This window comes from Sciurus vulgaris (genome assembly GCF_902686455.1).
Source record: "Sciurus vulgaris genome assembly, chromosome: 12".
In the NCBI taxonomy this organism is placed as follows: domain Eukaryota; kingdom Metazoa; phylum Chordata; class Mammalia; order Rodentia; family Sciuridae; genus Sciurus; species Sciurus vulgaris.
The window spans coordinates 109203139-109347317 of record NC_136473.1 but is presented as its reverse complement, the minus strand read 5'-3'; the positions used below and the strand labels follow the sequence as shown (position 1 = coordinate 109347317).

The 144179-nt window shown below is 44.4% G+C and overlaps 1 protein-coding gene across 2 annotated transcripts; it reads left to right on the top strand.

The window, feature by feature from the left end:
* The first annotated feature begins 34283 nt into the window (after nt 1-34283).
* Nucleotides 34284-103487, top strand: PRRX1 (paired related homeobox 1). Of its 2 annotated transcripts, XM_079106417.1 has the most exons (5): nt 34284-35686; nt 85706-85881; nt 90619-90800; nt 94431-94502; nt 100268-100403. In XM_079106417.1, exons 1-4 carry the CDS (start codon nt 35446-35448, stop codon nt 94483-94485), a joined length of 654 nt encoding a protein of 217 aa, XP_078962543.1. In that variant the 5' UTR covers nt 34284-35445; the 3' UTR covers nt 94486-94502; nt 100268-100403. The 2 variants fall into 2 exon arrangements, with proteins under 2 accessions (XP_078962543.1, XP_078962542.1); XM_079106416.1 differs by lacking the exon at nt 94431-94502 and having other exon boundaries at nt 100268-103487.
* The last annotated feature ends 40692 nt before the right edge of the window (nt 103488-144179 follow it).

The window sequence follows — 144179 nt, the reverse complement described above, 5'->3', positions numbered from 1 at the left end:
CTCCTCTTGGGTGTGGAATGATCCTTCAGTGGAATGGAGGGTCCACCCTCCACACGTGCGTGAAGCAAACAGACCCAAGGACACGTGACTAGGCACACCCCATGCGCAGGGCCTGTGATGTAGCGTGGATTTGTTATGCAATTCAAGAATGCCTCAGTCAAAAGATTCTTTGGTTCTAAAAATTTGATAACGCCCCAAAGCTGTACCGACCCAGATGCTTCTCCTTCCAAGTAAACAGTGAAGGCAAACAGGGTTGCCTGCTCTGAGCGTTTCTTCTCTCTTTCTCTCTCTCTCTTTTTTTTTAAGGGCAGGACACCTGAAACATGTATTTTTAAGAAATTTTTTTCCATTTTATTTTTAATGACAAACTGCACTGGGACCAGAGTAGAGAGGAAGAAATAAGCCTTTCAAACTCTAAACTATTTTTGTGCCCTAAAGAATCATTCAACTGCAAAATGGGGTTAAAAAAAAAAATCCCCTAATTTAGAAAATATCATTATTATATCGAAAGGTGTTGGACTGGATTTAATTCTTTCCATCCCTAAATATTGGCCTCAGTTCAGTTTCAAAAGTAATTAAAAAATGTGGCAAATCCTTGATCAATTTTTTACCCTTAAACAGGGTCAGTTCTGAAGTTGTTGTCACATTTTAATGGGTTCAGACTCGGTTTATGCAAGAGACAATCAAATGTTTGCTTTTAAAAGCCCTATAAAATGTAAGAGCTTTTAACCTTTTGAATGCATTAATAAAATGCTAATGACATCATGGCTGAGGCCACATTTGGAGGTCCCCAAAACTCCAAATGACTGTTGCGAAAAGAAAACAGAATTTTAATCAAATGATCTGTTATTTTAATGGCCACTTACAAAACAGGAGATTTATTGAGAAGCATAAAGTTTGTTTGCATGAGTGAAGGCAAAGCTTTTAAGAGTTACCTTCTCCTGGTCCCCCCGCCCCCAGGTTCTTGCAACATAATACTACCAAATATTTGCGAATTGTGACCCGAGTCTGCAGTCTTATTTCTCACAGAAAATTAAAGAAAAGCTGGAGAGTGAAGACCTTGGTGCCAATTTGTCTGCCCAGGCTCTGAATTTTGGATGCAGATTTTTTTTTTTTTTTTTCCCGTCCTTCTTTCTTGCAGGGAAGAAGGATTTAGTGGGAATGTTTCTCCCTTCAGGGTGAGATATCTGATATCCATCCTGAGACCAGTCATAAGGCCAAACTTTCATGCAAAACTGCACAAGGGGGAAAAAAATTAAGTCTTTGGGTAAAATTCTTGTCTAAATTTGCAGCAGATCGCTAGTTTCCGCTGGGCAATTATGGCTCTTCTTACCATTTCTGATTGCAAGACACATTGATTTTTTAAAAGTTACTTCTGATAACTTGAGAACCTTCGATCCCTTCCCCTGCCCCCGACTCTTCTTCCTCCCCTTTGAATCTCTGGTCCTCATTTCTTGCTCTCCTGTCTAGAAGTGCTATCCAGTGACCCCTGGTGCTGATTAAAGTTTCTCGGGTGACCTCTGGATGCATTTTATTGCAGGCTGGTCATAAAAGCTGCTTAAACGGCTGGCTTATCCAAACTCCTGACTCTTCTGTGGAAAGCCTCACAGACAGTCCAACCTCAGGCAGGGAAGCCGCACCACCCAAACCAGAGAAGGATGGAGAAGGCTGGAAGGCAGGCCTCGTCAGAACCTGAGAGCTCCTGGCGGGTTGGATGGAGCAGCTTAGAATGACAGCAGGCACCTTCAAAAGTTCCAGGGGGAGCTGAGTTACTACTATGTAGTGGGGACACAGAGGTAGAAACACAGGTAAAATGAGAAATAAAACCCTACAGTCAATGCCGCAACACTGAAGTAGCTTGCAAGGTACTATATAGTGTGAATCTTGGTTTTCCCAAAGGTGTTTAAGGCTTGGTCACCAGAGTGGCACTATTGGGAAGTAGGGCCTAGTGGAGGTCTTATATCCTTACCCTTGAGGGGATTACAAGACCTGGGCCACCCTCTTCTTGCTTCCTGGCCAGGTGGGGAGCAGCTGTGCTTTGCTTCATGCTCTTGCCCCAAGATACACTGCCTCACCACAGGTCCAAAGCAGCCTTGGTCTAGAACATCCAAAACTGTGAGTCAAAATAAACCTTTTCTATCTGTAAGTGGATTGACTCAGGTATTTTGTTATAGTGATGGAAACTGACAAACACCAGGTGAAGGTAAGGCATCACTCACTCAGGTTAGTGTAAGATAGCTCTGAAACAACATGCACCTAAGATCATCCCTGGGAAGACATTTACTTGGATCCTGGAAGCAGAGAGAGGTTGCTGGAAACCTTAGCATGTTAAGGTTTATATTTAAAAGTTATTTACTACATATATTTTTACTGCATTTGTGTAAAAATAGATATTATTTTATTTACTACATTTGGGTAAAAATACGTATTACTTTATTTACATGACCCAGAAAAAAACGATTTACAGTTGGCTTCAACTTAGCTGTTTGTTTTCATGAGCTGCTGGGTGCTGAAGGGAGACAAGTCTGTAGTATTCACCACCCACCATGACAGATTGCAGTGGCGGATGAGGAGGTAGGTAAAGCTCGCAGGAGAGACCAGAGAAGTCGGTCTTGGAAAGAGCATGGTGCTCTTGGTAACTGAAGAGTACTGAGCCTTAGCACTAAGACACTAAGAGTGTGTGTGTGTGTGTGTGTGTGTGTGTGTGTGTGTGTAGTCCAGTTTAACATTGGGAAGTAAACTGTGTTTAAATTCCATTCCCACACACAAAATATGAAAATAAATTAACAGATCTGGCTTTGATCCCTGAACCAGACTTGGACACAGTGAATGCTCGCCCAGGGGAGCCCATCTCCTGGTGGTTTTGACTTGCATTATCCCAATGATTAGTGATGTAGAGCAGTTTTCCCACACACCTGTTGTCTACTTATGGCTTATTTTAGAGAAATGTCTATTTGGATCTATTACCAATTTTAAGGATCGGATTATCGTTGTTGTTATTCTTTTGCTGTTGAGTTGACTTCCTTATAGATTCTGGGTATCAACCCTTGTCAGATGTATGGTGTGCAAATATTTCCTTCCATTCTGTAAGTTGTGTCATGACTTTGTCAGTCGTTTCTTACACGGTGCAGGAGCTTTTTGGTTTGAAGTGATCCCATTCTTCTAGTTTTACTTGCGTTGCCTGTCATTTGGGGTCTTGTCCAAAATATCCTTGCCAGGTTCAATGTCTTAAAGTGTTTCACTTGTTTTCTTCTAGTCCTTTCATAGTTGTAGGTCTTACATTGGGTCTTTGATTTATTTTGGGTTGAATTTTGTAACTGATGAGATCTGTGGGTCTGGTTTCATTCCTCTGCCCTTTGAAGAGCCTGCTCTTTCTCCAGTGGGTGTTTGTGGCAACTCTGTTGAAGATCAGTTGGCTACAGAGGCATGCGCTTACTTCTAGAATCTCTGTTCCGTTCCATTTGTCCTTGTGTCTATTTGTTTATGCCCATACCATGCTCTTTTAATTACTATAGTTTATAATACCTTCTTAAATAGTGTAATGTTTCTTGTTTTGTTCTTTTTACTCAAGATTTCTTTGGCTATTTAGGGTTTTCGTGGTCACACATGAATATTTAGGATATTTTTCTACTTCTGTGAAGAATGTCATTGGTATTTTAATAGGGGTGTCATTGAGTCTGCAGGTCATCCTGAGTAGTACAAACATTTTCACAATAATGTTTTTTCCTGTCCGTGAACACAGGGTGTCTTCCATGTTTTCTCTCTTCTTCTTTCTCCAACGTTTTGTAGTTTCTCCTGAGGCTTTCTGGCTATTCTCAGTCTTTTGTATTCCATATACATATTTCTGTGAAAAAAGTCATTGGTATTTTGATAGGAATTGCATTTTATCTATAGATCAATTTGGGTACTATGTTCATTTAAACAATATTAATTCTTCTAATTCATGAACATGGGATACCTTTCCTGTGTGTGTGTGTGTGTGTGTGTGTGTGTGTGTCCGTCCTCTACAATCTCTTTAATCACTGCTTTATAATTTTCATTGTGGAGCTCTTTTATTTCCTTGGTTAAATGTATTTCTAAATATTCAATTTTATACCAATTGTGAATGGAGTTGCTTGCTCAGTTTACTTTTTAATAAGTTCATTAGTGGTATATAATGAACTTTTTTTGTATATTGATTTTTGTATTCTGCAACTGTACTGGATTCATTTGTTAGTTCTAATGGCTTTTTGATGGAGTTTAGGTTTTCCTATGTATAATATCATGTTATCTGCAAACATGGATAATTTTAATTTTCCTTCCAATTTCTTTCTTTTTCTTACCTCATTGCTCTTGCTAAGATTTCTAGTACTCTTTTAAATAAGTGTGGTGAAAGTGGACATCCTCATCTTGTTCCTAACCTTAGAGGAAACACTTTCAGCTCTTTATATTTCTTGCACATTTTATAATTGTTTGTAGCAACTGTTCTTTCTGTTATCTCCCCCTAAAACTTGTTGCTTTTCTTTCTTTCTTTCTCTTTCTTTTTTCCTCCCTTCCCTCCCCTTCCCTCCCCTTCCCTTCCCTCCCTCCCTCCTTCCTTCCTTCCTCCCTCCCTCCCTCCCTCCTTCCTTCCCTTCTTTCCTTCCTACTTTCCTTCTTTCCTTCCTCCCTCCCTCCTTCCTTCCCTTCTTTCCTTCCTACTTTCCTTCTTTCCTTCCTCCCTCCCTCCCTCCCTTCCTTCCTTCCTTCCTTCCTTCCTTCCTTCCTTCCTCCTTCCCTTTCTCCTTCCTTCCTCCCTCCCTCCCTCCCTTCCTTCCTTCCTTCCTCCCTCTTTCTCGTTCAATCATTCAAGCTACACAGTGAGCTCTGACTCCCCTTCTGAGTGTGGTCGCAGATGCCTCAAGCCAGTTTAGTTTTTGTTTGTTTTACTTCCTGTTTGCATCTTGTTTCAGTCAGCTTTTTCATTGCTGTGACCAAAAGACCTGACAAGAACAACATGGAGAAGGAGACGTTTATTTTGGTTCACAGTTTCAGAGGTTCAGTCCACGGATGGCCTACTCCATAGCTTTGGGCCCCGGCGGGGCAGAACATCCTGCCAAAAGGTGTGGCAGAGGAAAGCCGCTCAGGACATGACAGCAGGAAGGCAGACAGTGCCCCATGTGCAAGGACAGATAGGACCCGAGCACGCCCTGACTCTTCCTCCAGCCACCCCTGCCTGCGGTGACGGCAGTCACACCACGTCCCCGGAATTAGCCCACTGGTCAGGCTGCACCTCTCCCACTCTGATCTTCCACCTCTGAGCCTTCTCACCGTCTCACACGTGACCTGGGGACACCTCATGTCTACACCCCTAGGATCTTCAAGGCTGTTCCTAGTGAGCCCCCTGCACGTGTGTGGCCCCCGCCTCCGTCAGGCCCCCGACCTCCAGGAGCGAGCGTGGGTGAGAGAGCACGTCGGCCCTTCCAGTCCCTCGGGCTGGACTTTGGGCAGCTCTCTCCAGCCTCCTGAAGCACGGGCACGGCTGCCCGGGCAGCCAGGGGGCACCATCGCTGGGCCTCTCCTCAGTCTGAGGGCGTGTGCGGCTTCATGAGGAGCGAGCTCCTGCCCAGCACAGCGGGCCCAGGCTGAGGGAGCGGGCTGTCGGCGCCCCTCTGCTGTCCAGCCCCTGTGGAGGCCCCGCGGCCTCTGCCGCCATCGCAGGGGACATCACTCGCAGCCCTGCTGGAAGGGGCACTGTTCCCACGGCTGGCCAGCTCTCCTGGACCCCATGCCGCGGGTGTGCGGGACAGGACAGGAGGAGCCCCAGGCCAGCAGCAAGTGCTCTTCTGAAAGTCCCAACTAAACTTTAGCTTTTTCGAGAACAATCATTCTCTGATTGCTGTACTCCTTTGGTTGGTTTCCAGAAGCCAAAGCGACCATTTCTGTCAACCTCCCTGGTTCTAGGTTGCTTTCTTGAGAGAGGATTTGCCAAACCCCTCACTTGGCCAAAGCTAGAAGTCAATTATCTTTACACAAAATGTCTTTGTATTTACTCACATAATTGCCATTTCTGGTGTTCTTCATTCTTTTATGTGAATCCAAATGTCCATCTGGAATAATTTCTTATAGTACAGGCCTGATGGGATACATTCTTTCAGTTTTATATATATATATATATCTGAAAATGTCTTCATTGAACTTTTGGTTTTGAAAAATATTTTCACTGAATAAAGAGTTCCATGGTTGGCAGTTTGTTTTTCCTTTTTTAAAAAAAAAATACTTTAAAGATTTTGCTTTACTGTTTTCTCACTTTCATTACTTCTGATGAAAATGTAATTCAGCCAGGTGTGATGGCACATGCCTGCAGGCCCAGTGCTGGGGAGACTGAGGCAGGAGGATTGCAAACTAGAGGCCAGCCTCAGTGACTTAGCAAGACCCTGTCTCAAAACTTAAAAAGAAAGAAAGAAGAAAGAAAAAGTAATATCACCTCTTTCCTTTGCATGTAATGCATCTTATTTGACTTTTTTCTTTTTCTTTTTTTGTACTGTCAATTAAATCCAGGGCCTCAGCCATACTAGGCAAGTGTTCTACCACTGAGCCGCATCTCCAGCCCTTTTTATTTTTTATTTTGAGAGAGGGTTTCTCTAAGTTGCCCAAGTGAATCTCTCATTTGCAGTCCACCTCTCTGCCTTAGCCTCTCAAGTCACCAAAATTATAGACATGCACCACCAGACCAAGCTTATTTGGTCATTTAAAATAATTTTTTCTTTATTATTATTTTTAAGAAACTTAAGTTTGATAGTTCTTGGTGTAGTTCTCTGCATATTTTTTGTTTGTTTTGGATTTTTTGAGCTTCTTGGATGTACAAGTTTATAGTTTTCATCAAATTTGAAATTGTTTTGGTCATTATTTTGGCATTACTTTTTTGGTTTCTCTCCTACTTTGGGGAGTAGAATTATGTGTATACCAGGCTTCTTGAATCATTTGTTGAGAAAATTTAATAATTTCTCTCTCTTTTTTTTTTTTTTTACAAAAACATAATCTTTTGAGTTTTTTTTTTTCTTAATCATTAATTCTTTTAATTTGCAGGTTAGACCTTTATTTAAACTTGAGGAAAATCTATTATTTTGTTTTTATTGTTTGTATACTTTCTTCTTCTACAAGTTCCATTATTGATGTGTGGGACTCTTGCTCTATATTTCAAGTTTGTGTATTTGTGTGTGTGTGTGTGTGTGTGTGTGAGTGTGTGTGTATGAGACAGAGAGAGAGAGAGAGAGAGACAGAGAGAGAGAGAGAGATATTTTCATATTTTTGAAATACTATGCTGTGCTTTAGATATTACTTTTACTTGATATTCTGGACTATTATTGATCTAAGTCTGGGTAGTAACCATGTGGCCCGTGAAATCATTCACTGAATCACTCAGTTCAGGAATTTTGGTTTTAGATGCAGAAAGTACCTTTGGACTGTCTTTAAATCTCTCTAAACTGCCTTTCGTCCTCTTCCTGCGGGTGACGTCTTCTGTGCACTGCGGACAGGCTTTTGAGGACCCATAGGTCTCCGGGCCACACCCGGGGGATCTTGGTCCCCTTCCCAGGCCCTCCTGGACCACACAGAGGAAAGCCATCTGTGGGCTCCTGCGCTGGCCTCCGCGGCACACGTGGATGCGCCTCTGTCAGCCTGAAGCCACCAGTTCTGTAGCTGGAAAAGCAGAGTGGAGTGAAACAGAGAAGTGAGAAAGCAATTCCCTGCAGGTTCCCACTTTCTGGAAACCGCCGGTGGTTCTGAAGAGCTGACCTCCAAGGGAACGCAGCAGGAGGGTGACGGGCGTGGAAGGCCAGCGCTCCGCCTGCTGCGGCCAATGGTGGCGGGATGCTTGTGCTGCCTTGCCCCACTCTTTTCAAGACAAGTCATAATCCTGGGTTTTATGCAGCATCTTTCCATTTCAGAAGGTCGACGATTTGCTCCATTGTTCACTTGAATACCGTGTGAGCCAAACCAAGTGTGACTCTAAGGTGAATTCACCCTGCAGGGTCACAGGCTAGGACTCGTGGAGCAGAAGGTTCTCGGGATGACAGGTGGCACTTACGTTTTGTGTCCCGGAAGGCACTACCTTGCTTTCTCCTTCGGCAAGCTCCTCCGAGGCACAGGCATGGCCTCTGCTTACTTCTGGATCATCCAGGCTGCCAAGGATAGCACAGGATTTATGCGGACATTTCAGGCACATTTAGGAAATGAAGAAAGACGGCCCTTGGTATCACTAGCAGAGACTAATGGATCCCTGGTCTCTGTGGATATAAACAGCACTTCTTCAGCGCCGGGCTCTGTGATGTGGCAGTTGAACAGGTAGGAAAAGGAGGTTCGCAATCCTGAAATAAAATCCCTGCAACTGACTTTACTGGAGGTGAATTAAGTGGTACACTTCTGTGTGCTCTCTGTAAGACCAGAATATTTTCAAAATTTCAATGGTCCAACTTCTCCATCAAAAAGAATTAGCTGAATCATGAATCCTGATTCATGAGGAGAGAGGAAGATTTATCCCAACCGTCTTAATCTGAAAATTTCATGGTGTGGCAGCCGTCTAGACACAAAGGCTGGTCCACTTAGTCGAATCTCAGGATGAGCTCAAAACAGTACATTTTAATTTTTTCTCTATTTTCCTGACTCTTTAAGGAAGAAAAACAATGAGAAAATTGTTCTGTATTTTATAAGCATGGAATATAAATATTGTAATACTGAAGAAACACTGAAGAAATGATCAAGATGATACACATGGTTTCAAAATGAGGCAGAAAGGGGGAAAATAAGTTTTGAATTACCCCTGGATTACTTACCCCTGGATTGGTCTCTGACAGTCTGTTTCCTCTGCTATTGTCTGTGTCGACCTGAGTCCTATTCCTGGGTAGGCCCTGCTTTTGGTTTCCCTAGATGGTACCGAGGTGCCCACCAGGGAATAACTATGGCAAAACACGTGATCCCCCAGGAGTGTGCAGAGAGAGTGGTTTCCTGGGCCAGAATACTCTTGTCTAGACTCCAAGGCTGTTGCTATTTTATATTGTTACTCTGAAAACAACAATAAAGTATCCTTCTATTGAGTCAGCAACTATCTTGTCTGTGTCATTCAACCACCGTTTTATTCTCTCTCTACCTTTTGTGTGTGTGTGTGTGTGTGTGTGTGCGCGCGCGCACACACACACACACATGCGCCCTGTGCTGGGAATGGAACCCAGGGCCTTGTGCTTGCTAGGCAAGTGCTCTACTGCTGAGCTACTGGGCTATATCCCCAACCCCATATTTTATTCCCTAATCTCAAAAATTTTTGTTTATTAAGTTTCTCAAGAGTTTGAAAACATGAACTTCAAAACAGACTGCTAACATAATGCTGCAGCGTCCTGGGAGCACGTACGCAGGCCAGGAATGGAGTGGGCAGCAGCACTGCCCATGTGGACCGTGGCTTTTGAAGGAAGGACTTGAGGTGTGCTGTTCAGAACAAATGAGTGGCACATGATCAGCCCTTTCTGCCTGGAGATTCCAGGCTCTCTTGGGCCAACGAATACCCCAGATGGCAGTTTCTCCAGCACCGTCACAGTGCCCAGCTTCCAAGGAGGGTGACGCCCAAGGAGACCACAGCTGTGTGGCCATCACAAGTTTAAATTTGACACTGGTGATATCATGCCCATGGAATATAGTCTTTTTAAAAATATCACAGCAGAGTTTTCAGATTGCATACGTCGTTATTAAGAAGTGAGCCGCACGGGCCGGCTGGGACTGCTGGCCTCTAGGGACGCTGAAGGGATGCGCTTCACTAAGGCCTCGGCTGCCTCACACACTGTGTTGGACTTTAATATCCAGCGCCTCACTTGGCCTCACAACAACTCCGTGAGCTAAGCAGTGTTGTCCTTACCACCACCCGAGGATCTGACGAGGTCAAATAGCTTCCAAGATCAGTGGTCAGTGACAGCCCGAGGAGACTCCGGGTCCCACTGACTCCCAAGCATGTGCTCTTTCCATCACGGCTGGAATGTTTGGAATTCAGATTGACTTTCCTCTGGGCCTGAATTAGAGACCTGCTCCGGGCATCTCTCAGACGCCAAATAAAACAGAGGATAATGGAAAGAGCTGATTGGACTCTTAACGAAGCACAGCACACCTTAGTAGCAAGAGCAGCCCCGCCATGGTCCCACCCAGACTCTGTTCCCTCCCACTCCAGCTCACAGATGCTGTGATCCCTGAATCTCCGTCATGAGTGTTCTTTCCTGTGTCCCTTCAAGTAAAAAGTGAGCAACAGCAATTTCTCTGGAAGACAATAGAAAGTTGTGCGTGAATTAACTTTGCTCTGGGGGGTTGGTGGCCAGTCAGGCGGCCCTCTTCTGAGGAAGAGGAGCCCATCCAAGGAGGTGACGAGGGAAGACTGTTTCACCTTCTGCTTGGGTCAAGCCCTAGACACAGTATTGAGAGAAAAGGAGGAAAAGATCCTGAAGTTCCCCACGTTGGGTAGTCCAGACACAAAGGGCCTGCAGTTTGTGGCCATGTCCTTCAGATGTCTACCTGAAGATAATCATGCTGCTTATACTCTGTTCTAGAATAAAGCTGACATTTTGAATCCTTTTAAAGTAAAGCACTGGCAATAGGTCTTCTCTGAATCATTTATTTTTATAATTTTGTTAATACTGTACGTGAAAGGTATGGCTTGAAAGCTTCAGCGATTTCTTCCTCTCATTCTTATGTGAATTTTGCCCTTTGAGCAATCACTAAGTTTGAAGCACAAATCGTGGATTTGTCTGAGATTGGTACCAGAGAGAGAACTGCAGAAACGCAGAGGAACAGCCCAGGGAGTAACTCTGTGTCACTGACTTCCCCGCTGCGCTGAATATCGGGAGAATAGCGTAACTAGGTAGGGAAGGCACCACAGGCCAGAAGGGTTAACGGACAAAACCAAATCCCTGCCCGCAGTCAGTGAAATGTGAAGTTGTTTTCAGCAACGTTTTTCAAGGCTTCTGAAAGATCACACTGCTCTTCAGGAGGCGGCACCCAGGGCTGGCACCAGGAGACGAGCCTGTGGACTTGGCAGCCACGTTGTGCAGTGAGAGACGGAGTGTCTGGCCCTGCGCCAAGGAGGCCAGAGCGATCAATACGACATTCTGCAAGCGCCAATGGATCCTTTGTCCAAGCCCGAGCACTTCTGGGAGATGTGCCAGAAGATTCACGTGTGCACATGTGTGCACACACAGCAACATGATGATTCAGGAAGTTCAGTCATATGGGAAGATCAAAAGCACAGCAGGATATTCCTGTGACTCTGGCATTGGTCAGCAATACTTCAATGTCCACATCCAAATATGAAGGCAGCCGAGAGAGTCTGCAGATGGAAGATAAACAGAAACTTGAAAAAGCGGGCCGAGGCAGCTTATTTTTCTCCCCTGGTCCTTCCACCTACCACGCGCAGTCCGGGAGCATTGTCAATCACTCTCTCACACCCCTTTGAAGTATGACTCTGTCCCTGAGTCCCACAGAGTGGGTGCCAGCGTGGCCTGAGCTCACCTCTTTGAGCCTTCTGCCCTCCGGCACATGCACAAGTGTTTGGACCTATACTGGGGACTGGAGGGAATCTGATCCCAGACCCAAGTCGAGCCGGCTCCTAGACCACGCCATGTGACTGGCCCCGAACAAGCCTGCTTTGCCAACTGACCTCAGTTTTCTTGGGAAAGAAAAAAAGAAAGTCCATGTGTTTAATGAACAGTGAAAAGATAACCCTTCCCCACACAAAGCTCATTTACCTGAAAATCAGGCAGTATTTGGAGCCAGAAAAAGATAGGCTCCATGGATAACATTAGTAGAGGGGCCTCCTCAGGCACTCTGCTACCGTCGTCTTTACAGATACATGTTAAGGACACGTGGAGCCAGGGAGGAAGTGAATATTCAATTTAGAACTTTTCTGTACATTTAATATCAGCTTCTCTCATCGTGTGTGCGATTTTTACAGTCTTTGTTATGAATAGCTTCTCATCACATTTTGAAGAGGGAGATCATCATAATTACAACCTTATGTTATGGCAGAACAGAAAGAAGGGACTTGGCAAAGGTCATGTGGCAACACAGTGTCCTAGACAGCCAGGGAACTGGCAGGTCTGGAAATCATCGTGAGCGGTGCATTCCAGCAAGCTGGCAGGAAGCAGGGCTCAGATTGCCCCGGCAGAGGCCAGGGCTTACTCCAGGCCTGGGTGCAGGGCTTGATCACAGTGTCACCATGAGGCAGTCAAACCTGAGTGGTAACAATGTGAGCAAACTCTGATTGGAAGCCATTTCCAAGTTACTGTTACTAATAGGAACATAGGAATGGAACAGAGGGAGGATGAACTGCCCGTTAGTCCTGGAATACTTGGTTTGGCATTAAATGGCTACAAAACCTACTCCTAGCCATCAGTCTATGCTTTGCAAAGTTTTTGAGTCAGACAAGGGTGGTTGCTCTTTCAGGAGACCCTCCAAGGGCATGCTTCTCAGCCTTCTCTTGTGGTCCACATGGCTGTGTGATGAACCCATACTTAGAACCTAGGACACTGCTTAACAGCAGGAATTAGGTGTTTACATGATTTTGGAAAACAAATATCATGGAATCCATAATTTCTGCATGATGAATCCTACCCAAATTGAAAGGGATTTTTTTTTTCCCCATCAGAATGAAAGAATAACAAAACCCCATCTCCACCCACAGCACGGAAGAGAGTTAAGATTGAAAACTCAGATGAAACAAAGAGCTGCAGAGTCAGTATCTTTCAGCATCGCCTTATGAGTATAGTTGGATAAAAACAAAAACCAACCAAAACCAAAACAGAAACAAAAAGTCCTGCATTTACTGTATGAACTTTAAAATAGAAACACCAAGCACTTTCTGTGATTGGTATTAACATTCTAAGGCATGGAAATACACATTTAAACACATTTAAACTTAAGTCACAGGACAAGAACTTCACTATGGACAGAAAATGTCTACTAAAGGAAAATACAACCCAAACTACATAGGATAGATACCTCTCTTGACCAGATCTGAACAAGCGACTTTCCCAGTTGCCCCACAAAGACGGATTAAATGTTAATATTCTCTATGGTTTTTGTTTCTAATATTTAAAGGAATTTATTGTAAAATATCCAAGCATACAGAAAATGGTATAGTATCACCAGCTGTACTTCAGCACCTTAGGTTTGTTTTGCATTAGACCTAATCCTTTGTCAGAAAGAAGACGGAGCAGGCATTTTGGAAGGCAGCTATGCTCACCACTATACCACCAATGCCAGAGCAGGCATTTTGAAAGCCTGCAATGGAAATCCTCCCCACCCCGAATTCAGTGTCTTCCCTTCTGGGCACATTGTAACCTGAAATGGCGTGGGTTTGTCTGATTGTGTTTGGTACTGGGGACTGAACCCAGGGGTGCTCTATCACGGAGCCACATCCCCAGCTCTTTTTGTTTTATTTTGAGACAGGGTTCGCTAAGTTGCTGAGGCCGGCCTCCCTCTCACCCCAAATCACTAGGATTTCAGCGGCCACTACCACATTATCTTCATGTTTCACTGTATGTGAAAGCATCCAAATCGTTACGTAGTAATTGTTTGTTCGTGTTAAAACTCTGCCTAAACAGTTCATTTTCACATTTTTTTCTACTTGTTTTTAGCCTTGAGCAGTTTCCAGCAGTTACCCAAGTTGGTTTACGTGTTTGTAGTTTAATCACCGAAAACACTAAAATTAGTCTTTGTGTGTGTGTGTTTGGAGGCAGGGAATACCTTTGAAAATGGGTTCACTACTATCATTTTGGGGTTTTGTCTTGGATTTTATTTTACAGTTTTATTTTGAGCTTCCTTGATTCGAGTGAGATTGATTTTCTTTTCTGTGATTTTCCTGATCATGCCTTTGCCCAGTTTTCCACTGGGTTGTTTGGCTTCATGAAATTAATTTGAAGGTATGTTTTAAAAAAAAACATATTCTAGGTACCAATTCTTTGACAATTATTTGCTCGCAAATAACTTCTTTCTTGCTCGTCTGTCTCTAAATTTCTGGACAGCATGCCCTGCTCCATTTCTTGAATCAGCTCTATTCTCCATACATAGTTGAAGACCAAAAAGCAGTACAGCGCCTTCACTTGACCTTTTCTATCACCCCTATTCCTGTTCCTGCCAGTGCACATTGCTTCTGACCCGTGGCTCCACTTCCTTTCTTTAGCCTCAAATATGATCTTTTGTAAGCCACTAACTTAAATGCTGTATTTTTTACCTTCTGTGCTTCCTAAAAAATGTTGTCCAGAGCTCAACCTGTGTCATCTCTGCTGTTTTCCCCGTTGTACAGACTTTTGAGATCTTACATGGCTCACTTCCCATGCTCTGATGACTCTGGTAAACCAGGTCTTTTGATCTAGCTTTGAGCTTCCTATCGAATGCTCCGGGTTCTACCTAATTTTTCTTTGGTTATACATCTGTATCTTAAACCATCTTGCTCATGTGTTCTATTGCTTCTTTATCATGTTTCCCTCCATTGTCCTACAAGAGTTTAAACTTCATAAGAAGAGGAACTCCTTTATTCACCATGGTATTCTTGATATTTTCTGAATGAATGAATGAATCTAGATAATGTGCTTTTTGCATAACATGTGATCTTTGGAAATCCAACTCTAGCACAAATCTTTGCAGTTGAAGTTTCATACCATTCTTGTACCATAATACACCGTGAGTCAATCCTCGTTAATCATTTCATTCTCATAACACCTGATAAGTATACTGGTTTTAAAACACAACTGCACATTCTTTGTTGCTCCTCCATGAGTAGGTTGGACCTATGTCCCCTCCTCGATCCAGGTGAGATTGTGATGCTCCCTGGCCCTGAGGTTAGGTTATGCACTTTCCACCTTGTTTGTTGGAACACTTGTCTGTGGTGTCTGAACCATCATGTAAGAAGTTCAACTATCCCGAGGCCACCATGCTGTGAGGAAACCCAAGCCATATGGGGAGGTCACATGGTCACATGTGGGAGTTCTAGGTGACAGCCCCAGCTGAGTCCTGCCTTTGATTTATCTCAGACGAATTGCCAGACATGTAAGGAGCCTCAGATGATTATGACCCTCGGCTGTCAAGTCATACCAAGCTATTTAAGTCTCTTCAGCTGAGGCCACATATGTGGTGGAGCAGAGACAGGCCATATTCCCTGTGCTCTGCTAGAAGTTGGAAGATACTTAGACAAGAGGCATGCCACGCTAATGCTTACGGCCAAAATTCTGTGGTCCAGAGTGGACAGACTGAATCAGCCATATCTTTAATTAAGAATTATAATCAAGTTGATGATTTTCAAGATTTACCATGAATGAAAACTCAATCCAATATATCAACTATCCAAAGAAGACATATTGCTTTCAATACTTTTTGGCTATTATCACATGTCAGGAGAAATGGGAAGAAACATTTTTAAATAGAAGACTCTAGCAGATATGTTTTGAAGATTTCCTGTTTGAACTAATCACTATGGAAGAACACTTCATCAGGTTGACCAACATAACAAGACTATTTGGCCCAATAGCATCTGGGAGCTTGTATACTGAAGACCCAAGACCTCGTTAGAAGGAAAGGACCTATTGTTGATCAACATCAGAATACCTGGTAAAGACTCTTAATATATAAGTGATTAAGAGTCAGTACACATGAACTAATATCCAGGACATAGTCATGCCTGTCTATAAATTGTCCTCCAAGTCCAGTGGGACACTCTCAGCCCATGCTTCAAATACCTCTCAGAGGCATTTTATTCTATTCATTGTTCTCTTTAAAACTTTCTTCCCTTTGGGAATCTATGACTATAGTTTTCTTGCCAACTGTCTAGTTTTATACTCTGCTCTGTGGGTAGACATGTCTACCTGGATGGCCTTAGCATTTATGAAAATTGAATTTAATTTTTGACTGTGAGCCATATGAGGATTTTGTCTAATTTACTCAACATTGTCTATCCAATACTTAATAGATTGCCTGACACAGGCAAGACGGCTGCTATTGAGTAAAAAGAGGAGCGGATGAAGAGAGGAGTGGATGAAGAGAGGGTGGATGAAGAGAGGAGTGGATGAAGAGAGGGTGGATGAAGAGAGGGTGGATGAAGAGAGGAGTGGATGAAGAGAGGGTGGATGAAGAGAGGGTGGATGAAGAGAGGAGTGGATGAAGAGAGGGTGGATGAAGAGAGGAGTGGATGAAGAGAGGGTGGATGAAGAGAGGGTGGATGAAGAGAGGAGTGGATGAAGAGAGGAGTGGATGAAGAGAGGAGTGGATGAAGAGAGGAGTGGATGAATAGAGGGTGGATGAAGAGAGGGTGGATGAAGAGAGGGTGGATGAAGAGAGGAGTGGATGAAGAGAGGGTGGATGAAGAGAGGAGTGGATGAAGAGAGGGTGGATGAAGAGAGGGTGGATGAAGAGAGGAGTGGATGAAGAGAGGAGTGGATGAAGAGAGGGTGGATGAAGAGAGGGTGGATGAAGAGAGGGTGGATGAAGAGAGGGTGGATGAAGAGAGGGTGGATGAAGTAGTTGCAAAACCTTCTTCCTCTCAGCACTCCCTGTTTTGGGAATGGAGTCATCATCTCCATTTTCCCAAGCCAGGACCCTTGGAGGCATCTTCCGTTTTCTTCTTCTAGCCCCAACACACTCACTGCTCATCAGTCTGTCTGCTCTACCTTCTGAACGTCTATCCCTTTTCTCGGTTGCCATGACAACTGGCCCACTTTATCACCCCTCCTTCGTCTCATTCGTGGCTATCGGAGGGGTGAACAAGAGCTCATCTCCAGCACATCCCCACCCCCAGCGCTGCCAGTGAGCTGCAGGATCGAAGAGAAGGAACTCAAGCACACTGGGCCCTACTGCGAGTTGGGGGCTCAATGCACTGTTGCGTGTGGATGGTGAAGAACAGAGGCTGCACGGTGACAGTAAATGTCCCTCAGTGCTGTTGTTGTGATAGTCCTGTATTCTTCAGTGAATCTACTTGGCCTGTAGGTAACAAAAGCAAATCAACCCGGAGCAACCCTTTGCCAGGCATGCAAGACCTTTCCTCTCTGACGTCCAGCGTCATTTCCCGCTCTTCTCCTTCTGAATTCTAGGGATACCGCATCACCTTGTGTCCTCCATACCTGCCACGCTTCTTCCTACATCATGTGCACCGTTGTCATCTCTTTGCAAACTCCTCTTACCTTTAGATCTCAGCTGTAAACTTATGCTCTGACGAACCTTCCTGACACCTCTAGATAAGGCCAGGTGCTTCCTTGAGAGTGTCCCTTAACTTTGTGCATATGCCACTTACAGCAACTGTTCCAAGTGCTACAATCTATTATTAACTTTAAGGTAGCATTTTTCTATATTAAGTAAATTGTATATTCATTTTAGAAACCATAGTTATTTTTTAAAATCTTTTTCCCTAATACCACAGTCTGGCATATAGTATGTATGTTTAATAATTATTTGTTGAATAAGTAAGTTATGTTGTTATTAAATCACTGGGAATGATCTATATTATTGATAGTGGAATAATATTTTGAACAAAGGAAAATCCTCCCATTACTACTCATGACTCTGCTTAGAGTCTGTGTAGTGATTTAAAAATGTACACAAACTCATCTTTTGAATAGTCTGTAGTGTCTTATGTAGTTGACCTTCACATATGCATCTATGATAGGAATACAGGTAGGATTCAAGTTTCTAACGTATCATTTTCCTTCTTTCTGAAGAATTTCTTTTAACATTTCTTGCAGTTCAGGTCTGTTGGTTACAAATTTCCTCAATTTTTGTCTGAGAAAATCTTTATTTCTCTTTTACTTTTGAAGGATAATTTCATGCCATTGATATATAGGATATCAATAGAGTAGAGGAAGGTAGTCAGGGGAAGGAGGAGGGAGCAGACGTACTGGGGATTGAAATGGAGCCAATTATGTTATATGCTTTTACGAATATGTCAAAGTTAACCCCATAATTTTGTAAAACTGCAATGTACCAATAGAACATAAATTAAAAAAGAATTCTAAAATGGTGGGTTTTTTCCAACCATTACATACATTACACTCTCCTCTTACTTGCGTGGTTTCTTGGCAGTCCAGTGTAATTTTTACTTTAGCTCTTCTTTAGGTAAACTTTCTTCCCTCTGGTTTCTTTCAGGATTTTTTCTGGCGCTTTGATTTTCTCCAGTTTGGATTTCGTATGCCTCAGTGTACACTTTGGTTTTGATCTTGCTTGATATTCTCTGCACTTCTGGATCTTCTGTTAGGTGGCTGATATTAATTAGAAAATCTTCAGTCATGATCAATTCCGACATTTCTTCTGTCCCTTCCTCCATTCTCTTTCTACTGTCCCATTATGTGTATGCTGTGCATTTTGTAGTCATTCCATGGTTTTGGATCTGCTGCTGTCTTTCTCATTCCTTTTTCTCTTTGTGTTTTATAAGTTTCTTCTGACATTTCTTCAAGTTCACAGGTTATTTCTTCTCAGTTTATTGAAGAGTCCATCAAAGGCACCCCCTCTTCTGCTAATATTTTTAATTTCTAGTATCTTCTTTGGATTCTTTCTTAAAATGTCCACATCTACACCTACATCACCCATCTGTTCTTGCATGTTGTCACTGAAAAGGCATTAAAGATCTTTCTCCATTACAGATTCTAGCACGTTAATCATCGTTGTTTTAAATTTTCAGTCTAATAAGTCCAACTCCCCAGACATATGAGAGTCTGCTTTAGATGCTTGTTCTGTCTCTTCAAACGGTGTTTCCTGACCTTTAGTGTACTTTGCAACTTTTTGTTGAAATCAAAACATAACAAACTGGATAACGAACACAGATAAACATGGACTTTGTGAGGTTCTTGTGTCCCTCAGACTTGTGCTTATTGTCTGCTGCACCTGTAGGTGTGAGGGTCAGGCTTTCCCTTGGTATCCCCGTAGTTGTTCTCTGTTGTCTTTTTGTTTTCTTCCAGAGATCTTCTTAAATGGAGTCTCCAAAGCGTGTTCTCTTAATTGCATTCCCTAGTTGTCCTACAGGGGTCTGGCTGATGCCAGGGCAAGGTGTGGGAGAGAGGAACTGTCCTATGGTCCCGTTACCAGGTCTCTGATTTTTAATGAGCACATTCCTGAGCTGTGAGTTTCACAAGTACTTTTCAAGCTCCACACCCCCCACCTGCCACCTTAGGGTCGTCAGAAATGCCAGAGAGGACTGGGATCAGGTATTTCCCTTCTGCTGGGTCAGTTAGATTTTGGTAAAAACCTCAGTTGTTTAGACTCAAGTAAAATAATTTCTCCTGAGACCAGGCCTTGTTGAGAACACAATGCTCTGGGTGAACTTAAATGGCAACTTTTATCCTCTCCTGCCGGAAACAGAGGAGGTTTTTTTTTTTTTTTTTTTTTTTTTTTTTTTTTTTATCAGATCTTACCCTAACCTGGCAGGGCTCTTGGAGGGAAAACTTACCAAAGTGTAGATGATTCCCTAAGACTGGGCCCCCTGGAGTTCTTAGCTCCCAATCTTGCCCACAGTGAACCTCAAGCAATTTGTCTATTATAGCTTCTGGTAAAAGTTTCGACTCCTGTGCTTTTGCTCTGCTAACTTGTGATTCTGTCATCCCTGCCTCTCCAGTTTGGGTCAATGGTTTGCCCCAAGACCCCAATTTTCTGATGGATACAAGAAGAATTGTTGATTTTCACTTTGTTCATCTTTTATTTTTTCTTGTTGGAGGATGAAAGTGACATTTTCCAAGTTCCCTACATGCTGGGCTAGAGACCAGAAATCTAGTTTGTGATATAAAAATTATAAATGTCATGCTTGGATAGTTGCTAATGGCTTGTTCTCTAAGATAATAGTAATCACTTATTTGTTCAACTGTGCCTAGATGATACTGTTACTGAGAGATGAGTGAATACCATTCTGATGTCACCTGTGAGTCTGGGTTGAGTGTTGGTACCACCGTGTTAGATAAGCCTTACATTTTAGCAGCATTGCTTATATTAATTGTGGTGTGAGAACAGAAATTCTGAACTCATAGCTGCTTAAGAGTCTAAAAGAATTCTTATTCTGGTAACCTAAATTCCACAGAATGACTTTTTTTCTGATAGATGATGGGACAGCTCAGGAATGTCTGCCTTTTGTGGGGGAGAAAAAGTATGGAAGAAATTGATCTCTGGAAAGCTGAAGTCCTTCCTTAAAAAAATATTTTCGATAAATACATCTTTCATAAGGTGACTACACACAGACCAAGGCAAGTAGTTCTCTGGATAGCAATTATAATTTTTCAATATAGATTTTTTTTCTCTTTTACCACAAAGCCTGATATTTGGATAGACTAGAGTGCTTTACATTGGGTTAGTCTTGGCTAATGCGGCAACTGGGATGTCACTAATATATAAGCTCCTTACAAATTCTAGAAATCAGGGTCTCAGTGAAGCACTGGGAAATTTCAGAGGCACCGAAGTCTAAACTGAAGTGTGCTTTAGCTCATACTATTATCAGAAGATAACAATAGCTGTTGGTACATTTTAATTAGGTCAAATTGTACTGAGTTTTTCTCTCCAACAAGATAAGGAGAAACTTTTGACTGAATGTTGCCTCCTGGATGGTATTCACCATGGTGTTGGTCATGACTGTCAGTCAGGACAGGAAGGTGTAACTGGTTTGAGAACACTTGCACTTCAATTGTGTGCCTGGAATACTATTTTTGATATATTAATGCCTTTTTCTGTATTTTTTACCTTCTCTGCATTCAAGATTTCTAGTCCTTCTCTCATTACCTCAGAAATATAATACCAGATAGGAAAGTTAGTAAAAAGTACACCAAAGTCATTCTGCCTAGTGTTTCGTAAAAGCACAAATTTTGGAGAAATCACTGGTTGCAGAGTTTGCTGAGGAGGTAGAAAGAACTTTGATAATATGGACACAATGGAAAACGATTTCCGTTCTACTGAAAATCACCCTGTTCCCTTGAGCTGAGGGAATGGCAAGAGAAGTCAGAGATTTGTGAACTCTTGGAACAAAAGAGACCTTCATTCTGCTTCTCGGGGCAGAGAAGATTCTGAAACCTGCCAGAGGAAATGGTTGGGCAGTCCTCAGCAGAGCCAAGAAAGGGTTGTGTGTGTGCACGGATCAGAAGCAGGAGGGGTCTGTCGGTACTGACAGGGCCTCGTGGACAGCAGACATCCCAACGTCATGATGTGGCAGAAAGACCCAAGCCAAGATGCCCATCCCCCAAATCTTCACCCTATAGAAGAGCCAAGAGCCGAGGGATACCGCAGCATGGAGAAGTCCAGAACAACTGAAGCTTATGGTTTTCATCTTGTGAGCCAGGGGGTCTTAAAATGTGAATTAAATTGATTTGGTGGTGGCTGTGGGGTTCACAACATTTCTTTTATAGAAAATTTATAGATTTGCACTTTTATTGGATCCTTATGGTCTTCTTTAAAATTGAAGATAAAACAGACCTATCATTCAACTGATTTGGGAGGATTGTTTCTCTAAGTCTCTTTTAACAGAAATTGTCATCTTCAGAAAATTAATAGACATAGAACATGGAAATCTTCAGCATCTTAGAATTTAATTCTGCAAAACCTACTGAAGCTTAGACCCAATCCAATGAACCAAGTATAAAACTGCAGAAACTCAAAAGGGACAAGAAAAATAGGGACGACAAAAAGGGAGCTCAGAGTAATATTATGATCCCTAAGACACCAAAGCTTTCTGTTAGATCTTTCTGACTCCTCAGAATTCAGAATGTTTCAAATGAGGATTTCAGTTCTACACAGACTTCATCGATACCATGTTAAGTCATGTGAATTCCTTAGCATACTTTTTTTAATAGTGTGAACTTAAAATCAACTTTCAGCAATTTTCAAACATGCACTATATTTTTCTTAAATGTAGTCACCATGGTGATAGCTATCATGAACTTAACCCTCCTGAAATCTTGTGTCCTTCAACCAACAAATTCCAGCTCTTTCCTTAGCCTCCAGTAGTAACACTCCACTGGATATATACCGTATTTTTTTATCCATTCATCATTGATAGACAGTTTGATTCCATGCTTTAGATATTATGAATAATGCTCTAAATAGCGAGAATGCAGATAACTCTTTGACATACATACTGACCTCATATCCTTTGGATATATACCTGGTAGGGGATTGCTGAGCACATGATAGTTATATTTTTAATTTTTTCAGGAACCTCTACACTGTTTTCCCTACTAGATATACTTATACACATTCCCACCAAACTATATAAAGGTTCTGATTTCTTCAGTTCCACTGGGCTAAGACAGTTTCCATGGAGGGTAAGGGTGCTTCCAATCAGGAATGGTAAACGGAAATTAGGTCAATGCAGTTTTTGAATGAAATATAAATGATTAAATGTGGACTATTGATATGACAACTCGGAGGCCTTATTTCACACCCAGAAGAAACAAACACTGTGCACCTGCTTCTGTAATCCTTATGTAAGTGAAGGAAGAGCTGCAACTGAGACTTTTTTGTGGTTTCTTTGGCCTCTATCTGCCCCCAAAGAAAACAAACACACACAGCTGTTATAGCACTTGCTGCTTCTCCAGAGAAGGGTCAGTATGTAACAGAAATCTTGGGTGCCCGCAGACATTGCCTAATAACTAAAAAGTGGCGGGCACAGCAGGTCTCTCGGTTCCCAGTAAGAAGGTGATAATTCATTAAGAAAGCCTCTCACACCTGCAGCCATGGCTGTGTTGTGCTCTTCTGTGCATCTGTGGTTGTCCCTGCATAACTGTGTGAGTGTGATGCTGTGGAAGGAGCAGCAGCACTGTGGAGACAGAAAGCAGAATGCTATCCCAAGACCCAGAGGCAGGTCCCCAACTCCCCTGCAACAGGCCAGTTTCCCAAGGCTGGTCCCATCAAGGCCAAGAGTGCCTCCAGTTGAGAGGTGGTGAGCAGAGATTAAGCCAGTGGCTTCTTACAAAAGGAAACAAACCAAAGATTTGGGCGTTACAGATCATACATAGTTTAAATCCTTCCCAAGGGTCATACAGCTGCAGTCCAGTATGGTATTTGGCTAAGGTAAGAGATGTCAATGAATTTTAACCATTGCTAACTCTTGGAATTATTTATTTTCTTTTGCAAATTATTAAATTATTACTACTATTGAGTTTTGTAAATTCTGTTTTTATTCATCTACCCCTTTGTGTTCTTTAGCTTTTGTGATGGTTTGGGTGTGAGGTGTCCCCAAAAGCTCGTGTGTGAGACAATGCAAAAAGGTTCAGATGAGAAACGACTGGGTTATGAGCCCTCAACCCAATCAGTGAACTGATTCCCCGTGGGATTAACTGAGTGGTAGCTGAAGGCAGGGGGTGTGGCTGGAGAAGGTGGGCATTGGGGCAAGGTTTTGGGGTATGTATTTGTGTCTGGAGAGTGGAGTTTCTCTGTGCTTCCTGACCTTCATGTGAGCTGCTTCTCTCCTCCACACTTTCTCCATGATGTTCAGCCTCACCTCGAGCCAGGAGAAATGGAGCCAGCTGAAACTGTGAGATAAACTTTTCCTCCTCTACAATTGTTCTGGTCAGGTCTTTCAGTCACAGCAGTGAAAAAGCTGATTAAAACAGCTTTGTTTGGTTTCCCACTACTTATAGAGAGTTGATTGTCAATTTTCCTGGTTTAGTGGCAAAACATTTAAAACCACATTTAAGGCTCTGGATTTGCCTGAATACAGTTTTGGCTACACTTGACGGTGAGATAATGTGCGTATGTGTGTGCGCATGTGCAAACTAACATAGGTACCTTTTATTATTACTACTTCATTAAGTATTATTTCTTCACTCTTATTTTGTTTTGGCAAAAATAAAACATTTTGAAGTTGAAGTGACTTGTTTTCTGTTCTGTTATTTTCCTCCTTCTATAAAGGCAAGCACTATCATGAATTTGGTGTTAATCTGGCAATTCTGAACTTTTAAGTTTTACAAGTCTATAAACCCAGTGTTGCCTTGTGTTTTTAAATCACCATACAAATGTTACCGTACTAATATATACTTGTGCACCTTTTATAGTCAATGCTATTTTCCAATAGTCAATGCTATGCTAAGAGAACTGTAGATCCATCAGTGTAGACATGCACACTATTGACATGCAGCAATCATTTATTTTTAGTTGCTATATGGCAGTCTATCTCATGAATAAAACAGTTATTTAAATTGTGTATTAGTTCTGCCCCTGCCTATTTTTTTGGTCATTAGGTATCATTTTGCTTTAAATATGTAGTCCATTGGTATCACAATGCTGAATTTTTCCTTTGAATCTTGTGTGACCAATTCTGGATAATGAGCTGTGGGTGGTGCTATGCTGAGCTTAGTGTTTTATATTAACTATGCATCTCCACATTTTCTTGTTTTCTTCTGTTGATTTTATTGAATTTTCTTAATTCTTCATTTTCCCCTTATGGGTTTGAAATTATATGTTCTATTTATATTCTTTAGTGGTTAACCTCAAATTTGTAACATACAAACTTAATTTAACTTAAGAAAGCCTAAAATTAACCATTTTCTTTATCTTTCTTACAAAGGTCTTATAATTATTTCACTCCACACTTTTATTTTTCAAGAAATTTTTGTCTAGATTTTGGCCAAATTTGATTTTTAGATACACCATTTTAGCAATTATTTTTAGAGTTCCTTATTAAAAAAAATAATAATCACAAATGAATAAACTACCTTGAAGAAGAGTCACTGAATACACAAATGGAAAATTTTTTACATTAAAGAATGATAATAAATCAATCTTAAAGAAATTAAATATATTCAAAGCATTAAAAAAATAAAGGAAATGATAGAAGTCATTAGGGAAAAACAGGAGAGTATGAACAAGTCAATTAATGTTGATATTCCCTGTCATAAAATGATTCAGTAGATGGGTGGAACAGTAGTCCAGATCCTGCTAAAGAAATAGCAAATAAATTGGAAAACAGATCCAAGGAAGTCATTCAAAATACAACACAGAGAGATAAACAACATAACTATAAAAGAGAAATTAGGAGACATGAAGGAGGCACTCACCAATTCCAACACATTTATAAATGCAGAATTTTATCAAATGTTTTTACTTCATCACTGAGATAAACATGTAATTTTTCTCTTTTGTTCCAAAGTGGCAAATCACATTGGTTAGTTTTTAAAATATTTAACCAGCCTTGCATTCCAATAAACTCAATTGTGAAGTATTATTAGGCTTTTGTATATAATTTTTATTTGATTTGCTAATATTTTGTTTAGAAGTTTTATGTGTTTATTTGTAAAAATTTGCCTTAATTTTTTTGTGATTTCATTTTCTTGTAATGTCTCCTTTTGATATTGGATTATATTGGTATCATAAAATAAGTTAAGAAGCATTTCCTCTTTTTTTACCTTTCATCACGAGTTTTTATAATGTTACTATTCTTCTTTAAGTCATTGGAAGAATTGACCCTTACTGCCATCTGTGCCTGATGATCCTTTTGTGGGGAAAATTACACATTCAGTTTCTTGAAAATTGTGAAAATTACTCATGTTTTAATTATTTTTGTCAATTTTGATACTTTTTTTTCTAGGAATGTGCCCATTTCTTCTGAATTTTCAAATTTATTAGAATAAAAACATTGATAATCCTCTCTAAGGATTTATTTGGGGAACTGAGGCAGTGAGAGAGCACTTGCCTTTGAGGTACAAGGCCCTGGGTTCTCCCCAGCCCTGCCAGAAAGGGAGGGAGGGAGGGGAGAAGTAAGGAAGGAAGAAAGATTTACTTGATAAATCTACAGATTTAAATTAATGTTCCCTCTTATTGTCCCAATATCAATAATTTATTCTTCTCTTATTTTTTCTCAGACTTGCTAAGAATTGATTGCTTCTCTTGGTCTTTTCGAAGTATCTTCCTTTAGTTTCACAAATGTTCTCCATTATACCTTCTTTTTTCTGCTTTATTAATGTTCACCTCTTCCCTTTATTGTTTCCTTCCTCCCATTTGCTTAGTGTTCAATCTGCAGAATTTTGCAGTTTTGGGAATAGATATTTGGATCACAGATTTTTAGTCCTTTTTTCCTACTGTTTCTCAAGACTATAAAATCCGCATCAAGTAGCTCCATTCTGTATGTTGGATATAGAGGATTTTCATTGTCATATAGTCCAAAATATTTCTAGTTTCTATCTTTAATTTCTTCTTTGACTAATGGTTCATGGAAGGGAACAGCTTAGTTTCCAAGCATTCAATTTTTTTTTTTTTTTTTACTGATGACTAGCTTAATTCTGCTTGAATGCTAGCTTAATTACTTAATTGACTAGTGTCGATAATTTTGAAACTCGTTTAGTAACTCAGCATGTGGTCATTTAACGTTGTGGGCAATGTTGACATATGTGTTTTGGAGAACATAGAGTCTGTCACTATTGACTTCAGTGTTCTGCATTTGTCAACTGGGTCAAGTGTTTTTCAGATTCCATCTTTTTAACAAATTTGTGGTTTTCTTTCCTTGTCTGATATGGGATAGACATATTAAATATCCTCTATGATTATATATTTCTCCTCTTGTTTTATCCAATTTCTGATGTTTATTTTTGGAAGCCAAATTAATAGATGCACATGAATTTAAATTATATCTCCCTATAACACTGATTTTACTGTCCTTATTAAGTATCCTTCTTCATCTCTAACATGCCTCTTATTTTTAAGCCTATGTTATGTGGTGGTAATATCTTTTTGCTACTGCTTGCATGAAGTATACTTTTTATCTATTTGCTCTCAACTTCTCTTTGACTTTAAGAAATGATTCTCTTAGTAGCCTATAGCGGCACAACATTTAAGGTCTTCTAATTGGCATATTTAGACTATTTTTTTAATTTATTTTATTTTATTTGTTCTAGGTAGTTGTACATGACAGTAGGATGCATTTATACATTTTGGTAGATCATACGCAAATGGAGTGTAATCTCTCATTTTTCTGATTCTACATATTGCAGGATCACATTGGTCATGCAGTCATACACATACATGAGGTAATAATGTCTGTTTCACTCTACTATCATTTCTTCCCCCACACCCCTTCCCCTCCCTTCACTCCCTTCTACCTAATATGAAGTAACTATTCTTCCCTAGCCTGTCCTTATTGTGAATGATTACTAATATGTAGCCCTGTGTCCCTTAACCCTGGGGATCTCTTCTGAGAGGTGCATCATTAGGTAATTCCTTCATCGTGTGAACATCCAAGCATGTACTTGCACAAATCTAGATGGCATGGGTAGCTCACTCAATGTGGGCTTGTGATGCAGCCAAGACAAGCTGTGTGAGGTTGCCCTGGTTGAGCATGGCACACTGTCCTACAGTAAGCTTTTTTATTGCTTATAAGTAGGCATATACTCTAAGGAACTATCAAAAGCATGGTATGTTAAATATGTAAACCAGTATGGTAACTTTTATTAAGTACTATTTACTGTACATAATCACACATGCTGTACTTTTTAAAAAAAATATTTTTAGTTGTAGATGGACGTGATACCTTTATTTATTTATTTTTATGTGGTACTGAGGGTCGAACCCAGTGCCTCACATGTGCTAGGCAAGCGCTCTACCACTGAGCCACAATCCCAGCCCCCATGTTGTACCTTTATACAGAGGGCAGTGAGTTTGTTTACAGTGAGTTTGTGTGTGCTGGGGGAGGCAGTTCCAGTGCCTTCCTGCAGAGTGGGCAGTGGATTCATAAAATACAAAGGCACGTGCCACATAGGAGAGGTGCATAGTGACCTAAGTAGTAGGTTGTGATCTGCAAACTATTAAGCTAATATATTATTTTAGATTTTTTTTAAAAAATCAGGTTTCTCACCTCAACTGTTTAAATCCTTATTTGTAGTGATAAATGGCAAGATAAACATAGTAGGAAAAGATAACTGGAGGTAAAGGTAGTTGCAAAGACTCTCATGCAATCGCGCCTTTTATACTAAGTTACATACACATTATCTCAGTGCCTCCCTTTGAGGCAGGCAGGAAAAAAAAGTCTCCAAAACTGTGTTACCACTATTTATTGTGCGGCAAAACTTGATAAAAGACAGATGCAAGTATATTTAACAGAAGAAAAACAGAAAAAAGGAGGGTAAAAATATATACTTAACCTAACATATGTAATCAGAAAAGAAACGGCAAACAGCCTGGCTGTTTATTCATGAGCTAGCTTCATAGGAGAAGGGGAGGGCAGGGGGAGGCAGAGGAGGGGGCTGGTTAGAAAGGTAGAGATTTGTGAAGGATTGGGGGAGGAAAGCAAGTAGAGAAGTAGGCTGTGCTCGGCTCCAGATTTATGGGAGCAGTAGCCAAGGAAGGTCATCCACAGTGGCTCACTTACTGACTATGCCATGAATAGCCAAAAAGTCTGCCCAGGGACCTTGCAGGTATCAAGTCAGCCAAACTTACCCAGGCCTAAAGCATTTTATACCTGTCCTGTAGGATTCCACCGTAATTCTGCCTAACCTATAAACAGAGCTCCAGGGTCCAAAACCTGGGATCTTGAAGAGGTACCAAGCCAGCCTGGGACCTCTGCTCAGATGTCTTCTGCAGGGTCAAGAATCTAGAGAGCATGCAGATGCCTTAAATCTCAGAGTGAGACACAAAATTCCCGCCGGGAATGAGCTCTCTCCTGCAAGACTGAGGGTTACAAATAGTTTCCCTGGTGGCTCCATGTGCTGCTGCTTGCATGGAACCATTCCCAGTTTTAAGCATTTTAGTTACCTGCATGTGCCCACCCTTAAAGGATTTTTCTAAAATACAGGATGAGTAAGAATTGAGTCACCTATTCTTCCGTGCAGTACAAAAGAAACTGGATCATCTGAGTATGAGGGAAAGAGCAGAGGAGAGGAATTAACAGTTGTTGGATATTGACTACAATAAAGCACTTTCCTTTTATTTTCCTTCTTAATTCTCCCGATGACCATTTGTGGTCCATTTGAATTGGCCTGGTGAGTCAGGCCTGGTTTCCACCTGGCAGAGAAGGTATGGCCCCTACACACATCTTTTTGGGGGCATTTGGCAACATCCCTTCACTACTAATTGATGCTTGCTTCTATAACATGAGCACACAAATATACCTCTGTACTCACATGTAGTGTGGTTGGTTCGCCTACTCCAGTATTACTTAATCTTCAGTTCCCATTTCATTAGCGCTCGTTGGTCATTTTGTGGCAGGGGCCATGTGACAGCTAGACAACAGAGGTAGACCTCAGTGATTGTCTGGAGAAGCTGGAGAGGGAGGAATTTGGGATCACTCTTTGGTTCTCTTCTGAGAATGAGGAGGAGGGTGGGGAGAAGATGGTCAGGTCAGTTTGGGATGTTCAGTTTAAGTTGGTTTAATAAATGTGCATGTCCAGCAAGAAGATAGCTGTCTTTTAATTTTCAAGGATTGCTATATGCCAAACACCATGGTAAATGGACTGCATGCACTTGCACTTAATTTGCATGAATATATGTCATTGGTGTCATGATTAGTCTTATCCGAATGATGAGTAAACTGAGAGAGGTAACATTTTCAGTTTGTCCAAGGCAACAGAGTAAATAGGTGACCAACTCTTGGATTTAAATTTTAGACATGGTGACAAACAAGCATTTGTTCACCCATGAAAATGTATGAGATCTTCTAAAAGCAACCTATATATTGTGATGGACAGTAAGGATGACAGACAGAAGAACTCTGGAAAACATCAGTAGTTAAAAGGGGAAACTCTACTCCATGAAGACCAAAAGAAAGTGGCATAAGGACTAGGAGAAATTCTAAAAGAGACTGCTCACTCAACACCGTCAATTCCAGCAGAGGTGTTCAGTGGAATAAGGCCTAAGGAATGCTTACTGCATCGCCAATGTGCAGGCCAGTGGTGTCTGTAGCTAAAGCTACCATAATGGTGTTTGCAAGCCAGTGTCCCGTGATTAGAGGAACAGATGGGCCCACTGAAACTGTCCTAGGTCCCAACTGAATTAGCTGGGCTCCCCAGACTGTGATAGAACTTCCACTTTCTACTTGGTAATGTGTTTATTCCTCTTGCTTTCAGTATTGAAACAATTTCAAAATAATGTGACAGGGCTATTGGAAGGAGTTGGGATGGGTGGAAAGCATTCACCCATGCATACAGGAAGAATGTTTCTGAAACATCACTTATGATTGCAAGAACCAGAGTTGGAAGGGCAAAGGGGAGGTCTGGCCTAAAGTTTCCTTCTCAAAAACATTAAATAACAGATACCCTGCAGAATCCATCTTGCATTTCACTCTTTCCTGATTTATTGTGGATGAATATGTACTAGATTCTCAACCATGAGCAAGAGAGCATTTCCACCCCATAGCACATTTGTATGGGGGGAGAACTCGCTTCTTTGTGTGTCATGAAACCTGTGACCTGTCATACGTGATTATCTGTCAGCTTATTAACATGTCAGGGAGTGCAGCTCCTGGCTTCTAGTTCAGAAGGAAAGCTAAGGGTGGGGGACATTCTGCTAGCCAGATGAGGCAAAGTTCTGCCAGCTTCCAGTGCCAGGGAAGCCCTGGACAGTAATCAATACCAAACCTGTGAGTAGGACCACCCAAGGCACAAGGCTGTGAACCAAGCCTCCTTCTTACCTTGGTCTGGTTTCTTGGCAACTTCTTCCTAGTCCCAGCTTCACTCCCACTTACTTGGGGAGGAATCCCAAATGGGAATTATTCTAAAGGGAGTGGGGAAGAAAGAATGATTAGAAAGCCACTCTCAGAAGCTGGAAGGGTCGTGAGGAAGAGCGTTCTGGTTAGTTACATCATCCAGGGCCTCAAACTTTAATAAATATTGATTGATGGGTGGAAGTCAAAGCTAAAGCTGAACGAACGCCTACACATGTTCAAGGGGTTGAAGTTAGAAATGTTTTCCTTCCAACTATTCCTAAGAGGAAGTTACATGGGGAAAGCAAAATAGTGATTAAGAAACGACAGGGGCAGCAGCAGGCCATTTTTCTCTAGGGCCTTCTAAGTTCCCAGGCCAGGCCCGCTGCCTGCTTGGGAGATGAGCCTGTGCTGTCAGACACAGTTTCTCCTAGACTCCTCTCCAGACATCTTTCTGCCATATGTTAGTTCCCGAATTCTGGAGGCACTTGGCTCTCCTGGGGAACTGCAACCTGAGCCCACAGAACTCTGGTCCACCCCTCTAAGAAGCACTGACTACAGCCTGGGAGTGGAGAGGCTAGGCGCAGTGACCTTTGGGCTTCGGGAGGACTCTCCCTGGCCTGCAGCTGGGCGTACTGGGAAGATGACAGCCCCAGATCCATTCTGTGAACGCCTTCTGCAGTCTGAACGCACCTTCGGTTCCTTCCTGGGTAAAAGTACTGTCTTGAACTTCCCTGTAGAATTATTCTGATAGTTTTAAATTACAATCCAGAATCTCAACAAGTTACAAATGTTGTATATAAACATAATCAGGGCAGATCCAATACATTTGTGATTATTAATAGAGAAAAAGAGGAAGAGGAAAATCACAGGCAAAGGTTCCACTCCCCAAAAACAGGTGTGGGGCAATTTTGCAGGGTGCTACTTGCCTTGAGGATTTGCTGCCTAGCAGATGTGTCCAGTGCAGCCCATGGGGCCGCCGATTCCCTGTGGTGATGTAGGGACAGGGGGACACTGCAACTTAGAACCTGCCGCTGAGACATATAGCATAGTCCCCAAAGAGGAGCCCCTCTTCAGTGGTGAAGGGTCCCACAAACCTCCGCGGCATTCCAAAACACACCGCGTTGGGAGTGGACCCTGTTGCCTTCCTCTCCCTCCTGGGTGGCTGCAAACCCGTCCCCTGCCAGATGCTCCCTTTCCCAGAGCACACTAGGATTCTGCCCCTGAATTCCAACTCGGAGCTCGGGGGAGACATTCTGTGCTCTCATAGTCTTCAAAGGTCACCCCCTTTCCGAGAGCGAAGGTCCCCGACCTCTGGCCTTTGAAGTAGAGGCTGGAGCTATGCCGCCTGGGTTGGAGAAGCCAGGCGCAGCGTAGTCGGCTTGTATTTGAACTTTCAGCCGGAGGGACATTTGGGGGAAAATGTTGCGCATAGAAAATCATATATAAACATATTTGGTCGGCAAATGTTTAGCGAGTATGTCCAGATGTTTTTGCTGAAACCGTTAGCATCCTAGCTGTATTGGTAGGACTGGCGGATATGAACTGTAGGTGATTTTAAAAACGCGCCTGATGCCTTTGGAGAACGTGGCCAAAGTAAGTGGAGTCCTCTGACCGTGCTTCCAGGTGCTCACCTAGGACCCCCAATTCCTGCTGCTTTTCCTTGGTCTCAACCATGCCACCTGCACGCTGGGACGAAGTGAACCCCCTTCAAAGGGCGAGGTGCCCCCAACTGACCGAGGTCCCTGGGTCTCAGGGGGAAATCGCCTGTTTCGGGAGCCCAGAAGTCCCGACCCCTTACCCAGACCTTTGTCTCAAAGGGAAATTCGGCCGGTGCCGGGACGAAGAGATACGCAACTGTGTGAACGGGTGTGGAGAACTGAGGGGCGGGAGCGGTGAGGTGCTGCTCCCCGGTCCTGGCGAGGTTGCGGGAAGGCCGATCCGCTGTGGGGACGTGGGGACACATGCCCGCGGCGTGGCAGGGAAGGCGGCAGCGCTCCTCGGCCTTGCCCCGAGCACACAGAGCGGGTCGCGGAGGGGAAACGCCTGCTCGCGCTGCGGTCGCGTCCACTCCAGCGGCTGGCGGGAGCCCGCGCGGCCCGGGCTCAGGCTCGGAGGCGGCGGAGCTGGCGGTCCTGGGGAGGGCAGCCCCGACACACACGCGCGCCCGCCCCACGCGCGTCCGGCTGGCGCGGCTCGGAGGCCGACAGATGTTCACTGCCTGGAGCGGGTTCTGCGCAGGGGCTGAGCGACCTGCGCGGCGCTGGCCGGGCTCCGGGCTCCCGGTCGGGGGTACGGCGGCCCCGGGGGAGGGGGAGGGGGCGGGCAGAGGAGGGGAAGAGGGTGGACTAATGATGAAAAAGTCTCCTCCATCCTGGCTCCTTAATTAAATGCATGGAAAGAACCGAGGCGAGCACATCTGGTTTCAATCCACAGCCCTTTGATGGCATCAAATGTTCTTTTCCCAGATCAGGGCTGGAAGTTCTGGGCTAACGATGCCGTTTGGAGCCCAGAAACCATTTACACACACTCGGACGCTTCTTTCTCTTCAGTCGACCCTCTCGGCTGTAGGAGGGAGAAAACCCTATCAATCAAGGGAGCGGGGAGCCCGCTGGATGCGTGTGCGTGGCTGGGGCGCATGCCGCGCCATAAATAAGCGTGCGATGTTTTACTTACTCGTCATATAGTAACTCATTTCTAATGAGACTATTAAAGCTGTTACCAAATTCCGACGGGTCGTGAAAAAAACGGCTCGGCACCTCTCGGTCCTCTGTCGGTAGTGCTGGGCAGACGACGACAGAGCATTGTGCGTGGACCTGCGGGGGTGCGTCCGCCCGCCTCTCGGAGCCGCCCGCGCCCGGCCGGACGCACAGCCGCGCTGCAGCCTGCCCGCGCCGCCCGCCCCGGCGGGCTCCAGTCCGCTCCGAGCTGGGGCGGCGGGACCCTCGGGGCTAAGCGTCGTCGCACGAGGAAGCGATCTCGGCGCACTAAAAAGGTTAAAAAAATTGGCAGGATTGAGGGACGGTTGTGATATACTCCTGGAGTCCTTTCCTCCAACTTAATAAATATTTAAATTTTCTATTGCCTTTGGCCCCGAGATTCCTAACCGCAGGGAAAACCGCGAATCGATTTGGTGCCTTCTAGTCCCCGACCTTCCTTCGGTGCGCAGGAAAAGCGTGGGAGAGCCTCCCATTATTATCGCTTTTGTTATTTTATTACATTTTTAATAGGCTGTCTCTACAGAGCAGACGTAGCCATAATATGCTTGCTCTCTCTCGCTTGCTCGTTCTCTCTGACTCTCCCTGAACTCCCACCCCCCAAACTGTTAGAACAACAGAAAACGTTAAACGGGGGAAGAACAGAAGGAAAAGAAATTTTGATTGTGATAGTTGTGGATTTTTTTTCCCCAACAAGTTTCCCTGTAGCTGTTATCAAAACATGCAAATGAGATTTTCCTACAGGATCTTAAACAAATCTGGAGGAGTTAATGCCGAAGCAAAATAATCAGCCCGTTTGAAGTGACTGTGAGTTTCAGTTTGTCTTCTCTCCCTGTGATACTATTGCAGGGGAATGATAATTAGACCTTACTTTAAAAATCCAAAGGGGCTCTCTAGTTCCCTTCCCTCCCTCTTCTCTCCCTCCTCCCTCTCTCCCTCTTGCTCCCTCCCTCTCCTTTCTCTCTGGCTCTGATGTTGGCAAAGGGGGTTTTCTTAATCAGACTGTTTTTTGGTCCGAGGGAAAGGAGGAAGAAGGAGATTGTGATGGAGAAAGGGGGTCTGTAAAACGTCAGGCGCGGCACAAAGGCTTTGCCACGTAATTACAGGCTCCTATTAAGTCGAGATCTGCCCTCCCTGGGGTCTCCAATTTTCTTGTATTCCCTACAAAGCCTCCTCTGCATGCCAGTTTGTGCCTTTTGAAGTGCCAGAGAGCTTCTTGATCCAACTGAGAAGGAAAAAGGCGCTCAGCAAGAAGAGGGGGAGAGAGAGAGAGAAAGAGAGAGAGAGAGAGAGAGAGAGAGAGAGAGAGAGAGAGAGAGAGAGAGAGAGAGAGAGAGAGAGAGAGAAGGGGAAGGGGGGACCCGCGCCACCCTCCTTCCTACTCTTAAACTCCTATTTTTAATTTTTTTAATTTTTTATTTTTTTATTCCTTACAAAAAGTAAAGTGAGAATCCTGCTCTCTAATACATCTGCAAGACATCACCCTCTCCTCCTGAAACTTTAGTCACTCCTGAGAATCCACAGGAGTGCAGAGAGGGGGGAACACGTTTGCTTGAAGATGTTTTAAAGCTGGAACAAGCCTTCTTCTGTTGGTGCTTGAACTCTTGCCGGGGAATAACTCCTTTAACCTTTTTTTTTAAACCCACTTTGATTCTTCTCTCCCACCCCTTCTTCCCTCTTCTTCTGTTTGCCTAACTCCCCCGCCTGCTGGCCTCCCCTGTCTTTCTCCCCCTATTATTATTTTTAGTGTGCGCGTGTGGATGCTTTTTGAGAGTTGGAAGGGAATTTTTTTTTTTGCTCCTGACTTAAACATAGGGTAACTTTTTAAATTTTATTTTTTGGTGTGGATTATCTCTTTGGATCGCGCCGGACTTGGCTCCAGGAAAGCAACTAAGGCTGCGGGAGGCTGCTGGTGCAGAACGCTCTGCTCTGCTGAAAGGGGTCCCCCGCCCTCTTTTCCTTTTTTTTTTTTTTTTTCCTTTTGGCCTTCCTATCCTTCTCTCTCTCTCTCTCTCTCTCTCTCTCTCTCTCTCTCTCTCTCTCTCTCTCTCTCCACTCCCCCCTCTTTCTTCCCCACTCTGCTCCTCTCCCCCCTCGCGCCCACAGCGTTTGGTGTTGATTCGAGCGGGAAGAGGGGGGTGGGTGGGATTGGAGGGGGAGACCATGACCTCCAGCTACGGGCACGTTCTGGAGCGGCAACCGGCGCTGGGCGGCCGCTTGGACAGCCCGGGCAACCTCGACACCCTGCAGGCGAAAAAGAACTTCTCCGTCAGTCACCTGCTAGACCTGGAGGAAGCCGGGGACATGGTGGCAGCCCAGGCGGACGAAAGCGTGGGCGAGGCGGGCAGGAGCCTGCTGGAGTCGCCGGGACTCACCAGTGGCAGCGACACCCCGCAGCAGGACAGTGAGTGAGGGGCGCGAGCCCCGGGGAGTGTGTGCGGGGATGGAGGGCGGAGGCCCAGGTGGGGAGGCGGGAGCGCGCCCGTGCCAGCGGGAGAAGCCCCGGTTTTCTAGGAGAGGTGGCGGCGGCCGCCGGAGAAATGGCCGGTCGGATGGGGCGCAAGCGGCCAGAAAAGGAGGCTCTGCGGAGGGCGTAGCCGAGGCAGTCGGGAAAAGGCCCCGAGGCCTTGCGGTCTGGGCAGGGCCTCCGACCGCCGGGGACTCTCGCTCAAGCCCACCGCGCAGCGGCTCCGTCCCGCGCGAGCGCCGCTGCCACGACATCCGGCAGGCGGGGCGAGCCCGCTGGGCTGGGAAAGGTCCCGCGGGGGCGCAAGCTGGAAAGCCAGCTCCGCTGGGGGAGAGCCCGGCTACAGATGCTGCGCGGTCGGAGGGCTCCTCCCGGACTGCTGTGAGCGCCCGGGGACGGCACCGCGCGGGCTGCCCACCCGGAGCCCGCACCCCAGGCCCGCAAGCCGCGAGCCGCACGGGAACGCCCAGCCTCGGTCATGGTCACCCAGGCTGCTCTCTGTCCCCTCCTTCTGCCTCCACCTGCAAGTGGGTTTGAGGCAGAGCACAAAGCTGGTTGATTTGGGTAAACTCGGGCGAAGCAGAGGGAATGTCCTTTAGGGGTAAATCCGAGATCCTGCTCGAGGTGATCCCGCACGAGAGGGAAACAGTGGGAAATCGCGGGCTTCAAGGCCAAAGCCGGTGTCACGTTTGAGTAGCTCTGCCTGTTGGCCTCTAGACTTCCAGAAAAGCCCACGCTGAATACCCTTCCCCATCCTCACCGACTGATATCGCCCCCTCCCCATCACCATGAAAGCTCGCCTGGCATTAGCTTTGCCTCTAAAACGTGACTGCAAGAGTATTCCATCGTTCAGACCTGTCACCTGCCTCATTCCAGGTGACATCCGATGCACTCAGATATTCCTTTTCTCCTCCAAGTTGCCAGAGTCTGAACTTGGCTGGAAGGAAGTTCTGAAATGATTTCTTTCCACACATTATTTGCTAATAGATATTTGGTGAAATTCGGAACCTGTGGGTGCCTGCTACCATTCTAGGATTTTCACAAAACATTGCCCATCTCTGACTTTCAAACAATAGACATATAAAGCAAACTGGACGGAGAAACAGTTGGAAATAGGATATGAACACAGTGGTAGTAGTGGTCAAGAGGAGAGGCCTTCTCCAGGGTACCCACTCTCACCCTGCTTTCTTAGCTCAGACCTGAAAGCCCCTTGGCGATTTTAGCCAGGAGGAATCTGGGGCCAATCTACCCTATGCCCACTTACTTTCTGCAGAGGGCCTCAGGGGCTGGCGAAGGAGATTTGCCTGGCCCTTCACTAAAGAAAGGCAGCCAACTTTGAGGAATGAAGAGGCAGTGTCCGAAGTCCAGAGTAAGGGCTGGGAGCTGCCACAGATTTTTTGTTTGTTTGTTTGTTTTGGGGGGTGTTGAGCTTTGGATTTTCTGCTCCTGCTTGCAGTGCCAGCAGCAGGAGGTGTTTGCCAGGCACTTTTAGCTCTGACAAATGCACTGTGAAGTACTATGATTATTTAAAACATTTTACTAGGGAAAATGTAAAACACATAAACACTAGAAGAATAGTATTTGGAATCTCAGCTGCTCTTATTCTAAAATTCTGACCCTCTGCTGTGGCTAAGTATTAATCAAAACATCTACACTATTCAGAGGATTGAAAGCTGGACCCCCAACAGAAAACAGGACTACAAAGAAAGTGCTGTGTAGGCCAGGGTGGAGCAGAGAGACAAGACACTGTTGCTTGGCCCCAAGTGAAGGCAGGAGGATGGGAAATGCAGGACCAAGGTCTTGGCCTCTGCAAGCCCAGGGCCAAGGCTGCCAGTGAACATCAGGTACTGCAGAGAGGCAGAGGTACCTGTGTTTGGGCCTCTTTGAGTGGATGCCAAGAGAAGGGGTCTCTGGATTTGTTATGGTATTCTACTAGGAACCCAGGGAAGCTAGGTGGAAAAGCCAGCTACAAACAGCCAGGAATGATTTGTTAGCCAAGGGAGATCACTGGGAGATTGCCTGGGACTGGGGAATGGCTCCTGTGGGCCCCAGGCCTAGGGCCACCAAGGCCACACCACACACGTGGCATCCACTGGGACTTTCAAGGACAAACTTAGGATTGCGGGCAGGGCTGAGGACTGTTTGTCCTGGGAGAAGGGTACAAGACTATGGGAACCCTGGAGATACTCCATTTGAAGACGAAGAGGCCCTGGGAGAGAGGACCCAGAAAAGGAACGCCAGAGGCCAGCCAGGGAGGGGATGTATTGCAGAGGATAGTCAGTAGGTTGGGAAGGAGATCACAGAATGCAAAGTGAGAAGATGGGAACAAGATGACCGGCACCTAGGATTGGGGAAGTGTCTGAGAAAATATCTATATGTGGAAGGCCTTGTTTCCCAGAGGTGGCTGTGGGGCTTTGCTAACAAACAGTTTGTTGCTTTTAGCAGCAGTGTTTCCTCAACTCCTTCCTCTCCTTGGGGATGAGAATGCAGAGTCGAAGTCCGGTAATGGTGGAGTTACTGTCCCTTAGTTCTTGGGCTCCCACAAGGAGTTTCAGAGGAAGTTGTGAGCTACTTGGAAGTCAAGACCTATGGGGTTGAACTGGGCCTCCAGCCTGCAATGCACAGGAGACTCAGGCTGTGAAGCAGAGGAGAGGGGAGTCTCTGGCAGAAGAACACTGGAGCAAGAGGTCCTGAGGGGGTCTGAAGGAGTCACGCTAGGAGTCAGAGGGACTGAAAAATTGCATCAGGAGCTGATGTTTCTTACAGCCAGCTGAGAGATTACTCCGGAGTGGGAAAAGATAATCTCCTTTGGAGAGATGAGGAACAATGAAAAGATGACTTTGACGTTTCCAGCTGTATGGAAACAGTTCTTATCACTGTCCTTTCTAAATATTCTGTTTGGAGGAAATTAGCAAAACAGGCCCCAACTTACACTTTCAATATTAGATTCTTAAATTTTGCAAAAATTTAAATTACAATGTGGCCCCAGTGTAGCAAAGAGAAACTGAGTTGGGTCCAAAGTGAGGGCTTCCTCCTGACCTCCCCGGCTGTTCATCAGCAATCCTGCCCCACCCCTGAGATTGAGGTTCATTCTATTTTCCCTTCTATAGAAGGATTTCTTCTCCCTTTTTATAGATTCTTCTGGCCCAGTATACTTCTCATACTTCTGGGCTCTTTAACACGGTTAGGAATCCAATGGTGAGTTTGGCAATTTGGTGTGTGAATGGGGGTGATGGCAGAACAGGGGTGACCAGGGAGAGGAAAGAGTAACCGGTCATAAACAGAGGCAGACCGACCCCTAGAAGGACAGTGCATCTCGCTTTTATTTCTTAATCTCGACTCCTGCAAACTCTAAAAAAAGCGCCTGCCTTCCACGTTCCCAACCCCTAAATTAGTGAAACCAGATTGTCCTAATAAGACCTTTTGTTGGAAACACATGTAGTCATAAAAAGGTAGACGGAAAGTCAATTAGACACGCGCGCACACACGCACACACTCACAAGCCAGCGCTAAGTGTGCACCGGGCGCAGCTGGGTCCCGGGCCCGGCGGGATGCAAATGTAGAACAGCGGCGCGGGAAATCGATTTGTCACAAAGGCAGAGGTGTAAACGCGGCTTGCCCGCCCAATCCACCAGTCGCGCACTCCTGCGGGCCCAGCTCCCCAAACTCCTCCTCGCCAGAGGAACGCCCAGGAGAGGGGGAACATTTTCTAGGGCGCTCCCCAGTTGAATTCGCATCAAAATACTATCAGTTCCCGCAGCGTCTCAGCGTTCGCAATTGTCACAACGGCGCCAGAAGTGTCTTAGGCGGCACCACCCTGGACCTCGGGTCTGGCACTCTGAATTTGAATTCTGCCCTCAATTAGTTCAAGAGGGGAGCCAATTAAATAGATCGACTTAAGGGTAGCCAGGAAAGTTTTCTTTTTAGAGGGCAGGAAGGTGAAACTCAGAATCCAGGGCGGTCACTGGGCCCCCAAGGCCGAATGCGAAGGCCGTGGTGAAAGTCTACTTTGCAACAGGGCTAGGGGACCGGGCGTCCTCCTGAAATGTTGAGGAATGGATCCAGGGACTCCCGCCCGCTTTCGGGCAATGGGCAGAGGACTCTGAGGTGCCAGGGAAGTGGGCCTGTGAAGTCCAAGGCACCAGGCCGCCAGTACTCCCTGGGGGCAGGTTCCCAGCTCTAAGAAGCCGGGAGTCGCTGCCCCACCGGGCGGCGAAACCCTCCCGCGGCTCCGAGCCCGTCTTAGATGCCGCGCGATCCTGAGTTTTGTTTCCCGACCCTACTTCCTCCGAGCGAGCGCAGGGGCACCAGGCCCGCAGCAGCGTGTCACACTGGTCCCTGCAGTTCCTTCCTCTTCCCGGGGCGTCATTTTAGATTTTACAACACCAGTGAGTAAATCAACTCTAAGCCAAGGAGATGTCACCCCGATCGTGCCCTCTGCAGAATGAATCTTTTCATCAGAAGCAGCGGTGCCTTTCTGTTCCACGGATTCGGATCCGCTAGTTTTGATCGCTGCTCCGGGGTAACAGTCACCTCCAGGACCCCTTCGCACTAAATGACAGCTGTAGATTTTCAACTGCGAGTGTCTCTAGATTAATTTGACTTTTTTGTTTTAAAAAGTACGTTGCTTTTACAATCCTTCTTTACGCTGTTTACCGGCAGCTCCATTCGCCGGGCCCACCTCCAAAGCTGACACCTCGCCCCTGGAGAACCGCACCCGGTAGTTGCAAAAGTTTCACTGGCCCGTCCAGTGCGGGTTCGACCCCGAAATGTATCCAGCTCCTGGAGGTGCCCAGTTTCTACCGCTTTTGGAATATGTATTTCTTTTAATCCTTAGAAGAGATGGGGTCATCGGAAGCCTTATGAGGACCGACTTTTTGAAATCAGAGGAGTATTTACAAAGAAAGAAGGCTTGCTTGTGCTTATTATTGTTTTTTTAAGTGCTAGAATGGTTTTTTGTTTAGTTTTTTTTTTATTTTTATTTTTTTTAAATTTAGGGTGGCGGGAAATAGAGCATTCTCCCTCAAAGAAATAAATAGTCTAACACCGATGCTGGGGCTCAGCGTCCTCTATCCAGGTTTGTAAGCTTAATTAACAGGACTCTTAGAGTCTTCCTCAGAGCTTGAGACAGACATTAAAAAAAAAATAATAGTCTGGAGAAGGGGCAAACTCCCTATGGTCATTTCTGTAAAGCCAGCTGTGGGAGCTCAACACGGCAATCCATGATGGATCCATCCATAGGAATGGGCACTCTGTCCAATTCTATTTTACTTTGATGCAGTAACCTTGTGAGTCTCATGGTTTGGGGCTCTTGAACTCCCTTTTCAACAAGATAATGAGGGCCCATATATGTCAACAGCATTGTTATGTATCCAGGAGAACTTGGACTCTTGAAAAAGCAGATACCCTGGTGTTCAGGCTAACAATGCTCCATTAAAAACCAACACTCTCATACAGTATTAAGCATCAACAAACTGCCACAGGCTATTTTTCCCTAAACACTGTTTCTTATTAAACCAGTAAAAGTGGAGATGCACTCACTGCATACAAGACTAAGGAGAGTAGTGCTTCTGGGCTGGCAGGTTTGGTTTTTTTTTTTTTTTTTTTTTTTTTTTTTTCAAGCTATGGAAGTTCTTGAAAAGACATCTCCACTGTGGTCTGATTACTAGTATATTCTTAGTAGTAATTGTTGTATTTAGTTTCTCGACCTGGAAGATGTAGTCACACAGTTATGGCTTATTGATTATGGGTTTAAGACTTCAAAAATTACTATAGGTCACTGGCCCTGGAACTGCTTTTCTTAATGTAAAAGTATCCGAGAAGCCCGTTACAGGGCTGATAGCCACTTCAGCACAGGAGAGGGGAATCGAGGCATAAATGGTTCAAGAAATTTTATGAAAGAAAGAACATGTCAGAACAAATCAATTCCATGCACAAGTGACTTTTCAAAAGAGTCAGGACAATCAGAATCTTAAGAAGTCTGCAATCCCGACATCCTCATGTACAGGAATAGAATACATTTTTTGGGTACTGGTTTCTCCAGCCCTTTTGCGGCACTGCGGAATGAGGAAGTTCTAATTCCCGAGAACTCTGGGGCTTACTTATTTTTGTGTTACTGATTCCGCCAAGCTCAGCTTCAAAAATGAGGAATATATTTGGAATATGTGTGTTCATTTGAATCCCTAAGACCCAACTTATGAAAAAGAGCAAGGGCAGATACTATTCCTATTTTGGTTGCTTTCTGGAGTTATTTGCAAGTGGCTGGAATTTTCTTAACTGGAGGGGAGAGAAATAACACCCAAACTCAGACGCAGGAATGAAGCTTACCCTCAGGTCTGAAGAGCTGGCTTCCTTGGGGATCCCTCTTGTTGCGGGGAGTGCTGTATGTGAAATAAGTACAGGAGGAATTAATTCAATGAGGAATTTTAACTTTTAAAACACAACCCACAGTATATGTTTTGGTTTTAATGGTCCCGGCCCCTGCCCAGAAAAAGTTGCAAACCCTCCCACCCGACCTCCGCCCTTTTCCTGCAAGTTGAAGGGACCTTGAGGCCGCGCAGCTTTGCGTGGGGTGGAACCGCCAGCCTGACCAGACGCGCTCCTCTATGCCTTCCCCCGCCGATAGGGGGCGCAATGCCCCAGGTTGAGGTTGGGATGTCCCCTCCTCTTAAAAACCCCTGGACCCAGGCAGGAGAGCCGAGCTGAAAGACCCCTCTACAGAAGGAGTGCAACGCGAGGAATAGCAACAGTGCGAAGACTCTCAGGGAGCCATGTGAATCTATGGTAGACGCATGCATTTTGACAGAAACGTGGAGGGAGCTGGTAGGCCAGCTGCCTTCCTCACCTCCCTTGAAATGAGGGTGGTCAGGATTCCAGCCTGAGCAGGAAGAGGCAGAAGCAGGTAGAACCAGACCACCGGACCTGGAGTCAGTAGGTACTAGAACTGGTGCCCAGGTTCCATGTGGGAGAAGAGGGTTTGACCTGTGTGTGTGTGTGTGTGTGGTGTGGGTTTGTGCATTTGAACTTGTTTAAGGCAAGTATTTAAGGAAAAGGGGCAGACTGACAGTTGGAGACCTGGCTGCCAAACTGCCACAGAAACCCTCCATCATCCAGAGTCTGGGTTTTAGGCTGTGTTGGTTGGGTAACCCTCTTCCCTCACCCCCAGAAGAACAGCAATTGTTCTCCCAATTCTTGTGTGAGCCTGAAACTTGAGCACCCCAAGCCACTTTCATATCTGATTCCTGCCCTTCAGTGATCTTCCCTTTCTAGTCAAGAGTTTCAAGGGATTTACAGAATAGAAGAAGAAAAATTCTTAACCCCCTTTGTGAACTTTGGATTTTTTTCTTTTCTTACTGACATTGGGGGTCAGTGAGATGAGTCAACCTTGGAGGCAACAAACTGGCTGAATGAAGACACTGTGCTCTGAGTATAGGTGGTGGTCAACACACACCTTCCAGGATAACCCGAGCTGGGGTGTTCCCTAGAAACAGAAGCTGGGCAGAACCGTGAGGGAAATTGCTTTCCCATGAACGTTTGTCTGAGAGTAAGAACATTCACCCCTTCTCCTAATTTCTCATCCTCAGTCATGTCACTATATTTTAAAGGCCCTCACAGTGCTGGAAGATGGTGTAGTTATGAATAAGCATAAAAACAGATGGGTGCTCTCCAAATATATAGAAGGGGGCCAAATCATTCAAACAGGGCTCAGATCCATAACTTTAAAGCCACATGGCCTAACTCAATCAACATTTGAGCCAGGATGTGCTATATTCAATCAGCTTGACCGTGGGCAACGTTTAAGACCTAGCCAGCACTTGTAGCTCATGCAGAGAGCCACATTTCCTCATGTTTCTGTGCCTTTTTCACCTGAATTCAGTGTGGGTCTGGGGAGGGCCTGGTAGAATTGACTTGGGCCTGATGGGTGGGGAGGCAGTCAATGTTGCAGATCCTTGTCCTTGTCTACTGGCCTTTTCCTTCTTTGTATTCCCTCTACCCCGACCATCTGTGGAAGATCTGTGTGCTGCAGAGAAATTGGAATGCAAAGGCTGTAGAGCCCCCACCCCCAAAATACTGTTTTCTGGAGTCCTCAGAAAAAGAGAGGGCTGTCAAGCTCAATTATATGTAATGCGTCAGATATCTACATGCAGTTTTCCTCCCTGCTAATTCATTTTATAATAGTCCAACTAGAGACTTCTTGGGGATTGTGGTTTGAGAGATTGGTTATCATTCTGTTGTTCCCTTTCCAGGTAACTCATAAATAGAGGAGATTTCATGTTTTAAAGGGATAGGCACTGAATCTAAACCTGCATACTTTGGCATCTGCATATGTCACCATCAATCCAGACTGGGAGGTGACATTAAATAATTATGTACATTTCAACTGTCCTTTTTATTTGCTGCTGCTGCTGCCTCCCTAGATAGCAGTCTGGATTATAGGGACTGTGTAACACTGGGACAGCTGTCAGAATGTTGCCTGTGCCTGTTAATGCTTATTAGGTAACAGACGAGCTCCCCGTGTTCAGACACATGCCTTTCTGTTTAGCCAAAGTCCTAGGCACCTCACCCTCTCCTTCCCTCCTCGTGCTCTTTGCCTGTGCTCTAGGCCCACCGTTTCGGTGACCATCAGCTCCAGTTCATAGCTTCAAGGCCTCCACCCTGGAGGTGCAGGTCCGTATGGGCAGCCCGACTTGAAATTTTCATTTCATTGTCATAAAAGTGCTCCCACCTCAGAAACAACAACACACGGAACTTAGGAGCTTCCTTTCCCCGGTCTGACCTTCTTACAGATTTCACTGTTTTCCTACATGGCGATATGTCTATGTGAAACTCAGACATTTCAGACCCATCCTTGACTCCCCTTCCTTTATGCCTCTGTCCAGTCCATCTCCAGTTCTAAAGTCACCCAAGCCACCTACTTCTAAGATCTCTGGCGCCTCTCACCTGTGCTCTGTGCCTTCCTAAATGCACGCCCTTCCCGCTTCCATGCTTGTCTTCCGAGTGGAGGAGAGGAACAGAGAGGGTGAATGGATTCTCCAAACTCATTTATTAGATGAACCAATGATAACTTAGTTTCTCCTCTAAACACATTGTTTCAAAATCATAGCCCTCCCCTTCTTTAAATGCAGTTTCTTTTAATTCTTTTCTACATAGAGGCTGAATGATTGACAGTCTATACTTCAGTCCCTGATCCAGTGTCCTGTCCATTCACACACACTAGTGTCCCCTCGTATGCTAGCCAAGTGCACATCCCATGTACTCTGCCTCGTTTCTGCTTCTCCGGCTTCTTATCTGAAATGTCCTTGCTCCTGCCTCCTTCTGCAAATCTGCCCATGCTCCCTGCCATCACACACTCGTCCTTCTGCAAACCTTGCCCATGCTCCCTGCCATCACACACTCGTCCTTCTGCAAACCTTGCCCATGCTCCCTGCCATCACACACTCGTCCTTCTGCAAACCTTGCCCATGCTCCCTGCCATCACACACTCGTCCTTCTGCAAACCTGCCCATGCTCCCTGCCATCACACACTCGTCCTTCTGCAAACCTGCCCATGCTCCCTGCCATCACACACTCGTCCTTGGGAGTCCTCCTGCTGCTACCATTTCCAGACCCTGTGAATCCCTTTCCTCAGTGTGTCCTCTGGAAATGATCAGCGCCTCCACAGGAATTGCTTGATTATGGTCTGAATATTTTATGATGGTTAACTTGCCTTAGGAATTTTCTTCAGACTGGGAACTTGTAGGGGAGGGTGTCTTCCACAGTGCACAACACAGCAAATGAGTTCATAGGTAATGGCCCAGTGTGCTGCGGTTCTGCCATCTTTGCTGTCTAGCTGCAAGTCACTTTTTAATTAGGGAGTAATATTAAAGTGTGACCTGTGCTCATTTTAGAAAAAGATACTGTTTTACATTAAAAATTCAAATGAGAAAGGTCACCTGTATTCCACTATCTGAAAGTAGATACAACTACTCTTTTCACATGAAAATGTTTTCTTTTTAATTTTGTACACAACTTTGGATTATATTGTATTAGCCATTCTTGATGACTGACTTTTTAATCAGTGGAGAAGTTAACGTCATTTTTCGGATTGTGTTTTCCCCAAATTAAGAAAAGACATAAACACTTAACTCACTTGTTCTCATCAGGAAAGTTAAACAAACAAGCATGCAATAGTAAACAGGTTTCTCGGGAGGGGGGGTGTGGGCTGTGGCATCACAGCTGACTCCCGTCCCTCGTCCCTCCCAGGCTCCGAGGGAACAAGCTTCCAGAACTAACATCCCCAAGAGAAGCAGTTTCTATTTCTATTCCACTTGTTCAGGGAGCCTTTCTAGACATGAGCACACGTCTCCTTTTGACATTGGAAAAGCCTGCGCGATACCTAATGGGCGTTGCTGGGCCACACTTATAGAGCTGCAGTTTCCAAAACAGAGCCTTTATATGGCTTGGGAAGGAAGAGCCCTCCAAAGGCACACAGAGGGGGAGAACATCTCATGAGAGACTGAACATTTTTTATTACTGTTGATCCCAGGATCTTTCCTTTATTAAATATCTTAAGACTCATATGTGCTTTTGAAAAAAAAAAAAGAGAGAGGAGGAAATGGCATTTATTTCTCTATACCTTGTAGAGCAGTGATAATGCTGATCAGCTGGGATAGTGGCATGTTCCAGGACAGTGTGGTGTGTTTTGACAGAGGAAGAAGGACTTACAAAAATAAGGTTGTGCATTTTTGTCCAGACATGAGTCTTTATGTAAAGTGATGATTATAAGGATGATGTAAAATACATACATGCATATATATTTTGGTACTGGGGATTTGAACCCAGGGGCGCTCTACCACTGAGCTACACCCCCAGCCCTTTTTATTTTTAATTTAGATAGGGTCTCACTGAGTTGCTCAGTCTGACTTTGAGCTTGTGGTCCTCCCACCTCAGCCTCTGGAAAAGTACGCCTGGCTAAGATATAAATTATTATTATGAAGTCTCTGGAAAATCATTTTCAGGCAAGTTGGCATTAAAATATTTGCCTGATGAATGCCAATATTTTATTTAGGGACAGTATCAACAGGTAATGTAAAATCATGTTGAACAAAATTTGAGAATAATGAATTAGATGCCTCTTCTGTATGTTAATAATTAATGTATCTCCTCATGAGAAGAGAGAACAGAGAGTAAGCACCATTTCTGAGAGTTAAAAACCACACTTGCCCAATAAAAGTTCCTGCAGCTCTGCACATTGCGTCTTCCCAAGGAAGGAAAGAAAGAGCCACCCGGAGAGCGGCTTGCCTGCAACCAGATGTGCCGCTCGGCAGCTCCAGGCCTCGGCATCGGGAGACCACAGGGTGAATCCGCAACACATTTAAGAAATAAAATGTAATTTAGTTCATTAATCATGGGACTGAAATCTGCAGTTTTGCTAGACATATTTCAAAGACGGAATCCCTTCTGACAAGAGAAACAGAAAATAATATCACTGCACACTTGACTCTAACAGTCTGTTCTTAACTTTCTTCAGGGAGGAAGAGATTTTTCTGAGTGTGATCATTTTTACTCAGAATATATGGGCTGCTGTTTAAATTTTTATCTTCTCTTTCTCTCTCTCTCTCTCTTTTTCCCTTTTCTGGAACACTTTCCTTTCTCAAGGTGGCAAGAATATCTGTTTTCTGCACTGTTTTTTTTTTTTTTTTTTTTTGGTTTAAAGTTCCAGAGCTACCTTGAACATGAAATTTCAAGGAAATTTAACCTACGTTGGGGTAGGCCTTGAAATATCATCTTTTTATCTCAATTAATATACTCAAGCTGCTGTCTTATTAGTTCCTTTTCCTAATTACTTGTGTGAACTGATAACTTCCTTTGTCATAAAGTGTTAATAATATGAGAGAGAAACTGAGGTTTATAAAACTACTTCACAAACTTAAAGAATGTAAACAATTGCTTCATAAAGTCAGTCCTGAGAAGAAAGTAAAGTTAGCATTGCTTTTGTCCTGCAGACAGGAAAACTGTAGTTCGGAGACTTTTAGGGGTCTGTTGTGACCTTCTGACCCCATTTCAATTGTCTGCTCCACACCCCAGCTTGAGGTCAACCAGGTTCTTTTCGATGCATTATTGTCTAGTGACCCAGTGTGAGTCAGGATGAGGAGCCCAGCCTGCCAGCTCACAGGACCTTGCTATGCCGCGCAAGTATTTTTAAACTAAAAGGACTCATATTCCTCATTATAAAGAAGGCACGCAGTTGCTATGGCTGTCTTCCTCATGGGAATGCAGTGGGCCAAAGAAAAGATCATGTTTGGGAAAATTTGAATATTTGAAAAATAAATTTGAATATTTGAAAAATAAAGCAATGAATAAATATAACCAAAAATAAAGGGCTAAATATATATTTAATGGCCAAATATATTTACCATGAAGGATCCAGTGGAGAACTTTCTAAATTAAGTTATCAAGTAAAGATAAAAAAAATATAAGAATGCATTTCATTACATTTATACCAAACTCTGAAAATACAAGAAACTTTCGGGGCTGGGGTGTAGTTAAGTGGTAGAGCATGTGCTTAGCATGAATGAGGCCCTGAATTCCATTCCCAGCACAAAAAAATATTAAGAATTAAAAGGTGAGAATCTTATTTTGATTTAGGGACATTACAAGTTTGCATGTACTTTACTTTGAGTTTAGAGAAGTCTGTGTTATGTCATGGCCCCACCATTTATTTGCTAGTTGATTTAAGACAATTTTCTGAATATCAGTGTCCTCATCTATAAACTGGCATATTAATAGCTGTTGCACAGTTTAATTGTTTGGAGAATGAGACAAGGGAAGCTGAGCCCGCCCCCTGTCCTCTTTCCTCTGATCCTCCACTTCCACAGCATCTCTGACAAGCACTCTCTGACGTTCATTGCAGGCTTGGGTGGATACTGTGGTTTCTCAGGTCATGTATTGCTCCTGGAATTGTAATATTTCCAAACTCTAAGTCCCACTCACACAGCATGTCACTGAAGAGTGGCTCGACATCAGTTTTCAATCTACAGTTAGAAACTGTTGCCTCATGACTCTTCCTCAAGCCCATGAGGCCCCACCATGAGAGCAAGCAGAGCCAGGAGCTTCCTGAGATTGGTGCGCTCCCCACCTCTCTAGAGTGAAATAGTCATGCAGGTCTTTTGATACTTCAGATCCTTTTCTGTTCCCACTTGCTTCAGCCAACACTGCAGTCGCTACTGAGGAAGACTAATCCCTTCCTTCTATTTAGCTTCTGGATTTTACGAGACTACATGATACATGCTGGGGACATGAGGCATCAGGCACGACATAGCAGGAAGTTTCCTGAAGGGCCACTTTGTGTTCTCGCTATAGTTTAAGACCCCCAGCATAGCTCTAACCCGCCACTCCACTGAGGCTCCTGTGGGGTTTACTTAATTTCTGTACATGAATAATATGATGTTAACTGCAATTACACATAAAGCTGCCATTCATTTTCCCACTGAGACTTCCTAACCAGCTGAATATGACAAACATTCTGTCCTCAGTTTGATGTGTGACCTGTTTTCTTACATATCATTTTGAAATCTGATAAGTGAAGTCATACAGACTGCATTTCTAGACCATGAAGCATCCAGAACCCTATTTTTTAACAATCAATTAGCCGTCAAGCCTCCTTGGTATTCTTGAGTAAGACACGGGCTTAGCTCACAGCTGTGGTACATGTGGCGCAAACCAGTCCTTATGGGTGAGGCCCTCTGGCCACAGTTTATTGCAAAGCTGGTGTGCTAGTGTCCAGGGAAGCTGCTTACCATGAGCCCATGCAGGAACCAGGCAGCCACCCCCTGAATATGCTCAGTGGGATCAGGCACAGCTCTGCTGGGAATAGCAGTTACAACATGGAAAGTGCGTGTCCGGATAAAAATGCTGTCTTTCCTGGGCTATCTCCTGGAGTCTGCTTGGGAATGTGGGTAGCTCTGGTTACTGCTCTCCTTTGGAGAGCGGGGGCCCTTCCTTTCTAGGGAAACCTGCCTTCAGCCCTGGCTTTTTCATCAGTCTTTCTTCTGCCTGTCTCTCCCATAAGCAGTTCATTTCTCATGATTTAGATGCAGAGAAGGGACAGAGCACCTGATTCTTTCACTAATGTGCTTGTGCCCTAATCCTGTATGTCTTCAGTGTGGGGCCCAATTCACTTCTTAGGAATGAATGGAGGCATCTTAAAATGCAGATTCCAGGGCCAATCCATACCCAGTGAACCAGAGTCTTCAAAATGGGTGCATTTCACATCGCCAAGATGATGTCTATACACCACAAGGTTTGAAGACCCTGATCTCAACCTCTCTCCCATGATTGATATTGAATATGTATTTCCTATGACATCAGCTGAGGCTCATGTGTCCTTCTGTTGCTATTTTACTCTCCCTGAGAGTTGGTCTTGTTTCTTTAGTGCATCCAGTTTGAAGTCAAGGGCAGAGAGGCAGACAATTTATAACTCAGAGCAGGGGTCATGGTGCTTTTCCTGCTAAGTGTGGCTAACAGTTATTGACTAAATGAACACATGAACCAATAAGTAAGAAATAAAGACACCTGCACAGCATGTACAGGCACCTGCAGCAGCCTAGGCACATTGCAAAGAAAAAATGGGAATGTCAAAATTCCAAGGCTAATGTCAGGTGATGGCTGTCTCAGCACTTAGAAGAAAAATCATGTATTGGAAAAGTGGCAATTCATTGCAAGGATCCCAGTATTTGCATTGTAGTTTTAAGTGTGAGTTCTCAGATGAAATTATGCCACATGAATGAGTTAAGGGACAACATTACAACATTTTCTCTTTTCTGTTTTACAAACTACTTCCTTGTTTTCAGATGGTGGATAAAGCACAACTTTTGTAATATTTTGAAATTTGGTTATCTATCTTCTATGTAGTCTGACAAAGCCAATTTGTAATTTACCTCTTTTCTAGATGTGGACTTGTGAAAAGGCTATAAGTGAAATTTTAACCATAGCTTTTGGAAATGTAACTTGTTTAATATAATTGAATTTGTTGTCTTAAGTTGGCACATATTAAGGTTATATTTCAGATATTGTCTTTTAAGGTATGCCCTGGGGCTCTCGTCCTAAATTTATTTTCTATAAAATATCAGCTGGACTTCTAATGAGGTTTATGTAGTTGCAGACTACTGTCCAAAGGTCTACTTGTTGGCCTGTCTTAACTGATAGACCACTGGACTGGTTTAAAGGCACTGTTTAGAAAACGAGGATGAGGGTGATTTCAGTAAGCTCAGAGGAAGAGAAGAAGGGACAGCCCTTGCAGAGATGAAAAGGGGCCAGAATTCGAGGTGAAAGGCTCCCCTGGAGCCAGTCTGAAGCAGAGACCACAACTGAGTTACAGCCTCGACATCCTCTGGGATCCTTTGGTGACATGAACTTTGCTGTAGTGGTTTATGACATCACTGGAGCCCCCTTGGTGGAATTACAGCTTCATAATTCACAGTTGGCTTTTGTTTATTTTGCATTTAATCATTTGTAGAGCACACTGGCTGCACACGGGAGCTGTGTGCTCACACCCCTGCAGGCCTCCCGATGGACAGCTGAGTGAGTCAGAGTCACCCACTGTCATAACACCCTGGCTCAGGCCTGGCAGATGCTGTGTGTGGCTGTGGTCGTGCTGAAAATTAGCCCAGCCGACTCACCTCCTCAGTGAGTCTTCCTTTTGGGGAGCGGTTACCAAAGACAGCTCCTGGCTTAAATCCAATTTTCTGAGTAGCAAGTCTAATGCTTCCATAGGAAGTAACTCCCCTTGTGAGACTGACTTCTACAATGGAACCATAAAACTCTGTTCCAGTCCTGTGGACCCCTGGGTATGTGGAAGATATCAGTGAGACAACAAGAGTTTCTGAGTAAACCAGGAGACTCTGGATTTTCCTCCAGGTTTGTGTTTGGCCCCAACAGCTCAGAACTGATTCCACTTAATAGAGTCTTGGGGCCTCCCAATGGGAGAAGGGGACTAGAGGAAAGAAATTAAGATTTACTGGTATTCCAGGTATATAGTACTGGGTGATTTATACAAATTATGTTATTTAAATTTTCACAATCTTGCTGAGTGGTGGATTTTATCACCCCAGTTTATAAAGAGGGCCCTGAGACTCAGAGGAGGCCGATCAACTTGCCCAAAGCCTCAAAGTCAGCTACCAAGAAAAATGAGAACTTGTCTTGACCCCTCTGGCACACCGTATTGCGTATCCCTCTCACTTACACTCTCCGGGCTATAAGTCAGAAGGCAGTAATTCCCCTGAGTTGCTCTTCTGTGGTATTTTTCAGTGGAGTGTGGGGTTACTATAATTGTCACACAAGACTGTATATTGGGGTTACAAATTTAAAAATGCAAATATTCCTTCAGAAAATGATATCTTTGGGGGAACATAAAGCTCTCTGATGGTCCTAAATGTTTGATGGCAGTTGAGTGGCAAAACTGAGGTTAATTACAAGGGCTCAGGGAACTTAAATGAAGGACTGGGTTAGAAGATAGCACTAGCGAAGAAACTGGGGTGAGCCCCCGTCCGAGAGCTCTCCTGGAAGTGAGAAGTCGATTTTGACCATTTTCCCCCCATGCTGGGGATTGAGGCCAGGGCTTCACACACACTAGGCAAATGCTCTAACACTGAGTCATGTCCCCAGCCCTTGACCATGGCTTTTCCCAAAAGTACGACCCGGAACATGCCATCAAGCCCCTGTGAGCTCTATGACCCTGTGAACAGGAATACTGCACATCTTCTGGGCGAGTCCCCTGAATACTGACGGCACCAGCTGTGTGTGGCTCCACCAAGGGCTGCATTGTGTCGCCTCTAATGCTGGATTGTAAGACGTTGGAGAAAAAGTGACAGGATTTTTTTTTTTTTTTGCTGTGGGAATGAGTCTTTTAAAGTTCTGACTTGGATCTGGTTTGAAAGATTCAGAGCACCGTTTCTAACTTGGCTGTTAAGAACTGGAATTCTGTTTGTCCGGACACAGTGTTCTGAGTGGCGATGAGGTTCCCAGGCGGCTTCCAGGTTACTAGTGAGTGGATCATAGAGTCGACCACAGAGTCGATGGGGTGTCGCGGCCTGGAAGCAGTGGCTCTGTGGCTCGGTGATGATGACCGCGATGATCCTTCCCTCTATTGGTATAGGACGCACGTGGGGCAGAACTTTAATCTCTGGGCCGACTTCCCAACACTCCCTGTCCCTCGGCCCCAGTGTCTGAGTCTGGTGTCTGCCTTGTCACATGGTGTTGTCCCACGGTTTCTTTAAGAATGCAGTAAGGATTTGAGGCCTCACTGATTTGATTTTAACCATTTCCCCCAGTGCTGGGGATTGAAGTCAGGGCCTCACACACTGCAGGCCAATGCTGCAACACAGAGTCACATTCCCAGCCCTGAGGTGAGTGGTGGGAGAGAGGAGGAGCCAGTTGCCAGATCAAGGACCTCAGGCTGGGGCATGGGAGTGAGGCTCACCCCTCTCCTTTAGGGTTCCCCGTGAGGAAGAGAGACACACAACAGCAGCTAAGTGGGCTGTCAAGTGGAACCTGCCGCTGCAACAAATGGGAGGCCCGGGTGTAAGTCTGTGCCCGGGAATGCTGCCCACATGCAGAAGCCCCCAGAACAGGAGGCGCAGGTGGCCGGAGCCAGCAAGGGATGAGAGCTTGAGACGGTGTGGAGGGTGTCCTGGGATTTGGTCTTTCAAAGAATCACCTGCCTGCTGCGTGGGGCGTGGAAGTCAGAGGAGGAGGAGAAGCAGATGAGGGCTTCTTACAAAAGGCAGGAGGGGGGCCATGGTTTCTGGAACCAGCTGGTGGGTGATGTCCTGATCAGATGGGGGGCACCCGAGAATGCAGGGGTCAGGAGGCTGACAGGAGCCTGCTGAGCTTCGTAGATGAAGGAGAGAAGAGGGCCATCGTCACCAGGGCCCGCAGCCTGGCTCGGAGGATCGCCCAGGCCGCCTCGTCTTTTCCGTTTCTCTGGAAACGTAGAAACCAGATTTTCCCTCAGACTTCTAAGCCTGTCCATGGGAGTGTGGGCCGGAGGAGGCAGGGCGGCCGTGTGCAGCGGGGAGAGGTCGTTTTCTTGAGCTCATTATCTGAAGAGTTAAAGCCTGCAATTCAGGTACTGCCTGTAATTTTCTCAGAGAGGAAGCCTTCTGTTTTAAATTTCTGTGAAAGAAAGCAGCCTCTTTGTAATTTAGCAAAACATGGGCAGGTAGCATTGCTGGAGACCGCAATTCAGATGTGCGAAGTGCAAGGGAAATGTCCTAGGAAGTTACTCCATTTCCAGGTCTCAGCTCCTCTTCTTTTAAGGTATGTGCATTAATGGAGCCAAAGGCCAGAAATCAGCTCTTTTCTCCAGTGAACTTGAACTCATAGTTCGGATGGGTCAGTCAGAACATTCTGCCTCCCTCTGGGTGTTCTGCTTGCAGATACTTGTGTTTAGGGCTGAAGCACTTTTGAGGATCTTGAAGTGTGTGACACACCCTCTTGCCAAACATCCAGTCATGTGGCTGGTGAGATGAACCTCATGCCTGCTCACCCTCGCTCCTGAGGTCCTGGAACCTCTAGCCTGCTCCTCCTCTTTCCCCATCGCTCACCTTAAGCCCCCACCTGGACCCAGCTCACGGTTTCCATGACCACTTTCCTGGTCTCCTCACTCTGCACCTGTATCTCAGGTCCACCCTCCCTCTGCTGGGGCAGGCGTGCTTGGTCACATCCCTCTTTGTAGTTCCTTAGGGATGGAACTTTCTATGACCCTGAAGTAGTTCCAGACTGGGAACCTCAAACCTGTAGGAAGCCACTAGCTGGAAACTATCAGAAGAAACTGTCCCGCGTTTCAGGAAGACTTTGAGTCTCAGCTGTCTTAAGCATTCTGCAGCTTGAAGCACCATGAAGGAGTTAAGAAGTCCCTGACTGTCTCATGCTTCTCTGTGTTCCGAACCTTCCAGCGCTTTCCAAGATTTTAAAAATAATTTGGCAAATGACAAGTTGTAGTCAGCATAAACCTTGAATTATGCAATGGATTAGGAGAAGTTCAGTAGTTGAAAAGAAAAGCTGAACTCTATCTAAATTGAACCTTGGAATGAGATAATAGTCATCGACTTCAGAATGATAATTTGGAGCCTATCAGTTTATTGACTTCTCAGTACCGGAAATTTAATCAATATTTTTCTGAAGGCTGAAATATTGGCTTTAGATCAGGGCTTTTCTGAGGTTATTTGAGGCTCCTTCCTCTCTTCCTGTGAGCTTTCACAGATGTCTTCATCAATGAAAACAGGAACAGAGGAAATTGGGTCAGGATGAGCCAGTTTACACCAACTGTGGCTGTTCCTAGTGGGTCTGCTTACCTCCTAAGGCAGGACACAGGACAGCGTGAAGCGTCAGGCTGGCAGCCTGAGAAGCCAGTTAGTGGGGTCTCTAACTGGAGGTCCTGTTAGAGGGCCATTCAAGTTTGGAGTAGCACTGAGTGGGCACACTCAGCTGCCTGGGGAAGACATTGGAAGCCAGGGGCTGTGTGGGCGACCTGTAAGATCATGCACGTGGGAATTAAAGTGGTCTCACCCAGTGCTGGAAATCTGAAAAGAATTTAGAATATATGGAGTTGGAAAATCAAGATTTCAGTCTTGCCTGGTTCTGCCACCCTTAGCCTCCATGGCTATCCCTGCTTGAGTTCGTTCTTTCTTTCTTTCTTTCTTTCTTTCTTTCTTTCTTTCTTTCTTTCTTTCTTTCTTTCTTTCTTTCTTTCTTTCTTTCTTTCTTTTCTTTTCTTTTCTTTTCTTTCTTTTAGATAATAATCTTGTGGTCCCAAGAGGGTAAAGTATGCAGGAAAGGATGTGTATAGTTTGAGGTCTGATGAACATTTCTACAAAGTTCTAGTGTAATCAAAGGGTAACAAACTACTATGGACTCAGAGGGTATATTTTTCACATCTTGCGGGGATGCAGAAAGAAGGGCTTCCTGGAGGAGGCAGTATTTGAATGGGACTTGAATGTAGTAAATTTAAAAAAAATTATTGGTGCATCATAGTTCTACCGGATGGGTTCATTTTGACATGCTCATAACTTTCTTCATTTCAATCCCAGTATTTCCTCTTTCCTGTTTTCTTTCTTTTTTTTTTTTTTTTTTTAACAAGTCAGAATGTTGTGAGTTACCTGGACAGATACCTTTTCAACCCCACCAGAGCCCTCCCGGGGCTGAAGCTGAAGCCTGTCAGCAGCTGTCATAGCTTCTGTCTGTTATAGCTAAAAATCTAGACCCTCTGCCTCCCAGGCTGCCCATCAGGCACATTTCACTAGCTTTAAACTCATTTAAAAATGATTTGAAACAGCACTACATCTAAGAAAAAAAGAAAAGGTCTGGCAGATTTTTAGTTAAGGGCAAAAAAAAAAAAAAAAAAACAAGTTGCTGTTCGTGTCCCAGATATTTTTTTCAGAATGTAGTTTGGTGAGTGGAGAATGGCATCTTGGAAAAAATGTTGACCTAGAAGACCAAACACCTAAAAGGGCCAAGGCAGGCAGCTCTGCTTTAGAACCCCGTGTTCCTTTAAAAGGAGCTTTGGTGGCTCTGGAGATGAGGGAGGCAGAGGGAAGGAAGAGAAGGGGGAGGAGAGTTCCCGGTCGGCAGCGCCGCGGTTTTCAGCAAGGTCAAAAGTCTGAGAGTTCTGTAGTGCCCTGGGGACTGGGACTGAGGAAAATGTGACTTGCCAAGGTCAGGATTTCTGACACGGATTCCAATTCTAGCCCTAGGGGTAGCTGCTGGATGAGAACAGAGGAAGAGGTGGCACGAATGGATGACATTTCACATGGGTAGCAGACAGGCAGCCCGGCACTCACGCAGCCGATTCCAGGAGAGACCTTTCCAGAACAAACACAGTCACCTCTTAATTGCCTGCGTCTGGCTTTCCCACATTATGGATTCTTTGTAAAGTCCATGGCTGTCACGTGTCTCTAACTTACATGCTCTATGGCTTCTTCATTTTGTGATTAGTCCATACCCTGAGAATCCAGAATCGCTTGCAAACTATACCTAGGCAAAACGGGGAGAAACGTTGACCTCCAGAGACGTAAAAATGGAGGAACTACGGAATGCTTTCTACGCACCAATACACAAAGCTTTTGGCCCTTTTTGTCTTGGAGAGTGGAACTAGCCTTCGTTCACCACAACATGGTTACACTTTGCTTCTCTCCATTATTTGGAATAAATAAGAGAAGAAGCCAAGAGAATTGACTGGACACTTTCCCATCCCCAAATGCAGATCTAGGTCTTCTTACCCAGAGTTGCCTTTTTTCAGAGTAACCCCAACGTTAAACAAAAAGCCACAATTTCTATGACAATAACAGCCTTTCTTTTTTTGAAGGTCACCAAGCCTGCCTTCCTTTCTTCTTTCCTTCCTTTCCTCCCTCCCTCCCTCCTTCCTTCCTCTCTCTCTCTTTCTCAAGTCAGAGTACTGCGACTGAGGACATAAACACCTTAGACCCGTGTGGGAAAGCTCGCTTTTCAACAATAAGGAGCCCTGGGGTTGTGCATTTTCCGCCTGTTGAAGTGTATTTGGTGAACAAGTCCCTTGGAGGCTCTTGCAACACCCATAAGGACTCTTGCTCCGTAAATCTCCTTCCCCAGCCTCCTAAAGGCCATCTCTGTGGAACTCGGGGTGTCCCGCGACTTGTGTGAGTCCCCTCCTTCCTTCCTTTCCTGTCTTGAGCCAAAGCGGAGGAGCGGGCTCTGCAGGGCAGCAGGGCACGCGGTGGTGTGGACTCGGGACACACCCTTCTCCTGCGCTGGCTCGTTCTGTGAAGCTGCTCCCGAGCCTCCCATCCCTTTTCTCTAAAACAGGCACCGGCTCCCTTGGAGGCTCTTGTGGGCATTAAATGAGATAATGTATTGACTGTGGCCAGCCCTGTGCCTGGCATGTAGTGCATCTTGGTCAAATGAAAGTAATTTTGTAATAAGCTCTTGGATCTTATTTTATAATTGAACAGACACTGTGGAGTCCTTTATCACTCAGCCATAAAAACTATGTGAATATTTCCTTGAAATATTTGTAAACATCTGGAAACAATTTAGTCTGAGGACACTTTAGGTAACTAAAGGGAGTCATTCTCCAAATGAATATATAGTCTCAGAAGGCTCTGAGGTCAAAGAGCAAGTGACCAAATACTTCTACTCAATCCAAAAAGCTGTGGTGAGAGAAAAGGGAAAAAGAACGGAGGGGAAAAAAAAAAGACTGGAGAAGAGAAATGGATCATACTAAGTGTCAAGAATATTTAGATTGAGAAAAATGTGTTGCTTACTCTCTCATTCAGAAGCCCAAGCGTCGAGGCTACACAACCATTTACTTGTTGTGTGACCTCCAAGTTCATTGTTATACTTCTCCAAAAATTGCTGATATGATTATTTTTCTATTAACCGAGAGATCTTGGGAGATAAAATAAATCCTAAAGCTCTCTGTTGACTTTGGAGCCAGAAAGTGACATAAAATAGGAACTTAAAGAAACATTAGCGCTCAGAGTACAACGTGGGTCAGTAAAGGGTGATGTCACATAGTGCTGATATTTATTTCTGTAGCTGGATGATATTAGGGCAGAAAACTGGAGTCTGTGATTTTTTTCTATTTTTTTTAAATTGCTTTTATTTAGTCAATTCATTTGAAAATCAATGTGCTGCTTTAGATTTACTCTGAAAGATAACAAAGGTATTTTCAACAGTTTGCAATTTTTAATTTTTATTGAAAATTATTTCATGTTCATGCTTTAGTTTACCCAAACTTTAGAAATTTTTCTACCAGTAAAATTTTATTTTAAAAAATGGGAGCTCTTATTTACATAGCTGAGTATATTTAAATGAACCTCATACCCTCTGCTGACTGTTCATTTCATAAAGAAAAGGACCAAAATAGTAAAATGATTGCATTTTCAAAAGAAAACAACTGAAGCGTTCACATTGGGTCCTTAATTTTCCCCCTTCTGTTGGTGGAACTAGAAAACTTTGTGGTTATTCTGAGACTGTTTAGTGTGAACCTCTGATTGAGGTGCTGTTTTTTGCTTCCTACTATTGAAACTCAATTGTTGACTCAGGTTCAAGTACAAAGTCCTTATTCTTCAGTTGTGCATCTTTTGGTTCTTAGTTCTCTGACAACAGAATTGCCATCAATATATGCTGGCAACTGATAGGACATTTAACACCAGATGCAGGATGATCTGAGCTAAACATAGGCAGGTGAGATGCTTTCTTCAGGAACTGCTGATTGAAATTTCACTTAGGACACCAGCTCATACCTTTCCCTAATCCACTGGCTCCCGGTCTCTTGCTCCAGCTTCCTGAGGGCAGTGATAGGGATCCTGATTTATTTATTTTTTCTATTATAGATGGCCTAATAAAAGTGTATGCTTACTCTCTAGAGACAAAAGAAGCATCGAGCTCTTTTGGTTGGATTGATATTGATTTTGTGACTCTGGGGAGCCTTGGGGAGTTCTTAGGACATGGCAGGGCACACAGAAGAACTGCCTGGGCATTCCTGGCTGTCACAGGCTCAGTAGTGTCACCAATGGGAAATTTTGACTTCACATAATGCAAATGATAAAATATTTTATTTAGCAGAAACTTTTTTTTTATTTTAGCAGAACATATTTTATTTAGTAGAAAAGGTCTTAAAACATGGAATCCGTGGGAGAAGACTGAAAAGATTGAGAGCACTCATTTTTTTTTAATGATGATGTCAATGGAAACAAGTCGATGTTTTGAGGAAGATTTATATATTTAATCTTGCTTGTGACCATATGTTTATGTCAAGGCACATACTTTTTTTTTTAACTTTCAGTATATCCTCAAGTTCATGATATTCATCACCCTAAAAAGATCATTTTAATCTCCTAGGTATTTTTCTTGCACTTGGGCACCAGGTGGCGACATGGGGCGAGGTGTGGGGTGCATGGGGCAAAGTGGATCATGTCACAGCTATGGAGGAAGAATGTGGAGATCTGGAGAGCGAACGATGATCAGATTTAACACGTACGTGTGCACACGTGCGTGTGTGTTTGAGAGACAGACAAGAAAGGGGGAGAACCTTGTGAAGAACTGGTGACACTGGCTGCTCTCATCTGTCTGAAATGCTGTCCTCACTGGATTCTGTACAGTGGTCCCTTGGTTCAGGGGCTGCCGGTTCTCTACTCCTGATGGCAGTTCTGACTCCTTTTCATTGTGTGCCAGGTCCTTGCTCCTCCCCTGCCTCCTCGCTCAGCATTTACTGAGTGCCTTCCATGTCCTGGGACCTGAGCACACCAGCCACACGCTGTGCGTGGATGGGATGTAGCGGGGGCCAGGGCAGGTGAAGGGTGGAGGTCTCAGTCCACCTGGTAAGACAGACTTCCTGGGAGGCGTGAGCTTTGGGGCTGAAGAATGGGGCACGACCTGCTGTTCATCACTTCGACTGGGGGAGGGAAGTTACCATGTGGGTCAGCATGGCCCGTGAGCAGGTCAGGCATGTGTGATGCAAGGAGAACGGTGGGCGGGACTCGGCATTTATTCATGAGCACAGTCAGGAGCTGCCATCCGTAGCCTCGTTTCCAAATTTCAAAATCTGAGAAAATATGTGTTTGGTAAAACTCAACTTCCCCACGGCCCCCCCTACACCAGAATTTGTGTGACAAGAGTCATTGTAGCACAACTTGGGCTTTAAACATTCAAGTGTTTTGATGGGGTCAGGATAGACTAAGTGTGGGCAACCCGGACTACAGGTCGAAGAGACCCCAGAAATGTGACCATAGGAAAAGTATGAATAGAATAAGGGTCAGAAGTTCCTCAGAGAGGTGGACATTGCAGACAATATTAAAGACCAGGCCCAGGCCCAGAAGCTAGCTGAACACAGGTGCCCAGGTGCTGCCCAGGGCGCTGGAGTAAGGAAATGGGAGTGCTGGGAGCCAGGGGGTGCGTTGTGGGTGAGAGCGGCACCTCGGGTGTCTGGTGGCCCTGGAGAGCACAGGGCAGGCCTCTCAAGTGGGGCGTCCTTCTTCAGCATCCTTCTCAGACCTGGAAAATTGTTGGTCAAAAATTATTTGTGGAAGGAATAGATGAATCCAGGAGATGGGTTGGGTGGTGGCAAGCAGACAAAAATCGGACAAAAAATGTGAGCCAACCCCGGAGTGAAACAGGAAGTAAGGTGTTTTAGAGGCCGTCGAGGGACTTCATCAGGTTAGACGTGCGTAAACAACGAGGACCAACTCACTTTCACAGTCGCCACTCAGATGAGTCCTGACATCACTGAGGAGACTTCCTATCCCTCCCCCCTCCTTTTTTCTTTTTTCATGTTCCTCTGGCATAGCATGATACTGATTTCCTTCTTCCTCTCTTCCCTCCCTCTTCGGTGGTCTCCCTGCCTCCCTCTTCCTTGACTCGTGTGTTGGGACAAAGATGGTATTGAAAATAAATGAAACAAAAGACCCTCGTCCCCAGGGTTTAATGTAAAATAGGAAAATATTAGCCCTGTGCTCCGGTGGCCAAGAGAGCTTCAGCAGGCAGGCTGCGGGGACTGTGGGGCTTCCTGTCGGGGCAGGCGGGGCCCCCAAGCCGCTGCGTCACAACTCCATTATTCAAGAAATATCAGATGCACATGACGGTGTACTTGGCACTGCATTAAGTGCTCAGAGGGGTACACCACTGCTCATCCTTTAAGAAATCTAAGAGCTTTGGGTGGGTCTGGAATCTAGACTCTACACATATGCACAGATGCAGATGGTACCAAGTAGCAAGTGACGTTATAAGGAAGGAACAAATTGACAGTCTGTTCCTTTGTCTTGGAGGTCCAAAATTGAAATAGGATATATTCCTGTTTCCATTTCTAGGAAAGAATTTGCATTTCTGTTAAGGATTGTCTAGGTTCAAGAGGCCTTTCCCCCAAACAGACACAAATCTGGATGGGTTAAGAATTCAATTTCTTATTTTCCTAAGTTTTAACACTTCTGATTAAATCTTCAGTTTGAAGAGTTTAACTCAAAAGAAGAGCCTAAAAAGTCCCAATAACTGGAGTTGGTAAGCCTCACGGGGTAGTCTTTCTTGATTTCACTACTGAATTACATTTTAGAAAGAAACTAACTTTCCCTGTAAAGGGTCCCTTTCCGTTTTTTATTAAATTGCTGCTGAGTGTATTTGATGAGCAATTGAAGTTGTATTTTATTTTATTTAAAGCCACTAGGGTTCTCTTATTATTTATTATTGAGTCTGTCCTAGCTATAGAATCTTTTTTTTCAAGATAGGAAATGATAAATGTATTACAAATATTGGGAATTGAAATGGGTGAGAACCTTCACAAAAATAAGTGAAAGAAACTCTTACTACACCCTCCTCCCCACATGCCCCGCTGACATTTTTCTGCAACTGAGACTTTGGAATTTTTATGTCATCAGCAATGCTTGCCTTCTGTAGAAAGCCCTTGACCCAGAGGTACCTTGGGAAATTTTAGGAGATGGTCTAATCCTGTATAGAGTCCAGGCAAATTTTGACAGCCTTATTGCTTTTCATCCTTAAGTGATCTTGGAACTTTTCCTAAACAGTCCAGCATGTTAACACCAGCATCTTGATTCCGTTCCAACCCAACCTTCAATTTATTCCATTTAGGCTAGTCATTGCATTTTTTCCTGCTCCCTCTGTGACCTGCACCTTCCAGGAGACGGCTGTATGTGCTGCTAATATTTGTAGAGTTCTCAGGAGACAGGAGCTATAGAAAAGCCAACCGCCAGGGTTTTGTTATTACTACTAATCACAGGGCTCTGCTTCAAAAGAATGACGGTGAGAAGAGATGAATTAACATTGATAAATGACTTGCAAAATAAAACGTGCTGTAGAAAGGTTCTAAATACATTGTAAAGAGCAGAGACAGCATCAAATGTGATTAGGGAGCTGAGGTCAGAGGGCGCAGGCTGGAATATGGGTGCACTTAGGGTCAATGTGACCAGAGTCTGCTGTGATGTCATTTCCTGCACATACCAATCTCAGAAGCAGCTCTCAGGAAACAGGCTGTTATATGGCATTACTGCCTCACTTACAAGGGAGTCCAGGAGAGAACAGCGTTTGATTTCTTGCTGGGCTGTGATCCTCCCTTTCCCTGCGGCCACCCCCAGCCCCCCACTAAATTCCACTGTCACCATGGAAAATAATTTTAAAATGTGTTGTCAGGTAAAACTTGCTGGGCCAACTTGTTAAAATAAGAAATTTTATAAACAAGAACCTTCAGTGTGAATGGAATTACGGGTGGTGGGAAATGGGGTCGATATAGTCATTTGTTACTTACAGTTTCCTTGGAAATTGAATCCGAAAGACAAGAAGCTCAGACCTTGAATCAGACTAAGTTCACAAGGTGAGATGAAGGATCAGGGCACGATATTCTCAGAGAAATCCACTCTGAGGGGGGCAGGCGAGATGTGCTGGGAAAACAGTGAGTCTACACAGCTAGAACTCGGGTGAGTTTCTGGCTTTCAAAGTGAATGGTCGGGAGCAACCCTTTTGTCTTCTTTTATGTGTATTTGATTTCTCATGTTCATGTTTTCTGCCTTCACCACCAATGAAGCAAATAGGGTTTTAATTTTCCAATGCACTATGTAGGGCACTGCAGCCACAGAAGACCTGATTGCCACTTTGCTTTCCGGGTGTGTGTTCAAAGCCCAGGTGCAAACATACCCACCTTCCAGCTCTGTAAAGTTTCCTGCTCTCCCTTGCACTTATTATGGTACCTGCCAGCACATGAAACAGGAGAAACTCGGATCCATTTTTTTTAAAAAGATGAATTTAGGGAAAAAGTAACATAGAATCTTTGAATTTAGAGTTGAAAGAGAAGCTAGAAATAATCAAACCAAACCTATTCTGAGAGGTGAAATTCCTTCTCTGGTATTCTTGGCAGACAGAAACCATCCTTGCTAAAAGGTTTCACAGGCGGAGATTGCACTATCTCACAGACCAGCTGTTTCCTTCACAGGGTGGAAGCGATTGTTACAAAAATTGTTTGAAAAGTCTGCGTGTGTGCATGTGCGCCTGCACATTCCCGGCGTGGCTGTGCTTTCTTATTCATGGGCCGTTCACAGGCCCGAGAAGCCTGATCACCAGGGCTGAGAAGCCTGATGGTACTTGTGGAGAAAATAAGAGACCTGGCAAGTGAGCCTGCAGCACCGAGGCAGCTTTCCGGAAGCACAGTTCTGCTCTTAGTACCAAGCACAACTGCGTTATTGATTCAGGATTTCTACCATTTTACAATGAAAGCAGATTGTAAATAGAACTTTACTGATTTTCTTTTCTTTTTTTTTTTTTCCCCTTTTCCTGTAGCAACCAAATGCCTTCAGCCACTGGAGTCTAATGAGTAACAGCTGTGCTTAAAGGGGTTCTGTAGATAAAAATCAAAACTATAAAAACATCTTGGATTTTTTTGTTGTTAGAATAACAGTAGACTTAGGAATTAAGAGGAGGCTAACAGCATCAGCTCTTCTAACTGGTCATTGAGTCTCTTCCTGAATCCAGCTAGCAAACTGGCAGAGTAGAAGGATTGAGAGAGTTGTTGAAACCAGGTGACCCTACTTATCCTTGCAAGAACTTGTGATGGTGGAGTCCCTCTCTCCAGCCAGATGGGAAAGGTTTGCTGCAGGTCTTTGGAAGCCTGACCTGCAAGATATCTGATAATATGACTGAATGCAATAACTGTACCCCATGGACTGTTAGAGTGAGAAGAGTGTCTTTCCAAACGTCTCATTTGCAAAATGAGGAAACTGAAGCAATTTGCACAAGTCAGCTAGCTAGCTGCAGGACTGTAATCAAACCCTGAGTCCCTCTTCAATGGTCATTATGTCCTGCCAATGGCTTCCCCACAGTGGATTATGGTTGCATCCACTCAAAATAAGGTGCTATATAAATACTACACACCTGGATTTTCTGTTGGATGTTGGTTTTTCCCTCCTTCTGCCAATACCTTTGTGAAACATGTCACCTGTTCACGCACACGTGGTGTGTATGAAGGAGCAAGTGTTTTGGGTAGAAAAGTCACTTCTATGCTGGGGCCAGGTGAGGTCCGCAGCCACAGTTAGAAAGAGGGAAGTATTTTCTTCTTTTGAATCAGGACCAAAAGCACTTGTATTTCCAGTCTTTATCAAGAGGACATATCAACTTCCTGTGAATTATATTTTCTCTTAGTTCAAACTCAGGTTTCCAGGCAATAGGAAATCTAGAAGAGGTCTTTGAGTATACTTTCTCATACACATTTCTTTGGACTCTCCTGACCTCTGCCTTCTCTTTTTACTTCTTTTCTGAGTAAAATGTTTTTGTTTTTGTTTTCTTTATTCTCTGGGCCCTTTGTTAGACTCAGTTGAAGTCATAACACATGCCTCAAAAGCAACGTAGGATGGTTTTTTTGGGGTAGACCAGATGTTCAATGTGGAGAAATGACATACAAGAATGCCTTCTCTAAATTTCAACATCAAAGCTTTGGTGCCTCGGTTTCCTCTGTCTGTAGTGGTGGCCATGTCCACGTGCCTCATGCCTGCACTGGCCACTCATTCGGGGAGCAGACCAGGCAGGAGCATTGGAGGGAGGGGCACTGAGCAGTCTGGCCATGCGGCAGTTAGGTGAGCCTGTCAGGCTGGTCTTCTGCTGCTTGAAGACTGGTGGGCGCATCCCCACAGTAAGAACTGATGAAGGCACTGTCAGCCCTGCCCGGCAGGGAGAGCCTGTGCTGGGGAAGAGGCAACCCTGCGCCCCAGTCTCCTCCTTGATGACAGACATGGTGGGCTCCCTCGCGTGCAGTGCTCAGAGAGGAATGTACCCAGTATTTCAGTAGTTATGAAAGGCTAACCCAAGGTGCAGCAGGCCAGCCAGAAAGGATGTGTGGTTAAGCTTCGTCAAGCTATTTGAAGCCATTTATGAGTAAAAATACCTCACCCAGTGACTCCTACAAATCCAATTTTCCAGTTTAAAAAAAAAGAAGGCAATGAACGTATTTTTCCATTTGTGCTAGAGATTAGTATCCCTTTATTTAAATGCAAATTATTTTAAGAGCTAGGAGAACCTATAAAATTTTAAATATTCCACACCAGGGGCTTACACTAAGAGTCTTTGTCAAATAAAATGAATTCTCCCAGATCGGCTTTGAGCTACTTTCTTTGCCTCTAATCACAGCCTCTCTTAGAGGAAGGAAACAGTAAAGTTCTCACAGAGAGAGAAAACGTTTACCACTCAGTAAAACTCCCGAGCCTTGCTGTGTGAGAGCTTTAATTTAGCTCGGCTCACTCCTCCATGAGTTAATTTAGAGTGTGCCAATAAAAGGAGATTATTTTTGGACTGCGAATCTGCCTGGCACATTCTTTGAACTTAATAGAGCTAAATAAAGCCTCCAAACTCCTGTGATTTTTGGAGAAGGTCACCCACGAGCGACAGCCCTGTGATAGTTCTTATGAACACAGCAGACCACATGCAAAAGAACATTCTCTGATCTGGAGAGATGGGGATGGCGTGCATGAATAGATCCACTTTCTAGACATATGCTGACTGGAGAAGACAGAGAAGATGAGCCAGTGGCCACAGGGCTCCTGTGCATGCACACGTGCACCTGTCCAGAGGCCACAGGAGGACCGGGCAGCTCAGGACCGAGACAGGCAGAACAGAGGTCACTGTGCCTCAGCGTTGGCTGGAAGGTAGAGCTGAATTCCTCTGGGCAAATCATTAGCCTCTTTTAACCTCAGTTGCTTTATTATAAAATGGGGAACCACGATCTCCCTTGGAGGCTTAGAATATTGTATGCACAAGAGTTTATTAATTCATAATCACCCTGGAAATATACTATGTTAGTTCCAATTATTTTCCTTCCCAGCATTGACCTTTGCAATGTTCTTCTGATGATGCATGTAAGTTAAGCACATCATAGAAAGTTAGGGAATCCAGAAAGGAAGGAAAGGAAAAAATCCATCTTTCATCTCTCGGAGGTGAACACTCTTTAACATCTTGATTTCTCTCCGTCCAGTCTCTTTGCTGGATGTTTCTTACACAGGTAAGATCATTCCATAGGTGCCTCTGGGACCCTTAGTACACACACATCTCCGGGTTCTGTGGTGGTGTTAACAAGCCTTCATAGACACAACCTCCAGCACTGCACCACTGTCGTCTTCATCTGAGTGGGCGCCGTCCTGGAGACCCTCCTCTTGTGGTGCCAATGTGATGTAAGCGGTTTACGCGCACTTGCTTCTCATGATCTATAGATGTTTGTGGACTGCGGCAAATACGGCCAACATCCACAAACACACTGCAGAGTGGTGTTCATCTGTAAGCCTTGCTCCTCTGAGAGAAGCCCCAGGCCCATTTACACTAACTTGACTGGCAGGAAGGTGACCGTAGCGCTGTCATGACCCTGTGCTCCGGGGGCAGTGAGAGCTACAAAGGACGCGTACCTATCTGTTTCTTGAGGGAAACCTCTCACCATTATATAACCACTTGAAAAAAGACATGTAAAAAACGTTTGACGACTGGAAGACAAAGCATCTCTTTGTTTTTTCTGTTCCCAAGGCACAAAATCACTTAAAGATGGGTCGATGCCTCCGTGCCACGCAGAGGCTCCTTCCAAGCACACATAGGCACCATTCAGGGCTGGGGGGCTGTTGCGGAATCAATCACAGTGGCGGCCTTTTGCTGATTAAAATCCACTCTCTTTTCCTGACCGGCCAGCCTCTTGAAGCGTGGAGAGGAATAACACCACATTATTTCTTCAGCCTTCAGAAGCCGGTCTCGTGTTTTCGTTCTCATCAATGGGACACATTCAGAGCAGAGCTGGAGCAAAGTTGCTGCAGACTCCACTTGGCCAGGGAGCCTGAGTGCCTGCTGCCGATGGTGGCATCTTTCTCCTGGAAGCTCTGCTGGCCCCAGCCTCCACCCACCCAGCTGAGTTGAAGTGAGAGGGCTGGAGACCTGAGAACCCCCGGAAGACGGGGTGGGCGAGGAAGGGCCGTGGGAGAAGGGGCCCCTGGCCGCCATCCTCCCCTTGGCGAGGCCAGGCCGCGGGGACCGTCATTATCCTGTGTGCGGTGTTGATGGTCTGTAATCCCATGTCAGGGTAATTGACGGTGAAGTCTGCACTTTTACAGCTAATGATAAATAGGTCTTTTAAAGGTTGTAATTTCTTGTTTAACCAATGCCAGTTGCAAATACTTTGTGCTGAGAAATAATTCCTCTCTGCCAAATAAAACACAGTGGAAGTCTGTGGTGTGCTTTTCAGCTCATTGTTAGTCGCAGCTTGCCTGATAGGGCACTTTCTATGCGGGAGATAAATGCCCAGGCCTTGGCTGCCAACTTCAGGGCAGAAAGGACTTTTCTTGTGGAAAAGACATTTTTGTTTCTCCAGCAAACATTAATGAAGTTTTTCTTTCTTCTTCTTCTTTTTTTCTTTTTTTATTCTTTTACAAACCCCCTTCAGAGGAGTAAATGTTTGGTTCCTTGAAATGAGTAGGGCCTTTGGGTTTCTAAATGCCTCTCCCTTCTTCCACTGTTCCACTCAGGAGTCTGATGTGCACACAGCCCTCTAGACACACAGGGGAGGGAGGCTCCTGCCGGTTTCCAGATAACGCCGCGGGCAGCAGCAGTAGGGCAGATTCCCCGAGGACCTGCCCGCTTCAACACCGAGGGGCAGTTGGTAGCAAAAGGAGCCTGGAGAACAAAGAGGCGAGCACAGGGGTCTGTGGGCCCCAAAGAGACAGGATTCCAGATCTAAACTGATCTACTACCTTCGAAATGAAGCAAAGCTCATAAAGATACACCAAGAAGTGCAAATGGATGAACTTCTAGGGCTTTCATGTGTACCTACATAAAATCATATATGTAGCTATATATCATAGATACAATCATATGTATAATCATGTGTCAGCAACTTTTAAATATCATATGCTCAATTTTTTTAAACAAATGAATTGCCATATCTGATTTATGCCTTTTGAAAATTTTTGTTTTGTGAATCAGATTGTTTAAAGTGGGCTCTCCAGGAGCCCAGGAAGCCTTCTATTTCTAGGTGAAGTGCTGGAGACGGGGGCACTCCCCACCAGTCCAGACTCCTTGGTGAGCTGTGCTGTTACAGTTGCCTTCTAGAGGATGCACGAACCTTTAGGATACACACTCGGAGCGTTTGGAAAGTCCTTCAGATATTCCCCTTTCTTTTAAACATTACATGACGTCATGTCTTGAATTCATACTTTGCTTCTTTGGCTAGTGGATGCATGCATACTTCATGGATTGAAAGAAAGACAACCCAGAGAGTTAACCACAGACCCAGATAGGGGAGAACATGGAAGATGGGCAGAGACTTTATGGTAGAAGTTTAACAACCAGAGAGGCTTGTGTGTCCTGACCGTTAAAAGTAGCAGGACAGGTCACCTGTTGGTACTGACGTTCTGAATCTGCAAAACCTTGGTGTTGTCTCATGCCCCGCCAAAATCAAGCACCATGCACCACTGGGTCTACGAAAGGCAAAGTAGCTCTTGTGACCATATTCCCTGCTGAAACCCTTCCCTGCTTCCTGCACTAGAGCATGGAGTTCCAAGGCCTTGGCGAGAGTCAGAGACCCGGTCACCTGGCTCGGTGTGCCCTGGACACCAAGGGCACAGTGTCCGAGGGTGGAGACAGTGTGGTTCCTGTCTCCAGGACTCAGGTGCTCAGCAGAGGCAGCACCGGTGCCTCGCCACCACACTGCTGACCAGCACCACATCCTCACAGGTCTACTAAAATGGGACGAGGACACCGTTCTTAGGGCTGTCGTAAGGAAGACATGAGTAAAACCCTCTCGAGTGAGCAACACCACCTCCAGCATCCCGCTCCTCCCACCACAAATAGTCTTTTCCCACTTTCCTCAAAATCTAGTGCAATCAGTTGTCCTGCCCTGGACCTCTTTCTTCATCTCTAAGGCGCAGTTGATCCCTCCTTTATGCCACAGCTTAAAGTACCCCTCTTTACTTAACTCATGTTTGGAAGTTACTTGCTATGTATTTGTTTACTAACTTGGAGCTCTTTGTGGGAGTGAGGCCTATTGACCTTTCACACTTACCCGCCAGTCATTGTTCAATAAGCCTGAGTCACCCACACAGAGAGAAAACACAAGGCAAAAGGTCTAAATCGTGATTCATCATTGCAACTGAATTTAAATTTCATGGCTTAATTAATTTAATTTACTTTGCAGGCATCTGATTATTTCTCTACTCATGAAAAATGCTTTGGTTGTTTTGTTCAAGAATTGTAACGTCTGAGGCGATAGCTTTTCCATCTTAAAACTAGTAAGTGGAGGAGCTGTTGGAAGTGGATCTGTCAACCTCCTCCCTACAGAGTTGGTGGTGCTGGGTGTGGCGATAGGGAGAGGATCTACATTTCTGCCATCAAATGTAATTTCCAAAACAGAATGACTACGGAGAGGACCACTCAACGTGGCTTCTGAAGTGGGGATGACCTGCTCCTGAGGTTGAAGCTTTGGCCCATGTTCACATAAGAAGATCCCACGTTTTGACTGGTTTCTTTGTGTTTTTCATTGTCTCGTCATGTGAGCACTCTCTGAAGAGTAAATGCTCAAAGTCTTAATTTTAATTTTATAGTACCTAAGATGAAGACAGTATAATATGGCTCTCCCATAAATGTCTTCCATAAATGCAGAGTGTCTCCAACATTTTGGGATTCCAGAAGCTGAGGTGTGGCAGATGGGTGATTTACGATGCCGAGTAATGGATGGGTACTAGATCTGTGCGATTACCTCCTTCCCATTGGCCTCGTGCATAATCAGACTTATGTTCCCCCGATTCAGAGAGGGGTTTGTGACTGTTGCATCAGGGGAAGAGCAGAAATATTTTGCAGGCCGGAACCTCAATTCTCAAAGACAAGCCAGATGTACAGATTTTGAAAGTCATCTGATCATAACCCAATCATATCAAGAAGTGTGTCCATTTATGTATTTCAATTTCTGGGCTAAAACTACACCTAATACTTTCTTAAATTCTTACCTACTTCTTAAATATTCTTCAATTTCTTAATAACTGTTAGGAAGTTTTATAAGCTCTGAACTCTTTCAGGATCATTGGTTTCTTGAATGCCAAGGAGAGCAAAGCATCTCAGAACTTGGGTTCTGTGGCTGAGAGCCAGAAATCCCTGGCCAAGTGCTCAGGACAGAGATAGCAGAAACCACCCAGGGTGGTAATATGAAGTAGTTTGTGCAGAGTGCTCAGCAGTGGTTCTTAGCAACAGAAGGCACTCAATAATTGTTTATTATTCAGAAATTATTAGTAGTATAATAATAATAATTACATAATTATTATTATTCAGAAATTAGGTTCCTGGGAAATCATCCTGACCCGACATCACCCTAGATCCTGGGAGTATAAAGGAAGTCATGAGCTTCAGTCTCTGCTTTTGGAGTTTATATGAATAACGTCTGTTTCAGATGCATAGTGATGTTGAGAGAGTGATCCTGTTTGAATCTCACGAAAATCCTCTAAGACACTTAGGCCTTCTCTTTTCTTTTTCACTAGTTAGTTAAGAATCTGGAGGTCAGGAAGGATTAGTTTGCTGGAGGAAGATGAGTGATAGGGCTGGCTCTCAGGATAGTGGCTAGTTGAGACTAAAATACACAGACAAGACAACAATATGAAAAATACAACAATGTGCCAAATTGTGTGAATCGGGCTCAGAGTTAAGAAAAGAGAATAATTAATGTCCCTTGGCTGACTAACTGGGGGAAAGGAAACAACACTTTTGATTAAAAGAATTAATGAGTTCACTATTTTTTAAATCAGAAAATATTACTAAGCACTGGTTTTCTCTGCACATTACATTAGGTAAATGTGACTTTGCTTAGTTTTGCCAAAGTATATTAAATTATTAGTTGTTTGGTAAAGATTGTATCAAGTGCTCTTTTGTTGTACCATAAAGATATTTTGAATATAAATGAAATACCATATGTGAGATGTTTTATGATCTTTGGAAGAAAGTCATTACATAAACGCAAGCCCTCATTGCTGAGAAGTTGTGAGCCCAGTTCCATTCTCTCTCTCTGACGGAAGTCTCTCTTTTCCAACTGCACTGAAATGTAGTGGGGAACATAGATTTCTAGTTGTTTTTTCTGAAATTCAGAATTCTCCAGGCTATGGTTAACTTTTGGCTTGAGACCACAAAAAACATGCTCCAAATATTCATCATATCCATAGGTGAAGTTGGGTACACAAGATGTGATTGATTTATGGGCCATTGGTCACCGCTGTCACTGTGCAGGACTGGATGCAGACTTACTTTCTTAGCTCTGCTGTGTTCTTAAGAGCCTTAGGAAGCAAGACATACTTTGACAAGGAAGTGACATACATCTTCCTGTCTCCTGTCCTTAGTCCCCACACATGATGACCTTGGAGAAGCTCAGCTTCATATTAGTCTTCATTGGAACAAGTGAAATGGTAAGCAGATTCCCCAGTAGATCTGTGCCCTGGGTGTATTATTCTATGCACCAGACTTTTTCTAATCTTAGATATTAGACTTTCACACTCTGTCTGGGGAGTTAATTTTTTCTTCTGGATTCTATCCTTTTGGAAGAGGCATCAGCTTGGAATCTAACAGCCTACGTTCTGTTGTTACTGGATGCTTTGTGCCATTATTTTTCCAACCCTGACAAGAAACTGCTTTTCTAGAGGGACCCCTAAAACTTACATAGTGGCTCTGGTCTGGACTTTGAAACTCTGCACAAATGGTTTTAAAGGTGCATATGTGACTTGGGTTCTAGTGGGATAGTCTCAATGTTTCAACTCAGAGTTTAATGGTGGAATCGCCTTAGTGATTCATCTTCACTGTACACCATTGCTTTCCCCCATTTCCTTTTCTTTCCATGTTTGCATCGTGCAGTGATTTAAGATCCCATCAATGCAGTGCTGGGTTGTGCCAACCAGCACGACTTGGCAATTGACTTCCTTTGGAACCTTGTGTACTGTGCTTGGTTTATTTAAAATTTAAACATCTGAAATATCTATTTAAGTTTTCTTTTGTTTATGACCAAGTTCAGCTGGCAGTGATATATGAGCCATTGTCTGGGAACTCCCACCAGAAACTCATATGTCAAAGTGAGTTACCAGATACAGTTAGTACTGGACTAGGTAATGACGATAGGTCTCAACAGTTTTAGTGGGCTATGCAAGAGCCCCAAAAGTAAGTCTTTCTCAGTGCAACAGGTTGGATCTTTTCACTCTGGGAAATTGGATCTTAGTTCTCATGTTTATAGGACTGTCGTTCCTAGTTTAACTGAGGAATCTCTGAGTTAAGTCACATACACGCATACACACTTTTCAAGAAATTATGTTCTTCAACTTTAAACATTAGATTATTTTAAAACTTCATAGCCTTACAAAATAGTTTTCATCTTTACTTTCTTCTCAAATATTTGAACAACTTCAAAACCTCACCATTTTCTTTAAAATTATCTAAAAGGAAACAAGCATCCATGCAATGTTGAAGTAACTCAGATATCTGCAAAAATTATTGCTAATCTTGTTTAAACTTCAAAGACATTGAAAATCTGACTACAGAAATTATAAAAATGCAATTACACAGTATCTAAATTAATCCATTGTTAAATTCATAGATTCCAAACTTGGAGATAATTCTAAATGAATACATTATTCTTTACTACATACCTCATTGAGGGCACAGACTTATTTATTGGTCAGAAACTTAAAAAAGAAATGTATAGTTTAACACTGGAAAATTAATAAAAACAATCTAATACTGTGCCTCTCTGAATAGCAATAGAAATAGAAATTCATATTGGCAAAATTAGATTCTTAGGATTACACATTTTCAGGTCAGACATGGTGAGAACTCAGGTTGTCTCACTTCAGTCCACTGGACAATCCCCTTCTCCTGCCCATCATATGAAGTTGTCTTTTTCATAAATTTCTATGATTTTTTTTTTTAACCAATATTAGATTTGTGATTATATGGAGAAAGTTATAAAATTCGACTGTGCAAATCTGGTCTGGGGCTATGGCTAATTAAACTTTGACATAAAAAATTAGGTCTCTTCACGCAAGAAGTTAACTACTGCTACCACTTGGTGGCCACTTAGGAGAAATGGCCTGCAAAGTTCAGTGCCACTTGGCCTCGGGAAGACCCAGTACTGGTGCTCAAGGTAGACCTCCCCAAGGAAACTGTGATCATATTTCTAGTCAAGGAAATTTCCCCTCCAACTAACAGGAATATGGTACAGGGAGCAGTTTAATGATGTTACCAAGGGTCAGGGGCAACTTACAAGACCCAGTACAGAAACACCACCACCACCATCAACAAATGAGCAGAAAGAAGCCCAGTCGGGGTCTGGAGAACACAGCTGATGAGCAGGAAACCAGGAGAATACTGCGAATTTCTCTTGACTGGATAGGAAAATTAAAACGTAGCTTGGCACGTCCTCATTTTTGCCTAAGTCAGTTACTATACATATGTGTGTGCATGTGCACGCACGTGCACACACACAGCGTTTAAATGACCTGGGGTAATAGATACATTTACAAAATCTGGTTTTCTAAAAATGCCTTCTCCTATCAAATCACCTGGTCAGTGAATCCCTTGAGCTCATAAAATCTTCAAGTTTATTCCTAACATATTTTATTTTAAAAGTGCTCACTTCTGAGTAAGTTAAATTGTTAAGCCCTGTGTCATTTTAAACAAAGTTGCAGAGGGACAGAGAAGAAATAAGAAAGCTGGCAAATCCTCCTAGCTACTCGGAGGACTGAGGCAGGAGGACCACAAGGTCACAAGTTCTAGCTTCAGCAACTTAGTGAGACCCTGCTCAAAACAAAAAATAAGAAGGGCTGAGACGTGGCTCAGTGGTTAAGCACTCCTGGGTTCAGTCCCTGGTACCAAGAGGAAAAAAAAAAAATGAAGAAGAAGAAAGCAAATTGGCAAATCAAAGTTTCATTGGTGGTTGGGTTATGCTTCATAATGGACTCAAACATGGCCTGTCCTTGTCATGGTTCAACAGTTTACTATCAAAGTCCTTAAAACAATTTAAAAGTTGGAAAACTATAAAAATAGGGGAAACCTGAAGAAAGGCCCAAGGACATGGGAGGAAGAACTCTGTGCAGTGGAGACAGAAGCCAAGTGGGGGTGGCAGGTGGCGACTGAAGGCCGTCCTTCCTGTCCTCAGCTGTCCCCCTTTGCAAATTTCATTCTCTTTTTACTCAACAGCACTTTTATTAGTCTCTCCTCCATCCTGGCTTCTTCCTGTTGTGAGCTGAGTGGTACAAACTCCTTTGCCAGCTCTTGGAGGATGGGGATTTGGAAACGGTGGTCATGACATGAGTCACAGTGACACATCAATTACTCATGGGTTTCCACGCCAGGCAGACAGAATCACCTATTAACAAGGACTTCTTTAGGGCTGTTCGACAACAGGGGGCATGATTCAGTGGAATAAGATGATTCCACATGGATTTTTGAATATTTTGCCCAAATGTAACTTTTTTTTTTTCTCATATGACCTTAGTACATCAATTTCCTTACTAGTGAAAACAGTCACATATCCCTGGAGAAGAAATCACTGTATAATTAAGGTTTGGGTGTGGCTGACAGGCAGCAACACTCCTGTATGTTGGAGAATGAATGAGCCAGGCTCTGGCCCGAGCTCTTTCGCCAGTGGAAGGGAACAGAAAACACCAGACTGGAAATGACTAACTAGAAGAAAATATCACCGAAAACTAAACATATGTATTTTAGAACATTGAAACAACGGTACCAGGTCACATCTTTTGAGACTTCCTCTGTCTTTACTGGGAGCAAGAGAGCCAACAACGTCATGTTCATCATCGTTACGAGAGTCAGACATTTATTGAGTGCTACTGGGAGGTACAGGGCTCTGGCCCTCACTGGGCTCACCTGCCGTCAAGGTTTACCTTCTAAGAATAATGACCGAGGACTTGTAGTCACTGATACAAAGCCATGCGTGCAGGAGGTACGTGGAAGGCCTAGGTGGCAGCTTACCCCACGGGACTTTCCATGCCTTACAGAGGCCACCCAGCTTTCACTGGGAAAGCTGTGTGTCAGGACCTTCATACAGAAACGGATCCTGAAAAGAGCTGTCAGTTTTGTGGCCAAGCAGGAACTGAACAGGGCGAATGGAACAGACATTTTCACCAAGCACAGTCTAACATTCACTTGGTAATGGTAAGAAAAGTGCCTCGAACACGTCAGGCCCCAACGCTAGATGCTGGCACATGGCAGATAACAAGTCAGGCGCCAGCTGCTCTCGCCTGGCGCCGAGGCAACCGGCGCAGAACATTAGATTGTTGCAAGTTGGTCAAGATGCTGGGTGGAGCATCGTGAGTGGCCTGTCGATCAGAGAGGCTTCCTGCCAAGAGTGGACGAGAAAGCTGAGGCTCAGAGGAGGAGAAGCCACAGTCCATGCAGAGTAGGTGGGCAAGGGCAGGGCCCGCGTGTGCCATCAGACAAAAAGAGACAAGCTCCAAAAGAGTAAAAGGAGACCAGGAGGGTGCATCCGTCACCATCAGCTGTGACGCTAGAGTGGCATGGCGCTGAACTTCAAGAGGCAGAGGGCGCTCCCGCGGACCAGGCCCTCCCACCAGCGCTCGCTCTGTCCCTCTGTCCTTCTCCCTGGCCCAGGGTTGGCCCCGAGGACCCTGCGTCCACGGGAAGATACTCTCTGCCACTGCCTTTCGAGTGCTTTTGGCCTGGCCCCCCGTCAGCTCCGTGCTCCCTGAGAAGAGCCCGCAAGCCACGCTTCTCTGCTCAGAGCGCCTCCTCGCCGCCCAGGGAATGCACGACGGGACCGTGAGAGGCTGGGAGCGTCCAGGCTGGTTTTGGCTGTGGTGAGTGGCCTCCGCCTGGGATTAGCCTGAAGTGGCTGCTCCAGGCTGTCTTCAGCAAGGTCAGTGCCCGTGGCGAGGTCGTTGAGGACGGTGAAGGACAGAAGAGAGGCACACGGTGTTCGACTCCCTTTTACTTAGCTGACAGGGTAAACTAACTGACTCCTTGGAGCTTGGTGGGTTTCTTCTTTCTCTTGACTTTAGTTATAGGTGAACTAATTCATTTATAAAATAAAAATTCACATTAATTTCAGTCTGGAAACTTTTGCTGCAGAGTGCTTTGGCATGGAGAACTAGGTCATCCTTGCTTTCCCAGGCATGGTGATTATAGCACAGTCCTCATCCTAGCTTTCCCAGGCATGGTGATTATAACACAGTCCTCATCCAATTTATCACCCCGTCGAAGGGTTCCTTAAAAAAACAAAAACAATAAAAACCGAAAAACAAAGCCACCACCCTCACCACCACCACCACCACAATTCAGAACATAATTCAGTCATCGCCTAAAACAAACATTTTTCTGCTGGGCGAGGTGCTGGAAGTGTGCAGATCATCCCAGGACCCCAGGATGCTGGGTCTGAAAGAGGTCCAGTCACAGGCCAGTCTGTAGCACCTCCAATTAGGACACGGAGCAACAGACGTGGTCAGGCCTCCCGTTTCCCAGTCTGTGGTCCCTTCTGCAGTTGTTCCCCCAGAACCAGCACATGTGGGATGTAAAGGCAAGTGTAAACAAGTGTGTATCACTAGTTGTCACAATTTACATAATTTAAAAAACGTGTTCTCTGTATCTTAAAGTCATTGTCATAAAACAAACCTTTACCTCCCCTCGGGATCCATGTGTCGAAGCCATGCTCTTCAATGTGATGGTCTCTGCTGGGGTGGCTTTGAGAAGCAAGGGGTTTAATGAGGCCTCGTGAGGTGAGGTCCTCACGAGGGAATCAGGGCCTTAGGAGAAGAGAACAGGGTGCACCCCCCCTCCCTCCCCCGTATCTTATGAGGATACAGCAAGGAGACAGCAGTTTGCAAGCCAGGGAGGGGGCTCTCAGCAGGGGTCAGATAGGCCGGCACCCATATCCCAGGAGTTCCCAGCCTCCGGAACTGCTGCTTAAGCCACCAGGTTGTGGTATTTGGTTATGGCAGCCTGAGCTGACAGCAACCCATTTTACAGGCAAGACAACTGAAACCCAGAGATGTTGCAGAGTGGTATTTTCCTCCAGAGTTTTCAAGCCATAAGCAATTATTTACACTTTAGCTTTTCTTGTTCTTTCTAGGGGATTTTAATTTTTTTAAACCTAAACAATTCTAAAATGTCATACACGAATCACATCTTGCATTAATCACATCAGCATGTTTCCGCCTTCATGTTGTTTTGGTGTCCAAGACCAGAGCAACAACCGAGAGGGACTTTAATCCCCTCTCCAGACTCATTTGCTTATGCAGTCTTCCAGAATCACCCCCAATTCTCTCTCATTGTGATGAAAAGCTAATTCTGTTTCCTGAGGTTTCTTGTCTATGGGCTTCCTGTCCTTTTAATTGAACATAAATACGATGAAGAACTGCAAGTCCTGCTTCTGTCCTCAAGAGTTCAAATACCTTGTCTGAGCAGAGGCGCCCTCCCTGCTCCTGACTCCTGTCCTGCCGAGAGCTGAGCTTGCCCAATGCTTGTGCGTATCTCCCTCAGTGCTGCCGCTCCCAGTTGTGGTTCTCAGATTTACAAAAGAGCATTAAAATCATGACAAAAAAGGGAGTCATTTAAAAATGACATGTGGTAGCTGCTTCCCTTGAAGATGCCAGCTTCTATTGGTATGTCATGATCAATGTTGTGTCTTTTACAAAGTGACAACAGTCTTAACTACCGAGGAGAAATGTCACCAGAAGGAGGCCAACAGTGTGCACGTCTCTCAGAGCTCTGTCATCCTAACCAAACGCGGCACTTCCGAGGGGACCACGCACCTGCCGTCTTCAAGTTTAGGAAGATGATTAAGTCTCGGAATTCACTCTTTTTCCACGAACTTTGCCTTCCTTGGTTTCTTTTTTATCTTTTGGAATTTCCAAAATAAAAATTGGAATGTCCAAAAGTGTTCAGATGTTTTTTTTTTTAAAAAGTCATTGAATAAACATTGAGTAATATGACCCAATTTTTGTGTTTTTAGACATGTGGCAACCAAATTAGTTAACCTAAGGCAAATGGGCTGGGAAATAATTGAATTCTCATGGCCTGCCTTTAGCCGCTGGCCACCTTCTTCCTTCCCCAAACCTGACTCTGGTGTGGTTACTCACTCAAGGTATCAATTCCTTGCCTGAGTGCTAGGATCTGCCTGCTTTCTGAATATTTCTTTTAAAAATCTGAATTTAGAAAGAAACATTGGCTTGGTAGAAAGCCAGGACTTGACTAAGCAGAGGGGGGTCCATGTGGAGCTTTGGGGACAAGCATCTACGTGTGACTTCCTGAGTTTCCGTCACCCACCATGCCCTGCGCCTGCTGACGTGTAGAGCTTTTGTTCATCTTCCAGCTCCCTGGTTCTCAACTGTGCTCTCCGTCAACGCCAGCTGTGCCACGTTGATGTATCTGAATGACTTTCTCCTTTTCTCTCCAGTCATTTCATGGTAGGATAGCTAAGCTCCAGCAGTGAGCCAAGAAAAATGGAAGAGCATCTACAGCTTTGGCAAGTCCATTTCCCAGCAAAAACTGCAGCAGCTGTGGTAGCAGTAAGATCCTCACTTAGGAATGCCTGCTCTGTGCATGACTCTGTGGCTACCACATGTTCCTTAAGTCCTCCAAGGACCCTGAGAAGTGAGTGGTCTCACTCCCATTTTGTTGTTGTGAAAACCAAGGCTCAGAGAAGTGAAGTGTCTCATCCAAGGCCGCACAGACAGCAGGGGCAGGGGCTGTAGGATGCAGGTCGCCCCTGTCACTAAGCTGGTTTGCTGTCTATTCTGCCACACCGTATGCCCTCTCTGGTGACTCTTAGTCCATTCTGATAAAGAGTTGTATTTTCTACTTCTTTTTTTTTTTTTTTTTTGTATTCTGCATCAAATTGAGAACCACTGAGTGGGTTTGTCCACGGAGAAATTGGGAGCAGCTTCCATGTCTGAAGCTAGACTTTTATGCCTTTATCAGAGAAGCTGTCCTGTCCAATAACTCATCTCCTGTCACAAGGACACTCTTGTCTGGCTCCAGCACTTGTCTAGCACTTGTGGTTCTTAGCTTGTACTTACTGGGCACTGACAAGAGCTTCAGGTAAGGACAGACTCAACCTTGTCCTCTGGGGTCTTACATGAACCTCGACTCTCAATCACATGGAAGTGGCAGTGTGGGGTTTCCCAGCACGGCCCCAGGAGAAGCCGGAGTTCTGTGGGTGGCCATGTGTGAGGAGGCCTGCTCTGGGTGGGGCAACCCCGGGGGTTCTGGCGGGAATCCGTAAGGACGAATCCTGAGGGACTGAAGCTGGTAAAGCAGCGTGGACCGTGTTCGTTCTTCTGGCCTGTAGAAGGGTATTGATCTACAGAGGTGGAAGGACGTATATGAGACGAAGTCCAGTGCAGTACGAGTCACGGCCCGGCCTCGTAGTCCTCAGGGTTTTCTGCTTCCAAGGGAAGTTGGGCATGGCCAGGAGCTAACCCTGAGCTTGGCCACAGAGACGCGGTGACTCCGCAGCTGTGAGCTCATCTGTGTGGTCAAAACCATTCAAAACGACGTTTTTTCATACCCTTTAAAGCATTTTGTTCTCCGAAGGACGTCGGTCATCCCCCTGATGACACTTGAGGTGTTTGAATGTGGCTTTCTGGTCCTTAGTGACAGTGATGGCCAGCTGAGACCCGTCTATGCCAAGTGGACTGTGAAGGGAAACACGCTGGTCGAATGCCGCGTGCAAAGTTCAGGGCCTAGTGCTCTGACATGACAATGCACCCTGCGGTGGATGGCAGGTGCCCAGCTGGGTATTCACACTGGCAGAGGCCTGGCACTCTGGGCAGGGCTGCTGGGATGCTGTGGCCCAGGACCCCTGGCACCTCTGCTGTGGGGAAAGCATGACGTGCTGCTGAACCTGACTCTGGCCGTGATGTGCTCAGCACCACATGGACTGCAGTCGTTTTCTGGGAAGGTGACCTGGTGCCATTCATCAGGGCCTGTGTTAAAGGACGCTGTCACAACTTCAGCTGAGGCTCAGTGCAACCAAAAAACGCAAGTGAGTGCCGCAGGCGTGCTTCGCTGCTGTTCACAGACCTTGCAACGAAAGCCAAACGGTTTTTAGTGGCTTTTGCAATTATACTTCCTTTCAATTTTCCAAAGGTTACGGGGCCCGAACCACACAAATCCCATTAAAGTAAGTAGCTGTTGTGCAATGTAAGTTCCTTTGAGAACATTCTTCGATGCCCATAAAATGATCAGCGGGCTGCACTTCAGATCCGCTCGCCTGCCATGTCTTCACCAAAAGTCGGGTGAGGAGCTTTGATGTGGTGCTTGGTTTCTGCTACTGAAGCTGGAGTTTTATCTTCTTGCATCAGATTTCTTCCCAAATTGATGTGACTCAGGCATCGGAAACACATTTTTATTCTGATTTGATCTTATTTCTGAAATATATTCTTATTGTACCTTTAAATTATGTCAGGCTGACCACTGATTTGGGCTCTCCGGGGTTCCTCCCACAGGACACAGAGCAGAGTTCACGGAAGCCCGCGCAGGAGAGCAAGGCCTCAGTGCGGAGGGCTCACCGCATGCTGCCTGGTCCCTGCGGTGTGACTAGGTGTCAGTGGTACCTTCTCCACCCTCCCTCCTGGGCCACTTCAGGAGCCACAGGATGAGTCCAGAGTGAGCCTTGTGCAGGAGCCCTGCCTGGGCCACCGTTCCCTTCCGGCCCATCCGAGGGCACATGAGGACTCTACCTTGGGCTTACAACCTTCTTTCCTGGAGAGGGGCCTCACCTGTGTGCTGTTCCAAGGAGACACCATTCTCCCCAACATCTCTTTCTTGAGTGTTCCTTTTTGTTTAAATGATTCATTTATTCTGTAATTTGTTTTTCACATCAGGGATGAAAGTGAAGGACTCATTCCTGCATCTAGACAGGAACAAGATGGCAAAGTTTCCCATCTCTAAATCTTGATATCCAACCTACTTGAAGAAGGAACACTGTAGAAAGTTGATTTTCCCGCTGCAGTTCAAGTCCTATGGACACAAAGACAATACCAGCCTAGTTATTTTCTTTGCATTATTAAAAAGAATAATCAGAATTCAGAAATTATTCAACCTTTTAAGATTTTGGATGAGCGGCTAAGATTCTAATATTTTGAGCCAATTCTACACCACAATACCACTCTAACTTTTCCAACTCTGTCATTTGATTTGTCAAGGGACCCTATCTCTTTTCTATAGGAATACCTGAATGCATTAAGATGACAGGACATTTACATAGAAAGAATCATACCTTGAGTTTAAAAAGTATTAGTAAGATACTAATGTATGGCCTTATGTACATGAACATAATATATGCATATATACATATATAGGAATTTGGAGACAGGAGACGTCAATATGGACTGCAGCTATCCACAAAGTCTTACAGAGAAAGATTTGAAATGTGTCCCAGGAAACAGATTTTGGACCATATCTAAAAATGAAGACGTGCAAATGTATTCATGGGGAAAAAGTGGACAGCAGGGGTGCACACCTGTGCTACATGGGCCCTGCACATGCAAGAGAGACTCTTGGGAAAAACTGCAAGAACACCTGGATTGAAATGACTGTTCTAGCTGTTCTCTGTGTAACAGCTATTGTGGTAGGAATGACGTGATACACGTCAATCTTCTTTCCTAGATATAATTAGTATGGAAAGATCTGCCTGGGTAGCAGCTTCTATTTATATTCTGGATGCTTTTTTGTTTCTTGCTTACTCAGCCTGTGTATTGTAATTTGTTCTCAAGAGTAGAATGGAAGCAATTTTGTGAGGCCCTAAGCAACTTAGCGAGATCCTGTCTCAAAAGAAAAAATTAAAAAGGCTTGGGATGTGGCTCAGTGGTAGAGTCCCTGGGTTCAGTCTCCAGGACCTGGGGATAGGGAGGGGAAGAGTGGCAATATCTGCATATTTGCAATTAAGGCCAAAAAATTATAAAATCTGGAAGTACTTTGGATTTGAAACATTCGACTTTGATCAAAACGCATTCATAATTTGTGGCTAATCTGTAACTTGGTGCGCCCTAACACTCCAGAGTACCAAAAAATGAGATGCCTGTAGTGTCTGATGGGAGGTCACTATCCCTGGACAGCATGTTTCACAAGAAAGATGGTCCTCCTGCCATGATGCAAGGACATGGCTGGCTCCCGAGCCTCAGCCAGGGCTGGGAACCGGAAATGTGTTCAGCACAGGTCCTTCCGGTGCCCTACACTTGTAGACTCCTGCAGTGACTCTCTGTCCCCTCAGGCTGAGGCGGATGGGGAGCTGCGTCCCGCTGTCCTGTACTCAGGACGGGATCGGCCTAGATCTGTGAGCCAAGCAGGCGAGCAAGCGAGGGGCTGCCGCTCCAGCTGTCCCTGCCCGCCGGCTCTTCCTGTTATACCTCCACTTAGCAGGACATTTGCCAGATCCAGGCTCCCGGGACCCCTGTTATTTGCATGTCTTTTCTCACCTTCCACATGATCTGGACTGATGTTTTCATTTGTTAAAAACAACAAGAACGTTCACTGGGAAACTTCTGTTGGCATGGTTTCAAGTCATCACAGCTATTTATTCCCTGTCATAAACTGTAATTCTCCATTTCCCTTACTCCCACGTCAGGGGAGTTGGTGGTTTATGGTGGACAGTCAGTGGAATTTGAAAGAACAGTGGAAGATTTCAAAAGAACTACTGGGAGATTACATAGCAGGTTGTAGCACTAAGAACAAAACATAAATTATTCTTGCTCTTGATAGTAGTTTGGCAACACAAGAAGCAGCTCAGGAAGACTTAGGAAGCAGCAAAAAGGATTTAGAATTTGAGGTTCTACCTGAGAAATAATTTTGAGAGAAGAAAAGAAATCATGGTATTGACTTAATAAAATATTTCCCTTTTATGATCAAAAATAATAGCTTAGCATGTAATTAGTGTTAATGAGAGAAAAATATGGAAGCCAAGGATATTTTATAAATTCCTGTTTATTGGGAGCAGGTACCAGTACTTTTCAATTCCTGGAAGACCCAATGAGACTTGAAGTCCAAGACATGTTGAACTGTGGACAGAAAGATCTGTGAAAAGGAAATGTAGACACATGCTCCCAAACATGTAGATAAGCAGAAGACAAATGTAAGGCAACTAGGGTTGATATTATTATAAACTAATTTTTCTAAGCTAAATAGAGGGATAAATAATAGTGGAACAATCAGCGATGTTGGTTGGGGTATGCTAGGCCTGCACAGACTCCAGAAATTGGGATTAAGTTAGTTTCATTCTCAGATGTGGCTGATCTGATATTCTCACTGAGTGGCAGAGATGCCCTCAAGGGTGGGCTCCTGGGGGAGGTTCCCCAAATATGAAATCCCAGAGGGAATCAACTGGGCACACCCACAAAGCACAGAGGATGGGGTCAGAGCATTTGCTGCAGGAATCTGGGTGAGATCACACAAAACTGTACAAAAACAGTTTCCTAAGGACAAGAAAATTTCACATTTTCCCTGAAAACACATTCAACACTTACATAAGTGGGTGCTTTAATTAGCTGAGGAAATGCCAGGCTCCCTCTGCTTGGAGCTCCAGGGCCTCCTGGTGCAGCAGTGACCCTCTGAGCAGAAGGACCTGGAGACCTGGCTGCTCCTGGACTTGAGCCGCACTTCAAATCCGAATGCGAATCTAGAATGTGCTCTAATTCGTAATAAGAATATTTTAGCTAGGTAGGTGTTCTGTTCTTCAGACATTATGGTTGACGCTGGTAGTTTTGTTGAGTGTGTTCTGTGGTTATAATCGCAGGCCAAGAGACTGTACACGTTAGAAATAAGTGGCGGAGAGCTACTTTCTATTGCTCATGGAACATGTGGTCAGTTCTCTTTGCTCCCATCCTCTCTCAAACTCCTTGTGATTCTCTTTGGGCTGAGCCTTTCAGGGGAGAAGGTACTAGAGGGTACTTCAGGGGAGAAGGAAATAGAGGATCAGTCTCTCAGCTGAGCCTCAGACCTGGACCTGGGCAGTGGCTCTGTGGGTCTCTGGGAGCAGTGCAGGCCCTGTGGCAGTTTGGGTCTTGGCTGTTGTTTGAGGGTGGTGTTAGCACAGCTGGGATTCTGCTCTGTTTCACAATCTGTCACTCCTCTCTGGGGCTTGGTGGGGTGTCAAGAGGGGCACACTGCTCTCTGACTGACATGCACAGGCTGTGTGATTAGCCTTTGGGAGAACTGAGAGCAGAGCAAGGAGGGCTCCTGGCAGGGGAACACCTGGGGTTGTGATTCTCCAAAGGTCCCTAAAGTCCCAGGCCCTAAGACTCAAGTTGTAGTGAAACTGGTTCAGGGATCTCGGAACCTTGTTCCTCATTTTCGGGTTCTCCCAGGGTGAGTCCCAGGCTAATGTTGGCTTGGGTTGGTGGTCCTGGGCCCTGGCCCAGATGGAGAATCAAGTCCCTGAAGCCAGCCCTGGCAAAGCACAGAGCCCTGGGTGAATGCTCCTAGGACTTAGCTCCTGTTTTACAAAGAGTGCACCATGGGGCAGAAGTCCCCCTAGTTTGGTGTGAACACAGTTTCTTGTCTGCATCTGCGTTCACTTTTGCATGTTTTAGAGAAGGAGCCAGGAGCTGCTTTGTTTACTTGGTTATGAAACTGTATCAATGAGCATAATATTGTCTAAGACATAGTACAAGACAACTCCTCCATCTCTGGTGAAGCCCAGAGAACGTGGCCAAGAGTGAGATTGTCCGTTAGCCCTCTTGACAAGACAGGCTTTAAGGAACATGCAAGCAGAGTCTCTCCAACTGTTGATTCAGGTCTGGCCCATGCTGAGAAGCAAAAACCAAGCATCAGAACTTCTGGGAGTTCTGGGCAGATGACCTTGAGTGCCAATGCCAATGATTGCACAAATGTCCTCATCTCTAGATAACTGTAAAAAAAAAAAAAAAAAAAAAAGTGCTAATTGAGACCCATAACGTGAATTTGGATCCTTATCATCAATTTCTTCTGTTCCAGATGATCAGCTGAACTCAGAGGAGAAGAAGAAGAGAAAGCAGCGGAGGAACAGGACGACCTTCAACAGCAGCCAGCTGCAGGCCTTGGAGCGTGTCTTTGAGCGGACGCACTACCCAGACGCCTTCGTGCGGGAAGACCTGGCGCGCCGCGTGAACCTCACAGAGGCCAGAGTGCAGGTAACGCCTGCCGCGACAGATGGCACTGGGCGCCCTTAGCCACACGACTCCTCACTGCTTGAAACCCAAGTTGCAGCTTTCAGACTGAGCCGGCCCTAACAAGGTCACAAGTGGGCAGCACAAAGACAGATGCCTGTCTCTAACTGTGTGTTTGGTATTTTAAAAGCCAAATGGAATGCCTTGAGGCAGGGCAGTGTGGTCTTTGCTATGAGTCCACTCCTCCCCGTGGTCACTGACCCTTCCAATTCATGTCACCTGTGCTGTCCATCTGAGCTTTGGACTCTGTACCCCCAGCTTTCCATTCGAGTACCAGGTGTTCACAGAGTTAATTCTTCCAGCCTCAGCTCTCCTCCCCAGCCTCTGGGCATAGGCAGAACTTCAGGGACTTGCTGAGTACACATGGCTGTGCACAGTGGTGTAAGTGGGGAGTGGACAGCAAGGGATTCAGAGCACATTCAGGTGGGCGGCTTTCATGTCTTCACTGTGTCCCCTGAAGTGAGCAGAGGCAGGGACACGTAGACAGGGTAAGAGGGTGCAGCGTTGTGCAAAGCATTCCTCCTGTGGCACACTGACTGTAAGCCACCCGGGGGACAATATGACTGTGACCTTGTTTAGTAACAGCCGTGATGACAATATAACCGCGGGCCCTTGTTGCCTGGAGGTGCTCTTTAATCACTCGTCTAGTTCCTCTTCACCCCCGGCCAGTGATGTGAGCAGTATGCTTCACCTTGCAGATGAGGAAACAGAGGCACAGAAAGGCTCAAGTATTTCACACAAAGTCACGTAGCTAGAGGTGGCTGAAGAGGATCTGGACACAGATGCAGAGATCCTGAGTTCTTTCTTTTTCTACGACAGACTTGAATCCATGAGTCCCCTGACCAGATGCTTTTTCAAGAGGTGCTTAGCCGTCTCTGCCGACAGAGCTTCTTGTCCTCCATATTGCCGGTGGCAAGCTGCCGTTCCCATCAGGAGGGCGCGCCACTCTCTCGTCTTCCTGAAGAAATAGCTGTTTGCCTACCGGTGTTCTGTCTGACTTGAGGGATTTCTTTCTATTAAGGATAACACTCTAGACAGATGGGGACTTGAGCCACCTCCAGGGTCTTGACTAGGGTAGGGCTGTGTCTGTCACAAGGCACGGGACACTGCAAGAAATGCTCGTTGAGTTCATGTGGAGGTGCTGGAGGTCCCTGCAGCTTCAGAGAGAGTGTGAGAGAGTTTTTCCAACGGGGAACAGGGACCTCACCTAAAAAGAGCTCCTTCCTAAGAGACAGAAGAAAAATGCCAATGACAAAAGAGCCAAGTTTATCCGGGCACAGTGGTATACTCCTATAATCCCAGCAGCTCCGGAGGCTGAGGCAGGAGGATCACAAGTTTCAAAGACAGCCTCAGCAATTTAGCAGGGCACTAAGCAACTTAGCGAGACCTGTCTCAAAATAATTTTTTTAAAAAAATGTCAGGGGAATGTGACTCAGCACCCCAGGGCTCAGTCCCAGCCACAAAGGGGAAGGTTTATAGAATCCAGGGGGCCCCTGAGGATAGGTGAGCAGGTGTGCGTGAGGGTGTGTAGTTACTAGTAGCAGGCTTCAGGGCTCAGGCAAGGGCAACCACAGGCACACAGCTCAGTCCTGCTCTGTCCACCCCACCATCCTGTGATGAACTATGATGTTCCCTTTCCCGCCTCCTCTTTCCCCAGCTGCTTATTACATAGTGGTCATAAATCCCTTCCACTTTCCCAACGCTCACCTCGCAATACGGCTGACACCCCAACCTCAGCCTGCGGTGGAGTCAGGAAGAACTTTAGGCCAGTAATCCACAGTGACCTTGAAGTCCTATGTTCACTACAGTGTTCTGAATTTTAAAGAAGGAAACCTGGATAATGCAATGGGAGAAATTAAAAAAAAAGTGAAAATAATATTTAGGTTGGGAGACCATCTTATCCCTATTACAGTAGGCAAGTGTATATATATATATATATATATATATATAAACATATTGCATATTATCTGTATACGTATAAATAATACATATTATCTATAGGTATAGATACATATAAAATAAAGAGGATGAAGTCAAATATGGATAGACAGACAGATATGGCAGAGTTGTTGTCTCTTCCTCCATTCCCACCTGCTACTTACTAATAACTCCCAGGGCTGTGAACATTCCCTAAGAGGAAGATAGAACTGTTCCTCCAGGATCATTCTTCCTCCCTGAGTCCAGCACTTTCCCTGTCTAAGCTCACCCTTCTGACTCCAGGCTTCTTCATATTTAGGGCACTTATCTTTACAGGATGTGCCTTACATGGAGCTGTTTGTGGCCAGCTTCTTCCACTCGATGGTGGAGTCCCCTTGGGTGGAGGCCATATTTTGTTCATCTTTGTAAAATTTGTGGATTTTTTTTTTTTTTTCATTTTCATTTTCCCTCCCCCTTTTTTCCATCAAACACTTATTGGGCACCAATTATACCTTTGGACCTGCTTTGGTTTGCTGGGGTGAATAAAATACTGACCATTTCCTTGAGGATGTTCTAGTCTGGGGCTGGGAAGCAGAGGTGCAAATCATAGTCTTGATGTTGTGTGGCGATTCCTCCTTTAGAGGAAGGTACAGGAACCAGCCATGGACCAGAGGCAGGAACCGTCCAGGCTCCCTGGGGAAAGTGAGGGAATGCACACTGATCAAGCACCCACTCTGGAGTGGCTCTCACCATCCTGGAAGTAGGAACATTATGTCCAAGGAGCAGAGAAATTAAATAATTTTCCAAGATAAATCTTGAACGTAGTGTAGCCAGTATTTTTATTCATTTCTGTTGGACCTTAAAAGTTATCTTCCTTCCACTATAAGACTTCAGATGTTAAAGTTAAATCTTGATTAACATCTGGGCTTTGGAGCTGGACAAAGGGAAGCACACTGCAGGCAGAGGGGGTGTCTGCCGTGACTTCGGGTGGGTGGAAAGCAGCCAACAGGTAGAGGACCAGTGCCCAAGTTAGAGTTGGACAAAGAACTAATTCCTGAACAAACTTTGGATCCATGACAAGGAGCTGTCATTTATTCTGTCTTGGGAAGCCAGTGGATGATATCAAGCAGGGCACTGATAGGATCACATTGATATTTAAAATGATGACTCCAATAGCAATATGAAGAGAAGAAACAGAACAGCTGGGGTCCAGGAAGCCCGGGAAGGGATGTCCAGATTCCACCTTTGTGGATTCCCACTCTGGTTCCCCCTGTTGCCCGACTCTGTGGGGCAGTGATCCTGGAATACTTGGGGTGTGTGTTGCCCCCAGAACCATGCAGCTGTCCCTCCATGTGCTGGAATCCCTTCCCCCACGCCTCGCCAGCATCTGTTTCCATAAGTGCACCTAAATTATTTATTTTGCAGTTTCTCCCGCATACACATCTTCCTCTGTAGACTGGGAGCTGCTGAAGAGCAGAGAATAAGCCTTTCTCATCTCTCTTCCCAGCACTTGGTAGGGCCCGGACATGGCAGCACTCTGTAAAGGCTTCCTAATGAGTGAAGGGGCAGGGGCAGCGTCACTGTGGTCTGAGAGGCTGAGGTCATGAGGTGGATGTCCTTGACGAGCTCAGCCCCTGGGCTGGGGATGCAGCTCCCACACTGCAAGCCAGAAGCAACTAGCCAAAGCAAGCACCCCCACCCACCAACAAACAAAACGGCAGAACAAGAGGAACCTCAGCCATTAATTAGTTGTGTGAACTTCAATAGCTTAATCTCATTGAACCTGTTTCCTTAACTCTAAAATAGAAATAATAGAACAGTATTTGGAATTATCACGATGACCAGAAGTAATGTGCCTCTCGATGTTCCCAGTCCTGGTGGCCCTTACTGTGCAAATTTATTATTAGCTGTAATGAATGCTGTCATTGTCGACCACATCCCTCAAACCTTACAAAGAAATGTAGTCCAGCCAACTTCTGATGTTTAGCATCCATGTTTCCTTCCAGAACCTCAAGAGACCTCCTTGCCTGCCTCTGGTATGTCAGAAGTGCCAGAATGTTAGTAACCAATGAGTGACAAGAGCCAGGATACAAGCAGTCGGCTCCCTGGCCCCTGCAGAGGGATGACAGAGAGCCTGCTGCGGTGGCCGGAGCCCAGCGCTCCTGCAGACAGGACCGCCCAGGGGCTTGCTGGTGCTCTCTGCAGTGCTTGCTGCTCTGCGGCCCCTCACTCCCCAAATGGTGTTCCTTGCACCTCCAAAACAAACCGTCTGCTCCTTAAATCCTTGTCAGCGCGTTTGGAGAAAGAGACTTTTCTTTTAAACACCTAGTAACATGAAAGCAGAAGTTTTCACATTTTGAAGAATTTTGAAAAAAATTTTGTAAAGTCATTGTATCTGTGGGGAGGTCCAGTGAGATTTTTCCTTTTCCTTGATTACGATTATGAGGGGGATTGTGCCCCCATTTTGCTGTCTGGTGTGTGAGTCACAGAGCTGTCTCAGGAGTCCTAGGTTTTTTTGTGTTGTTTTCTTTTTGTTTTGTGCTGGGGATAGAACCCAGGCTACTGCATGCTCAGCAGGAGCCTCCCACCTAGCCTGCCGTCCCACCCTGCCGTCCCCACCCTGGCGGGCTCTAGGCCTGGCCGGCTCTAGGCCTGGCCCACCAGGGAAGGACCCGGCCTACTTTGACTCCCTGGGAGGAGTTCCAGGCCGTGCTGCGTCCAGTCCCCTCTCCCTTCTGTCTCCCCTCCCTCTTCACGCCCTTCTCTCCTCCCACCGTCTTCCAGGTGTGGTTTCAGAACCGAAGGGCCAAGTTCCGCAGGAACGAGAGAGCCATGCTGGCCAACAAAAACGCGTCCCTGCTCAAGCCCTACTCAGGGGACGTGAGCGCCCTGGAACAGCCCATCGTCCCGCGCCCCGCGCCGAGGCCCACCGACTATCTCTCCTGGGGGACGGCGTCCCCGTACAGGTGAATGGCTCGCCCGCCCTCCCTCGCTCCACCTCCACACGCTCCTCAGCCATCGTCACGCTCAAAGCCGCGTGCGCTGACACTTCTTCCTGGGTTACCCTCTCCAGAGACACTCAACCTGCTGACATCCCCAGAGTTCCACAGGACGTTACTAGTTGCCCCAGGAGCAGGGTTTGGGGCAGAAGAGAGAGGGGCAGGCCATCAGCAGTCTCCTCGTGGACTCGGGAACTCTTGCAAAGTGTTTAAAGATGGGGAAGAATCTAAAAGGAAAGACCAATAATAAGCTGTGCCCACTGTCCCTTTCCGCAGCCATTCTGGAACAGAACTACCCCATTTCTAAATTGCAGATAGTTTTGTGTCTTAGGCTCAATTAGGGAATTAACATGCAAGGCTCCAAACTCGCAGTGAAACTGATTTTGAATTAGAAGAAAAGAAAGACAGGAGGGAGGGAGGAAGGGAAGAAGGGAAATAGGAAGGGAAAAAGGGAGGAAGGGAGGGAGACAGTGGTGCAGACACAAGGAAAGAAAACCCCGAGCTCATTTCAATCACTTTCACGACCTCAGTTCCTTATTAGTTAGTAGGTGGGACTTTCTTCGGATCCCAAATGCTTTCCGTTCTGTTGCTAATTCTTATCTACTTGTCTGGAGGTGTCTTTGGGGGTCAGTTGTGTGTGTGTGTGTGTGTGTGTGTGTGTGCACTTGTGTATGTTTTAAATAAAAAAAAGAATGTATAATTTACACTAAACTTTTATATTAAAAAAGTGACTTTTTTGAAGAAGCAAATGGCAGAGTGCTATTTCAGTCTCACTGAGACTTTGAACACGGCTGATGTCAGAGGCAGGCTGAGACCTGGGTGCTCAGCACCACGTGGCTGGTCCAGGGTGCCTTTCTCTGAACCTAGACCTGAGCGTTCTAAGAAACCAGGTCAAGCCTGCATGTTCTCCTCTGCTGATTTCAATGGAAGAAGTGTTCGCAAATTCACTTATTGTGCCTTTGTTTACCTTTTTCTTGTCAAGTTAATTATGAGCTTAAGGACAGGCTTTAGACTAACGGAACTAACAGTTCCCTAGCAGAAACCTAGCCCCTGAAGTGAAAAGCAAATGCTTTCCAGATCTAATAGCTCCGATCCAAGCCAAAAGCCTCACCTAAATGTTCTGTCTATGACAGAGCAGTTCGTGAGAGAAACACTATAAATGCGTTTGGGAATGTCTTTTATATTCCTTCTTGTAAAATTAGCCTGAATTAACACTGGTCTTAGTACATAGTGGCCCCATGTATAGGAAGCTCTGTTCTGGGACCCCATTACCCTCATCTTTGCTGATTTTGAGAGATCAATTTTATCTGTGTGTCCTACTTAAAATGTAGACCCTTCTTCCCTAGAATTTACTAAAAACAGGACCATCGTGATCACATATTCTTCAATATTTTAAAAGAGTAAAGGGCTGCTTTATTTCTCTTATGAGTACTGGTAGTCCACAGACTCACTAAATGGCTTGTGGGTCTAGTTTAAAGCCCAGGGACTCAAGTTCTTGGGTGTGAATGTGGTCATAACCAGAAAGCATTACTCCTCTTTCTGCCTGCATGCTCCTTAAGGTCTCCTCACACCAGCCATAAATAACCCAGACGGCTGCCATGTGGTCCTTGCCAGGGACAGGCTGAGCACAGTGCCCTGCATATGGGGACAAAGTCCTCTGGAACCAGTGTCAGGTTAGACACCGGCTGCAGCAGAAGCCAAGCCTCAGTGTCCACACCAGGAGCATTTAGTGTGTGGGCTTCTAACTGAAGCTGTTAATCTGGCAAGTCGTGTGTGCCTTTTTGGAAATATTCTATTTTAATAAAAAAGATGATAAAGAAAATCTAGAGCTGTTTTCAAAAGACACATCATTCTATCATCTTGATATAACTAGTTTGTTCTCTTCTACGACTAGAGTTCAATATTTTAAATAGTGTAGCCTTAGTGTACATATTATTTTGTATTCTGCTCTTTTCACTTAAGATTATATACCCTATTACTTCTTGCTCATTTATGGTATGCTTTTATATCATTTCTTAGATACAAGAGTGTAAAAATTAAAACAATATTATAGAATCTGATTGTTCATATTCTGTATGAAGAATAAATTAATCTCCAAATTTAAGTAGAAAAGCGATGGTTTAAAGCAGTGAATTAATCTGGTTTTTTTTTTTTTTTTTTTTTTTTTTGACCTAATGTTGATGAAGTGTTTATAGTTTGGTTAATTTCTAAAAGTGGCAAAAACCGTTCTGTTACTTAGAGATTTTTCTGCTGTTTAGAATGCAATATATTATGATTTCACACTTTGAAACTTGCTAGGAAATATAACTATTGTTAAGGAAATACAAAAGAAAAACGAGTGACGAAGAGCGGAGGAATTGATAGACGTTTTGTGTTATGGAAAATTCACTTGCAATTTCTGTTGGTCCTTATGTCAAGTTAGTGACATTCATTAAAAAGCATTTGTCTTGGTTAATCCCTGGGACACTCCTGTGTGATACTCTGTCCTTGCTCCAGTTCCAAAGAAGAGGAGACTGAACCCTTGCCCAGGTTGAAGTCTTGAGGGAAGAGTGAGAGCCAGTACTTGAGGTCCCTGTTTCTGTCCCACTCCTTAGGACACGTGACTCTTCTCATTCAAGTTGAACCTGCACCGTTTTGGAAACAGCAAAAAGTCTAAGGCTGGAGAACTGTTTAAACTGTTGTTTTTGAGGCAAGGTCTAGCTCAGATGAGTGGACAGCTCAGGGGTGTGGGCACCCCACAGGGACAACCCCTGGGGCTTGCTCCTGCGACCTGGGGACTGCCAGCTGACAGTTTTGTTAGAGAGCAGCTGGCTGACTTCCAGGGCTCTTCCCTGAGAGGAAAGGAGGAAGCCAAGGCACAGAACAGTTACTTTCTAAGGCTCAGAATTGTGGACTGGGGAAGAGCCAACAAATCTTTTCCTGGGTGTCATTTGCAGTCAGAGTGGCGACCATATAACTGGTACATTTTTGAAAGTGAAAGGGGAGTGGTATTAATAATCACCTTGGGACGGCAGGCGTAAACCAGGCTTGTCCGTGGCAAACTCAGGCACATGGTTTACTCCAGGTATGTCACGACCTTGTTCGTTCCCTTGAGCATTTTATAGGACATGACCAGCAGGCCATTGAGCCTCCAGAGGAAGCAAAGCATCCTGGAGCTCAGATGCTACTTTCCTGGCAGGTGTCTTCTTTATTTACCTGTGGTCAGTGGAAGGAAGCTTTCTGGAACCATACTCTCTGCTTAGCTCAGGTCAATTTTCCTTAAGTTATGAGAATGAGCCCACACGCAGGCCCTCGGATGGGAGGACTCAGCGATTACAGAGCACTTTGCTCTTGGGTAGCAGTGACCAACCAAGTCTTGGGCTGTTGCCTGTTTTTTGAGATGAAATAGCTAAGACGCCCTTCCCCAGAGACCTCAGTTCCCAGGAGAGCAGAGAGCCAATGGCCCGGCCCTGCCGCCCTGGTCCAGAGCACCATTTGCGGAGGGAGGGCTGGACACCCGCACTAGTGAAGCGCCCCTCCCTGCCTTGTCCCCCTGGTGCGGCCCGACATCTGCTGAATGCATTGGCTCATTTCTTGCTTTCACACTTTCAAACATAGATCCTCGTCCCTCCCAAGATGTTGTTTACACGAGGGGCTTCATAACGGATTCTAACGGAAGACCCTGAAAAGGTAACTTGTCAGGGGGGAGGGGGCTGCTGGGGTAGGGCTTAAGGGGAAGCTCAGTGTGTTTAAGAAAGTAGGGGTTCGAGTCCTGGAGACGCAAGCAGTGAGGTCCTAGAGCGGGGACTGGGGTTAGAGCCAGAGCTACTGGAGAACCTGCCCACAAACCTAAGGCCAGCGCCGGCTAGAGCAGCACTCCTCAAATGTGGCTGTGCTCAGGACTCGCCTGAGACCCCATCCCTGCGGACTGGGGTGCACTAAGCCTGGGGCGGGGCTGAGATTCTGCATCGACAAGTTGCTCCACTCCCAGGTGATGGCCGTGCCGTTCAGGACACGCCTTGAACAGTGAGGTGACAGGTGACTGACTGCAGGGCACGTGCAGGAGTCAGAAGAACTATGTTCTCCTCCTGGCTCCTGTCGGATCATGGACTTCCTGTGCGAGCTTGTATCAAAACCCAGCCAGCATGTGTCCCTGCTGCAGACCTCACAGGGCAATTCGGAACCTATTAATAAGCAGTGTATGTTTTGAAAAAGAAATTTAAAAAATGTGTACAATAGAAAGATGCAAAGCCTACATATGCCAACATTTGCATATATATGTATTAGACAGTTCTAGAAGAAAAGTTAAGGCTTGCAGAAATGTGACTGATCATGTAGAAGACCCTGAAGACTGACTGAGGAAACGTGGTCCAAGCGTGTCCACTCGTAAGAGCTAAGTTTACATTTAAAAGCAACCTCTGAATTTCCAAAACGGAAGTTGCACGTGATTGTTGACGTCACGTAAGAACCTTTTCAATGGGACATAAAGGCTTTCGTTTCAGTTACGCTTCCCCAGGAAAACCAGTGTTGAGTTTTCTTAGAGGGCCAGTTGCCTCCACTGTTCTTGCACTGACCAAAGAAAGTACCGCAGAGGCAGGGGCGGCCTCTGCCCTCCAGCACCGCAGAGCCTGGGAAACTGAGGGCTCCAAGCCTCTGAAAGGCTCCTGCGTCAGAATCCCCCCGAGGAAAACCTGGATTCCCAGCAAGACCCACAGACTTCTCAGCTGACGGATTTGTCTTTGGGGTCAAATTTTACAGTCTGTCATCATGTGTTCAGAGGAGCCAACTAGAAGGTCACCTTACAGTTGAAAATGGAGTCGAGTGTTGCTTTCTCCCAAACCGTCCTCAACTGTCCTGTGACTTGTAGGGTTCACACTACAGGTGAGCAGAAAGCTGAGGGACATGTGGCCCTGAGTCTCCCGGCTTTGAAATCGTGCTGCGAGTGGGCTGCTCGGGCCTCCTTGGTGTCCGGCAGCGTCTTCAGCACGTTTTCCCTCACTGTAGCCTTGCAGAGCGGGTTCGACGGATCATGAATGATCTGTCCCCAGTGAGAACCGTCCTTCAACGGGTCGGCATTCTGCTGCCTGCAGTGGGGTCACATCTGCTAGGAATCTCCAAATAAGGAAATGGAAACATTCCAAGCCCCGTTAAACCTGTCAGCTCTGTGGCCATCCCAGCCTCGCCTTGCTGAGTCAACAGACGGGAGACAGCCCTTCTTTCTCATCTCTAATGTCTCCCTGCACATTATCCCAGCAAAGTCCTTTCTTGGTCACAGATACACAGAGCTTTACTAGAACTTAAGTAGAGATGGTTCTTTAACCAAACCCTATAAACTCAGGGCCAGGAGTCAGCTCGTATCTGCACCTTGCCTTTCTCACGAGGTAAGCCCAGCGGGTAGGAAGCTGGCTCTCGGTTGTTGTCTTACACTTAACCTACGATGGACATCAGTTTCAATCTTACCTGTTTACCCCAGGAGGTCTGATAGGAAGGGGTGGACATTTCATATAGTCTGAATGGCCCCATGAATTGGTTGAAAGTAGCTAATTGTCCTGACAGCTCTCTCTCTTGCAAGAATATGTTTCAGCATTCTCCTTTCCCTAAAGCAGAGCTTTAAGAGTTTCCATGACATAGAAAAGAGGTGGTCACCAACAGTCTTTCAGATTGACAACCATCCAAGGGCCTCTTGCGTCTGCTTTCCCTTTAGGAAGCGAGTCCTCTCCATCAGTCACTGCCATGCTTCAGCTAGTCCGTGAACACCCACTCAGTGAGTCTGTCTTTTCTGACCTGCAACCACTCTTGTTTATCACTGCTACGTCAAAGAACCACCCACACCTGCCTACAAGGCACATATAGCTTGAGTTGCAAAGCTAGACCCGTGTGGAACTACCGTAGGGAAAGAGATGCGGTTCCTCAGCACGTGCGCAAAATGTCACTGCAGTCTCTATTTGTGGGATGATGCAGTCTAAACGTCAGTTAAGAGGCAGGGATGAAGGTGGCCTCTCTTCTCTTAGCCTACGTCTTTCAGCCACAGAATGCTGGGATAAGTCAGATCAGTTTCTCCAACATTTATAACTTTTCTAAAATTGTGCAAGTGAAATGTTATCACTTCTGAAGCCTCTAGGGAATCACAGAATCCATTCATTAATATCAACTGCTTTCTGCTCCTTACACCACAATCAGCGGAGGCTTCCGTGAGGACTCATCGTTAGGTGGTGTTCTTATGATGCACCACCATACCACTGGACCAGGGCGCCGTTCTCTACTGCACAAAAACAGGCTGCCATTCAAGCAAAAAATGCCTTGTGAACATCCTGTGCCATATATGATCCTAATTCCCAGTTAATTTGTTTTTGAGTAAAAAAGTGGATCAACATTCCTCTAATTTTGGACTTTATAGTCTGGCCTGCATTAGGGAGAAAAACTCAGCATTTCTAAGAAATGTGCTACCTTGTAAATCCCAGACTAGCATCCCTGATGGTACAGTCAGTAGACTGTGAAGCAACTGTAGCAAAAATGGTACACAGTAGACAAAACTGCAGTCATTACTACTGCAGACCTTTCTGGAAAATGGTAGAAACGACTTCAGTAAACTACCATAATCCCCCAAGGTCAGGTTTGCTTTGTCTGCTAAGCAAACAGAAAGGGTGAATTTCTATTAAGTAGGACTTTGCTTGTCCAGAATCTCAAAGAATGGAAAACACATCTCCAAAATTAGGCCGAGGACAATACTCCATGGCAGTCTGCACTTTGCCACCAGACTTTGTCTTCATGTTCTCTCATGAAGTTTTACCCTCTGTGCTCAGAAGCCGTTCACTGTCACCCTCGGTACTTACCAACTGATGCAGATACCCTGTAATTCCAGCTTATCCCTGTGTATTTAAAATGGCACCTACTGTCTACAATCTTTAGTACTTCATCCTCTCAGACTCCTAGTTGGGAAAGGCTAATTTGGCTGATTTTATAATAATCGATGGTTTAGGTACCTTTTCCATATCCACTCATCTCTTTTCCTAGTTATTAGAGCTTCAGGTCCTTGGCGTACCCTAGAATTCTGTGACAATGGGCTTTATATTTCTGGCAGAATCTTGAGTGGAAACATGCAATTCATCTAGGAACTAAATGATGATATGTGTATGTGTTTTGGAAATAAATGGCATTTCTTGGAGCATTCTAGAAAAGACATTTCCTATCTTAATGGGTTATTCTGGTCATTTATTTCACTCCTAATGAAGCAGACTTTAGCTGGAGACTCTTCTGCCTCTGCCCTTTGGTGGAGAATGGGAGAAGTGATAGTCTGTCTCAACTCTTCTAATATTTGTTTATTTTTACTGTGGAAAGATGGTTTTATGTATCCCAGAATATGTAATGATCATCCCCTTTTGCCATGTCCTTCTGACTTTGTTCTTTCCATTAAGATAGCAAATCTTACAGCAAGGACTACTTCTTAAGAGTGAAAGCACGGTGGACAATCAGTTTTTAGGAAATCGTCACTCATAGCAGGATGACAGAGATCAGTGACAGTGATGAGGAATCCGTTTAATCTCACCCGTCTGCGTACCACTCACTGTCTCTTCACTAAAGAGTTAACGAGCACCAAGCATGTGCCAGGAGTGGCATCGGCTCCCCGGGAGGATAAGGTTGTGAACAGGCAGAGCTGGTGTCTGCTCTGTGGAGCTCACCGCTGAGGACAGTGATAGATGTCAGAGAAGTTATTCATCAAAACTGAACTAAGTGAGAGAAGCAGAAGGGCAGGCTGCTATAGGAGGACCTGCCCTGAAGGAGGGTGGAGACCACCACCCAGAAGTGCCGAGTAAGAATGAGCGGGCAAAAATGAAGGAAGGCAGCTGGACCTGGGGCGCATGTCGTTAATCTCAGTGGTTCTGCAGGCTGAGGCAGGAGGATCCCAAGTTCAAAACTTGCCTCAGCAACTTAGCGAGGCCCTAAGTAACTTAACGAGAACCTGTCTCAAAATGAAAAATAAAAAGGGCTGGGGGTGTGGGTCAGTGGTTATGGACCCCTGGGTTCACTCCCCAGTACCAGGAAAGAAAGAAAGAAAGGAGGAGGAGGAGAAGGAGGAGGCAGGCTCTGCGACCCTCTGAGCCTCTGTCTTTCTGCCATGCACTCACTTTCTCACACACACGTGCTCACACCCTTATACCAGTGCTGCAAGCTAAAGATGTGTATTTCTGGAGAGATGTAGCAATCCAGAACTACTTATATTTCTTGATCTCAATCTTCCTGGGCTAATCGCTAGTCACTGAGCCGAAAGAGGCTGTGATAAGTCTGGCCGCGTGGTGTTACAGAGGAGCATGGGCGATCTCTTCTTGAGAGCAGCTTCCGTTTTCTCTCTTTCTGATCTCACCACTTGATCCTAGCACCACAGGCTCCTGTGTGGCTGACAAATTCCACTGGAATGTAGGCCCCAGAAAAGCACATGTCGTTCCATTTATAAGTCTGTCTCCATCCCCAGCTCCCCCCACCTCAGTTGAAAGGGATTTTGCTAATCTTAGAAACAACTAAAACATTTTCATTTAGTTGAGTCTTCTTTTAGCCATTCCGTATAAAAGATAATTTCATCCAGTTCTACAATACCATTTCTTTTTCCTTAAAAGAGATTCATGGATGCAATGACAAATTTCTACCTAGTGCTGTTCCTGGGTCCCAAGTACAATCTCTGACAATGACACAGCTTCAAGTTTTTCTTGGCGATATGGACAGTGAGAAGCAGTTATCTCTGAGGTCAGGAATGCTGAACCTGGAGCCTTTGATAAATTTAGACATTTCCAAAATAACTGACCCAAAAGGCAGTGTGTGCTCCGCAGGAAGTTTCGAGGAGAGGTTAGGAAATCAAGGCCAGTGGATAGGTGCCTCTTGATTCTCAGTGCTGGTGACATCAATCAGGCAACCAAGAATGACTGAGAAGTTATGTTGGTTGCTACCTGATCCTCCAAGCACATTATTTATCATAGTATTTATTGACTATCTGAAATGTGTTAGAATTACAGCTACTTAGAGTGAAGCAGCAAAATCTCCTGAAGTTTTTTTTTTTTGTCCCAAAGTTGCATTTCTGCCTCGCTGCTCCCATGGGCTAGGCAAGGTAGGCAGAGATCAAATGCTGCCTTAATTAGTCAGCTGATAAAGCACCTGCTGCTCCATTTGGGCAGCGCTCTTCTCTCACCCCAGAAATAAATCATTACTCACTGGGCCCAACGCAGCAAGTGCCCCTTCCTCCCCTGGCCTCATTCCCGTCCGCTTCCCCTGCCCTGCAGAACAGCCACCCTCTCCAAGTGCCTTAGCCTAATGGAAAGCCTGGCTGTGAGAGACCCTAGAGGTCATCCAGTCTGACCCCCGCCCTGTGTGCCCCGTCCTGTGAGTGCATCCACCCGGGGCAGGGACTTGCAGCTTTGTGAAACTAATGCCTGTTATTCTCCCTGCTTTCTCCTTTGTCCCCACAGCGCCATGGCTACTTATTCTGCCACATGTGCCAACAATAGCCCTGCACAGGGCATCAGCATGGCCAACAGCATTGCCAACCTGAGACTGAAGGCCAAGGAGTATAGTTTACAGAGGAACCAGGTGCCAACAGTCAACTGAGGAAAAAAAAAAATTAAACAGGCCTAAGAAGAAATCAAAACCATAAGACACCTATCCTGCTCTGTCATTTCTTCATCTGCTGGAAAAAAAAAAAAGTAAAAACAATCAATCAAACAAACAAACAGAACTAAAATATTGGGACCATGGCAGAGAAAAGCAGGAGAGGAGCAAAATGAAAATTAGTTAACAAACCTTCCTCCTCCCTCTGGAATTCCACCACCATTTGTTTCTGTGTGTTTATTTTATTTTTCTTTGTATTCATGCTTTGCTTAATATATGCCGAGCTTCTTCAGTTAGGTTCAGCCACCCACTCCCATAATCCTAAGAGGTTTGGAGAAGGTCTGCGGCAGCCACAGAAGCCACACACACACATGCTCAGAGAGATGCCAGGCCTTCTCACCAACCCATGCAAACCTCAGTGCCTTACTCTGAGCTCTTGCCAGTTCTCTCTAGGAGCTTTTGCAAAGCCAAAGTCTTTCTGAAGATCTGCGCTTCACACGATCCCCTTTCTCACTCTGTCCATGTCTGTTGGTTATGGTAAGGTTTTCTTCCATCGGCTGCTGGAAAACAAAAATCGTGTACAACTTTGGTCACTGGTCCGTCTGACCGGTGTGGCTGGCCGTGTCTGGCTCACGCTCAGCTCTAAGCTCTAGGTCTCAACTCTAAGCTATCTACTATAATATCACCAGCAACACCACCCTGCCCATCTAAACATTCGGTCATCTTGAGTTAAAGCTAATTGTTGTCACAGGCTGTTTGATAGAGGAAATATTTTCACTTGAGAAGGAGAGAAATTTCTCTAGGAAAACAAAGACTGAATTGTGAAAGGCATGGCCTACTTCTCTTCGGTGCCTTAAGGGTCGTCAGATGCGCACTTATATATATACTGTACATATTTATATATTTTATATATATATATAAAATATTGCAAGTTCCAGTCTGCAATTTTTCAAACACCACAGAAAGCAAATTTCACACTATCACCACTGTCCTTATCTCTGCAGTGATGAGACACTGGTTAGGGATCTTGCTTCTTTCCTTATATTCTACACAGAATTCTCACTAAGGCCCAGAGCAATTGGCAGGGCAGTTGTTTGAGAACAGTTTCGTTTTTGCATTAGGGCTTTAAATGAATTACAAATTATTCGAGAGAACAAAGATGTCCTTGAATTTGGAGCTGGGCTCTGGTGGAATGCTGATATATTCTGATCTATCATGGGAATTATCCTTAGAGGAGAAAAAGTCATCTGCTTTCTCCACTCAACAGAAATAGGAGAGATGGAACACATGTTTTAAGAGGGATATCTAAAGGTTTGTCTAAATTCCAAAAACTTTAAAGGCAATTGTAGACTGTTTTTATTTTCCCTAGGTATTTTGAAGTAAAGTTTAGCATCTAGGGCTAGGAGCCAGGACTGATATTTCTTTGTTTCTTTCTCTTTGTTTCCAGCCTTGCTTTTATAACTTGCCAGGTGGACTCGACCAAACCATATTGCCATGCTGTGCCTGAGTTTGCCTGTTATAAAATGGGTTTAGCAATGCCTCCCTACCTCACAGGGGTGTTGTGAGGCTCTACACCTTTGCTCCTTTACACTTCTTTGTGTTCTCTGCATGTCCAGCACTTTGTAGCCTGGAGAGGAAGAGGACTATAAAAGTGTACAATGTTCATGGAATGGTGCCGTACCAGGAAGCCTTATTTTCTAGAAAGAAATGCTCCCTGGCTGTACATATTTAAAGCCATGTATTTGGAAGTAAGAAACAGGTTTATATTTTCAGATGTCTGAGAAATCACACCATTTGACCAAAGAATAATTTAAGACATGCAAAATAGACATATTTTATCTTATATTCTTATCCTGGCCAGTTTGATTCTAATAAATTTAGTTACCTGTGATTAAAAATCTTTAGATTTATTTTGGTCAAACATGTCAACTTTGAACTATGAGTGACAGGCAAGGAATTTGGGGTGTAAGATGCACTTTTAGCAAATATTTGTATTTCCCTTGGCATATCAGATTGAGCTAATGGTGATATATATATTTTTTCAGCCTAACAGCCTCCCATCTCAAAGTGTATTTCAAATGTTGATTCTGTACTTTTTTCAATAAGAAGAAAGCCCATCTTAGGCATTTTACTTTCACAACTGGTTCCCTCTCCTTTTAACTCACCGTTAAAGCATTACTTATGGAACCATCATGTAGGGTGACTGGACAACTCACACTTTTGCTTCTAAGGAATCTCTTGACTCATTCTTCTGTCCCATGAATTGCTGTGGATTATCAAGTTTCAAAGAAACAGTATATCCTTACAGATGGAAACAGTCTTTGGTTTGTGAAGCAAGTGCAATCCAAGAAATTGGTGAATTTGAGGGGTCTGAAGGTTTGGGAGAACAGCTAAAAGAGGGTTTGGGTCATAGGTAAGGAACAGAAGTCAAGAATGGAAAGGGAGACTCTTAGAAGAGGGAGGCATGTGAAAAAAATTGTTTGAAACCTTCATCCTGACATACTTTTCCAGTGGTCTGCAGAAAAGCCTGGTTCCATAAACCCTAGTGGGGGAGGACTGGGAGGTTTTGTCTGATGCCTTAGGCAAGCCATCTCTGGGAATTCTGAAGAGCGATCAGTGCTGGTAAGTCATGGGAATGTCCATTGATAGTGGACCAACACTACAAGCATCCATTATTTGAGCACTTGATCAAGAAGTAAACAATGTAGTACTAGCGCTTGATTTACTATTGATTTTTTTTGAAAACACACGTTTGCTATGTGATTTGGAGAAGTAGCTTTTGGCTGGGAAGCCAGTTGTCAGAAGAGGGTCTCAGGGCCAGACCTCAAGGTATCATTATGCCCAGACAGAGTTGAGCACCTAGCTGTTGCCCAACCCCCCCCAAACAGGATGCCAGTGTGTGGGTAGTTGGCAGGTTAAATTAAATCAGAAGACGCAACCTAATAAAAAAGGGAATGACATAATGGTATAAAGATCTCCTAAGAAATGTAATATGTAAATTATATCTTGCTTTATGATGTAAAATATACATTGTTTGCGCTAGAATAGAAATGTTTCCTTTTCAATAAAATGAAAGAAGGACATTACAGTGTCTTTTGTCATGTACATTAGAGTCTGCTGATTCTTTTCTTTCTGAACTTCAAAAAACACCTGTCTGCCAAGATCCAAAAGCACATTTGGAAAAGTGAAGGTAAGAAGTGTTCATAAACAAGAGAACTTTTATCTTCTTACCATATTATTTCCTATAAAAGGGGGAAATAATGTTGTTCTTCAAAGACAAAGACAGTGGCAGGGGCAGGGGGATAGGTGTGGAGCAGAACTTTTACAAGAGGCCCAAGAGGCCCGCAAGTTTTACCAACATCTATTAGCATCCCCGCTCCTCCATAGTGTCTGACAGTAGGACTTCATATAGGGCACAGCCTTTTAATTTAGAACAATGAAATAGCAAAATAAAATGCTTTAAGTCACCCATTGTGCATAGCATAGGCTGTGGGGTCATGAGGACAGAAAGACCCCATGGCGAGGTGTGAGTTCTGTTCTCAAAACAATTAAAATCTGATTTAAAGGCAGCTCTAGCCAGGACAAGTTGGTGGGACTGCACAAGGCAAGGAATTAATAAGAGTCAGACAAATAGAGTCAACAAATTTCCAGAGAGCAAACATTGTGATCTTGAGTGGGAGAAAGGTTTCGTAGGGGAACTGGGGCTTGAGAGTCATCGTTCAGAACTTGGGCGATGAATAGTGGAGCTGGCCAGTGGAGAAGGAAGCAGGGCAGGGACACAGGAGGGAGGAGTGTGGTTCAGGGAGACATGGCGAGGTGGGCCTGGACGGGACGAAGAGCCTATTTTAAAGCAGAATAGGACAAAACCCTGAATACCGGTGTCGAGCCTCCGTCATCAGACGAGGGAATGTGGACCTTTCCTCAGGCCACAGACATCCACGGAAGGCTTTTAAGTAGGAAAAAAAGAGCCATGCAAAAATTCGCCATTTTAGCAGGGTTGGGTTATTCTCATAAAAGAAGGAAAGTAAACTAGGGCAGAACAGGAGCTGGGAATGGAGCCGGCAAAGATGCTGTAGGGGCACAACAATGAATGGATAGAAAACATCTTGCAAGGAAAGGATTGAGAGGGTTTTGCAGCAGGAAAAGAACAGGAAGCGAGTCAGACAGCATTGGTCTGCATCGTGGTGACTAGGAGAAGGATCACCAGTACCACGGACAGAATCTGGCGCAAGCAGAGAAGACCTAGTTATGGGGAAGATCACTGGAGCTAAGGACACTAATCCCATGATGGGGGCTCGACTCTCAGGCCCTCATCTCAACCTAGTGACTTTCCAAAGTCCTCACCTCCTAACATCACCCCAATGGAGCATTAGATGAGTCACGGAACCTAAATGCTATAAGTGTAAGTTCTCTGTAAATGAAGACACGGAAATCGGACTTGATACCAAGGTCAAGGGTGGGATAGAAGTTTGAGACTAATTTTTAAGGGTGTAACACTTGGAGGTACAAAAATGAATGGGCTCTTCACGATGAGAGAGTGCCATGTGACTCAATCAATTCCAATAAGTGGATTTTGGATGTAACTTCAGACCCCAGAGCCAGGTTAAATTTTGAAGAACATCTATAGTTGGGCAGAGGGCTACAGAGGTCTATTTAAAAGGATCTGCTTGAGAAATAGAGGAAAATCAAACTTTCCCTTTAATATTTCAGAGTTTAGAAAGGTTCTCAAAAAGGGGGACTGTCTAATACATTCAAATACTACAGTGCAGATCAGCCGACTGGGCCAAAGAGAGGCCATCAGATTAGTGACTTTCAAGAGAACAGTTTACTATGGTGCTGGGGGAGGAATGTTGATTTAGCGAATTTTGATATGAATAAGTGATTTGAGAAAATGAAAGCCGCAGCTACTGACCATGTGCATGATGTTGATATCGTAAGCGTGCTTTCAGTTGCAGGTAGAAGAAACCTACCCAACTAGATAAAAACCATAAGAGTTTATTGGAAGGGCTGCTTGCAACCCAGAAGGTCTGCTGGAGTCAGAGTGGACCAGGGATCCCAGACACTGGCACAAAACCCACCCTTGGTCCTAGTCGGGTCTGCTGCTCTACCAAGATGCCGACATAGACAACAGACACTTGTATCTCCAGATGGTTCTGGAGGCTGGAGGTGCAGATGATGGAGCTCTTTTTTCTGGGATGACTGTCTACTTACTATAGCCTCATGTGGTGGAGAAAGTGAGCCCCGGTCTCATTTTCTTCTGATAAGGACACTAATCCCATGAGGGAGGGCTCTACTCTCAGGCCCACATCTCAACCTAGTGACTTTCCAAAGGCCCCACCTCCTAACATCACCCCACTGGGAGTAGGGTGTCAACGTATGACTTTTGTGGGGTCACAACCACGCAGTCACATCCTTAGGCCAGATAAGTCCTGTACCCTACCCTGAGTTCCTCCTAGAGTTCTCTGACTGACCCTTCCCTGGGAACCTGCACCCCCATTTCTGGACCACACTCCAGTCACCTGAGAGTTGGAATTCTCTGGCCAACATTCACTTTTGAAAGGTGACCAAAAGTCCCAGATAGGGACTCCTGATTCGTATGACTGAAGGTTACCAAGGGGTCACTGTTTGTGGGGACAGGGAGCACAGATAGACCTGAGACATGCATGCTATTGTTGCTGGACATGTAAGCCCATGTCCACTCTGGTGTGGGCAGGGCAGCAGTGAGAAGTGGACAGACCATGGGTTGCGGGCCAGGATCCGACCTTCCTCACATGGCCATGTTCTGGAATGGGACACCCAGCCGTCTGAGAATTCTGACAGGGAACCTGGCTTTTCAGGTTTTAATGAAGGCACGTTTGTTAAAGGAGGACTTGATCTGTTTAACAGTCTGTTAGCTCGATTTATAACACGAGTGTGGAAATCAGAACACAGACCTTCCATTTGTACTTTGGCATTGAGCACTGGACCGGGCAATATCTCAACACTCAATGATTGTCTTTTCTCATCCATTTCCTTGTCTCTTATTTTCCTTGTTTCCAACTGATTAGTCTATGAGCAGAAGGAAAACGAGGCCAGTGACAACCTTAGCCTTACATTCTGTTAAGGGACAAAAGGTGTTCTGTGCACGTTCTAAGCAGAACAGTCCAACATGAAGATTCTGATCTACCATGCTTGGGTTTCATGGCTTTTTTGAAACAGCACTGTGGTCAGGGAGGTGGGGTCCCCTGATGGGCCAGGACACTTTGGGTGGACTATTCTGGCTGGCAGATCCCCTGGCACCGTGAGACAGTGGTTGAGGGTCAGGAGCAGCCTCCTGAGAAGGTGAAGGCCAGGGGGGAGGGGCTATGGACGGCCACCTGCATGCCACCCACCTGTGTGCCACCCACAGTGCCTTAGCTGAGCTTGGCACTCTGGGGCACATGCATTTTCTGGTCATATGTGCGATGTTTTCTTATAGTCCTGCAGTCTGTAGACAAATTACTGTTTTAACCATCACCAAAGAGTGTGAAGCAGAGGCTACCACAGTAAGAGTCCCTTCAGAGAAAAGCAGGGGGAATGACATTTAGTGCCCACTTGTCACTGCACGTGACACCAAGAGCATGGAGGATCTGCCCCCTTGACAACAGAGTTCCTTGGCCAGTCAGTCCTCCTGCCCCTGCTTTTGCCCCTTGCACCTTTACCCCACAGCCCCACCCTGGGCAGCCTCTCCTGAGAGCCGCTCTGCCCGCGTCCCCAGTGGCTGAGTACCACGTGCCTCCTTTCAAAGACCTAGCTCACTCTGTTGATCGAGTACCCAGAGAATCCATAACTGGTAACCAGTGCCGGAAATCTTGCTAAGTCATGATTCTGAATCTGAACCCATAACACCCCACCGTTGTGTATATATATATATATATTTAAACAGCACTCCAAGATCTGCTCGTCTACCCAGGACCTCAATTTAAAGACTTCATCCTAGCCTTCCACTTTTGGACAGAAAGGCTTAAGTTTGGGGCACAGTTGTACTGCCTCTGTCCTTGGAGCACCCCAGCAGATTGTGGCTTTGAGTGGGCAGTGATCATGGGGGTGATTTGTCATAACAGGTCTGTGGGGAGTGGGACAGCAGCAGAGGTTTGGCAAAGGGCTCAGAAAAGAAGCTTCCCTTCTTTTCTCTGGCGGTTCCCTAAGTGTCAAGACTTCCTGGCATGTTTCAAACTTCATGCCTTTGCTTGAATGGGGGGAATGCAGTTAAAACTTGGCAGATTCTGACCCTCATTCCGATCTCAGTATTGGAGAGCAGGCTGTGGGCCATGGTCCTCCATGCTCTCCAGATGACCACAGGCCATTTGGTTCTCAGCTGGAAGGCGTATAATTGGTAACACTCTAGATTTCAGTTCAGGTGTATTTCAGCTGCAAGTGACAGAAACCCAAATCAAATTAGACTAAGATGGTTTTAATTAGGATTTATTTGATGGATGGTCCACAGAATGAAAGGAAGAACTGGAGGAATCAGGGTAACTGAGAACGTCAAGTACTGGGTCTGACATGTAACCTCACCTGCATTCTGCCTCCTGCCTCTGCAGTCCAGTTTCCTCCATGTAGTATGGGAAGTGTCTCCTGGAACGTGCAGATGGACATTCATCCAGCTTTGGAAGAAGGAGTTTAGAAACATGGTACCGTTACCAAAAACTGAGGATGGGTTCTAGTGTCCTAGGTTGGTTTATGCATAGCCATGATCCCGTCACTGTGCCTGCCAGGTGGAGGTGTACTGAGCAGCCGACAGGCTCCTGTCTCTATGAGGCACAGCTGAGCACCAGTGCAACTCCATCTGTGCCTGTCTGCAGACCTGTGCTCCCTCCCTGGGATATTTTCACCAGCCTGGAAGACAGAACTGCAAATAAATGCTCCCCACTTTCCTCTGTGGGCCTAGAGTTTTTGACCTTCAGTCCCCTTAGCAATGGTGGCCCCCATGATTATGCGCTCTGTACCCGTTCTCCTCCCTCAGGCCAGCATTTCTGCTCTGTTCGATGATCACTTTCCAGGTGATCTTTCTGCTTGTTGACCATTACCGCCAACTCTGCTAGCTTAAAATCCTATTCTCTTTTGCCTGGAGGGCCTTGGATACAAAGTTAAAAATGCACCCTGCAATCTTGCATTGTTTGTGAACACGTGTGTGGGAAAAACATAAAAAAATGCACAGAAATGAGAAACAGTGTCAGAAAATTCTGAATTGTTCCAAATCTACATGGATTGAGTCGTGGGCATGTACTGTCATAAGAAGGAGGAGGGAAAGAAGTGTAGGCAGACAAAAATAACACAGATCCACCAGAGAAAGGAAGAAAGGAGAGAGGACTTTTGATGGTAAATTGTTTTCCAATTCAGTTGGTAGTAACTCTTCTAATGTTGACAGATATTCATTGCAAATACTTTGACTAAAACTATACCAACTCCTTTCCTCTTTCTTATGCCAGAGAGAACTAGCATTTCAAGAAAGTCCATTTGCTCTTCTTTCTGGCCATACAGGCAACTTTCATTTCCCAGCATCCTTTGCAGTGAGCCGTGTTCTGGAGGCTGATGGCCAGCTCACGGAATGTGAGCAGAAGTGGTCTTTGGCCATTCCAGTCCTGGCCCATACCTCCCATTTGCATTCCTTCTTACTTTTTGTTCCATCCAAATGACTGAGATGACAACCTCTAATCAACTCTGGGAGACACATTTTGAAAAAGGTAAAGCAGCAGTTAGCTTGGGACCCAGGAATGTGACTGAATAAGAGAAGCTGTAGCCCTTGCTGACTTGGAACCATCCAGGAGTTTTATATAACAGGAAAATAAGGTTTGATTCAGTTGAACTACATGACAAGACTTAATTGTTACTGCAGCTCTGCCCACCCTTATACACTCTGTCCCCCTTTCTTCTTTCTTTCCCTTCTTCCTTCTTTCCTATGTTCCTTTCTTTTTTCCCACCAGTATTTCAAGGTCCTTGCTGTAACCCAGATTTATAGCTTTCAACAGCCAGGAGAAATTATTCTTTCACATTGGGCCTTTGAATACAAAATAAATAGTTATGTGGCATCTTGTGTGCTTTGGAGTATAACCTAAAAAGAAGTCGAATGTTATAGTAAATAAATACACTAGATATCACTTTCAAGAAATTAATGGCTGACACTCTGGAGTTCCTGAAAAAAAAAAAATCTCAAAATGTTATTCTAGGTATGAAAAAGCAGCATTCTTAAGAGGAAAATGACCAGGTCATCCACAAATTGAGGGCATCTGTAAACTATTTCTCAGAGTCACATATTTATTTGCTTAGTGTCACTCAGTTTAGCAGAGGTAAAATAAGGCCAGCAATCCTGGGCAGCTAGAAAAACTCACATGTGCACCGGAAGACACGAACAGAAATGCTCATTGCAGCATGGTTTGCAGTAATACAAAATTGGAAATAAACAGAATGTCCATCAATGGGACAATAAACAGAATGCAGTATGTCCACACAATGGAATATTATTCAGAAATAAATAATGAATGACCACCACCACACACATCCAGTTGGTTACCTGACCTACACCTTCTCACTTTAAAGGAGGATCTTGGATACAAAGTTAAAAATGCACCCTGCAATCTTGCATTGTTTGTGAACATGTAATTGTGTGGTAAGAACATAAAAAAATGCACAGAAATGAGAAATAGTGTCAGAAAATTCTGAATTGTTCCAGAAATGATTAAATGTAACTTCTGAGCCAGAAGGCAGTGGATGGGGCTGAGATGGGAATTCTGTGTGCTTCCAATACATCTGAAATATTTTATTTCTTAAAAAATATGAGGAGCAAATATGACAACATATTAAAAGTCAAGAAAAGCTGAGTGGTGAGAACAGTGTGTTCGTTACATTAATTTCTGTACTTTTCCGGGCTTGTTATATTTCAGATTTAAGCATAGAGAAAGCAGTCAGTGTGTCGATGTTGCAGCATCAGTGGGGGGATGCGGGGGTGCAGTTAGGGTGGGTGTGATTGCGTAATGCCCAGCTTTCTCTAGACAAGCAGACAGAGAGATCCTTATGCATGTCTAAGAAGCCCAAAAAATTCCTGCCTATAACTTGACTCACCCAAGCAAGGTTTTCAGCACAGAGAATTGGTGTTTCTAAAAGATTTCCACCCAAAATATCTCCCTTGGCTTACTTCTGTATGTATCAGAGACATATTCCTGCCTTCACTCTGCGGTTCCCAGGGGTCTCCCAATGATCGCTGCTGGGTAAGAGGTCAGGCTCCACCCATGTGAGGTGACCATTAGCTGTTTCCACGGCTGCATGGCCTTAAAGGAGTAAGACATCGATCCGATGCATGGGATGGGTGCAGAAGAGAAGCGCAGGCATGGGCGTGGGGAACCCCTGAGATAGCAGGCCCTGAGGGAATTGTGGGATGGTGTGACCTCATGGGAAACATGTAATCTTGAGCTAGTTGTTTATCCCGAGTCTTTTTCCTTCTTTGTAAATGATAACTGTCACAGTAGTGGGAGGAGTAAATGGAGCAACACACCCAACGTGAGCTCAGGCCCATATTCTGCTCTGGGCTCCCCTTAACTTCCCTACCACCAAGGTGCAACTCAGACATGGTGGCGGTCCGGCTGGAGGTCAGGAGCCCCAGCTCTGTGGGGCATCGCAGTGGAAGACTTTCAAAGACAGTCAAGGAGGCAGGAAAAGGCAGGGAGGAGGCGCGGGTCAGGACGGGGGCTGCCGCTCTCCTCAGAAGCACAAGGGTGTCTTCCCTGTGGCTAAGCTGCCCTTAACACTCAGGGCTTGAGCTTTCCTTTGTCCTTCAATGCAAAAAGGGCACTCAGGAGTTTTGAAGGCCCCTTCCCCAGTCAAATGGAAATTCTACCCGACAGTGACTGAGGAGATCTTCCAAGAATTCCTTTAGTAACAGAACAGCCTCACCCAGGCAGTGGAGCCGAGTTAGCTGAGTGAAGACAAGGCCCTGGAAGCAGTTTGTTTCAGTTCCTTCCCCTGCTGTTTCTCCTCTGTGCAACGCCCTTCCCGTCAGATGCGGAGGTGGGCACCATTATGGTTTAGATAGGAGGAGTCGACTAATCTCACAGGGGAGACAAGGCAGGAATGTTCAGAGGTGAGAGGAGGAGGTCACGAGTTGACCCAATCAGTTGACTGATCCGCTGATGTGCATTAACCAGGTGGTGGCTGTAGGCAGGCGGAGCGTGGCTGGATGAGGCGGGTCATTAGGGAAGAGCCTTTGGAGTTTACATATTGTGTCTGGTGAGGGGAGCGTTCTCTGTGCTTCCTGATTGCCATGTCCTGAGCTGCTTCCCTGTTCCATTCCCTTCCACCATGATGTTCCACCTCACCTTGGGCCCAGAGCCATGGAGTCGACTGACCATGGACTGACCTCTGAAGCCAGGAGCCAAAATAATCTTTTCCTCCTCCAAACTCTTCTAGTCAGGTCTTTTGGGCACAGCAAGGAAAAGATGACTGAAACAGACACATTCCTGGAGAGTCAGAAGCTGGTCAGCTGTGGAGAACTTTCCTTGTTGTGGGGAGCAGTCCCTGCTTCTCACCTACTCAACCCCTTGGCTTCAGGTAAGTTTTCAAAGGATCTGCTGAAAGGGTCTTCTCAGCGAGGAAAAAAACCCAGAGGACATGTCAGACAAGCAGTGAGTTCTCTGAGAAATGCCCCTCTTGGAACCGTAGGAAATCTGTATCTGGGCCAGCTCCTGAAAGCCCCTGCTGTCTGCTCCACTAGGCCCCTAGCTCAGGGGCTGCCTTCTCAGAGAAATAAGGCAGCTCCTTCCCTGTCTCACCCAGCATGAAACAAATTGCTGATGGTCAGATGGAATTTTTTAAATTTTGCAAATGTGCCATTGTCAGGAGATGCATCAAATGCAAAGATAGAATTTTGAAGATTAAAAACATGGGGAAAATGTCCTCTGAATACTAGGCAAAAGAAACCTGGTTTATCTGTAACTGAACACACTGGGCTCACCCCTTGATGCACAAAGCCAATAAGCATGACCAGGAGATGCGAGAGTGAAGGAAGGTTTATTATTTGTGGCAAGGAAGGAGAACTCTGGGGATAACTCTCAAATCGTGGTCTCCCCAAAGAGCCCCAAGCAGGAAAACTCACACAGGCTGGAAAGACTCATCACAGGGGGTGGTGGGCACATTCCAGAGCATGCTCAGGAGGCCTTTTAAAAATCAGGAAATTTATTATGGCAGGACTTCTGGATCCTTCTATTTGATGACTTTATTCTCAATTGGTAGCTAGAAACTTGAAAATGTTCGAGAGGATTTTTGAGTAAGTTTCTCATTTCTCTATAGAAAGAAATGGAGGAATGTGAGAGAGATGATGATGTAGTACACCTGGCTGGAAATTTCAGCTGGCTCAGTACCACATCCTAAGATCACACTTCTTCACAAACAGGTGTCAGGACTTTGTTGTAGGTTCACTGTTGCTCAATATTTTGCTCAATTAATTGTATAAACATAAAAAATTCCATGCTTATCAAAATTCTAAGTAACCTGAGCCTTAAAAGAATGGTTAGTGCACTCGAATCATAGGATTGGATTGAGGTGGTCCTCATTTCAAATACATATTAGATAGTGGGTCAGTGGTATCCTAATCCCCACAGAAACAAACCCTTACTGATGAAACATCCTTTAACACTCTGAAGGATGAATTAAACCACACCGCACAAGCACTAGAATGGCTAAAATTAAAGGGATTGAAAATACCAAGACTTGGTGAGAATATGGGGCAGCTAGAAATCTTATACTCCGCTGGTGGGAATTACTTGCAAACAATTGGTCAGCTTCTCATCCAACTGAAAATACAGTTTCCGTGGGACTAAGGAATTCCATCCCTAAGTATTCATTCACGACAAATTAAAGTATTTGCCTATATAAAGTGTTATGTGTGACTGTTTATAGCAGTTTTATTCCTAACAGCCCCAAATGGAGGCCGCCCCGATGCCCGTGGCAGCTGAACAAGTAAATGCATCTGTGGTGCATGCCTGAAATGGATGCCACTCAGCCACCTCAACATGCTGGGGCCTCCAAACGCTGTGTGGAGCCCGAGAAGGTAGGGACAAAAGAGTGCACGTGCCTGATTCCATGATATGAGACCCTAGGAAAGGCAAATCTAATCCAGAGGAATAGAAAGCAGCTCTGAGGGTGGCCAGAGGCTGGGGCTGGAGGGAGGGACTGCAAAGATCACAGGAATCCTTCAGAGGTGTTGGAATTGTTCTGTCCTCACTGGCGACTGGATATATTCGTCCAAGCATGTCAGACTGTACTCATAAATCATGCCCACGTCACTAGGGAGTTGGTTCCAACCCCCTGGAAGACTCCGTGGATGCCCAAGCATTTGCATGTAAGCTGTGCATGTTCTTCTGCATACTTTAAATCGTTTCTAGATCACTTGTAATACAGAATGCACTATAAATAATCCATAAAGAGACGTTATACTGTGTTGTGTAGAAAGTAATGACAAGAAAAAAAACTGCCTACGTTCAATACGATTTTTTAAAAATATCATCTTCCCAATATTAGCTAAACCTGTGGATGTGAAGAGCCAACTCAATATGAATTATGCCTCTACAAAGCTGATTGAATGAGTATGATTGTAGGACCCTAAGAAAAGTAGGAGATGGACCAATAGTGTACCTGAAATAGAAACAGGTTCTAGGAGTGCTCCGAGCGGTTTGAGTAGAAGGGAGTGAGACCTGGGGACAGAAGTGACTGGATGACAGCGTGGGCTGCAAAGCACCAAATGAACTTTTGCTATGGGTCCACTAATTCAGTTAATTAACTGGACATCCTACCAAAACAAAAATTTCACTAGGACTCCAAAGAATATCATATGTTCAGAATTGCCCTCAAGTCCTCACGGGTATTGGTAAGGCCTGAAAATAAGCAATAAAAACTATGATTATGAAGTAATTATTATACTTGATTACATATAGGTATATGTACATATATATGTATTATATGTTCATTTTGAAATTTAAGTACAGTCTCTTATTGGAAGACAACAATATTGACAGCAAATAGAAACTGAATATGAATTTTCCAACTTGAGAGAATATGCTTACATATCACATGGATGTGAGTAATCTTGCCAAGTAGGGTCTCACTCTGCATCACAGAATGATAAGTATGAGAAAAACAGTCTAAGTTAAAATAAAAAAGATAAATCTCATACTATGGAATAGGAAATCCAGAAGATAATCTAGATAAAACCACAGACTCCTCTCACTTGGTTCTGGTAACATTTTTTCTGCTAAGAGACACACGTCTAGTTGTTTCAGGTCAAGCCCGGAAAGGAGAACTCTACATAGACTCTGTAGATGAGGCACAGCAATGTGAGTGACGGAAAAGTAAGTATATTTCATTCTAAATTTAAATCATATATCTGTCTGGGGATAATTTTTCAACACCCTTTTTATGCTATTCTTATGTTTTTCCAAAGCCTGAGTGGCTGGCACCGGCACCAGCAGGTCGCAGCTTCTTGTTAGCTGACACAGTGCAATTCTTTGGGTACACTGTGGGCCTTGCAGCTCTTGAGTTTCTTCAAGGTTTCTAAACCTTGTGGAAAAATCAAACTCAAAAAAGTAAGGAAGAAAAAAAATAAATAACATCCAACAGATTCTGCTTGCTTGCTGGGCAGACCCATCACAAAAAAAAAAAAAAAAAAAAAAAAAAAAAGAAAAGAAAAGAGAAAGAATCAGACCAAGATGATGCTAAATTTTCCTAATTATACCTGAGAGCCAGGCCTACGGTTTTGAGAGTGGCTTCATGTGAGCTTCTTAGTTTGAACTCTTAGAAATTGTCAAGTCGCTAAACCAAGCACATCCTAATTTTGCCAAGGAAAATAATCTATTTTCCTATTTCCTGTGCTCCATCAGGATGCAAAACATAAAATGAGCCAAAATTCCTCCACAGTGGGCTTGCAGTCTTCAGGAGACCATTATTTTTGATGCAGAAAGGCAAATATTTTTTCCAGAACCAATTTTCTTGCTGACCACACTGAACATTGAGAAATCAGTGAGAGCTTTCTTGGGAAAAATTGAATTGATGGAGGAATTTTGGCTTGAGAAAACAGGAAGTGGGTTTCTGTTGCTGTCTACAGCCAAGGGAGAATGGGACTTGTAGGCCACATTGTTGAAGGTGTGTGGTGGTCCCTAGAGAGAGTGTCTACTTCTGATCCTTATCTAAACCAAAGCAAGGTTCACCCGTTACTCCTCATTTATGGACAAAACTGGGCTAAAACCAATGGACTTTTCTGCTTTTTCTCTCTTTTCAAGGAAGAGGAGGTCAAGTTGGCAAAGACCAAGTCAACACTTTCAAGAAGTCTTTAGCACAAACATATTTCATCCATTAGGGTGGATGTTTTCCTCAGGCTTGTCCAGAAATAAGTCCCACCCTTCTCCCCGTAAGATCCCAAAGACACAGCTGATTTGTTTTCAGTGAGGGCAATGAAATGTTTAAATAGAAAACACATGTCCAGTTGGTCCGGGGAGGGCATGCTAGGTCGCTTCTTGTTCAGAAGGCTCCCACTCAGCTGCCGTCTCGTGGCTGCACAGTCCAGACAAGCCGCTGGCAATTAGCTCCTAAAGGAGAGTTCCTCTGGGGAAGATGGTGGATTTTAATTCCATGTAAAACACTCATTACCTAATATGAGCTTTAAAAGGGTCTTTATTTCAAAAGGGAGGAAGGGCTGTTGAAATCTTTACTTAATTGTTCTTCTCTTTCTCGGAATACAGATCATCTGACCCAACTGCTCCACCCGACGCTCTTGGTCCAGTTGCTGCCTGGCCTAGGCCATGGTTATGTGGGAGTTTGTCTTCCCAGTGTGTCTTTTGCATTCATCCTGAATAACAGGCAAAATCAGCTGAGAAACTGGGAAAAACATGGAAAAGTTATTATTGTCAGAGTAAATTAAAGTTGATAAAGAGAAGTCACTGAATCGAAGAAGTCTCAGGACAGGATGACAGGGTCACAGTCTAATCAGCTGGTCTTGCTCATAGCTGGTACCTTGGTACTGATGTCTGCTGTCAGCCCTGTGTGCAGCTAGTGGTCAGTCGTTCTTGTAAATAAAATGAAAATTAGTAAGTTCAGTCACACAGGATATTGTATACATGTTCTTGGAGCAATGGTTCAAGAAACAAAACTTTACTCAAAAGCAAAACAGATCCTTAAATTGGCGATACCAGCATATGATCCAAGGTACTGCTCTTTATCCTCCGGATGATCTGATTGTTGCAGTATTGAAATTCTGTGCTACAGTGTTACCTTTAAATATCACCCCAGGATGATTCCTGGGGCTCTCCGGTGTTTGAATATTACCAAGTACCATGGTTCTTTTTGGTAATCCCAAACAATATACATTATTTGCTATAGTGAATATTATTAGTGAATATAATTTATTAAGCAAATATTTTTAGATATCCATAATAACGAGTAAAGAATACAAAGAATGTTGGAAGTACTGCAAGAATCATTTAAGACTTAAGGAATACCTGAGAATTCCCAGCAATTCTGATTTCTTGTTCCCTAAATCCCTAAGATTAACACCTTTCAGAATTTGGAGCACTAGTCTTGGGTGAAATTAGGAAGAAACATCCCTGGTGTTAAGTACCACCACAAAGAATGGTGAGGATGTTTTTAACTTGGAAATGGGAAGAACTAGAAATAAGCCTTCCTTCAGGAACTGATCTCCAGGGGGCCTTGGGCAAACCACTTGGCCTCCTGAGACTCATCTCCAGTGTGGAAACACCCGTGCTTCCTGTACCACTGATGAACTCAAATGAGGTTATAGGAATTATACTTCATACCATTGAATGAACTCTAGATCAATAAAAGGTAAAATCACAGGCAACGATCTCAAGACATCTGTATGAATTTTTTGTGTCTATGTAATTTTGAGAAAGACAACAACTGGGCTGAGTTATAAATATTTAACACACTTTTCTTGAGCTCCCTACAATAACAAACAGAGTGTAAAGAAAGTTGCAAGTACTTGGAGGCTGACTGGACATTGGTAAAGCAGCTCTGGGGTTAGTTACCAGCGTTCTGCCCCTGTGAATGGTCTTCCTGGTCCACGGAACAGGACATTAAAGGGTATGATGAACGGAGGTTGGGCGTTGAGATCCAGGAGGGTACCTGTGACAGCCTCCGATGAGTCTTCAGATTCAGGGCCCTTTCTCTGCTCAAAACCAAAGCATTGTTACCAGTCTAGTGGGCAAACACAAGAAAGGGGTCAGTCAGAGTAGAAAACCCAGGGTCAGGTGTGGCCCAAGAATGTACTGAATGTATGAGGTCATTAGCACACCTTAACCACCCATGTTTCCCACGGTTTCCAAACTCAGTCCTTTAAGTATCATTTTAGACATTCTGCAACATCTGCATACCACCTGTCCTATTATTTACTCAATATTTTTCTTTAATTTGGCCCATTTTTAAAGTTAGCCTCATCCCAAACAATAATAAACATGAAGTTATTGATTGATGTGCAAATTATATTCCCCGAAAGTGCATTTACATAGCTATTACATATATCATAACACATTGGTACTTAACTAAGATGCTAAACAAATGCCCATCTGTGTACCATATAAAATTACCCACTTACCACTGGGCCATGCTTTTGAAAGATGCAAAAAGACTCTTCTTCCTGAGTTTACCGAGCCGGCTGGAAAGGCATCCTGCCTTCACTAAGTATCGGAAGCAGATCCGTGTGTCCCACGGTTGCGCACTGAGGGGGCCGGTGCTTGGTCTAACAGTCGATGGCCACCTTTTAAAAAATGTTTGAACAAGAGTTTTTGCAATTTTATTTTTCATCAGGTATAGAGTCAGTCCTGAGGGGACACAGAAATATAAAAGGGTTGGCAGCAGAACGTGGCTCGGCTGTGGCACTGGAAGATATTTTCACCAACAGCTTCTAACAGTGTTGCATTAAGTAGTTTCCATCATCCTAAAAGTAGGCAAGACATCCACACAGGATTTGAAGGGAATCCTAGATGTTTGTTATCTAATGCTAGAGTTTGTAGTCGGGTTGGGGAGATAAGATTGATTTCCATTAAGCAATTAGATTCTCTAGGGAGGAGTTAGACTGAATCTTGTGGGTGACGATTATAACAGTAGTATGGAAAGGAAAGACATGGCTAAGGCCCGGGGCAGCTGGAGAAGATGTGAAAGGGAAGAATTTAAGCCATTAAATATGTAATATTTACATTAAATATGTAAGCCACAAATTCTTACATATCTGTTTTTTAAAAAATGTCTTTGCTAAAACTGTCATGTCAAATCCCAACCTCTTACTGCAGCTTCATTTCTGGTAAGTCTCCCAAATAGAGAACCATCCCCAATATTTACAAAACCCAGTCAAGAGTATCAACGAAGCCTCACACACCATGCCTTTAGATATTTAAAAGTTAAATGGCAAGGTAACAAGCCATAAGGAACACATTGAATTCTATGTGGTTGTCCTTCCTTTACAACATTCTGGAAGGCGAAGTCCCAATTTGGAATTCTTGGGCTCCTGGGAGTTCTGCTCCGAGCGTGGCGGCGTGGGAAGCCAGCCTTGCAGCCAGCCTTGCAGCCAGTCTTGGCCGCTCTTCCTAGATCCCTCCACCTGCAGCACAAGGGCCTCCTGCCTACCACGTGGACTTCAGCGCACACAGGAGGCTCACTCACACCCACCCCCAAGGAAGCGTGCTCAGTCAGCTGCGGGATCTGCTTTGGGAGCGCAGACTTTGGGAGAAGGGCTAGGCAGGCACTTAACCAGGGCATGTGGGTGGGGAGTTCTACGTCCCAGGAAACCAGACTGTGCCCTGCAAAGGGTGGCAGTTGGCTCTGGGTGAGTCAGTCCCCTAGGTCCTGCTCTTGTCTCCTGGAAGGCATGCAGCTGAAGAAGGACTGGGCCTGGCCCTCGACCCGTGGGGCCAAGGACAGATGCTGCCCACAGAATGCCAGTGTTCTGCGCCTCCTGATTTCTCTTTTTCCCTGCAGAGTGTTTTCACTTTGTCTGCACACATCCCCCACCCCCCCCCCGCCCGTTTCCTTTTCCACTTAGAACACCCACACTTACTCTCTTTCGGTGCCAGAAGATCAGATGCCATCTCACCCCAAGCCCTGCAAACTCCGTGGAGAGAGCTCCTTTCTCCTTGGCATTCCTTCGGTGTTTTGTTGATACCTTGAGGACAGCCTTTTCCACTCTGCATCGACGGGCTGTGAGCGCCTTGAGCGTGTTTGGTCTCTTGTACCAAAGGAGTGATCTGCGAGACTGTCCGCGCACTCGTAGAAACATTACTGAGAGAATGAGTAAGCGGAAGGCCCTCCTGGGTCCCCTCTTGCGGCATGCTCCATAGAGTTTACTAGGTCACACCAGTACTGGTTTCTGAAAGTAGACGGAAGCATCCACCTGACGCCCTCCTGTGGAAACTGGAAATATCCAGTTCTCCAGAAGTCGGGTGTCCTGTGGGTGAATCCCCAGATGATTGAATTTTTTCGGTTTTCATTGGAAGGCTTGGTAGTGTACGTGGCCCAGTGTTATTGGCCCTTGGATCCCCAGCAGAGTGGGTCCAAAAAGTTACTGTCATAGACCCTCATGCTCAGCCAAGTCGGTAAGGGGGCACAGCATTCTTCATCACAGGTCACTTCTGTGGCACTGACAAGTTTAATACCAAAGACGATCTGAGTTCGTCGGTTCCCAGTGCCATTATCGACTCGCATTTATTAGGCACTCACATGTGCAAAGCACATTTCCAAACGACAAAACACCATGACAAATGTTAACTGATGAGAGGTGCTTTTTATTTTTTTAAAAGCCATGGAACCATCTTTCTGGCTGCCTACTAAGAATTCTGCCTCAGGAGAGTTTAAAGCATGTACCCCATTTTGATTGTTAAAATTTCATTCACTCAGAAGCCCTCTTACCCTCAATTTCCCACTCATGGTCATGCCCCATCCTAGTCTCTCACCCCAGCTCCACGTACTGGATGTGCATTTGGTTGTAACAGTAGCCTCCTGGCTTGGGTCGCTGAGGTACTGAGGCAGTGCAGTGACTGAAAATCAGCAGCCCAAGCGCCACCTGCAGCTGTCACTGGGTGATTTGAGGAGGATCATTTGCCCTCTCAGAAGCTTGGTTGCAATTATCAACGCTTGCCTTACAGTGTTGTGAGAAGAATCAGACAATTTATGAGAAAGTTCTCTGAAAACTCCTAAGAAACACAAAAACATTCGGGGGTATGACTGTCTGCCTCCCGAGCACCTCACTATCTGAATGAGGGGCTGCCTCTCTTCCAGGAGATGGAGTGCCTGGAATGGTCCTCTAGGGTGTCCGGACTTAAGAGCAAAAGTGAAAAACCCACACAAACTTAATGAACACAAATGGTGACGATTGTGACGGAGAGAAGACAGAGAGCCTTTTGAAGTAGGGATGGGGAGTTGGAGACCTGAAGGTTTGTGGACTTTATCAAGGAGATTTCAGGATTTGGATGCAAATTCCGAAGCTCGGAGCACTACCTCTCCCGCACCGTCCTTCCCCCGGCAAGAGCTCTCCCTTGGGGAGTTGTAGAATGAGACCTAATTTTTCATGTGCTTTTATGTGACTCTCATGATGAAGAGCTGGAGAGCATCAAAGAACCGACACAGGCTGGCGTGTCCAAATGATGCACAGGCCAGGCTCCTACCCAGCGGGGGCCTGAGGGCCAAGCACTGCTATCCCGGGTGATACTGTGATAAAAGGCGGCCAGCCAACAAATACAGAATTGTGTCCCTTCTCCCATCCATGGCACTGGCCAAGGTGACCTTGTGGATATTTCTGAACAAACATATTTGATCAGTCTTGTCTTTCTGCTTCTGGAGAAGTTTGAGAACATAGCTACTTAAAAAGCCCCCCATGAGGGGGAAAGACAAGCCCCTTGTGGATCGGGCAGAGTAAGATTCCCAAAAGACACTCCTTCCGTTAGAATTGGTGGAGGGAAAGGCCAGGTTGGCGACAGAGGCAATTTTAATTGCACAACAATACCACATGGTGGTCCTAGGAAGAACTGCACAGAGCGAGTAAAACCTCCAAGATGGGTCCCCGCAGCTCCTACTCTAGGGCATTGTGTGAACTTCACAAAACAGGCACTGGAGAAATGTTGCTGATTGTTAGGAATGTATGAACTATTTCAAAGAAGTGTTTGAAGTGTTTGCACTTTATGAACTGGTCTCTGATGCTGCCCGGGAGGGCAGGGATCTGCAGGGCTCTGTGTCTGGTAATTGCCCAGCCCCCTTGTCCTTCTCACCCAGAAGGTGTCCATTCTGCCTTTCATCCCTGAGAAGTGGGCTAGTGTGACCAAGAGGCAAGTGCTTTGGGAGACACAGATATGAGTTTCCACATGCACTCTTCCAGGGTTACCTGTATGATTTCAGGAAAATTATTTACTTGTAAGACTCATTCTCTAAATCTGCAAAGTGGGACCAAAATGCCTCCTTCAAAGAGTCCTTGAAGATCAGCTCACCGGCAAACAGTGCCCGCATATATTAGGCGCTTAATATTTATTATTGCACAAATACAAAGTGCAACTGTAAAGTTTCTGCATGGATTTTTCATTTTGAAGTTGGTGAATGCGGTACATTTTCAAAAATGCAATTAAAAAGTGCTAAAGTACAATGCTCCTCATCCTTCTGTCCTTTGCACCCCTCTCTCCTGTTGCCTCTTCAGGGAGATGCTCCCAGCAAGGTGCTGGTCTGTTTCTGACCAACGGCTTTGACCTTTCCACTGCATATGTCACATGCTCACAGCCCCGTGGCCTACACAGTGTCTCCCTCTGCTTTGTCAACAACACACCTCCACGTCACTATCAAAACCCCAAGTGCACTCCCTTCTTCCGTTTCTCCACTAGAAAGACATTCCACTACCCTTCAAAACCGCTTTAGTACTCATCATGTCACAGCAAGTAAGTGGACTTCAGAAGATTTCCAACCACTCTGTAATAATGCATTTTATGGAATTTTAAAATATTATTTTAATCCTGAATGTTGCAAAGAGCAAAACAGCTCCATGTCCTAGACCCAGAGTCACGGTGCATAGTCTCCAAAGAGTCTTTCAAAAACACTTCAGACTTCAGTTCTAGATACATGCCCTTCACAAACGTGAGCATAATGTGAGGCAGATTATATGAAGTTCCTTGAAAACTGTGAAGTTTTGTACTTGTATTAAGACTCGTTGCTCTTATTACTATGATCAAGGATGCAAGAGTAATTAGAAACAAATCCTGTTCTGGGAGACCAGCCATCTGTTGTTGAAGGAAGAGCTATGTAAGATAATTCAAAACTGGACGGATGCATTCCCAAAGAGCCAGGTCAAAACCTAGGATGGAGGGACCGATTGGGGTTGATCAGAAGTAAGCGTTTGATTCTCTCTGTGGAGTTGATGAGGGAATGATCCTGATACAAGAGTAGGCCTTTGAGTAGATTCTTGGTGGATAAGACCAATAGTATGAAGATTATTCCAGGCAAATACATGTGGTGCAGTGGAAAGAAAAGATTCTGAAGAGCCTCCATGGGCTACTTTGCTTGGGGAATACAAACCATTATTACAGTGCACTCATTTCTAACAAATAGCGTTCTAAAATGGGAACTGTGTAGGCATTTCCTTAGCTTTTCTAAATTACATTTTAATGATAATTCACCTTTTTTCAACCATCTGAGCTGGGATGATTTTGCCCCTTGGGACACACTTGGCAATGTATGGAGACATTTTTGGTTGTCACTCAGGAGTACAGCTACCGGCCTCTAGTGGACAGAGGTCACGGATGCTGCTGACTGTCCTGCAATGCACAGGGAGCCCCATGCAACAAAGAATTATCTAGTCCCAAATGCCTACCTTGTTGAGGTTGAAAAATCCCCATTTTGGGAGAATTTCCTCCCTTAACTCCTGTTAGGGACACTTTGGCCATCATGCGATTTAATTATTCTACTTCTCACTGTAGTATGTCCTACGTCAATAACTGGTAACCCTTTACAATGCTATTTTGCTCTTTATTTTCTTAGGAGGGGAGCTGTGGCCTGTTTCCTGCTTGGCCCCAGTAGTCTAGAAGCAAAGTTGAAGGTGAGCTTTCCTGAAGATCGTTAGTAAGGTTGCAACTGAGGTGCTCATGAGGGGGCTTTGTCCCTAAGGTGACAACCTCTGTTAAACTCGTCTTACCCATTCTACCAGCCATAGTTCAAAACCCTCTCCAGGATTTCTGCAAATTTCTTGGCAGAGGTGGGACAGGCAGTTGGCCTGGTGTGCTAATGGTTACCTCTCTTTTTGCCCAAGCTAAGTCTTGCCCACATTGACCCGCATCTTGAACATGGCTCCTCCCCTCTCAGGGCTCCGTTCCCACAGAGTTTACGTGTATGGCTTTAGTATGCAGAGGAGTATTTGGGGTCTCTGGGAGAAATTATGTTTAATTATACATTAAGATTTTCCATTCTTAAAATGTCTCAGAGTTCAGGGAATTTCCACAGGTCCTTTAGTTCACATAAGCCCCAGTCTAACCACCAAAGAGGCTCCTTGGTCACATCTCCTTTCTCTTTCCTTCCCTTTCCAAGTAAAATGATTTAATTTAGCTACCTATTTGTCCAGACCGCACCCGGGCTGTAAGGCCTTACCTCCTACCTAAGGTTGTTTATCAGAACATTTCCCTACACCAAGTCATTTCTCTCTAAAAAAGAAAGTCTGGAGCCAGCTGTTGGGCTAGTAAACTTCTAGACACTAGGCAGAGGATTGGATGGAGAAGACGGGGATTCTGCCCGTCCTGGAACTCAGGCAACGCTGGGGCTCTGGGAGTGGGCAGACTGAGGAGCATCAGGGGCAGGGCTGGGGACAGCCAGGCAGCAGACAGGAGGATCTGCACCCCGGCTCTGAGAGAGGAGGGCAGAGGAGCATGGGGAGTGGAAGGAGCCAAGGAGAAGAACTAGCAGGAGTGGGATGTGGGCTGCAGAGGGGGCCAATATGTGAGCACTTTCCTCGCTTCTGGGAGACTCTGAGGCCTCACTATGAGAGTCCGCGGCAGCCAGAGGTCCCCTAAGTACGTAGGCACAACATGCAGGAAAGCTGCCTGCGACCCAATCACTACAATTACAATGAGGCCTAAGGACATCCGTGTCGTGTGTGATGGGAGGGACCCACGCCCTGTGCTGGGAAAGCAGATCACCTACTAGGTTTGCTTGGGAAGCAAGGAACATTCCTTACAGCCACAGCCCAAGTGGGGCTTCTTGTGATGCACGAGTGTGTTTGATTTTAAAAACATAAATGAGAGCAACTTCCCATTTATTTTTTTGAAAATCAATTGGAGAAACACTCATATTTCTTAGTGGGCCCTTTACAACTTAATCCAAAGCCCACCCCAGAGGAAGCTCTTCTGGATTCCAGTTCGCACCTCCCCTTCTTCCATTTTGTAACCGCCATGGCTCTTTGGAATCCCCAAGGCCAGAGGCATGCCAGTCATGGAGAGAGGAGACTCTGGTGCTTTGAGGCTGCTTCACACCAAGGCTCAGAACCCACCAGCCCTGCAGTGACCATAAGCAGACGCGGACGGAGTGTCCTCATAATCTGTGAAATGAGTGCAGACCCCGGGCATGCTCAGCGACAAGGGACACATACCTGCACATGCACTTATCACACTTGGGGGACATAAATACATGCCCCTCTGCTAGACTGAAGCTGTGGATCATCGCCAGCAGAAATGTTGAGGAATTAAGGACAGAAAACAGTTTTTAGTTACTTTAGAGAGAATATTTCTACCCTAATATATTATTTATAAGCGTATCCATTAACAAAATATATTCCAGGTAGTCATCTAATGAAACAGACCACTCTGAAGCAGCGATATTTGATCATACCTTTTAAGCTTAATTTTCGATGTTGATTTGAGAGCAATCTGTTAAAAATAGTTCATGTTTTGATTGGTCACTTCTTTCACATCTGAGTTAAATTGAATTTTTCAAGTTTTTATTCTAGTTTCTCACAGTGATTGATTTCTCCTCCTCTCTCTAGTCTCTCTCTTCTTTCTTTCCCTTCCTTCCTTCCTTCCTTCCTTCCTTCCTTCCTTCCTTCCTTCCTTCCTTCCTTCCTTCCTTCCTTCCTTCCTTCCTTCCTTCCTTCCTTCCTTCCTTCCTTCCTTCCTTCCTTCCTTCCTTCCTTCCTTCCTTCCTTCCTTCCTTCCTCTCTTCTTTCATTTCATGCACACTAAGGCACCTGCTATGCTGCTGAGCCACACCCCGCCTAAAGCCACTTTAAAGGAGATCCAATAGCTACATCCTGAACTTCAGAATCTTCATCTACCAACTGAGGACCAGGTGACCTCTAGGTGCCTGCCCACTCGGTTCTCTGAGAATGCTAATGTGTCCTTCTCCTTCCTCTTGTTCCCCTTTCTTTACTCCTGAGCTCTATTCTTTCAGATGGGAATCTTGCCAGCTTTGTTTATCTTTGTTTAGCTTTTTCTCTCTCCACCTTTATTTTGCTCAGTTTATCTAGTGGGAAAAGTCATAAATAACCCCACATCCAGCCCGATGTTAATCTCATGCTGATGGTCAATGTGCAGTTTCACATTGTGAAGGAGCAGAGGGTTTGGGCTCAAGTAGACCTGGGTTGGAATCCTGGCTCTGCCAGGACTTTGGGCAGGTCACTGAAACTTCTTGTTTGCCTGGACAGTAAAGAATGTCTTCCTCTTACATTTGCTGTGAGAGTGACCTGATCTATTGACTTTGTCCAGCATATCCAGTTTTCTCCCTTGAGCTTCTCAACTTTAAGAAACTACCATTATTCAGGCGGAAATATCTGTTGAGTGCTTCCTGTACACAAGCACACTCCGCATGCTTGGATACATGGACAGACAGACGGAGATCCCTGTCCCGCTTACGCTGCAGAGACAAGCGGCACACTGTGTACACAGCAATGGGAGTTCTAGAGTGCCGTCAAAGGTAATCAAACCACAGAACAAGAGAAACAGGGAGGGAGCAGTGTGGAGTGCCTCCTGGAAAGATGGGCCAGATCCGGAGGAGGTGAGGGATCCCGGGGAGGAGCATCCGCCAGGGCCACTGAGGAGAGGACCGGCCCAGAGTGGCAGCAGGATGAGCCTGCGGAGGCGGGCAGGTGACATCAGAAAGTTGACGGGGGTCCAGATCACAGGACTGTAGGTCGTTGCCGGAGCTCTGGTTTTAGGCTGAGTGACCTTTAAAGGGTCCTAACAGAGTAAAGCCCAAATCAACTTTGTTTTTAAAACAGGATCCGTGCACGGCTGGGGTGATGGGAGCCCGGTCGAGCTGTTTTGCTTTGGGGGATGCTTGCGCATGGCGGGTCGTTGGCCCATCCCTGCCCTCTGCCTTCTGGAGGCCACTGGCGCCCCCTCCTCCTGCTGTGCAACCAAAACTGCCCCCAGATATGATCAAATGTGCCTGGTGGGTGTCTAACGTTTTCGAGTTGAGAACCACTTGGACAGACTATGGAGGGGCAAGAATAGGAATGGGCATAAATTTTAGGAATCATCCAGCCTAGAAACCACAGTGGCTCAGACTAGGGCAGGAGCAAAGGACGAGAGGAGCAGTGGCTGGATTCTGCAGAAACCATGAAGGAGAGATAGACAGGACTCCTGAGAGGTGGGAAGTAGGAGGTGAGGAGGAGAGGAGTCAAGAAGACCCAGAGCTGGGCACGGAGGTGCATGCCTACAATCCCAGCGGCTGGGGAGGCCGAGGCAGGAGGATTGCCAGTTCAAAGCCAGCCTCAGCAACAGTGAGGCGCTAAGCAACTCAGTGAGACCCTGTCTCTAAATAAAATACAAAATAGGGCTGGGGATGTGACTCCATGTGGACTGCCCCGAGTTCAATCCCTGGTACACCGTTCCCTGAAAAAGGAAGACCCAGAGTTCTGGCTGGTGCAAGTGGAAGGAGGGGGTTTCCACCAACAGAGCTGTGTGGTGCTGCAAGAAGAGTTCTGGGGAAATCAAACAAGAAAATCAGTAGTTCGATTTGGGATGGGTTGGATCTCCGTGTTGAAGGGCTGAAGACTTTAGATCGTGAGAAACAGTAAGGAGCTATTTTTGAATCCTCAAGGAGAAAGTGACATATCAAGTACAGTTAATGGGATTATCTCGTTTGCCTTGGGTGAGATCAGTTTGTAAGTATTCACTAGTCCTCTGCTGTCCTGCTTTTCCAGGACAACTCTTATGTCACTCCCAAACCTACAGGATGGTCCATGTCAGTTCCTTTACCTTGGTGTTCTCACCGTTTACATGACCCTACCTGATGTTCCAAGGCCACCAAGCTCTGGCCACAAAGCTCTGATGTAATTCTGTGTCCCTCCACCTCCCTGTGGTACTCATCTGCTGGGCAGCCTGTCCTCCTCCAGGATTCACACAGAGCATGCCCCTTGTCCTCCCCCTTGTCCCTGCCGCCCCTCAACCTGTGGTGCTCACAATAGAATCAACCCAATAAGGATTCCATAGAACTTACTCAATAAAGCCTCTGCCAGCTCGTCTGTCTCCCTCGGGTGTTCTTCTTGCATCTTTATATATGTATGTGTGTATATTATATAATCAATCACTAAAATTAACTAAATAATTATTAAAATTAAGCTAAATAATTATTAAAATTTTTGTGTATATGCCTGTCCTATCAGTTTGTTAGCTCCTTCAGGTCAGGGATCATGTCTTATTTATCTTAGTAGAAATAGCAATAAATTCTCCTAAGTACCTACTATAGGTTTTTTTGTGCTCAGGAAATATCTGTTGATTGAATAAATGAATGGAAAGTGACCAAAGGCTCCCTCTGCAGAAGGTACTGTGCTGCATGCTCTGTGGAATATTAAAAAAGAAAAAAAAAAAAAAAAAGTAGGTAGGGGCTCATTACAACTTGATTCATTTAAGTGTTCCTATTTCAAAGAACTTTCCTGCTGAACTGGAATCTGCCAGCAGGAAGGGGGAAAATGGGTTTTGACGTGCCAACTGAGTGAGATGTGGCCGCCGAGGTGTAATGGAAAGGAAACTAGATTGGGACCGGGAGTTCCCACGTCCAGGACATCTTATCTGCTGGCTTTATGACTTCAGCCACCTTGAAATACCTTGGCACATCAGTGTCCTCATCTGTGAAATGAGGTATTCAGATTATGTGATTGCTAAGGCCCCTTCCAGGCTCACACATCATGATTCTGAAATGCTATGAAATCATCAGATTGCTGTCAGACTCAAAGTCAAGTTTGGCCAAGGAGAGCCACTTGTGAATTGCTAAGTGGCTAATGACCTTGACTGGACAATATAACCATTCACGAGAGAGAATGACAAATTATCATTCTTCTCCTTGTCCAAGGCGAGATGATTGGTTCCCAAATCCTGCACTGTTCTGAGCTCAAAGCCCCAGACACATTTTGCACCCCAGTTTCAATGTCTAGGAACAAGCGAAGGCACTTGCTCTTTAACCTGGATGGAGAATGTGTGCCCCGCTCTTTTGGTTAGAGGGCAGGGTAAATGCATGTCTCCTTACCTCTAGTGGAAAATGTGACATAGTCAGGTTGAGCTCCACGCAGTGTGCTGAGTATCACTCTGGCACCATGAGAAATAGGAAAGAATAACCCTGCACAACTTCAACCAAATTGGAATTGATATTTGTTGCAGAGCCTGGAGACTTGCCTCTTGGCAGAAGTCGATTTCTCCCAGTTGGTTGCAAAAGTCTAATGATATAAAGCAACAGCTGGTCTTGTAATTCCTAATAGACTGCATCTGCCCCTGATATTGGAGAATGACCATGACAGCATATTCCTAGGAGGGATCTCACTGAACTGCAGAAGATAGTCTTGTCTTAGTTTCTTTTTTAAATTAGACATTGTGCATACCCATAATTGTGCCCGTGATTGAAGAATCTGGAATTAACAGAGGAGATTAAAAAAAGCAAGCAAAAACTTTTATTCACTTAAAACAAAAACTAAATGGCTCACGATTCAATTTATGAATCCATGACTGAGTGTGCCTTTTTCCATTCTGCAGAAGCAGCAGCCTGGCGTAATGGAAAATCCATGGGCTTCAGAGGCCAGGGCTCTGGGCTCCACTAGTAGCTCCTCAACTTACTGGCTAAGTGATTTTATGGAGGTTACTTAATACCTTTCTGTTCATGCACCTGTAAAATAAGAGCACCGATTTCTGTTGTACAGAGCTGTGAACAAGTAGATGTTATGGTGAATAAAAGACAGAGCTGCTTTATACTTGGTAGATTCTTCTTTGATTATACAAGTTCTGTGCTTGAATAATGCTAGTAAGGATTGCTCTCCTAAGCACTTTAAAAATTGTTTTAAGGCTGAGGATACAGTTCTTACTATTGCATGCAGGAAAGCTGAGCAGCGCTGTTCCAGGTGAAAGTCAAGGACAGACAAGGTGTTGGCTGCTGGGAGCCGGCGAAGAAGGAGACTCTGCAGGGCCGGCTGCCTGGGTGTGCTTCCTGCACAGCCACAGAGGGCCTAGTGCTTAGGAGGTTTCATGCTTGGTTTAATGTTCTGCTGTCAACACCTCGAAATTCTTAATCATTTCCGAACAAGAGCCCTGCATTTTCATTTTGCACTGGGCCCCGCAAATTACTCAGTCAGTCCTGAGACTTAGGAAGGAAATTCAGTGCTACATGCCTGCTTGTTCAAATTCACGGGGAAAAATGTGCAGAAATGGAAGCATTACTCTCCTCTATGCTGGGAATAGCTATTAGTGTTTATGCTCTTGGTTTCAAAGTATAAAGTTAGTTCTGAGTTGGCTTTTTAGAATGTCAATGGAATGGAATAGATTCCACCTTGATATGTGTAAACACAGTGAAGATTGGGAGTTCAAAGTGCCGCAAGAGCATTCACTCACAAAGGCTCACAAACCAAGACAATGACGGGGCTTAGTAGCTAAGAGAATCTGCAACCAAGACAGTTTTGTAACTTGGGGGACGCTAATAAGCCTCAATATGCCTCTACTTATCATCTATAAATCGGGATAGTAGCAGTCTCCTACATTATTGTGAAGATTCCATAGCTTTCTACATATTAAGCTGTCAATCCACTGGTTAGCAGTGAGAGCTCAATAAGCATGACTTGCTATAATCATCTACAGAAACGTTCTATGTTGACCCGGAAATAATGTCTACTTGCTACTTCGAGGGATTTGAAAAACTTTCAGTCTAAAATCATAAAGATCACTTTGAGTTTTATTCATATTCTTTTACAAGTTGTAGAATCATGCCCACCTGAGTCTAATGTTCACACATTTTCTTACTTCTACAAAGAGAATAAGCATCTGTGGGCATGAACTTACTTGTTCATTTAATAGCTATTCATGGAGTACTTGTTTATGCCAGGATCTGTGCTTGTGGTAAGTCAGTGAGTAGCTCATCATCTGAAAAAGCATACGGGAAATTCCAGCTGCAGTGTGGAAAGGTCTGTCAGAGGGAGGCGTACCAGGGGCCCTGGGATCTAAGGGAGGTGCCCTGCACTTATTCTTGAGGCAGAAGGTGACCAGGGAGGCTTCGGAGAGGGAGGGAGATGCGAGAAGAGGCCTCATTGGTCATGAGGAGCTAACTGGGTGATGAAGAAGGGCAGTCAGAATAAAGTCCTGGCCATTTTATAAACATGGTTCAAGGCTCAGTGTGACTGGAAGGAAGAGGGTGAGGTAGAAGAGTAGTCAGACAGGAGACTGAGTTAGAGGGAAGGAGCTGAACTCTCGGTTTTGTAAGCCATGCTGAGGGTTTCGACCCCATCCTGAGGGGCCCAGTCATTACCTTTTAAGGACTTGAGAAACATGCTTAAGTTGGAGTTCACAAAATTTACTCTGACTGCCATATGAGTGATTGATTGGATGCAGGTTATTATTATAAGCAGGAAGGTAGAAGGCTGTGAAATAATCCAGGTGAGAGATGATGAAGATTTGAACTAACCTAGTGATGGTAGTAATTATAATAAATGGTCAGACTCAACAGGTACCAAGGAAGGAGAATCTTCAGGACATTGGAGAAGAGGACAGGGGAAGAAGTGAGAATTATCACCACGCTTCAGGCTTGGATAACCACATGACAGGTGATAAATCATTGCTGCAGGTATTTAAGGGGAGCAGTAGGATGAGGAAGGATGAAGGCTTAGGTAATAATGAATTTAATTTGGCAAATGAAGAGTTGGGGGTATGTTGGGAACACAAGATATCAATGTTCAAAAGATAGTGTGATATAGATGGAAATTAGGGCAAGACATCTTGGTTTAGGAAAATATTTTGAGAATCATTAGCACAGAGATAAAAAGTGAAGTTATAAAAGGAAGGAAACATATTTAGAATGATAATAAGAGGTTCAGATTTGGACAGGACCCTGAATTCGATAGAAGTAGATAAAAGAAAAAGCACTCACGAAGAGCAAGAAGCAGCCAAGGAGACAGAACAAAAACCAGGATACCATTATATTCAAGAATCTAATAAAAGAAAATATTTTGAGAAGCAGGGAGTCAGCAAAAACATCCCAATGTACAGAAACGCCCAGTAAGGTAAGGACTGAGATATTGTCCACTAAAGTCCACACACAGGGATGCAGCTGATGCTCTTGGTACTAAGCTGCAGTAGAGGAGAAAGGCACCTGAGGTATCACTGAAAAATAAATGAAAAGCAAAGACGACAGGAAGGACTTCTGTAGATAATGGTGGTTGAATAAAATTGAACTCATCTACCGACATATTCAAGACTGATGGAAATTGGAAAAAGAATTAAAATCACCCATAGCCCATACCTACCACATGATAAAGAAATAGGGAAGATGCAACGTCCAGTCAGATGTTAAGTGGAGAAGTAAGTGGCCAGGATTAGTAGAATGTTCCAGATCCCACAATGGAGTTGAGAGCTGAGCGTCAGTCAAGGACCAGGCAGAAGAGAAGACAGGAGAGTGGGGTCCTGACAGTGGCAGAACACAGTTGATATCAAAAAGGTCCGCCCAGAAGGAAGGGACCCCCCTGAGTGAGGAATCCTCAAAATAAATCTGAAGGCCTGGTGAGTCAAAGCACCCGGCACTTGGGAATCAAAAGGAAAGGACTTGGAATGACGTAGGATCGGGCTTTGGGTGAAAAGCCAAAGGTTCTAGACAGGATCATCTCCATTTTCTATGTGCTCTTTGTTCTCTTTTCCTGTCTTTTTGGATTAATTTAATTTTTGATGACAATCTCTTTAATGACTTCTTAGCTATATACATTTTTATTTTAGTAGTTGCTTTAGGGTTTATGAATGCATCTTCAGCGGATCACATTTGACCTTGAAATGACATCATGTCACTTCATACATATTGTGACAACCTTGCCATAGTATCCTCTTCCTCCCCTTTTGACATTAGTGTAATACATTTTACATTTATAGATGTTATGAACTCCACACCACATTATTTTTGCTTAAAATTGTGCTTAAGATTAAAGTTTGCTTTTAAAGACTCTTTTTTTTTTCTTTTTACAGACTGCATTTTGATTCAAATGGGGTACACAAATGGGGTACATCTTTTCATTTCTATGGTTGTGCACGATATAGATTCATACCATTCGTGTAACCATACATGTACATAGGTAATGATGTCTGTCTCATTCCACCATCTTTCATACCCCTGCCCCCTCCTCCCTCTCACTTCCCTCTCATAATCTAAAGTTCCTCCATTCTTCTCTCACCCCTCATCTCCCCTGCCCCCATCATGTATCATCATCCACTTATCAGCGAAAACATTCGGCCTTTGGTTTTGGGGGATTGGCTTATTTCACTTAGCATGATATTCTCCAATTCCATCCATTTATCTGCAAATGCCATAATATTATTAAACAACAAACGAGTCCTCTAGATTTGTCAATGGGGCTCCCATCTCCGGTGCTCCTTGTTCCCATATGTAGATACCTGCCTCCCTCTGGTGGCATTTTCTTTCTGCCTGAAGGGGCTCCTTTCTCATTTCTTGCGGTATGGGGGTGTGATGATGCAGTCTTTCAGTTTTGTATGTCTGCGAATCCCTTTTGCTTTTTGAAGAAGAGTCATTCATTTGTGAAGGATGACTTCATGACACACAGAACTCTAGTTGGACTTTCTATTTTTTCTTTCAGGACTTTAAAGATGTCGCCCTCCTGTCTCATCCCTTACTCTGTCTGACAGGAAATCTGTGCTCACCCCTCCCTTGACTCCTACATGCCCTTCTTTTTTGGATGCTTTAATACTTTTCTCTTCATCTCTGGTTTTGAACAATTGCATTATGATGTAGATTGGTATATTTTCATCACAATCCTGCATTAGTTTTAAAATTTATTTTTTTCTAATAATATTTAAAGATCTATGAGCCTATAGTCCTCATTAACTTTGGAAACATCTTAGGCATTAGTTCTTCAGATACTTTTTCTGTGATCCCTTCTAGGATTTCACTTATACATATACAGAGCACTTCATGGTGTCCCACAGAACCTTATTGACCTTTTAATTTTTGGAATTGTTTTCCCCTGTAGTTCATTTTGGAGAGTTTTTATTGCTATGTCTTCAAGTTCACTAGTTTTTCTTCTGTAATGTCTAATTCCATTTAGTGTATTTTTCATTTCAGGCAACATAGTTTCCATTTCTAGAAGTTTGACTTTTTATATTATACCTTTCACATCTTCACTTAACTTTTTGGTTTTTGGAATGCACTTATAACAACTATTTTCATATCCTTCTAGATAATACTACTATGTGTCCACTCTGGGTCATTTTGGGTTGATCAAAGATTTTCCTCAATAGAAGTCACATGTTCTTCCTTGCACATCTATTGCTTTCTTTTTTTGCAGGGTGAGATTGAACTCAGGGGCACTAGACCACTGAGCTACATTCCCAGCCCTAATTTGTATTTTATGTAGAGACAGGGTCTCACTGGGTTGCTTAGCGCCTCACTTTTTGCTGAAGCTGGCTTTGAACTCACAATTCTCCTGCCTCAGCTTCCCGAGTCACTGGGATTACAAGTGTGTGCTGCCATATGTGGCTTCTGGTGATTTCTTTTCTTTTTTTTTTTTTTATTTTATTGTAAACAAATGGGATACATGTTGTTTCTCTGTTTGTACATGGCGTAAAGGCATACCATTTGTGTAATCATAAATTTACATAGAGCAATGTTGTTTGATTCATTCTGTTATTTTTTCCCTTCCCCCCACACCTCCCACCCCTCTTTTCCCTCTATACAGTGCTTCCTTCCTCCATACTTGCCCCCCTCCCTAACCCTAACTCTAACCCTAACACTAACCCTTCCCTCCCCCCATTATGTGTCATCATCCACTTATTAGCGATATCATTCTTCCTTTGGCTTTTTGAGATTGGCTTATCTCACTTAGCATAATATTCTCGAATTTCATCCATTTGCCTGCAAATGCCATAATTTTATCATTCTTTATGACTGAGTAATATTCCATTGTATATATATACCACAGCTTCTTTATCCACTCATCAATTGAAGGACATCTAGGTTGGTTCCACAGTCTGGCTATTGTGAATTGAGCAGCTATGAACATTGATGTGGCTGTATCTCTGTAGTATGCTGATTTTAAGTCCTTTGGGTATAGGCCAAGGAGTGGGATAGCTGGGTCAAATGGAGGGTCCATTCCAAGTTTTCTAAGGAATCTCCACACTGCTTTCCAGAGTGGCTGCACTAATTTGCAGTCCCACCAGCAATGTATGAGTGTAACTTTCTCCCCACATCCTCGCCAACACCTGTTGTTGCTCATATTCTTGATAATCGCCATTCTAATTGGCGTGAGATGGAATCTTAGGGTGGTTTTGATTTGCATTTCTCTTATTACTAGAGATGTTGAACATTTTTCCCTATGTTTGTTGATTGCTTATAGATCTTCTTCTGTGAAGTGTCTATTCACTTCCTTAGCCCATTTGTTGACTGGATTATTTGAATTCTTGGAGTAGAGTTTTTTGAGTTCTTTATAGATTCTGGAGATTAGTGCTCTATCTGAAGTATGATTGGCAAAGATATTCTCCTACTCTGTAGGCTCTTTCTTCGCATTGCTGATAGTTTCCTTTGCTGAGAGAAAGCTTTTTAGTTTGAATCTATCCCAGTTATTGATTCTTGCTTTTATTTCTTGTGCTATGGGAGTCCTGTTAAGGAAGTCTGATCCTAAGCCGACACGTTGAAGATCTGGACCTACTTTTTCTTCTATAATCTGCAGGGTCTCTGGTCTGATTCCGAGGTCCTTAATCCATTTTGAGTTTAGTTTCGTGCATGGTGAGAGATATGATTTTAGTTTCATTCTGTTGCATATGGATTTCCAATTCTCCCAGCACCATTTGTTGAAGAGGCTATCTTTTCTCCATTGCATATTTTTGGCCCCTTTGTCTAGTATGAGAAAATTGTATTTATTTGGGTTTGTGTCCGTGTCCTCTATTCTGTACCATTGATCTACCTTTCTATTTTGGTACCAATACCATGCCGTCTTTGTTACTATTGCTTTGTAATAGAGTTGAAGATCTGGTATTGCAATATCCCCTGTTTCACTCTTCCTGCTAAGGACTGCTTTAGCTATTCTGGGTTTCTTATTCTTCCAGATGAATTCCATAATTGCTTGCTCTATTTCTGTAAGGTACGTCATTGGGATTTTAATTGGAATTGCATTGAATTTGTATAGCACTTTAGGTAGTATGGCCATTTTGACAATATTAATTCTTCCTATCCAAGAACATGGGAGATCTTTCCATCTTCTAAGGTGTTCTTTAATTTCTTTCTTTAGTGTTGTATAGTTCTCATTGTAGAGGTCTTTCACCTCTTTTGTGAGATTGATTCCCAAGTATTTTATTTTTTTCGACGCTATTGTGAATGGGGTAGTTTTCCTAATTTCTCTTTCTGAAGATTCATCACTTATGTATAAAAATGCGTTGGATTTATGGGCATTGATCTTGTAACCTGCTACTTTACTGAATTCACTTATGAGTTCTAAGAGTTTTCTGGTGGAATTTCCAGGTTCCTCTAAATATATAATCATGTCATCAGCGAACAGGGATAGTTTGAGTTCTTCTTTTCCAATTCGTATCCCTTTAATTTCTTTGGTTTGTCTAATTGCTCTGGCTAGAGTCTCAAGAACGATGTTGAATAGAAGTGGTGAAAGAGGGCATCCCTGCATTGTTCCAGTTTTTAGGGGGAATGCTTTCAGTTTTTCACCATTTAGAATGATATTAGCCATGGGCTTAGCATAAATGGCCTTTACAATGTTAAGGAATGTTCCCACTATCCCTATTTTTTCTAGTGTTTTGAGCATGAAGGGGTGCTGTATTTTATCAAATGCTTTTTCTGCATCTATTGAAATAATCATGTGATTCTTGACTTTAAGTCTATTAATATGGTGAATTACGTTTATTGATTTCCTGATGTTGAACCAACCTTGCATCCCTGGGATGAAACCCACTTGATCATGGTGCACTATCTTTTTAATATGTTTTTGTATGCGATTTGCTAAAATTTTGTTGAGAATTTTTGCGTCGATGTTCATTAAGGATATTGGTCTGAAATTTCTTTCCTTGATGAGTCTCTGTCTGGTTTACGTATCAGTGTGATATTGGCTTCATAGAATGAGTTTGGGAGGGTTTCCTCCTCTTCTATTTTATGGAATACTTTGAGAAGTATTGGAATGAGCTCTTCTTTAAAGGTTTTGTAGAACTCGGCTGAGAACCCATCTGGTCCCGGACTTTTCTTTGTTGGTAGGCTTTTGATGACTTCTTCTATTTCAGTACTTGAAATTGGTCTATTTAAATTGTGTATGTCCTCCTCGTTCAGTTTAGGCAATTCATATGTCTCTAGAAACCTGTTGATGTCTTCGAGGTTTTCTGTTTTGTTGGAGTATAGAATTTCAAAATAGTTTCTAATTATGTTTTGAATTTCAATCCTGTCTGTTGTGATATTTCCTTGTTCATTCCGAATTTTAGTGATTTGGGTTTTCTCTCGTCTTCTCTTTGTTAGTATGGCTAAAGGTTTATCAATTTTGTTTATTTTTTCAAAGAACCAACAATTTATTTTGTCAATTTTTTGTATTGTTTCTTTTGTTTCAATTTCATTGATTTCAGCTCTAAGTTTAACTATTTCCTGTCTTCTACTACTTTTGGTGCTGGTCTGTTCTTCTTTTTCTAGGGCTTTGAGCTGTAGTGTTAGGTCGTTTATTTTTTGAGTTTTACTTCTTTTATTAAATGCGCTCCATGAAATAAATTTCCCTCTAAGTACTGCTTTCATAGTGTCCCAGAGATTTTGATATAATGTTTCTTTGTTGTCATTTACCTCTAAGAATTTTTTAATTTCCTTCTTAATATCTTCTGTTATCCATTCATCATATAATAGCATATTGTTTAATCTCCAGATGTTGGAATAGTCTCTGTGTTTTACTCTTTCATTTATTTCTAACTTCAGTCCATTATGATCTGATAGAATACATGGTAGTGTCTCTATCTTCTTGTATTTGCTAACATTAGCTTTGTGGCATAAGACATGGTCTATTTTAGAGAAGGATTCATGTGCTGCTGAGAAGAAAGTGTATTCACTCTGGGTTGGATGGTATATTCTATAAATGTCCGTTAAGTCTAAATTATTGATTGTGTTATTGAGATCTATGGTTTCTTTGTTCAATTTTTGTCTGGAAGATCTGTCCAGTGGTGAGAGAGGTGTGTTAAAATCACCTAGTATTATTGTGTTATGGTCTATTTGGTTTTTGTTTGACATACATGGATGAGCCACTGTTTGGGGCATAGATGTTTATGATTGTTATATCTTGCTGATTTATGCTTCCCTTAAGCAGTATGAACTGACCTTCTTTATCCCTTCTGACTAACTTTGGCTTGAAGTCCACATTATCTGAAATGAGGATGGATACTCCAGCTTTTTTGCTGAGTCCATGTGCATGGTATGTTTTTCCCCATCCTTTCACCTTTAGTCTATGGGTATCTTTTTCTATGAGGTGAGTCTCTTGCAGGCAGCATATTGTTGGATCTTTCTTTTTAATCCAATCTGCCAGTCTATGTCTTTTGATTGATGAGTTCAGGCCATTAACATTCAGGGTTATTATAGAGATATGATTTGGTTTCCCGATCATTTGGTTCATTTTTTAAATTTTGTTTATTTGTTTGACACAACTTGGCTCCTCCTTTATTTGACAATTCCTTTAGGATAATTCCTCCCTTTGCTGATTTGTTTCTTTGTTTTTCATCTCTTCCTCATGGAATATTTTGCTGAGAATGTTCTGTAGTGCTGGCTTTCTTTTTGTAAATTCTTTTAGCTTTTGTTTATCATGGAAGGATTTTATTTCATCGTCCAATTTGAAGGTAAGTTTTGCTGGGTATAAGATTCTTGGTTGGCATCCATTTTCTTTCAGGGCTTGGTAAATATTGTTCCAGGCCCTTCTAGCTTTTAGGGTGTGGATTGAAAAATCTGCTGATATCCATATTGGTTTCCCCCTGAATGTAATTTGGTTCTTTTCTCTCACAGCCTTTAAAATTCTGTCTTTATTTTGTATGTTAGGCATTTTCATTATAATGTGCCTTGGTGTGGGTCTGTTGTAATTTTGTGTATTTGGAGTCCTATAAGCCTCTTGAACTTGATTTTCCATTTCATTCTTCAGATTTGGGAAATTTTCTGATATTATTTCATTGAATAGATTGTTCATTCCTTTGGTTTGTTTCTCTAAGCCTTCCTTAATCCCAATAATTCTTAAATTTGGCCTTTTCATGATATCCCATAGTTCTTGGAGATTCTGTTCATGATTTCTTACCATCTTCTCTGTTTGTTCAACTTTGTTTTCAAGGTTAAACATTTTGTCTTCAATGTCTGAGGTTCTGTCTTCCAGGTGTTCTATCCTACTGGATATGCTTTCTATGGAGTTCTTAATTTGGTTTATTGTTTCCTTCATGTCAAGGATTTCTGTTTGGTTTTTTTCAATATCTCTAACTCTTTATTGAAATGATCTTTTGCTTCCTGTATTTTCTCTTTTAACTGTCGATTGGTGTGATCATTCAATGCCTGCATTTGCTCTTTCATCTCCTCGTTTGCTTCCCTGATCATTTTAATTATATACATTCTGAACTCATTTTCTGTCATTTCTTCTGCCATGCTATCATTGGGTTTTATTGATGTAACATCTAGATTTGTTTGCAGCATTTTCTTTCCTTGTTTTCTCATATTGTTCAGGTATCAGTGGACCGCTGAGATATTGCAGATTTCCTTTATTGACTTACAATGTCCCTGAAGATTTCTATATATATCCCCTCTTAGCCTTCAGTAGGCTGAAGTCTTGGAGGAAGTCAATAATGCGGTGCTCCACAAGGAATCTGCCTCTCTAGGAGTGGAGGCCTTCAGGTGGGGTATATTCCCTGCTAGTGGGCAGAGGTGCCTCCACTTGTTGACCAATGGTCATCCAAAGGGGAACTAGGCTGTGGGCTGAGGCAAGGCCTGTTTGGGCCTGTGTCTCTGGTTTTACCGTCCTTGTGGGGAAGCCTCCCCTGCAGGGAAGACTCACGCGGTGGGGAGGTCTCGCTGGTCAGTTCCCCTCCTAGAGATTCCCCTCAATTTACAGCTACTGCCTGGGTTGGGCTGCCTTCCTCTGCAAAGTTCCCAGGGGCCCGGCCCTACCTCCTGGGCCTGGGAGCCTCACCCTTCGCAGATGAATCTCCTTAGGCTGCCCCTCCTCAGAGAATCTGCCCGCAGTCCTGGAACCTTCGCTCCGCCCCTAAGCCTGTCTTTGTGCGGTTCTTACACCAAGAAGCCTCCTAGATCCTGGGACCCTGCTCTGCACCTAATTGCCCGGCTATGAGGCCCCTCCTCTGAGCAGCCACCTGGGACCCCGTACAATCGCTCTGAGTCCTAGAGACTCACCACACGCCTCTTCCTCCAGACAGCTGCCCAGTATTCCGGTGCGGTCACTAGGAGTCCAAGCAACTCACTGCGTGCCTCCTCCCACCAACCACCCGTAGCCCTGGGCAATCAATCACTCCGAGTCGAAATGACCCTCCCCGTTCCTCCTCCTCCTCCAGGTAACCCCCCGGGTGTTCAGGAGCGGTCACTCTGAGTGGCTCTGAATCCACGTGACCTGCTGCACGCATCCTCTGGGCAACTGCCCGGAGCTCTGGTGCGGCCACTCAAGACCAAGCAACCCACCACGCTTCTCCTCCAGGCAGCCCCCCTGTGTTCAGGAGCGGTCGCTTTAAGTCCAAACAACTCACCAATCGCCTCCTCCTCTGAGCAGCCGCCTGGAGCTCCAATGCAGTCACTGTGAGTCCAAACGCCCTGCCGCGCTCCTCCTCCTCCTCCTCCTACTCCTCCGGGCAGGCCCCGGGGTTCAGAAGTGGTCTGAGTCCAAACAGCTCGCCGCGCAGCTCCTCCTCTGGCAACCGCCTGTAGCTCTGGTGCAGTCACTCCGAATCCAACCGTCCACGCTCCTCCTCCTCCTCCTCAGGTCAGGCCCGGTGTTCTGAGTCCACACAGCTCTCCTCGCCACTCCTCCCCTGGGCAGCCACCGGAGCCCCAGTGGTTGCTCCGAGTCCCAGCGCTGTGCTGAGCGGCCTCCTCTACGGGCTCCCAGCTGTTCGAGTTCACTGCTCCAGAGGGGGGAGGGGCCTGGTGATTTCTTTTGATTCCAGACATTGTGAATGTCAACATGTTGGGTGACAGAAATTTTTACATGACTAAAAATAGTCTTTACATTTGTCCTTGGATGCAGTTAAGTTACATGGAAGCAGTTTGAGATTTTAGGGTACTTTTCATCAGATATCTCAGATGGTAATGTTCAATTTAGTACTAATTATTTTCACCTTACTTGGTGGATCATAAACTATGAGGTTTTTCAGTCTGCCTGGTAAGAATAGGCACTACTTCCAGAACTTATGTACCAGGGGCTTCCTCTTTAAACCTGTGGGTGGATCTTTCCCAGCAGCAGGTAGTTAGCTTACATACATGCCTTCAGCTATGTCCTGGAGGGAAACCCCTATTCCAGGTCCCTTTCTGTGTAGCCCCTCCATTCCAGTGATCTGACCTAATTCTTTCTGGATCATCAGCTTCTCCTCAAGTCAGAGAGAACACTGGACACTGGTTGGTATCCCACTCCTAAACAGGTCCTGGAGACTCTCTTCAGGGAATAAGCTTTGAATAATTATAGAACACATCTTTATTGTTTCCTGTCTCACAAAGAACACTCTCCTTTGTGGTCACATGTCCAGTGTCTTGAAAATTGTTTTATATAGATTGTCTAATATGGTTTTTTTTTTTTAATTTGAAAAGTATTAACTAACAAGCATGTTATTTTATGAAACTTCCCTAAGGTCAGAGAACCTTTCTTTTTTTTTTTTCTTTTTACAGACTGCATTTTGATTCATTGTACACACAGAAAAATGGTAACAAAAACAGCATGGTACTGGCACCAAAATAGACAGGCAGATCAATGGTACAGAATAGAAGACACAGAGACAAACCCACATAAATACAGTCACCTCATACTAGACAAAGGTGCCCAAAACATACAATGGAGAAAAGATAGCCTGTTCAACAAATGGTGCTGGCAAAATGAAATCCATATGCAGCAAAATGAAATTAAACCTCTATCTCTCACCCTGCACAAAACTCACCTCAAAATGGATCAAGGATCAAGGAATTAGACCAGAGACCCTGCACCAAATAGAAGAAAAAGTAGGCCCGAATCTTCATCATGTTGGCTTAGGATCAGACTTCCTTAACAAGACCCCCATAGCACAAGAAATCAAAGCAAGAAACAATAAAAATGGGATGAATTGAAACTAAAAAAGTTTTTTCTCAGAAAAGGGCATAATCAATAATGTGAAAAGAGAGTCTACAGAGTAGGAGAAAATCTTTTCCACTCACACTTCAGATAGAGCACTAATCTCCAAAATTTATAAAGAACTTACAAAACTTTACACCAAAAATACAAAGAACCCAATCAATAAATGTGTTAAGGAACTGGACAGACACTTTACAGAAGAAGATACATAGACAACTAATAAATATATGAAAAAGTGTTCAAGATCTCTAGTAATCAGAGAAATGCAAATTAAAACAACTCTAAGATTTCATCTTACTCCAATTAGAATGGCTATTATCAAAAACAAAAGCAATAATAGATGTTGACGTGGATTTGGGGAAAAAGGCACACAAACATTGCTGGTGAAGTTGCAAATTAGTGCAGCTACTCTGGAAAGTATGGTGATTCCTCAGAAAACTTGGAATGGACCCACCTTTTGACCCAGTTATCCCACTTCTCAGTTTATACCCAAAGGAGTTAAAATTAGCATACTACAGTAACAAAGCCATATCAATGTTTATAGCTGCTCAATTTATAATAGCTAGACCGTGGAACCAACCTAGATGCCCTTCAACAGATGAATGGATAAAGAAACTGGTATAGATACACAATGGAATATTATTCAGTCATAAAGAAGAATAATATTATGGAATTTGCAGATAAATGGATGGAATTAGAGAATATCATGCTAAGTGAAACAAGCCAAGCCCAAAAAACCAAAGGTCAAATGTTTCCCTTGATAAGTGGATGATGATACATAATGGGATGGGGGTTGGAAGGTAGGAAAAGAAAGGAGGAACTTTAGGTTATGTAGAGGGAAATGAGAGGGAGGGGGGTGGGGGTATGAAAGATGGTGGAATGAGACAGACATCACTACCCTATGTACATGTATTATTACACGAATGGTATGAATCTACATCATGCACAACCATAAAGGTTACCCCATTTGTGTACAATGAATCAAAATGCAGTCTGTAAAAACAAAAAAAGAAAAGAAAAGAAAAGAAATGCTGTCTGACCAAACACTAGAAAAAATAGGGATAGTAGGAACATAGCTCAACATTGCAAAGGCTGTCTATGCTAGACCCATGGCCAACATCATTCCAAATGGAGAAAAACTAAAAGCATTCCCTCTAAAAACTGGAACAAGGCAGGGATGCCCTCTTCACCACTTCTATTCAACATCATCCTTGAAATACTAGACAGAGCAATTAGACAGACCAAAGAAATTAAAGGGATACGAATAGGAAAAGAACTCAAGCTATCACTATTTGCCAATGACATGATTCTATATTTAGAGGATCCAAAGAATTCCACCAGAAAACTTCTAGAACTCATAAATGAATTCAGCAAAGTAGCAAGATATAAAATCAATACACATAAATCTAATGCATTTCTATTCATAAGTGATGAATCTTCTGAAAGAGAAATTAGGAAAACCATTCACAATAGCCTCAAAAAAATAAAATACTTGGGAATCAATCTCACAAAAGAGGTGAAAGACCGCTACAATGAGAACTACAGAACACTAAAGAAAGAAATTGAAGAAAACCTTAGAAGATGGAAAGATCTCCCGTGTTCTTGGATAGGCAGAATTAATATTGTCATTCTACCAAAGAGTCTACACAGATTCAATGCAATTCCAGTTAAAATTTCAATGATGTTCCTCACAGAAATAGAGAAAGCAATCATGAACTTCATGTGGAAGAATAAGTGACCTGGAGTAGCCAAAGCAATCCTGAGCAGAAAGAGTGAAGTAGAAGGTGTCGCAATACCAGACCTTAAACTATAATACAGACCAATTTTTTTTTTTTTGATTGTTTAAAACAAGAGAGTAAATCTGGTCCCCGTTATCTCACCTTGGCTAAAACGAGAATTCTAGAACTCATAATTTCTTTTAAAGTATATTTTCTAGTTCTGTCCTCTCAAAATACCTTAAAGAAGATCTTCTTAGTAATAATAAGCAACTTGTTTTGCTTAAGTTTGGTTTCTTCTATAAT

Bases quoted from the DNA above. Each gene is read 5' to 3' on its own strand.
- PRRX1 (XM_079106416.1), top strand. From the start codon at position 35,446: ATGACCTCCAGCTACGGGCACGTTCTGGAGCGGCAACCGGCGCTGGGC. The intron at 85,882-90,618 runs GTAACGCCTGCC...ACCGTCTTCCAG, and splicing joins TCACAGAGGCCAGAGTGCAG to GTGTGGTTTCAGAACCGAAG. The intron at 90,801-100,267 runs GTGAATGGCTCG...TTGTCCCCACAG, and splicing joins GGGACGGCGTCCCCGTACAG to CGCCATGGCTACTTATTCTG.